This window comes from Xenopus laevis, chromosome 4S, assembly GCF_017654675.1.
Source record: "Xenopus laevis strain J_2021 chromosome 4S, Xenopus_laevis_v10.1, whole genome shotgun sequence".
Lineage (NCBI taxonomy): Eukaryota > Metazoa > Chordata > Amphibia > Anura > Pipidae > Xenopus > Xenopus laevis.
In genome coordinates, this window is record NC_054378.1 from 75,633,627 (window position 1) to 75,777,805 (window position 144,179).

Consider the following 144,179-nt stretch of genomic DNA (forward strand, 5'->3'; position numbering starts at 1 on the left):
TACTAATTGTCTCATAATCATCTCAGAATATTACTTTTTATATAATATTAAAAGTGAATTTAAAAGTGAACTACCCTCATAAAGGCTGTCAAAGAATGAACTAAAAACACCTAATTTCACAATGTTAAGTAGCTAAGACTTATTTTTTTCAGAACACATCAGTTAATAGTACTGCTCCAGCAGAATCCTGCACTGAAATCAGTTTCTCAAAAGAGCAAACAGATTTTTTGATGTTTAATTTTGAATTCGGAATGGGGCTAGACATATTGTCAGCTTCCCAGCTGCCCCCAGTCATGTGACTTGTGCTCTGATAAACTTCAATCACTCTTTACTGCTGTACTGCCAGTTGGAGTGATATCACCCCCTCACTTTCCCCCCAGCAGCCTAACAACAGAACAATGGGAAGGTAACCAGATAGCAGCTCCCTAACACAAGATAACAGCTGCCTGGTAAATCTAAGAACAGCACTGAAAAGTAAAGTCCAGGTCCCACTGAGACATATTCAGTTACATTGAGTAGGAGAAACAACAGCTTGCCAGAAAGCAGTTCCCTCTTAAAGTGCTGGCTCTTTCTGAAACCACATGACCAAGCCAAATGACCTAATATGCAGGTCAGGACTGAGAATTAAAATAGGCGCTGGCATTTCAGGTACACAGAGGCCCAATCAGCCCCCATAGAGGCCCAAACAGCCCCCACCAGCCCACTAAATACTGACTTTCTATGGGACCTTATAGCAGCCCCTCTGGCATTTGCCAGAGCCCACAGATTGTCAGTCCAGGCCTGCTGAGATGGCTGCCCATACACCAATATTACAACTAAAGAAATACACTTGCTGGTTCAGGAATTAAATGTTTTATTGTAGAATGAATTATTTGTACTGTAAACACTGTAATTTACAAATAAAAACGGCATAATAAAAATCATGAAAGAATCCCTTTAAACTAGCAACTTTAAAATGATACTGACACGTTCCTATAAGAATAGGAACGTGTCAGTATCAGTGAAACGAAGCTGCACGCAAACTATAATCAGTAGTGATGGGGAAATAAATTCATCTGGCACGAATTTGTGTAAAATATCCGCATTTCGCCGCCGGTGAATAAATTCACGAATCTCCCACGAAAATTCCCCACTGAAAATTCGCTATGCTCAATTTCCGATTTTCGTGATTTTTCGCGAAAATGTCAGATTCTCGCGATTTTTTCTGTGAAAAAGGTTGAATTTCATGATTTTCTAGTGAAAACGTTCGAATTTGAAGATTTTTTAGTGAAAACGTTCGAATTTCAAGATTTTTCTGTGAAAATGTTCGAATTTCACGATTTTCTCATGACAACTTTCAAATTTCTTGATTTTTTCTTGAATTTTTCACTGTTTTGCGAATTTCACAAATTTATCTGGAAATTCGCCCATCACTAATAATCAGCTTATAGCTCCCCAAAGCCATCCCCAGCCTGGCAAACCTTAGTAACGGCAATCCTCTGACACCATTAAATCATCTTGCTGAGTTGTTTCAGTCAAGCTGGGCTGGGGGTGGTGCGATCCCTCCATAGGCTGGAGTCCTGTTTTCATTTGTAATTAGCCTATTGAGGGATCACACCGCCCCCAGCCCAGCGCGACTGAAACAACTCAGGAAGATGATTTAATGGTATCAGAGGGTCAACGTTACTAAGGTTTGCCAGGCTGGGGGTGGCTTTGGGGAACTATAAGCTGATTATATTTCACGTGCAGCTTTTATTTACTGATATTTTTTATAGGAACCTGTCAGTATCAATTTAATTCTAATAAGTCCAGATAGGGGAATTGGGTAGAGGCTCTGGCCTAGCCACTCGCCACTGTCAGTATCACTTTAATTCTACCCTCCATCAATTGTTCAAATGGTGAGATTAAACACAACTTTGTTGTCAAAGGGTGCAGAGCTTGAAATAAATATGATGATCCTTTTAGATTTATCTGTGTCTTTCTAAAGCCTGAAATATCTTTTTGTTTTGGTTAATTATCACAGGAGAGGATGCAAAGCTTAGCTATAGTAAAGTGGATTAAGCTTTGCATTAGGGAGAGTTACAGGGATAATTCCCAATCCAGTTAACTTTATACCAAAATCCAAAAATAGCTCAGTAGGTTTCTAGCAGAAGATAAGCTCATTATGGGCCTCCAGCCTATCGAGTTGTCTTGTTCATCTGTTCAGGGTATGCAATATTCAAGTGCAAGTGCAGTATGCCTCCTGTGTTTGGTTTCAATGGCAGATCCATTTGATGCTTTTAAAAAAGCTTAGATATATTTTACTTCAATATATCTAGGCTGCAATCTTTATTCTAAATGGACTAATCGATAAAATTAATCTAAGTATCATTTCTGACATTTAAACCACAATCTCAGTTACTTCATTATTACAGCAGTTATAGAAGATTGAATGTCAGGTACTGATTGGTTGCACTAGGTGACTGGACTAGGTCAGTCTTTAACTGTCTGTGTGTAATACTTCAAGGTCAAAATAAATACCTTTTTTGACAATAAAATTAAAGTGGTTGCATAAATTCTTGTTTAGTTATTAACTTCCATTGGTTAATAAAATCTACAGTTGAGGTAAAAAGGGTACACGCTATAGAAGCAATTATATATTTTTTTTGCTGTTAATGGAGTATGAACATGAAGACACAAAGGTGCCCCGTGAGAATTTCTCATAGGTGGTTCCATTAATTTAGCCTAATTACACATTAAGAAAGTATCCAAAGCATGCCTCTCTGATTTTGCCTTTTTTATGAAAGGAGACCTGTCACGCAGACATAAAAAAAAAACTGTATAATAAAAGTCCTTTTCAGTAAACATGAGACCAGAATTATTTTCCTTATTAAAACATCCAAACTCATGTATAAACTCATTTAAAAATCTCAGCTGTCAATCATATATTGCCTTCCCCGCCTCTATGCCTTAGGCTTCACTTTCATTTACACTTCCTAGATGTGCACTTACCTCCTCACATGCCCCCACCCCCCTCATTGGATATAATTGACTAGTCTGTGCATGGGCATGTGCATCAGACCCCTCTTTCCAGTGCATACTTGAGATTTTGGAAAGATGCAAAACTTGCCTTCATTCCACACAATGTAATGTCTTGTTGATTTCAGTTCAATGAAGGAAACAAGATTAAAATAACCTATTATGCCTTATAGTAGGTTTGCACACTCAAAGACAATAAACTTAAAATTAGACTCAGGTGGTATCTAGGGATGGGTGAATTTTTTTGCCTTGGTTTGACACGGAAATGACGTGCATAGACTTGTATGGCATTTTGCCATTAATAGAAAGCAATAAGGAGCTTTTTCTGCACAGTGGCCTTTGTCAAGGGGATTCTCAGAATCCCCTTGACAAAGGCCACTATGCCGAAATGTTGGGGTCATTCTCATTTGTGGCAAGTATATCCGCTCCTTGTTGCTTTCTTTCTGCCTTGTACAAACCTTTGGGTGGTATGTAAATTATTGCATAGTATGCTGAAATTTTCCTGCAAACACTGTTGTAATTGCCAAATTGACTTTTTTAAACAGTAAAAAGATTTTTTTGATACTACCTGAGTCTGATATTAAGTTTATTGTCTTTGAGTGTGCAAACCTACTATATGGCATAGTGAGGATCTTGTTACTCTATATAGAGGTAACCTTATCTCTTTTGCACTACTAAATATATTTTGCTAAATATTTTATTGATTGGTGTGCCCTCTATTTATCCATATTAAAATAACTTATACATTGTAAGTAAAGTTTATTTTGTTCAGCTAACACAAAAGGAAATGATTTGGAATTTATTTTATAGGCCCTCTTTGGACCATTGTCTTTTGCTGGCTATAATCAGCATGTTTACTAAATAGTCTCTTCTACATCAAAATGCTTCTTTGCTCTGTTTTACTTTCACACATATTCCTTTCCTTCCTTCTCTACCCTCCAAAATCATTTTCTACTATCCCCACATCTGCTTTTATATATCCAATCAATTTGTAGTTTTGTAAATAAATGTATTTACATAAGACTGGCATGTAGCCCTATGTGATCTTGAAATGCAGTATATTCCGAACAATAACTATAACTCTAAACTGTACCAGCATGCACCACATGGGAAGGGCATATATTGCACACAGTACCTGCTCTATATTGTGTTGGGCTGGCCACTTGTTATGGGACTTCCCTGGATAACACTGCATAACCAAGACTACATTGCACTCTGGTTGAAATACTTGAAAGAAGGGTTCAGCCAGAGCCCCACTTTGTCAATTTTTTTTACAAAAAATACATTTACAAACTAAAGTCCTTGAGAAGCAAATTCCAGAGAAGGGCAACTAAGCTGCTAAAAGGTATGGAAGAAAGACTGGCCAAGCTGTTATGCTGGAGAAGAGGCGCTTACCGTCAGGAAGGATTTTTTGGAAATTGGAGAGGCTTCAGAAGGGTTTTGTTTGTCCTCCTCTGGATCAACTAGCAGTTAGGCAGGTTACATATACAATATACATAAAAAGTTGAACCTGATGGATGAGTTCCTTTTTTCAACCTAACTTACTATGTTATTATATAATCATCAAATACTTCGTATCCATTAGACACTAGGTTGAAAGCAAGACATAAGAGCTTTGAGGCCAGAATGCAAATCACTGTGGAAAGACATCATCCAATTTCCAGAGAAGAGCAACTAAGCTGGTAAAAGGTATGGAAAAGTCTCAGTTATGAGGAAAGACTGGCCAAGTTGTTATGCTGGAGAAGAGGCGCTTACCATCTTAGCATCAGGAAGGATTTTTTGGAAATTGGAGAGGCTTCAGAAGGGTTTTGTTTTTATCCTTCGATCAGAAAATTGTTGGCAAGCCTATGGGGACCTTCCCCATTGGCTAACATTGGCCTCGGTAGGTTTTAGGTGGCGAACTAGGGGGTCGAATAATTTTTTAAAGAGACAGTACTTCGACTATCGAATAGTCGAATAGTCTAACGATTTTTAGTTCGAATCATTCGATTTGAAGCCGAAGGTCGAAGTAGCCAATTCGATGGTCGAAGTAGCAACATTCAAAATTCGAACTATTTTTCCTCTATTCCTTCACTCGAACTTAGTGAATGGGCCCCCTAAAGTTGAACCTGATGGATGAGTTCCTTTTTTCAACCTAACTTACTTTGTTATTATATAATCATCAAATACTTTGAATCCATTAGACACTAGGTTGAAAGCAAGACATAAGAGCTTTGAGGCCAGAATGCATAAATCACTGTGCAAACACACCACCCAAGTTTCTTTATTGTATTACCCAAAGAACGATCTTTCCTGATCTGGGAACAGAAGCCCAAAAAATAATGTACAACATTTCCAGCCTACATATATAGTTATGCTTTAGTTTTCTTTTAAATACACCCCTGGTTCTTTATTGCATTCATGATGTGATTTAGTATAGCTGCTGTTCTTAATTATTTTTTAGGTGGTAAAGACAAAAAAAAGTTTGTCTTACTAGTTAAGATATAGTATACTACCAAATGTGATATACAGTAGAATGATCTGCCTTGGTTGTATAATCTGATGACTTAGATTCAGCCTGCAATATAAGTAAATATCTTGTTAACTAGTGAGACCTAATAAGAGGAATAATGCAGGATGGTTAGAAAAGTCTATTCTTTACATATTAAACTTAAGAAACAGTAACACTACCAGTGACTAGTGCAGTAATTACCTCTTGATTTCACAAGTGCTTGTTAAACCTGAAAAATATCCAAAACTTAAGTAGCATTGCGTCACAAAGCCTTTCAGGCAGCCAAACAATATCATCAACAGAGCATAAAAGAAACCGTTAAAATTCTGGTTACATTGTCTGGTTACACACATTTTCAAGTCGATTTTTTTCCTGACTGCTATTGTACCAGGAAAAAGGGGAAAAATGTAAAATGTAAGCTATGATTGTAATGAATATGATTAAAAAATAAAACCTCTAACAATTATGAAACTGCCTTCTTCATCTTGGAAGAAAGAAAACGATAATACATTTCTCACTCAGCTATGATTTATAAAGTGTCACTAGGCATTAAGGATACATAATTTGCTTTTTAGCAAATAATATATAATTAAAATGTATTTATGTTTGGGACGCATGTTTTATAAACTGATCACCTCCTGCATTTTTTAATTGAATACAAATTTTCATTTATAGGTGGGTGGAATTATCTCAGTCTTCAAGGTATTACAATGATCTGGTTTAATACAGGCAGATCTGTTAGTAATTAGTCCTCTTGTGAAGAAATGTGGTTTATTCCCCCAGGGAGTATATTGTTTATGCACAATAGATATTTAACAGTAGTAAATATAACGGCAAAGAGGTTGCATACCGCTATGTTGAATATAACCTTTACAGAGCATGAAGTGCCACTATGTGCTAGACAGAGTTAACAAATTCATAGAATATGCTGAAACATAAAGGTAGTGACAAAAAGCAATTTTTTAAACAATTGCTCAGATTTTGCCTTGAAATATTCAGTACAGATAGAGCAAATTTACAAGCTGTCAGTCATTAATAACTTTAAATTTATTGAAGCAACTAAGGAAGACCTTAGGACCAAACTTCTGTATGCATCACTAATTGTCCTGGTTTGTGTAATCAGAAGTTTTCAAATACAGTTTAACTGATATATGGTAACATGATACATCATTTATAAAGTGTGTGCTTATTAGATGAAGACATGACTTAAGGGTGGAGGGTTAGAGACCTTCAATAGCTTCTGTAAATAATAAGTATTCCAGTTGAAAAGCAATCATTCAGTGATGTAAGTGTGTAGGATGGAGTGGTTGCTAGTGGGCACTATAAAGTGAACATGCATCTTGAATCTTGGTTTAATTATTCTTGTTAAAAGTCACATTAAGTATAGAAACTTTGGCAATTATGTGATTCAAATGTTTTACTGATGGAAAGGTATTTTTGACATTTTGTTGCCAGGACAAAACATCTCTTGTGTGCTTACTAATTGGTGTAATTGTTTATTTTTTGGGGGAATAATTCTGTATTGTAATTCAGTATTTTAATGTACAACCCCTTGTTTATTTTATGCTGGGTTCAAACTTCTACCCTAGTGCTCAATGGCAATTTGCCTCTGTACTGCAGACCCAGACTGCAGGCTCCAGGATTTATTGTACTATAATCTAACAACTTCATCAATGTCCGGGGCACATGGAGTGTTTGCTCCTCTGCTCTCAGTCTGCATTCTTTTTGCAGGCTGAGAAAAGCAGATCTGCTCCCTGCCCCAGCTCCGTTCATCTGTTCAGCTTCCTCTTGCATGCAGGCACATGCAGCAGAGCAGAGTGACAACAGGCATTTCTGGACTGACCTCCAATCTACTGAGTGTGCCTGCATGCAAGAAAAAGCTGGGAAGATGTATGTATGTATATTTTTATTTGTATAGTGCTCCTTAAAGGCAAATCACGGTACAGCAGAACAATAAGTTAGTAAAATATATACTCTAGCTTTTAATTATGCTTTTGCTAAGGCTCCTATAGTTCCTAAGACTCTACTCTGTGACTGGTCCTTGTTCCTGTACCCTGTTTCTGACTTAGAGGGAACATTGGTCAGAATACAGGATCTCTAAGGTGTGCACACAAATTTTGAGGCCAGCGCATTTTGTGTGAAAATACAAACTTTTGTATTAATTCCGACCTGAGCTCACAGTTTCAAAAAACTGTGCTCACAAGTTCAAAATCTGCACACAAAATATTTTTTGTGCACAAAGTCCGAGAAGGAATTAGAGGGAACATTGCAAATATTGTCATGTTCTTACCCTTATGTCTGGCTTCTGTCTGTCGTGGTCCTGTGTCTATCTGCTGCATACTTGCTTCCTTTTCTCCTGTCTACATTCTGAGTCTAGCCTCTTCTGCTGGTCAGTACCTGTTACCTTAGCCTGGGGTTCCCCAACCTTTTTTTACCACTGAGCAACATTCAGATATAAACAGAGTTGGGAAGCAATGCAAGCATGAAAAAATTTTCCTGGGGGTGTCAAATAAGTGCTATGATTGACCATGTGGCAGTCCCTATGTGAACTGGCATTCTACAGGAGGCTCTGTTTGGTCAGTTCACCTGGTTTTTATTCAACCAAAACTTGCCTCCAAACTAGGAATTCAAAAATAAGCTCCTGCTTTGAGGCCACTGGGAACAACATCCAAGGGGCCTACACTTGGGGAGCTGTGCCTCCTAGAGTGAGACTATATTTAAGGTGCTACCCATAACAATAACCAGTATTTTTTTAGCACATGTTGGGCTGCATTCATAATCAGCTCTGCATGTAACATGTGTATTAACTGAATGGTAGAACTAAATTGAGAAATACTAACAGTTTCCTAGAATTAACCTTTAACTTACATACTTGTAATAACATGAGAGGCAATAGGCATGCATCTCAATATTTCTCATTGTCCAACTCTGCTACATATAGATGCCTGCAAAGAATATGGATTGATGAAAATATTCCAAACATGAATTTGTAAATAGAAAATTAAAAAATCAAACATCATTAGATCTCAGTTTAAAAATGAAGGACCCACGTGGAACTTTGTTGCTTCTGGCTGGCCTGGCAATTACTCTAGTCCAAAAAATGGCGCCTCAGTCTATACTCAAGAAGATAGTGTAAACAAGGAAAAGTGTATAACAAAATAGCAAAGGGCTGCAAACACATGCAACCTTTCATCTATTCTCTATATTTATCTGTATATGTCCATGTAAAACTGAACTGATGGATTTGTGGTGACCATCAAACTATTGCTCTTTTCATTGGTTACCTAACCTTTAAAACACTGTATTTTAAATGTATATGAAAACAAAGAACACAAACCATTTATCAAATGACTCAAGATTCAGCTTTTTCTGGTGATGTGGATTGTCTAGAAGATGGTGACATTTCCAAATATGTATGAAGATCACCATGGAATGGCTTCTATCTTCATAACATCACAGCAGCATCAATATAGTCGTGAGGAAAGTGCAACTGTGAAACAATCAGTGATCCTTCTGCGGATTTATTCTGGGCAAGAGTCACACTGATTCACCTAAAGCAGTTCCTTCAGCTCACGTAAGCAGGGAAAAGTCCATATAAACACACAAATACATAAATCAAAAGCAAAATGGTGGCACTTTTGTAAATACTGCATTGTCTGACTTTCAGGACAAGAAACTAAAACTTCTTTGTTAACTTCAAATTCTGGTGCATATGTTTCTGTAGTTAACATGGGTCAGACATGATTGAGCCAGATGGCCAAACATCCCTAAATGCAGCCACAGAGAATTCAATTTTCCCTAGAAACCTGAGTCCTATTATCTAGTCTACTTCCTGCTTCAGATCAGAAACAGTGACAATATCTTGCATGCCAAATGCACTGAGCATATGCTGGACTTTGCAATCCTAATCAAATCTCTGAGCCCTCTGCCTAAGTAATGCAATAACACATTATTAGAGTAAGCTAATATAATTATGTCTTGAAGACACATGCAAGTGGATAAGATCCATAAAATAGCTTATAGTTTGTTAAAGAAGGCTATTATTTGAACTTGTACAGCATTCTTGATAATCATGCCTACAGGATGTTCCAGTTGTTTGGCAACTTTAGTTGTGACTGTAATTACCCTCTTTTAGTGTTTCCCCTTTTACAAATGTTAAAGAGGTAATCAGAGATATTTAGATGTGCAGATACTTTTGCATCAGTGGTGGTGTGTTCAAATGCTTACTAATTTCTCTAGCATAGTAATCGCCCTTTTCTCTATATGTGTGGGAGAAAATGGCAAATCGCAGACATTTACAGTATGCAGTCAGCCATTAATAGCTTGATAACTAAGCTGTATTTTAGTCTGATAATTACAGGCCCTGGGACCTGGGTTATTCCAGATAAGAGATCTTTTTATAATTAGGATCTCCATACCTAAATTGTATCTTAGTAGGGATTAAGTGCAAGGTACATGTATGGGATCCTTAAGGGCTAGGCCACACGGGAAGATTTCAGGGAGATTCGTGGCCTGGCGATCTCCCTGAATGGCTTGCTGGTATCTCGAACCCGCTAGCGCTAAAGTCGCCTGCGCCTATTCACACGCGGCGATATGTTTTTCAAAGTCGCTCGAAATTGCTAAAAAATGGGTGTCAAATCAAATTCTGATTTTTCGCACGACAATCTGAAAAAGTTGCGGGTTTTCATGATCCGATTTTTTTCAGGTTTTTTTATATATAAGGGCAAATCATGGATTTTTATTTAGACCTACTTTTTTTATTTAAAACATCAGAACGATTCGTATTTTGATATATAACCCCCTAAGTTCCCATTATTAAAAAACTGTGGCTCATAAAAAATTTGCAGCATAAAATTCATAATAAGTAAATACTGTTATTATAGTGGAGTTACACTTTTTATACAAAATAATTTAAGGTGGAAAAAAGAATCTCCACTTAGAACATGGATATTTTATGGAGCCTCAGCAACAGAACAAGATGAATCTAAGAAAACCCCAACAATTAAATACAAAAATGTGTGTAAAAATGAAGGGCAATTACTGAGGTTCCTTGGGAAAATTAAGGGGCCAATTCATTAACTTCGAGTGAAGGATTCGAAGTAAAAAAACTTTGAATTTCAAAGTGTTTTTTGGGCTACTTCGACCATCGAATGGGCTACTTCGACTTTCGACTACGACTACGACTTTGAATCGAAGGATTCAAACTAAAAATCGTTCGACTCTTCGACCATTCGATAGTCGAAGTACTGTCTCTTTAAGAAAAAACATCGACCCCCTAGTTCGCCACCTAAAAGCTACCAAACCCAATGTTAGTCTATGGGGAAGGTCCCCATAGGCTTGGCTATGTTTTTTTGGTCGAAGGATAATCCTTTGATCGTTGGATTAAAATCCTTCGAATCGTTCGATTCGAAGGATTTAATCGTTCGATCAAAGGATTATTCCTTCGATCAGTCGATCGAACTTTTTGAGCAAAATCCTACGACTTCGATATTCGAAGTCGAAGGATTTTCATTCCCAGTCGAATATCGAGGGTTAATTAACCCTCGATATTCGACCCTTGATGCATCGGCCCCTAAATGTGAACAAAATCAGAGAATTGAAGATCATAAACAATGTTTAAGGGGCAGATTTACATAGGGTTGAATATCGAGGGTTAATTAACCCTTGATATTCGACTGCCGAATGTAAATCCTTTGACTTCGAATATCAAAGTCGAAGGATTTACCGCAAATAGTTCGATCGAACGAAAAATCGTTCGATTCGAAGGATTTCAATCCATCGATCGAATGATTTTTCTTCGACCTAAAAAACATTAGAAAACCTATGGGGAACTTCCCATAGGCTAACATTGCACTTCAGTAGGTTTTAGGTGGCAAAGTAGGTGGTCGAAGTTTTTTTTAAAGAGACAGTACTTCGACTATCAAATGGTCGAATAGTCGAACGATTTTTAGTTCGAATCGTTCGATTCGAAGTCGTAGTCGAATGTCGAAGTAGCCAATTCGATGGTCGAAGTAGCCAAAAAAATCATTCGAAATTCGAAGTTTTTTTTTATTCTATTCCTTCACTGGAGCTAAGTAAATGGGCCCCCTAATGTCAATAATAAAAAATGCTTTCCAATGTTGCTATGTTTGCATGTTTTACTTTCCCTTTGTATTTCTCTAATGGGAATAGTAAGAATTCAATATATAGTTTAGCTAATGCTGCTTGCAGATCTGGACTGAGTAAAACTTTTCTGTAGACTCTCTGAATACATCCATTTTTTTTACATTCTATAGCCCTTCTGTACAGCCTCCATCACCCCTACACACAGGTCAATACCCTAGCGATTATGTCAAGTGAGTTGGGCACACCCCCCCAAAAAATCTAAGGTAGGTGAAAGGAGGTTCAGCCGGTGTCAGTTCCAGGCTGCAAAGACTTCCAAGACAAATGAATAGTACAGGCTTCATTAATTATCATCATAGCAAACAAGCATAGAAAACATAGTCAAATTAGGTTTTCCATAGAGGGTAAAGATACCATTTTAATAATAAAAAATGTTTCCCTAAAATCCCAAAAAATCATGTTGTAGAAGATATGCACAGAGATGTGGCATTTTCATTACAGATTGTAATTTGTGCCATGTGCTACATTATGAACTGTAATTCAGATAGTCAACATAATTGTTAAACTAATTTTACACCATTTACTTTGTCCTTAAACATTAAAATAATTCTAATAATTGATGCATTTCACTATTTGATATGAAACCCACAGTGACAAATGGGGAAAAGCTTGTCTTTTTATGAATTCAATAACCGGATGACCTCTATGTCATTTGGTAGAATCCATTCAATCATCTGCACCTTGAGTACAATTTGCTAAGTGGATCTGTGACTTTAAGAGACTGAAAAAGTTTCTTTATAACAGTTGTGTTGCACTTAACAGCGCAGCCAGGCAGATGGTGTAATGTCAATGTGGAATTGTTATTATTGAGGATGGACAGGTCAGGAGAATTGGAGTAGTTTTACTTGTTTGCCCTCTGATGAATTAACCCATGGCATACGGAATAGAAGAATGAGCTGTCATATAAAATAATAACAAATGGGATAAGATAAAAAATACATTGTACACAACCTACTAGCATAGTGCAGTTTATCTGCCAAAACTCCATGTGATTACATTCTATCAAACATTAGGGGTCGGGGTGAATTTTCCAAAAGAATTTGAATTTCAAACTATTTTTGGTGTACTTCGACTAGGGAATAGTCCAAATTCAATTTGATTTTGAAAAAAAATTCAAAAATTAGAATATCGAAATTTATCATGTACTGTCTCTATAAAAATTCGACTTCGACCTTTCACCATCTAAAACCTGCCGAATTGCTGTTTTAGCCTATGGGGGACCTCATAGAACCTATTTGGAGTCAATTGGTGGACTTTGAAGAATCAAAGTTTTTTTCCAAAAAACTTTGAATCAAATTCGATCTAATGCGTTATTCCTTCAATTCGTATGATTCAAATTCAACCGAATACGGACCTATTCCATCGAAAACTGACCTATTCGATCAAAAAAAAACTTTGACTTAATTTCGGTTGGTCTTTTTGAATTTGAATTCCGACGTTTTTTCAATTTGAAATTCGACCCTTGATAAATATGCCCCTAAGTATGAAGATTTTAATTAAATACCAAGCAAAAACAGTGTCGTAAGTCAATTAGTGATAGCATTAAAGGAATTGTTCAGTATAAAAATAAAAACTTGGTAAATAGGATTTGCAAAATAAAAAATGTTTTCAATATAGTTAGTTAGTCAAAAATGTAATCTATAAAGGCTGGAGTGACTGGATGTGTAACATAACAGGAGAGAACACTACTTCCTGCTTTTTAGCTTTCTTGGTCCACAGAAAGTCCAAGCAGTAACCAATCAGTGACTTGAGGGAGGGGCACATGGGTCATAACTGTTGCTTCTGAATCTGAGCTGCATGCTGAAGATCAATTGCAAACTCACTGAACAGTTATGTCCCATGTAGCTTCCCTTAAAGTTGCTGACTAACTCAGAGTTAGAGAGCTGAAAAGCAGGAAGTAGTGTTCTGGCTATTATGTTAGACATCCGCTCACTCCAGCCGTTATACATTACATTGTTGGGTAACTATAACTATATTATTCACACTGAACTGTTCCTTTAATGAATGAATGTAATCATAATAACTTTGAATAGATGGAGTTCAGCACACATAACAAAATACTAAAGATGACACACGTTGGGATTTGAACAGCAAATTTAAGAAAGAGTAAATAGTGAATTTCCAAAACAATTGCTCTACACACATATTTAGAAATGCTTTTATATTACCGTAAGATTGTTTTCACAACTATTAAAGGTTGGATTTTAGTGGGTTTTTTACACCACAACTAAACTTACAAACTCTAGAAACACAATTGTCATTGAATTTATTAAAAGATCCAAACATAAAAAGTAAGAATGGAAAAAAGCTCTGAATGGTGCACTAAAAAATACTAATACCTCAAAAACCTCTAAAAATTTTAGTTTTTTTTGGACAATTCATAGCGAAACAAAATCTGAAAACCTTAAAGTACAATCAGATCAGTGCAGCTCCCATTGACTTCTATAGGACTTCAACAATTTTTACTTGGCAAAGTTATGCCTTAGAGGTTTTTCGTGGTTTTTACACTTAATACATCTTGAATTTTTTTAAAGTTTTTAGAAATATAGGAAAACCAATCATTTTTCGAGATTCATGGAAAAAACATTGCAATTCGATTGTTAGTAAATGGGCCCCTAAGTATTGAGATAGAAGGAAAACCTTTTGTAATAAGTGTTACTGAAAAAAATGCCACCTTCAAGCTGGCCACTTCCTAAATCTTCTATGAGAATTTGAAAAGATATTTCTCATTTATACGTGAAATTTCCTCTGTGCTATTCAGCTATTAGTCTGGGGGTATTTATACATGGAATTTCCTCTGTGCCATTCAGCTATTAGTCTGGGGGTATTTATACATGGAATTTCCTCTGTGCCATTCAGCTATTAGTCTGGGGGTATTTATACATTAGAATTTTCTCTGTGCCATTCAGCTATTAGTCTGGGGGTATTTATACATGGAATTTCCTCTGTGCCATTCAGCTATTAGTCTGGGGGTATTTATACATTAGAATTTTCTCTGTGCCATTCAGCTATTAGTCTGGGGGTATTTATACATGGAATTTCCTCTGTGCCATCCTCCTTTCTGGCAAAATTACAGGGCTAAATATCTCAGTACAACGTTAATCCAGTAAATGGTCCAATCTTGGAGTCAGGAAAAAATGTTTTGAAGCAAATTGGAGAAGCTTTAGAAGAGGTTGTTTTCCTTCCTTTGTATCAGCTAGAAGTTAGACAGGTTTTACTTAGGTCAAAAGGCTAGACGTGTCTTTTTTCAACCTAAATTACTATTTTAAAATATAATTATTATGCTGATTCAGTGGGATTGGATAACTTGAACTGCCCCAAAATAACATTGCTGTCTAACTAGCAGAAAAGGGATCCATGTAGAGAGATATTTGAATTGAATTTCCATTAGTAATGAGGTCACTGCATGGCTTTCACCACGACCTTGCTTTTTGGCAGAGCAATAGAGTGAGGCAGTGCATGGGGAGGTGCTAGAACTTGAAGTGCTGGTGCTAACTTCTTACTATATAATGCATTCTTGTACTTATACCTACTTTGTTGTATTGTATTTTGTGCTTTAGCTGCCAGTATTCTCTGGATCTTACTGTTTGTGGTGCCATTGTCCATTGCTTTCTATCTATGTGTTTTGTGTGCCAGTGCCCTTTGCTTCTTACTATATAATGTTCTTTATAGTGCTTGTGGTGCCTGAACTTCTCTATATTATGTTCTTGGGAGATCAGTTTTGCTCCTTTCTATGATCTTTTGAGTACCTCACAGTCTCTGCATGCAATGTGCTTTAGGTGCCAGAATCTTTTTCCCCATAATGTGCTTGTAGTGCCAGCATTCGCAGCTCTCAGTTAAAATTGTACATGTGGTGTTAATACCCCCTGCCTGCAGTGCCAGTGTTGCCCCCACTGCTATGGTTTGATTTTCCTGAACATTCATGAAAGAAAGCACATGGGAAAGTGGGTGGAGTCCAAAGGGAGTGGCCAAAAGGGGGCATGGTCAAAATTGTTCAGCGGAGTGCTACGCCCGCCACCAGTGCTCCCCATCCTGGCCCTCCCAGCCAAAAACATCTGCTGCTGCATATGTACTGATGGACCTTTTTTAAAAACTTTCACATTGTTTTACATAATTTTCTCTGCTGCAAACATGCAAATAAATAAAAAAACACACAATAATAAAAGTACTTGAAAAAATACCAACTGCAAATTCTATTAGGCTACCACTGTGTACACAATGCTTTAAGTATATACAGTATTATGGCAAACTGCCTCTTCAAAAATAGAGCAGAAATATGATATATACTCCAACAATTTGATATGCTAAAAATTAGATTGAATATCATCAATGCCCTATAATATCAATGAAACCATTAAATTATATTTTGTTTAAAAGTATCAAATATAAAAATACGGCTTAACGTTTTATCAGATGGAATATGTAGAGGAATACAAGCCTTAATGAACAATAAGCTATTACTGGGAAATCTAATAAAACACTAGGCATAACTAGTATTATTATATTGTATATCATTGTTATAAGCATCTGAATAAAACACTCTGTTTATTACTTTTAAATTTAATAGTAAAGAATAATATTTGCAAATACAAATTTCAAAGGCACAAACATATTGCTCGCAAGTACCTGATTAGGAAAAAATAATCAAAAGCCGTCACCAAATACTCCCCAGGCAACAAAACTAAGCTGAAGGAAAACTCCAGGTCCCAAGCATTCCAGATAATAGATCCTCTACCTGTACCAGTGTGATGTGTCCTTCATGTACGACTGATCCAAAGGTACAAACAGGGCTAGGACCGTGTCCAGGAAGGTTGCTATGGGTGCAAAAATGGAATTAACACACGCTACAATGGGGAGCTCAGTGGGAAAGTGTACATTTTTGTGGACCTTAGTATACAACACTGGTATGCAGGGAAATTGCTGTTTCAAGTATTCTCTGGGTCCCTCACTTGGTCGAATCTGTGCTGTTTCGCTTCACTGAAAAATTTGCAAATTTACCTCAAAATTAGCGAACCGGCAAAAATTTGTAAAACACATTTAAGTCAATGGGCGTCAAAATTATTTTGACTCGCAACAATTCTGACATGATTGACAATTTTTGTACGTGCGACTATTTATATCCAAGTCCATAGGAGTCCAAATAATTTTGACACAAGACAATTTTAATGCGAGGTTATGCACAAGACTATTCTATTATGTTTCTGCAAATTTTCACCACGAATTTGTGCATGGCGAATTTATTTTCCCATCACTAACCACACCTATCCCTGGTACCGGGTAATGTCTCAGATATAACATCCTCAAATTCCTTCGTAGGGTCTCTGTCTAAGCATGCATATGTATGTGTATGTCTTTACTGGCTCAGTATCACTTGTATATAGTAGTCTCTATCAAGGACAACCAGGGCCCCTCCCTTACCAGCTGGTTTATATACCACACTTTTATCACACATCAATGCATTTAAAGCCTTTGGGGTCCTGCATTAAACAATTAATATCACGAGAAATAAGATCAATCACAGTTTCAACCAGGTGGGCTGAAGTAGGCGGTAAATATTGACTTCTTTTAGGTAACTTAAATTGCTGTGTAGTAATTGAGTGGGTTTGCGTTGGTCAGTGGCGTAACTACTGGGGGAGCAGGGGGTGCAACTGGGCCAGGGCCCACACCCCCGCAGGGCCCCCCCCGGCAGATCGCGCGCGCTGCAGCCGGCTGGAGTACCACCTTTTTTTAAATGTCCTGCCTGTGAAGTTACTATACCTTATAACCTGAGATAACTGTTGTCTCACGCTGGATTCTAAAGGTGGGCAGTTGAATAAAGCTTTTTCTGTTTTTTCCAGCAGGTATTGCCACCATGTTCAGTCACTCTACATTCCATCCCAGTCAGTGTGCACGTTTCTGCACTGCACTTCTGGTCCTAGCATATGTGTGTGTGTGTAGACTGGAAAAGAAGTATATAGACTGCAGACACTTTTCTTTTTCAGACCGGCAAATGCTCCATTCTGACAGCACACAACTCTGGGAGATCCCATAATATTCAATGGACATTAGAAACTCCATTAGAAACACCAAGAGAGGTTTATTGTCACATGCTGTCAGAATGGAGCTTTCAGTAAGCTCTCCCAAGCTTAGTTCATTCAGCACAGAGCTGTAAATTAAGTGGTACATTTTTTTTTTTTAAATACTCTGCCTCCAAGGAACAGACTGAGGAACAGACAAATGTTTACTAAAGACCCTTCCCTACTGTGTTATGGCTCACTGATATGACAGCTGCTCTGCTCCGGAAGTGAAGAGAGAATCAGCGCACATGGCAAAAGTATATGTCGCCCGATCGCCTTCTTTTATATGTCCTGTAGAGCAGTTGAACCTATTTACAAATATATTTACTGGCCAACGGATTAAAATAGAAAAGTTAAAGTATTGCAGACTAGTTATTAGGAGGGTTTGGATGTGAAATTCATATTGAAAAATAATATTGTTACCGTTCCTTAAAGTCTACTAGAAAATAATTTAAAAAGCAAATAAACTCATTAGTTAGGTTTTGCCTCTAATAAGGATTAGTTTACATTAAGTACAAGATGCTGTTTTATTGTAACAGAGAAAAAGGAAATCATTTTTAAAAATTTGGATTTTTTGGATAAAATGGAATCTATGAGAGACAACCTTCTTGTAATTTGGAACTTCCTGGATAAAGGATCTCATATCTGTATATACAACATATGCATAAGTCTGAGTTGTGTTATTTACACAAACAGACTGGTTGTTGCTGCAATTTATGAGACTGTATCTTGAAATAGATTGGAAATTCTTGTACACCCAGTGTTAATATGTTCCTTACTCCCCCCCACTATCCCTCCCCACCCCTGCACTGTAGAGTCAACTGATGGCACAAAATTCAAAATTCAAGAGCCAAAGACTACGTTTTAAAGGGACCACGGTTGAAGCCAACAATCAATGACTAGTCTGGCAGCTGGTTGGATATTTGCATCAGCCTACATTAGATTCTGCCTTCTGCACTGCTGGAGGAGTAGAATGATTCTTTTTTTCAGCATGCATATTTCAATGCTGAGGAATTAGATCTCACTAAATATATGCGATACATTTTTTTCTAGAAGGTGTAAATCAATAAGCAGCAGAACAGCAGTGAGTCATTGCAGTTAAAAGGATGTCTGTGTTATGCTGCGACACTCGTGAAATGTGCAGTTCCTAGCACAGAGTCTGTGGAGATAGTGGGATGAAAGGGGTTGTGGGGAGACAGCAGCTGGGATTGCAAACAGTCAATATACCTGTATCTGCACATCCAACCAAGAAAACTCTTTCTCCTCAAGGTTATTTGCATGTGAGCGCTCAAACCACCTGGTGGTGATGCTTCGAATTGTTACTTTGAAAGAATACTTTTAACACCAGCCATGTTTGTAGCAGTGTAACCTTGCAAGAGAACGGTCCATGCTGCTGAATGCATTTGTACTCTGTGTGCTTGATCAGGGAGAAAATCCAGCTCACTGAATAGACGCTCTGATGTGCGAACTCTAGGGAATCATCATATTGACTCTCTTGGAAAGAAAAATTCGGCCAGACCCCTTGCAGACGGAGCTTAGCAAAGGCTTCATTTGTTACTCTCTGGCAAGATGTTTGAAATCACCAGGACCCTTAATGCTGCTTTATTAAATAATGAGGTAACATTTTGGCACTTTGTTATCCGACTCTTAAAATTTTTCATGCTGAAGTATTAACTGCGATAACGAAGAATGATTACATTGTTGTTGTTGTTTTTTTTTTTGAAGGAAGACAAAGTAGCCCGATGTCCTCATTTAAATGGTAAATTGAAACAAACAGGATTTTTTTCATGAAGTTCAAACCTCTCTGCAGCCAAAGGATTCATCAGCGCACTACGTTGTTGGTCCTTGTGACAGCACAGAGGTTAATGAGTGCGCCAGTCACCTGTTTTTGTTCCGTGGTAGTACCAAGTGGGGCTTTAAAAAAATTGCCCAGAGTAGGTGTTTATTAATGCTGAATGGGCTTGTGGTGTAACCCATCTGGACGGTAAGAGATACTACTGATTGCTTGTGATATTAAGATGTCTGTAACCTTTGGGAACAATGCTTGCTGGAGTCAGGCTAAGAGATACGACATGAACCAATCTCTTTTACCTGCATCTGCTACTAATGACTTACAAGGCTGCTCATATAGGGTAAGGAAATTCAGTCCTCCTTTTTGATTTTGGTTGATCAGCTTTAGAGAAGTTTGCTTTCCTTTATGGGTCTTTGAATTCTTTCACTGTGATTTATATTTCTCTTTGGGTGAAGCTTGGATGTCTGCATGCTTTACCCCTTATGATGACACGACACTATTTTGGAAATGCAGTTATAAGTGCATCTAGTTAAAATAATTTCCCTTTGTGATTTGTTTCTCCCTATGTGTATGCTCTGGAAGAGGGGACGGAGGCAGCTCTTTAAGTTGGGATGGTTCATTGGAGTAATAGTAACTATTGCTGGTAGTAAGTCATACTGTTTGCTTGCACTGGTTGGGAAAGTTACAAACTGTAAGGGAGACTAAGCTGATAGGATGTATCAGATATAAAATGTTCTGTACCATGCAGAACATATTCTCTATTAACAATGTTGTGCTCAAAATAAACATCATGCTTAACTACACTATACAGACCTTTGAACAGACATTAACATGTTTCTCCGTTTTGTTCTTACAGTGATAACTACACATAAAGTTACATTTGTTTACAACCCTTTGAAGGTCACATTAATACATTATGATGGTTAATTCTTCTTCTTACAGATTAGAAGCTCTGCACATGCATTTCTTGTGCCTTTATAAAAGACATGAACTATGGACCGTTTGTATAAAAGCATGAAGGGTTCTGTGTAAATAGAACTTTGTAAAGATATGTGTTCATGCCTTTATAGCCTAGTTAATATGTGTATGCCTCCTTGTCTTGCCCTGAAATGTTAGTAAGATATACATGCATTCAGCTATTGCAGAAATCATTATTTTTGTGACCTTGGATCAATCAGGATATTTGCTGAGAAAGGAGATGAGTAAAACTACTGTTTCTCTTATCTGCCAAATAAATTCAGTGCGTACAGTAAACATATTTACAGAGCATCTCTGGTTTGCTTTTTGTTGTGTCAGTTCCTCTTGCGCTCAGTGTGTAAATAGACGTATGCATTAGGAGGACAGATGCAAAACAGAGGGGAATTGACACTACTATTTTGTTATAAAACAAGAGTCATTATAATAACAGCTTCATAGGATACATTGCATAGGAGTTTGACCACCTATGGAGTTAATGGATAACTTTCAGGCTAGGCAGACAGCGCCATCACTGTATGTGCATATATAACACAGGCACTTAACCCCATGCTGATCCCACTGCCTAATGCATCTTGGGCCACTGGGGTACTGGTGAAAAACTGGAGAAGCTGCAAGAGAAAGAAACTGTATAATGTTGTACTCATTCCACCATGAAATTGAGATTTAGCAGTGCCTTCCCCTAGCATGTTTATAGTAAAAGTGCATTGACTAAACTGTAGGTTGAACCTATGAGCTCCTGTTCTCCTCTGTGGGATTGGTTTCTAAGTTCCTCTGCTTCATGGGACTCTTAGTTATTGCTGGAAGGTAGACATTGATTTTCAATATTCTTCTCAGCCATGGAGACAACAGAGACATATGGATGTGCCAATCACTGAAATTTATTCCAAGCTAATTTCAAAATGCTCCAATTTTCATGTGCATGGTGTGAATATACAGTCGCGTTCCAGATGGTTTAGAGTCAGTCTGTCAGAGCATGATGGGAATAGTAGTTCTGATGCCCTCTTCGCTGTTCTCCAGTATAACCTTTGGTTATCACTATGTATCTTGTTATAATGGAATGGAAATAATGGAAAATATAGAAATGTCTCCAATCTTCATCGTGCTAAAGCAATGTGACCTTTCAGCATGTGGACAAAACACCATGAAGAGCAGCGACTATGTGGTGTTGCTGTAATGAATGGAAACAGGGGCCCTGGTGTACATTACCCAGTTTGTTTATGTCAAGGAGTTTGTATGACAATTGACAAAGTGTCCCAAAAACTGCATTAAGTTTAAGAACCCACATTTTCCAGTAGCTCTTATATTGCTATAGATGTAATATCCTGACTTGCAATGCTCTAGTGGTTAAAGGGTTACATTCTAATAATAAACAAAATGCAGACATCAGAAAGTGGAGCTTAGACCTTCCACCTTGAAGTAAATGAGACAGACCTGGAAATATTCCTAATATTTCCCCCAGAATACAAAACAAGGATAACTGAGATAAAAATGGCAACACTAAGGCACACAACAACAATGTCCAGTATTTGGCCTCCCACGTGTCATTGGACTACAATTCCCAGCAACCACTGATAATTTTTACGATGTTATATCAGCAGCAGCTGCAGGGTCATAGGTTAATAATCGCAGCCCCAGAAAAGCCCTAAGGTAAAGCACCAGCGCACAAGGTGCACAGAAACTATTTCTCATAAGCAGAAACTGGCTTTGCATAAATTCTGTATATGCAATTATTCTTTAACCCTTTGGGCACTAAGGAGCTTTGTAAGTTGAATGCATGCCTTTCTCTTCATATCAACTATTATGCTTGGAGCTTCAATGTGAAAATATTTAAGACATGTAAAACTGGGCTGGTAATAGAAGTAAATAGGTGGTGGTTACTGGTGCATAGTTACCAAAATAATATCCTTCCAGTTCCAGCATCCCTAGTATTATTGTAATTTACCTTGTACTTGTACTGTCATCAACCACAACAATCATGTTTGCACAATCATGTCTTTTCTATATTTCTAATATATAAAACATTTATATATATTTTTAAATATAGTATGATAATTTGGACTAAAACAGTTTGCAGGCTATATTAAGCTATGCAATAAACTGCTTGAAGGATACAGCTATTCATTCATTATGTGGTGCAATAAACATTTCAATGTTGATCCCACAGCCATTGACCCTGGAGCTCTGGCAGCAGCTTATGTCAAAAGAACATCGGAAAAGCCTCCCTGCAACAGCAGGCAAGGAGTTAAGATCTTCACTCTGCTAGAAGCCAATTTCAATAGCACCTTATATAGCTCCACCTTCTCCAGGCCAGACAGCCAACCAGACGCTGGCTTCATGTGAAAGATAGTCCCATAAATGCATGCAAGCATCTAGCCAATTTTCAAGCAAGGCTCAAGCCTATTTTCATATCTACACCCTACTTGTGAGAGGCATAACCACATTCTCTGCTTCTCCCTTTTCTCCCTTTGTTTTTTTTTTTCTTTTTCTTTTTTTTCATTTTCGATTTTTTTGCTTTGTGGTTTTATTTCTTTTTGTTTGTTCTTTTTCTTTGAAATATTTTAGGTATATATATATTTTTTTCTTTTTCCTTGGTGGTCTCTGGATTAGGAACAAACAAAATCTATATTATACATTAAACAAAAAAAAAAACATTTAATAAATAAAACCATCCCGAAGTGTCTGTTGAGAAATTGAGGAGAAATATCGAAGTCCAGCAAGACTCAATTTAATCCCATAAGAATGGTGATGGTACGTAAATCCTCTCTTGTGTTGAAGTTCCATTCAGTTTGTTAATCTGTTGTTTCTGTGTCTGCACCTCTCGTGAATTTGTTGCTTTGTGTTTGGTCTTTGTCGCTTAAGTAGTGCTATTCAGCTTTTCTCAATGATTTGACTCCTAGAAACCTGCTGATTAGAAAGAAATAAAATTTTCAAGGTCATTTCTATGTTACTTGATAGCATCATCCTTATCAGTAAAACACCTCTAAAGTCTGTAGTGTGTCTGTTCATGTGTCTATGCCTATCCTGGGGTTAGGTGCAAGATTTGGGTTCTGTCATTGTGTTTCTGCACAAAAGACTTCAGGAACCCAGAAAAATGTAGAGAGAGACCAAGCCCCCAGAATGCGCTCTTGTCTGCTAATTTCAGATGGGCTGCGCGTTCTGTATGGTAATATTTTATCAGGATGATTTATAGGGACCCGGTGAATGCTGCATATTGTATTTCAGAGTTTCCTGCCGTGACCTCATAAAAAGAGGAGGAGGCTGGCGTGTGTTTGAGCGCGCACTGTGTGTGTGTGTGTGGTGTGTCCTTCGTAGCATCGCTTGCCAGCAGTACTGTAAGAAGGAATGTCAGCTTTTACATAACGCTCTTTTTGCTTCTGACATTGTAACAAGCTACAAGGCTCCATCTCTATAGTCACAGATGGAGTGGAATGGCTTGAAGATGGTAAGTGACTTAGAGTGTATTGTATATTTTTATCGTTTCTGTTATTTCAGAATGTAAGCGGTTATTTTGATTTTGGACCTTTTTTCCCCCCAGTTAGATGATATCAGTCATCTCCTTGATGCTGCCAGTGTGTGTGTTTCAGCCAGTCTGGGAGGGTACCGTGACAACTATAATGTCAATGCATGTCCATCACACATTTACTTGATGCTGTGTAATCTTCATTTGAATTACATGAGTATTTGGACGTGTCAGTTCGCCCCCCCCCCCCCCCCCCGATCTGCTGCTGCTGAAAGCTTTGTGCCTTTAAGCAAAAACGTCTGCCGCAGAAAGCACATATGTTAAATAAGTACATCTGTCTTTTCTTTTCTCTCTCCTCCAAACCAGAGCATGTAATAACTTGACGTTCCTTTGGTATAGGCTTCTCACAATGAGTGTAAAGTGCCACACTTAAATCTTGCAGTCGTGACCTGCATGGCATGTCGTTGAAACTCTGCGGGGACACAGGAGTAATGTACTGCCCTGCCTGCAATTCGTACACCCCTGAAACCTGCCGTAGACTTGCAATGCAAAACACTTTTCTTGTTTCTGGAAATTGGGGCTCCATTCTAACCCCACCCAGCTTTACCATTCTTAAGGAATCATCTTTGTCTGTCTGCTTGTTTTGATGGCTGTAAAACAAACAAGATTAGACAGAGCAGTCGAACAGAAAGCTATAGCTTCAAGGGGAAGCTAGTGAAAGGTTGCCGAGGAAACAACCAGGGAGGGAGCCGAGATAGGGGAGCAGGTGGCAATCATTTGGGAATATTGCAAGCGCGTCAAAAAAAGACTGGGGCTACCTCTATTATCTGCTCAGCTTTGTGGCAGTCACAACTTTAATTATTCTTTACATGTAGGTGCTAATTACATTGCTGCCACAGATGTACAGTGATTCACTGAACAGTATATTTAAGCATCTGTCCGTCCATAGCCAGGGTGCCTCTCTTTATTCCCTCTCTGCCTACAAAGCAAGATCTTCTTGTCCGTTCCTAGAGTGTCAATAACATAATGCTTCTTTTCATCTCATATTTGTGTCTGCAATGTGTAAATGGGCACAGTTCTGCACTTTATGTTTTTTTAATTCATTATGCAGTCACTTTAAGGGCCAAATCACAGATCTGCAGTCATTTTGCTATAAGAACAAAGGCAATTTCTGTGGGAACAGGAGAAGGAAAGAATATGTTTCAGTAAATGCATTTCTGTCTTTTAGATCAGTCAGAAAGGAGTTTGTACCACCACCAGTGATTCTGGATGAAGTGAGAACCCAGTCACTTAAAAACACACATCTTTGGATGTATATGGACACTTTTTCCAGTCTAACCTTTCATTGTTCTCTTTGTTTTTACCCTGCATTCAAAAAATATATATATATATATATTGTGCATGGAGCAGTCACTTTGCTATGAATTTCTGAAACCTCAGTAGGAATTGAATGGCTGAGAAATAAATGACAAATTAATTTACATTGTAGCTGAGTTGATATGTGCTGTCATTCAGGGCACATGTGATATCACATTGTACTATTGAAGAATGGTGTATATAATATTTAGTGTAAACTTTACATCTTGGACTTTAAACCACATCATCACTGGTGCTCAAGTACTTTTAGATCATAATGATACTCTCCTTTCAGGACCCTACGTAGCAGCTACTTTATATAATGCATTAGGTAGAAGTTAGAAAACCATGAGCAGCAATTACTCTGTCCTAATCTGCTCTTTTGTTAAACTGTCAAATACAGTCAGACATCAGTATATGAGAACAGGAAAAAACCCTGTAATCATAAGATATAGTTTACTCCATTGCACACAATACCTAAATTTTGATTCCTATTTATTAAATGAATAATGTATAGTCGGTAAAGCTTGTTTTGCAATATGCAGGCAGCTATGGGAAGGTGTATTGAAGCTGAATGCAGGTTCTCTTCCAGTCGAGTACAAAGATACAATCATTTCTGACTTTGATCCTTATTGCATTGGATAAATGAAAGCAGTGTGTATTAAGATATAAATACATGTAAGTAAATGCATACATGAATTTTAGTAGGTAATTTAAGACAGCACACACAGGTATATACATATACATGCATGCCCACAAACATATCGACAAATACACACATATATATATACAGATGAAGCCACTTGGATTTGTGAGTTAAATGCGTAATTGAAGAAACTGGGTTATCTAAAGTCATCTTAACTCATTTAATGCATTTAACCTTTTCATTAGCATACCAAAGCACCATTGTTCACAATGGTGAATGCTTTAATTAGATGGGATGTTGTGACACAGTTTTCTGTGTTAAATGAGATAAATGGGATATCTGTGTTTAGTTATTCTGTGTCAAACAGACAAACCAAAGTGGCTGCATCTGTATATATCTATATATATATAGATATATATAGAGAGAGAGAGAGAGAGAGAGAGAGAGAGAGAGAGAGAGAGGAGAGAGAAAGAGAGAGAGAGAGAGAGAGAGAGAGAGAGAGAGAGAGAGAGAGAGAGAGAGAACTTATAGATGTGGATAGGGTATCTCTTATGAAAAAGAGAGAACATTTTCCCCAATAGTGTGCAATGCAAAGCTATTTCATTTAGAAAATGTGCTGTGGTGTACTTATTATCAGCCTGTAGAAATTGCAGTTTTCGTATTTAGGGTTTGAGTAAAGTTTTAGGCAGAGCACAGGATAATATGGTGATTTGTAAAATTTTCACTTTATTCATGTCTTTTGTAATCACATTTCCCAGAACTCTCTATGAAACTGAGGATATTCTTCCTTTTTTCAGTTCTCTCCATGAGTAAAATGTAAAATGACTCCTTTTATTCAACTCCAGTGAATACTTATAGGCTGTGATGTAGGTGACCGTCGTAGCAAAAAGAGAAAAAAGATTGTAAGTTCTCGTGGTTGGACTGCTGTTTCCTTTATGTGAACTTTTATTTTCTTTCCAGTTTGTTTTGTTGTTTGTTCAAATGACACCCAATCATAACCTCCACAGGAGGCCTAATCACTGATTTCAGATTAAAGATAGGAAATTTTGTTAAAGAGACTAATGACACATGTACTGTCGTTGCTTTATTGTAATTGCTTGTGGTGTGCTGTAACTTTTGTTTCATGAAATTATTATGAGATCCTTCATCTGGAAATCAGTTATATGGAAAACGATGTCATTGTACCTTGTATTTGAGGTAACTAAGTTGCATGAATCCATATTGGTGGCAAACAATCCTATGGTTAAATGATTTTTAGCAGATTTAGGTTATGGCCATCCACTTTTACAGAAAGATCCCCTATCCCAGATTCCAATCATTCCAGATAATAGATACCAATAAATATACTGAGTTCTATTGAGAACAAATGAGACTTATAGTAACAGTGACATCTGAGTTACTTCTAGTTGTAGTTGTAATAAGCCACTACTTTTGGTGATTTTGTGAAATTAAGAATATCACAAATATTTTATTTTATTCTTTTTTTTTATTATGGTGTTTCAGCAACTGGGGTGCTGCATTAAGGGACCTGGATCACTTATTTAAGATATGTGATGCACATTCATATTTTCAGGGATACAGATTGCTCTTTTATGGACAAATTAAATCCAATTCCTTTCACTTTCTTTGTTCTGAGAATCTCAGTGTCTCTCAGCAGCCTGATTTGCATGTATCCCCATCACACACACACACACTCTTTTGTTCAAATAGAGAGCACATCAGTGGTAATTTTTGTACATCTTGCATACATCCTATTGGTCAGTTCACTAAGCTATTTGGTATATTAGGCTGTCGTCCTTAAGCCTTTAGACAATAAAGTTTTAGAAGCCACGAATCTGTATATAGTAGGTGTGTAAGAAATTACAAGAAACAGCAAACAGTGTATCTTAGATATCAATGAACTCCATAACTTTAATGGCCCCTCGAAGCATTATATATATATATATATATATATATATATATATATATATATATATATATATATATATATATTTACATTTATTTTAGCCTATAAGACAACTAAGGATACAACACTGTAGACTGAGTACTGCAATGCAGTATTTTTTCAATGTCATTAGGATATTTAAGGGAAAGAACTTTGCTGGTTAACATTTCAAAATAATCACCAAATTCCATGTGACTTTGCCAGATGGAGTAATAAACCCAGGAGATAACATAGCTCCTCCTTCTGCTTTTCTATGTCTAAATGTTCGGAAGTGTAACTAATTAAGCATGAGACTGGTTGTATACGAGTAGTGGGACAAACCAAACTTTTAGTTATGTGGAATTTTCAGCATTTATTGGAGAAGTTTAATTAGCAAAGTAATAGTCTGAAATGGTAAAAAGGTCATTTAAATGGTTTCTATATTTTGTTAAGTTATTGAAACTTTGCTACGTTGATCTAAACAAAAAACACTACTGCATGCATAAATGTATCATTGAGCTTAGTATTTTAATATATTTGAGCTGAGCTGAGTGTGTGTCTGTGCCCATGTGAGTGTATAGAAAGAAACAGACCAACCTATGATGTCGGAAATAGTCACAAGTCAATTGAGAAAGTAATTAATCCACTCACCAAAAGCAAAGGAAAAAACATTTAATTTCTCCGGTTTACTGTGTTTTCTAATAGTGTTAGAATGATAGAAATGTAGCTGGTAGGCGCACACTCACAGTTAAACACACGTGACCTTGAAGGGTGACCTGATGGTTAGAGTATATAATGCTGAATATTACTTTACAAATATTTATAAATAAACATTTAGCGTGTTTTAAAAAAAAAAAAAAAAAAAAAATATATATATATATATATATACATATATATATATATATACATATATATATATATATATATATATATATATATATATATATATATATATATATATATATACTCTATTGGCGTCATGAAATTACTAATATATAAGTAATGAATGTTTTAATTTTCACACTTCTTTCAAATACATGGCAGGTAGCATAGAGAACTATTCTGTAAGTGTAATATCTTACTGTTCATTGAGCCCAGTCAATATGTCTAGTGTCCGTTGTGTCTAGCATGAAAGCTGCATTAAATATTTAATATATTTACTGCTCCCAAGTCCTCATTGATGGAAATGGGTTGCATTAACATATAGAGCACTGGTCTCGTACAAATTGTGGCCAGAGTCATTTGGTAGTTTGTTAATATTTGAAGAACCTGTTGTATAAATGGGGGCAGGATGATACTGAATGTTCAATTTGTCTTCCTTTTATCCATTGCATGGGGTATCTGCTCAGTCTATTATTTATTTGACCTCTCACCCGGTACGTTGTCATACAAACATCGTACTGAAGGACGGCACATTTAAATGCAGGAAAACAATCTCTGCATGCCATAAAAATAAGTGCTCAAAAGCAGCCATCCATAAAACAGAGTGATATTCGCATAGATAGAAATGATTAAGATGCAAATATTGGTAGCTCCATGACGGTAATATAAAAAATATGCGTCAACATAATTAAAATGGACTTTTGTGATTTATTGCCTTTCAGAAGAGAATGTAATACTCTCCTTAAAGAGATATGTAACCTGCTGGAATTTATTTCTACATATTTATTTATTGTATAAGGTTTATCCCTTTATTATGTGTTTTATTGACCCATGAGAAAACTGTTTGGGGGCTCTACTGGAATGATGAATAGAAGTCTTAAACTGTCTGACTGTAGAGGGTAATGGTTGTGTAAGGTAATCTGCTAACAAAGTTATTGACTGCTTTGCCAGCATATTATATTCTTCCTATATAGCCTTGGAAAATGCATAATTCATATGAATGATCTGCTGAAGGTTTTGTATAAAGAATGTACCAAATGAAACGTGGCCAATTTCTTTTTAACGCTTTGCTTTCGGTATAGTTACATGCACAAACAAGGAATGGCCTTAGCCAGAAGCTGCCCGAGAGTGATGGGTACTGTAGTTCAGAGCCATTTTACACTTCAATGTAATTTTAGCAAAAGAATAAAAAGTATTAGTCAGTTTTCCTTCTGTGTTTTGCATCTATGTGCTTTTACGTGTGCGATATTTGAATGACACGTACATGAATTTTATAGGGAATGTCATTTACAGACCGCGGTTGCTTTCTAAAAAAGTGCACTTCTCTGTATACTTGGGCAACCAAGGTTTTCGTTAATAATTATTCTTGTACAGCTCTGCTAATTACACTCATATGTTTTAATCACAGGAAGCGTCTGTCCTGTAAATCTCATAATCTAATTTTTGGAACCTGGGGCAGTAGAAAATGAAGGCCTTGTAGAAGGTCACAGGAAGCTGATGTGGGATTTGAACCATACTCCGCTATTTTCAGTAGTCAGTATATCAGCTGAAAATGACCTGTGCTGTAGTACAAAAAGTAAAATGAAATACAACTATTTAAAAAAAATATAATTCTTCTTTCATGCTCTTTGTTTGATGCTGTGTGGCTTTGGCAGTGGAGTGGTTAAACCTGTAATAATCCTTTTCTTGGCCTTTTTCTGCATAATTTACATTCAGATATGTACTACCTGATCAGTAGAGTGGGCAGCTCTGAGATACCATAGCATGATGTACCCTGTGCCATCCTTCATTATTCCATATCCCTGGAGGATCAGGTGATCTTGAAAGGCTAAGAAAGTGTTTAGAAGCACGCAGAATCTTTAATTAAATTGGATGGTGAGGGTGTGTGAGAAATAAGGTCAGTAAAATGGATGTGCACGCACATTTCCAAACATCTGACTGCAGCACACTGAAAATTGCAGAGCCAGCTCAGAAAATGCTGCTCTGCTCTATTGCCCCTGTACTTAACATATTCAGTGCCACTGTAACCTGCTCCCCAATTGTCTGGGGAGAATCACGTTAAGCTGATGAAGTTTATTGTTTGTTGGTTGGGTTTTCAGAGTGATTTTATGTACACAAAATATATACACACACATAATGCAATGCAACATTTACACACATGGGATGTAGGTTTTATGATTATTCTTCCTCTTTTTCTATATGGCATATTCCTATCAGAGGCAAAATTGTGACATCATAGCCTCTAAATAGGCCAGCAGTGATGCTAGTACTTAAATACACTGGCGCAAAATAATGTATGGATCTGTTTTATTAGTGCAGTCATGTGTTATAGATAGAACATTGTTTTATAGGTTGAAACTACAAATACATACTAAGTAATATAGAGGTGCATAAGTCACATCACCTTCATAATTTTCGTGAAACGGTTGATTGCTTTTTCTTCGATGCAAGATGCATTGATTGAATATTAACTCAGTAATAATAACATTTTAATAGTTAAGTTTTTAAAAATGTTGTGAATTGCCTTTATAGGGAGACAAGTCCAAATGTGTAGGGTCAACTCCTCGTAAGCGTTTAGGATCTCTTTAACTTTAACGAGTTAGCTATAATGGCAACAAAGGACTCCTTTTCTCTATCACATATTTTTGGCTTCACAGGAAGGTGCTGGTTCATTTGAACAAATTAGAGAAGTTATTTCCTGTTATTTTTACTGCAATCCATTTTTTCTTATTTTGTTATTGCTGCCAGACACATATCCCATCTTCATTTTATTCACCACTGCTAACTAGTGTTCCCCTGATGAAAGAAATAAATGTAATCTTAATCTTTTAAGGTAAATACACCATATGCCCACCTTAAATGAAATGGCTTCTTGGGTCATGTAGGCCTTATGTCCTTATCTTTATTATAAATGCTAATCCATAATATTATTATAGGAAAGATAACCCACTTGGTTATTATGAGGTTGGACAGAAGGATGAGCAAAAAAGTTGGTGAGGTCATTGCAAGATACATGATGACAGAGATGCTGAAATTGCCTGAGATTTGATTAATGGTGAATAGTGATGCAAAGTGTGATGCAAAATTTGGACCTTCCTGGTTCCACGAAAGCAGGATGCAAATGTGCAAACTTTCATATAAAAAATGTACACATACATTATTCAGGTATGGAAACAAACTAATTCTGTATTCCACACTAACCAGGGTTTATCAAAATGTGATTTGCTCAATACTAGGGATGGGCAAATTTTTTCGCCTTGTTTCGCCGCAGAATTGAAGCCCATAGACTTTTATGGCTGTGTGCGTCAAAAAAAAAAAGACGTGCAACAAAAACATTTCGCCGCGTGTCAAAACAATTTCGCCGCACGTCAAAATTTCTTTGACGCCCATAGACTTTAATGGGCGTCGGCAACAATTCGCCTGTGGCGAATTTTTAGCAAAACGAAAAGGGTCGAATTCGCCCATCCCTACTCAATACCCAATGAACACCATTCAATTTACTCCTTCCTGTTGTTTTTAAATAGCTTTCAATAGTTTCATAGTCTTGATCATGCGTATGTGTGTATGTTTTGAGGAGTAGATTGTTAGAAGAGTGTAATAAATGGGGTTAGTTCTTGGAGATAAGTTCAGAGATATAAGGTGGGGTCACAAACTACTTTACATGTAAACATAGGTAGTTTCTGTTTTATTCTTAGTGGCAGCAGAAACAAGAAAGAAAGGACTGGCAGAGGATGATTAGCTGATGAGTCTACTGGCAGCTGCGTTTACTACGAACTTTATTGGTGACAGTTTTTGAAGGGGTAAATGATGAAATAAAATTGCAGGGAGAGTTCTGTGTAAGAGGGTAGAAAAGTAATGATGTGTCAGTTGAGGTTAGATCTAATTTAAGTTCAATTGTCCAAGGCATTTTGCTGACTTTTTGTTTTTGAATTGATATATGATTATATGAATATATGATTCTCTATAGAACATATGACTCTCCTCGCTATGTGATGGGCTTATCATAGGCTTGTTAGAGGACCTCAAGTCATTGCAAAATGTTCCTGTATAACATTATCAGGTGCTCTCTGGTATGCAGCACTAGTTTCTTGATACCAGTAACTAACAATACATATTTTTCTCATAGTTCATCCTCATAAAACTATATAATAAAGCAGTGTGCAGTAAATATATGTCTGCAAACATATGTGTGCAGGGCCTGCAAATTGGGAGACTTCTTTGATCATGTTATGAACTTGCAATTGCAAATTTGCAATATTTATAGAATACATTGTAAAAGGTCTGCTCTATAGTCATGTGAATAGTTGAGACAACTGTGACACATTAATCTCATTGTTTTTATCATTAGATTTGTTTTATATATAGATATGTACCATATATACCTGTAGTTGGTCTAGTCAGAAAGTGACTCTCCTGCCATCAATTTGCTGACTGCAAATACTGGAAATTGTAATATTTGGGCATTAAAAAGCTGGCTATGCCTTGAATATGCACTAATACATGACGGTACATTATACAGATTGTACAAAACAGTTTGTGCCGTGTCATAATTGTGCATTAAAACTCACTTATGAATTGACATTTTTAAACATGTTTTTATCTTTTTAAGTTACAATTGTTGCCGTATCTGCTATCATAGACTATACAATAACATTTTACAGCCATTGGTGCTGCTTTATCCATCATTACTGCAATATCAATGTTTCATCTATCAATCATCTACTGTAAGTTTATAGGCACCTCAATCAGCTTATTGAATTATCCAGTCATGTTTTTCTTTTGCTTTCAAGCTTCTTCATAAATATAAACCTAATGAATGGTGAAATATGCTCAAGGAAAACTAGCACCATGAATTGTAGCATCTCTGTTTTGAGCCTTATTGAAGGAGACTAGTGAGTAATGTGTAGGGTAGTAATTGATGACTGTTCTCCTTGTATTTTGTGTGTAGGACCAATGATTTTTAATTTAGCAACCAAAGCCTAGGTATGGATATCTATATATATGGTGATAGAGGTGAGTAGTCCTTAGATCATTTGCATTCAGTGGCAACTGCTACCTAGCTCCTGGTAATATAAAGCCAGAGCAGAAATGATGGTTGTGTATTAGACTCCAGCATTCCTGGAGCTCCACTGCATGGGAACTTTCATTAGCAGAGGTGGTAAGCCATATAAGATAGGAGAGACCAAATCATAAAGGACATAAGAGTAATTTCTTATAGAACATTTTCAATGCATAGTTTTCTTTAATGTTCGATCACTCTTTCAAATAATTTTGAATACAATTTTTAAATAATGTTTCTTAGTGCAAATTAAACAGAAATATATTTGTTAATTATAAAAGGCTATACTGATATAAATACTAAATGATCCATGATTGTTGCTTTGAAAACATTCATTGTTGGTGGGTTGTAAAGAAGTACCTTGTGAATTCATTGATATAAACTCTGAGCCTATAATACCAATGTAATTGCATTCAGCCATGTAAGTTGAGTCTTCATCTATTGAAAAACTGCAGAAATCTTTATGTTTTGGGTACTTCAAATCGGCTAAAGCAACTGTATCAGACAGGAGATCTAGAGAATTTGTGGTTGAAATTGGATAATTATGAGTAGAATGTAGAAGTAGAATAATTTGGAGATTGATATTCTACTTTACGGCTTTGTGCAGATAAGCATTGATCTCCTGATCTTTTGTTATTGTTGTCACTAATGGATTTCAATGTCTGAAACAGAAACAAAAAAGTCACCTTTCATGTAGAATTACCTTTATGTGAGGGCAATGTAAATGGGAATACTCTCACTTTAGAAAGGCAATGCACAGGTGCTTGTTCTTATATGTCCTCCCTTAAGAATAGAACATGTGTACTCTAGATTTGCTCCCCTAAAAGACTTATATTCATGACTGTTGACTCAAACTCATCTCAGTAGAGCTTTATTTTGTCTTTGGCAAATATTATGAATGGAATGTAAAACATGAAATATATGGCTGTTTAAGACTATAGAGAGGCATTTTCCTGTTTTGCCTAACATAGATCTCTTTACTGTAAAGGCAGTCAGGTTCAACATGGGCTAAATGCCTTTCCAGCAAAAAATAAAAAAACTACAACTGTAATTTGCTAAACAGTTACCAGTAATTGATCCCACTTCTAAGGTCACTAAGGATTCTTCTCCCTGTAAGGATGAAATTGGCACCTGACACACTTGGGGCCCCTTTTCACCTTAACTATGCTAATATGTTTTAATCTATGTAGTTACAAAAATCTAAAACCATATACAGTACACTATACTGTACTTTTAGAATCTGACATATGTTGTAAAATAAAACAGTTTAATTGTCTCTTACTTTTGGTATGAGATCTTCTAAACTCTGTCCTGCATGGAAATGAGGTCATTCAGTATATGAAATGTATCATTTGAATTCTGCTATCTAAATGCCAGTACAAGTTCATTCGATTTGCTTTTCTAAAAAACATTGTAATAGTCAAGGTCATTTGAATGACATTGGTCGAAACACAGTGAAAACTATGTTGTAATTTAGGGACAATATTTTTTTTTTCTGCTAGCTTGCTATAGAGTTTTCTTGGCTGGTTACTTGCAGTTAGGTGTTTTTTTCATAGAAAAATTATCATTATAGTTTTTTCATAGAAAATTATCTATTATATCTATTATCTATTTATAATTTCTAAGGGCTTTTTCTATACTATTGCATGGTACCTTTGGTGAAAGCGGATTAAAACGAACGTTTGGCGTATAGGTAATAGAGAATGGAGTTTGATTGCTTTTAGCATTCTGACAAATTGACGCATTGACCAAAGCAGTAAATGCATTAATTAATGTGTCAATCATTAAGGAAATGTGCTGACTGTCAGAAACATGTTAGAGGAGTGGACCATCAAAAAATGAAATTATTTTAAAGTAATACAAATATAATGCATAGTTGCCATGCACTAGTAAAACTGCTCTGTTTGCTTCAGAAACACTACTATTGTTATATAAATAAGATGCTGTATAGCCATGGGGGCAGCCATTCAAAGGACAAAAGGCTCAAGTTACACAGCAGATAGCAGATATGCTCTGTAGAACATAATGGTCTTATCTGTTATTCATTATTTATCCTTAGTGATGGGCGAATTTGCGCCGTTTTGATTCGCCGAAAAATTTGCGAATTTCGCGCGAAATTCGCGAAATGCCGTTTTTTGACGCCGGCGCCTGTTTTTGACGCCGTTTTTTCGAAAACAAAAAATTTTGACGCCGGCGAATTTTTCCCGCGAATTTTCGCGGGCGTTTCGCGAATTTATTCGCCTGCCGCGAATCGCGCAAATTCGCCGCGAATTCGCGCCTGGCGAATAAATTCGCCCATCACTATTTATCCTATGTCATATAGCCTTTTTTCAATTTCCGCCATTGCTGCACAGCAGCATGTTTATATGAACTATAGTAGTGTTTCTGAAGCAAACAGATCAGTTTTACCAGTGCAGGGCAATATATTATATTTTTATAATATATAAAATTATATTTTTATAATATATAATATAATAATGCATAAAACATAATAATAAATAAAAATACTGCACTGGTGGAAATCCCTCTGGTTTCCCCTGCTCAGTATTTGGTAGATGTGCCCCAATGTTGTGCATCACTGTACAATGAAGATATGGGTCTTACTTCAATGCAATGCAGTTTATTTCAATTAAAACAAAAATGGCAGTCTGTAGCAATTGTAAATGCTCTAGATCAGGGCTGTCCAACTGGCGGCTCTCGACAACCCCTTGTGTGGCTCCCCACCTACCTGATGTGCTTACCATGTGAAATCTTTAAATGGTATCACTACAGAGATTAACTGGCCCCTGCATTGTTTAAACTTCAAATTCAAAATAATCCACTGTAGTGTTTATACCTGTGACCCCCCTGCATTGTTCAAATTTGTGACACCTCTATTGTTCACACCCTAAAGCCCTGTACACCTGAGACCCAGACTGAAACTGCCCACATTGTTCACCTGTTCACACTTTATATAAAATGCTAATGGGGCAGCAGCACTGTGTCACTGTATGTAGTACATATTAGAGTGTTCCTGATAGGTTTCCCTGTCTCTTGCTCTGTTCTGTCTTCCCTATGCTCCCTGTGTGTGCCCTGCTCTGCCTGTGGAACATAAGCTTGGCATTTGTTCTGGGGGTTTGTTAGCATTTGAAAATTAATTATTGTTAGGGGCCACTAAGGTGTTTAATCATGTGCTGGGGGTGCTGTGTTATCCAAGGGGAAGAGGAGGTATATGAATTTAAGGGTATGTCTCAATGTGACAGCTTTTTTCACATATCAGTGATATCCCTGCAGTGAGGACCAACCATTGGGTTCTACCACCATTAATGTGGACATGATCTTGTGGTAACATGGGTATGGTTTAAAGTGGGTGTGGTTTAAGAACAGGGAGTGGTCAATACTGGCTTCCATTATCAGCACTCCACTACGTAGGCCGGAAAATTTTCGGCCCTCTGTACCACAGAAGTTGGACAGCACTGCTCTAGATGGTGCTGAACTGCAATTCTCAGCATCCCACTGACCATGTAAGGTTGATGTTGCTGAGTATAGTAGTTCAACTCGCTCTGTATAAGTAACCAGAAAATATCATTTTACTATAGTGCAAAATTTTCCTTAACTGACAGAAAAAGTGCAGTAAGTTTTAGTAGAACACAAATTTTCTGAAAGTCTTGCAGAGCTGACTTTAATTGGCCCCCCCCCGTTAAGACAATGTTTTGTGGCCTCTTTTTTCTCGAAAAATGCCCCCAAACTCAAACCTAGAAGGGTCCTATAAAGCTTCTGGGCCCCATTGCCACAAAACTGCTTGCAAGGACAATTCCACTTTAGCAGTTATGTGTTCATTTATGAAAAGAGGCATGGGGCAAAGAAAACAACAGGTTCAAAGCTCCAGGTTCAAATACTGTGAGTATTTAGTGCTGCTTGTGGATGGCATCTGGGGCTTTGCCTGGCACCCTACTTACCTGCCCCTTGTTCAGAGAGATATTAGACTTTAGAGAACCATGTATTTACCTCCTATTTATAGCAAGTGTCAAGAACTTGGTTCCCTTGCACCTGCCAGTTTTGATTTTTGTTCTGGTCCAGGACACAGAGCACTATAGCTCCTTGCAAAGGAGCAAGTGGTACATTTATGGGCTTTAATGGATGCAACTTCTACGCTCCTTCTCACTTCAGCACATGTACCCTTGATTATCACATGTTAGTCTTTATTCTTTTAGGATCAGAAAATGATATGTTAAATATTGGAATGCTTTTATTGCAGTCAAATGCAGCATGTGTTTTCATTAAGGAAGAGAAGAAATGATATGAAATCAGAGCTCATGAATAGTTTATGAAGCACAGTTTACCACAATCTCTTTTCCTGGCACAAAGGTGCAGTGAACAGTTCCTTATGCATAGATAATATTTTGGACTTCTTCATGCTGCTAGGAATAGCAATCTGTTCTCAGAATCGGATAGTAACAGCATGTTTGCTGTCTTCTCCCTAATATTTTACTTCTGTGAAGCTCTGTTGAGTTCATATTTTCCAAACAAATGCCACTTCGGCATGAATAAATAGATGTCTCCTTGTCATCATTAGAATGCCTCTACAGATGCACATCTGATGGTACAAAACAAACACAGGTAAAAACTTTTTAAATGTGCCAGATGATTCCTACAGCTACAAATATCATTTATCATGCAAGTCTCAACTAATCCCTTCTTCACACCTACACAGCTAGCATAAAAGCATGAAACATGAAAGGTGCTGCTGAACAGCCAACACTGCCCTACTGTAAGTCTATGTGTTCTATAAAGGGAATCTAATTCAGGAGACAAAGTAGCCTGCCCCCTTTGGAGAGAAAAGTATAAGTCCCATGAGTAAGACTTGTGAATGCAATCAACAGCAGCCCAAACTCAGTGAAGAAGTAGAAGCAAAATGGAAAGTAATAATACAATCCCTGGTTGACAGGAATAATGTGTTGTTTCTTTTCGTGTGTTATCATTTTGCTACGAAAGCTATAAAATGATAGCAGCTTGCAGCACAGCTATATCTTGCTTATCTGTAGGTACAATAGGAGGTAACAAAAATGGGCTTACCTGTCACATTTTTAAACAATTCAAAGTCTTTATTCTTTAAGCAAAAGAGCAAATTCTTTATATTCATCAAATGTGCCCCTGAAACAAATTTTGCTAGTAGATAACCTAATGCAGGGAGTGTTTGTTAGGCAGCAGTTTGGTCTGAACTTATTTGTTATATGGAAGTCAGCTGAGGGTGGATTCTGGAGGCTCAGAAAGCACTACTGTATGACTAGCAATGGGAAAAAAAAGCATTTGTGAAAATAAATGTTAGAATCCCTCCTAGGCTCTCCATTTTAATTATGTGTGCTCAACAGGGTAGATATGAATTGCTTAGATATTTTATGATCAATGGGAATGAATGGTCTGGGGGCCCTTTTTTCTTACAGAATAGTACAAAATAGTCTTACAGAATAGCCCAAAATAGTGTTGACTTAATAATTAGGCATTTCAGTCAAAAACTATTTCTTCTCTGTCTTTCATGTGTTTGGAGAGTGTTAGATAGCATCAAGTCTATCTACAACTGCCCTTTGCCCACAGCTTTAGAATGACCCTATTTTATTTACATACAGTAAATATTATAATTAAATTTAATTTTCAATAGACTGGTACCTATGCCATTTTAATAAAGTTTCTATGCTCTAGTTTCAATGTCTATTACATTCTGTGAATCAGATTTGCGTACACTTCTGTGCATTAAATTGGCTACCAATATGTCTTATAGGTGTAGTATTTCTATACACATTGTTCTAACCATTATGTTTTGTATCAATATGTAATGATACACTGTATAATAAGGGAAAACAATAATGTACCACAACACAAGATCATGAGCGCCCAACTCAAATAAGCTTACAATCCAAAAGGCAAACGGTAGCTCATGTCATGTGTGGTGATATTGCAAATAGCAAGATATTAGGGGGGTTCAGTGAAACAAGAAATATGCATCTTTGGAGACTGGAAAAAAGGCTGAAGGAAAAGAATTGGGAGTGGCTTTTATTCAGCATTAGTACAGTTCTATGCAGTACATTCAGCTGGTGTCTATTTCTATGGATCAAATTAGCTTCCTTTGTAACAGAAATATACATCTGTATTAGATAAATGCCTATTCACTAAATTAAATGAATGAAAGCCTATATACTATCTGGTCTAGTATGTGGGTTACATTTGTGCCTAAGTTCTGTTTGTACTAACTAAACTAAAACATGGCTCTTCTCCATGCTGCTAGTACAATATGGCAATGCTGATAGGGGTTGCAGTTCTACATGTTTGTGAATTAGATTTGCATTTTTGTAGCACAGTTCTGTACAACATCCACATATACCCGTGTTTTTCATTTTCTACTTGACATTATGCAAAGTAGTGAGATGGCTTGTAGACAAAGCAGTATTATTTTGAATGTCTCTAAGAAATAAGAGTTTTACATTTATGCAGAATAAAAAATAACACTGTATTTACTGTATTACATTTAATCAGAAAACATTTGCAGTCAGTGAAGCCTAGAAACTTGCAATTTATTAGAAGTTCCCCTGATATTTCTCATGATCTTGAAACCATAACTTAAACTCTGGCTTCAATCTCTTCTAGTTCCTTGGGCAAGTCATATTCCCTTCCCCTGCGTAGGTGGCCCGTAATGGGATTCTTGGCTTTAAAAGAAAGTCCTGGTTGTTTTCTGAACAGAAAATAATTCAGAAATTTTGATTAAAAAGAAAATCACTTCCACCAGCTGCTGAAGAACATGACCTGGAATTTAGGATTTATAAAAGTAAAAATGATTACAAATATACTCCTTGCTGCTGCTTGAAAGGAAGTACAGAGGGATATAAGTAAGCCTTTTCACACCTTGACTGATTGTAAGATAATTGAGATTCCATGTATTATGCAAAGCAGCTGGTTGGGGGTGTACTATGGCCTATGGGCATCTCTCTGAGCAGACAGGGATTTCAGCAGTTATAAGCATGTGCCGAATGACTACAAATGTGCAAAATGGGGAGATTAATAGAAATCTGGCTCTCAACCAGTAAATATCTGCACAGATACAGATATATGTATGTGTAGTTCACAAAAAGCTATGTGTTTTTAAATTATTGGAAGAATTCTGTGATACAGAAATAACGTCTAGCAATTGTTACCCTCTGAGCACAGGCATCTACCGTAATCTGTATGCTGGGGGCTCCACTATTTTGCATATTTTCCTACCCATCTGTTTATGAAAGTCAAAAAAACAAAGGCAATTTTTTTTTCAGGAAAGTGTGACTGTATATAATGTAATATATGTATATAAATTTTTTTTTGCCATATATACATATGTATATTAGGACCTTTATCAAGGATGGACCAATGTGGACCAAAGTGTTGGTTTAATATGGCTCCCATGACACTGGTCTCTATTGTACAGGAATTTTGAAAGAGTTGCTTGTGAAAAACAAACAGCACAACTTTTCATTTTGATCAGCACTGGTTTCATTTTCCAGGCACTATTCCTTTTTTGTGTTTTCTGTGTATGGGATACTTGTGTATTTGACCAAAATACAAAATAGGTCATATGCAACCACAAATTCTGTGCGCAATGGGAAATTTTAAAAGCCAAGCTTTTTCCCACAATGCAGCATTTTTTCCCCAGAATTTCAGGGCTGTTGGTTAGAGACACCAAACACAGCTCCAACTGATGTGTTTAAAATTCAGATGACACTTCGTGTAAATTGGTTGTAATTGTGTTGAGTCTGGAAAAGAAAAACATTCAAGGTGCAACTAAAGTGTTCATCCTATACACAGACAGCTGTGGGAACCCTGAAGCTACTGCCTGGTTTAGAGGTGGTTGGAGTTCCCCTGCATCAATAGGTGCAACTGCATTCAATTTAGAAGGAGGCAGGAAGGACTGCTGCTGAATGTAACTATACTGAAGTGTCTTTTGACTCAAGTACTTTAATAAATGGGATTTTTTTGGAAATCAATAACTGTGCTAGAGGTTGTAAATGACTGCTGAAATGTGTACCCTTGTTAAATACCCAAGGATATGGCATTAAATCCCAAAAACATTAATATTAAAAACTTGACGTCATGGAAAAAAATTCCATTCAGGTGAAAAGTCTTGTTAAGAGACCAGTGACGCACAAAGTTATACAGTATAATTTTGGCCACATTTAGCAGCAGCACTTGCAGTTTTGGTTGCAGTTTGATTTGCAGATTGTTAATGGACTAAGATTAATCAGTCAAACTTGTAAAATGGTCTAATCCCACAAGGAATAACCCACTCCTGGTTTTTTGATTGTTTGGGTGGTCAAATCAGAGGTGAAAGGAAACAGAAATGCGGGGTAGAGGTTTAAAGGCAACAGTAGGTATTTTCTTTATATGTACTTGTTTTGTTTATTAAATGATTGATCATCATCAAATCAACAGGCAGCTAATTGCTTGTGGATAAAACACTCTCAGAACATTGTTCCTCTAATGTGGAATAGGGCTTCATTAATTCAGAACTCCATTCACATGACCATAGGAGTAACTCTTAAAGGAATTGTTCGGCGTAAAAATAAAAACTGGGTAAATGGATAGGCTGTGCAATATAAAAAATGTTTCTAATATAGTTAGTTAGGCAAAAATGTAATGTATAAAGGCTGGAGTGACTGGATGTCTAACACAATAGCCAGAACACTACTTCCTGCTTTTCAGCTCTCTTGTTTTACACTGACTGGTTACCCTGGTTACCAGGCAATAACCAATCAGAGACTTGAAGGGGGGCCACATGGGTCATATCTGTTACTTTTGAATCTGAGCTGAATGTTGAGGATCAATTACAAACTCACTGAACAGAAATGTACCATGTGCCCCACCCCTTCAAGTCGCTGACTAACTCAGAGTTATAGAGCTGAAAAGCAGGAAGCAGTATTCTGGCTATTATGTTATCCACCCAGTCACTCCAGTCACTCCAGCCTTTATACATTACATGTTTGCCTAACTAACTATATTAGAAACATTTTTTATTTTGCACAGCAAAATATTTATTTACACGTTTTTTATTTTCACACTGAACTGTTCCTTTAATGTGGCCTGAGAAACCATTACTATGTCACATGCTGGAAAGCTAGGTCACACTCTCATTCACAACTAGAATTTTTTAAATGTTTAAAACAACACTGCAGTTAACTGGAAATGTTATTAGAGAGAACCCAATGTCCACCTCACTGGCAGAAGCTGTATCTGACCAGACATAGATGAGAAGTCTGTTTGCAATTCACTGCTGCAATGAATTGGGAGACTTGTAGTTGAATGAGATTGTTTAGGCCTTTGAAGCAATATATATATATTTAATAGATAATGCTAATGTAATAAGACAAGCATTCTGCTGAGGATGAGTCTTTCCTTCTTCAGCCCTTGACGTTAATGTGTTGTTTAGCAGACATCAGTGCATTGTGTTTCTGCTTTTCATTTGTTCTTTATTTGTTCATTAGGTTTGCTTTTTTTTTGCCTTCATACTGTACACAGTGCTGCATTTGTCATGTAGCATTGTTTTAATAAATTGCAATCATAACAAAATATATTTCCCACTCAAAATGCATGAAAAAAAATGTTTATCCCTGTCTCAAATGTGCTGAGGAATACTGTGTTCGCAAATTCCTTAGGGGGTAACACTTTGAATGCTAGAAAACCTGCTCCTTGGTGATGAAATGCAATGTAAATATTTCATATATTGAGTTCTTTTAGGATGAGTATGTCTGTGGGCAAGACTTGCATGTCTGCATTTATTTCCTAACAGCATGGTTATAGTAACATCATAGTTCAGAAATAGCACAGGTCAATATATTTGATTAGCAGGCAGCATTTAGTTTGAAGATTATTCCTTAAAGCTTTGACTAAAGAATTGTTGCCGTGTCAGCAAAATAAAGCACACAAAGCAACGTGAGTAGCACAAGGACATAGTTTATTAATGTAGTTCTTTCCAATGTCAGTCTGACTGATTCTCAGGAGATGTGGAACTCCTTATTTCTTGCAAGGGTGAGGAGTTGAATGATGATATACTGTATAGCTGGTGCTGTTATGGCTCAGCATTTATGCATTTGGCACTGGAAAGTTTAACAGCTGTAGAAGTAGAGAAGTGTGATTCACAAGTTCAGCAGGCAAGGAACATCTAAAGCTATGTGTCACTGACTCTCTAGCCAGGGGCTCTATAAAATCCTACCATTACATTGCTGTTGTTTACCGTGAATAAGAATGACCTCCTTTTCCTTTTCCATGTGAAATCAACTACTTCATTACAGCTCTTTGCTGCCATGCCTACCTTTTTATATTTACATTGAATGTGTGTCCTTCTGTCAGTGCCAGATAAAATACAAGAAAACTATACAACTCACCCAGTCTGCAGTTTCACAAGAGCTGGAGGGCCTGCAAATTTGCTACTTCTAAGTTTGAAGGCTCAGAGTGTGGTTCACCTTTAAATTAACTTTATGTATGTTACAGAATGGGTAATTCTAAGCTAATTTTCAATTGGTCTTCTTTTATTTATAGTTTTTTAATTATTTGCCTTTTTCCAGTTTTCAAATGGGGGTCACTGACCCCATCTAAAAAGCAAATGCTCTGTAAGGCTACAAATGTATGGTTATCGTTACTTTTCATTAATCATCTTTCTATCCAGGCTTTTTACTATTCCTATTCAAGTCTCTTATACACATCAGTGCATGATTGCTATGGTGGTTTGGACCCTAGCAAACAGATTGCTGAAATTGCAAACTGGAGAGCTGCTGAATAAAAAGCTAAATAATTCAAAACCCACAAATAATAAAAAATGAAACCCCATTGCAAATTTTCTTAGAACTCCCTACATCGTACTAAAGATTAATTTAAAGGTAAACAGCTCCAACTTTAATCGATCAGGATTTAAACTGTTTTTATTGTTACGTTATAGACATACCACGATGATGCAGCAATGTCGGAGCTCATCCGACATGTCCCGTCTCCTCTCTGATCACAGCTCTCGCGATAAACAGGTCACTTCTCCCCGATTGCAATAGCACATACTCACTCACTTCAGAGTGCTGATCAAAGTACATTCAGGAGGACGGTCAATTTAATAACTACTTGGCTTTATTGAGGTGCATATTTAAATGACATTGCAGCAGTGAATGTGCAAAACTAATGCGTTTCGTGCCTACATACTTGGCACTTCATCAGAGTCAACTCTAGATAGACATTCTTAGAATACCTCCCACTGATAGCAATTGCAGGTTCTGTGTATAGCTGGCCACACACATACTCTACATATTTATACAGTCTAAACCGTTTGTGACTCAAATTCATGTTTGTCTGTGTGGCCTAATGTTATTAGATTTGGCCCTTCAATGCAGTTGCACCAAGGATGGTCAGGCCAAATAGAAAATCAGAATGACTATTGACCTGATTCAATGTATAGGACAGTAAGCTGGTAAACCCACCCTTCCGAGCCATTCAGTCTGAAGGCTAATCAGTACAATTTGTCCACCAAAATCTATAGTTACTGTACATTGCAAAAAACATCCAGCCAATCAGACCATCTCAAACTCAAATAGCCTGGAGTGTAAGTATTACTTTTTTCTGTTGCTATGGAACATTGTCAGAAATATTAATGTGACAATCTTACCCCAATACTGCAACAGTTTGCCTTCATAATATAGCTGCCCTAGATGAATCCACATTAAGGGGCAGATTTATCAAGGGTCGAAGTGAATTTGAAGGAATTTTCTACGTAAAAAAATTCAAAATTCAAAGTAATTTTTTGGATACTTCGACCATCAAATAGGCTACTACGACTTCGAATCAAAGTAAAAATACTTTGACTATTCGACCATTCGATAATCGAATTACTGACTCTTTAAAAAGCTTTGACTTCAATACTACGCCAAATTAAACCTGCCAAAGTGCTATGTTAGCCTATGGAGACCTTCTAGAGCATTTTTCTAAGTTTTTTGAAGTCAAAGAAAAATTGTTCAATCGATGGATGAAATCCTTCGAATCGAACGATTCGAAGGATTTCATCCATCGATTGAACAATTTCGAAGGATTTCATCGTTTGATAGAACGATTTTACTTAGACCGCAAATGGCCAAATCCGATGTAAAGAAACTTTGACTTCGATATTTGAAGTCAAAGTATTCCAATTCGATGGTCGAATTTCAAAGCTTTTTCTACTTCGAAATTCGACCCTTGATAAATCTGCCCCTAACTGATGACAAAGCAAGGAGGTGGCATAAGGTATCAAGTCAGGGTCTCTGTTTTAGGAGCAAATGTACATGGTGAGGGACTTAATCTCTTACCTGTAACTACATTTATATGACAAGTTTAAGCTATTTTTAGCATTTAAATCTATACCATTGTTAATGTTGTCACATACTGTCACATTTCCCTGGCTTATTTGACTAATGAAACAAATAACTTTTACCACCTAACCTTGTTTCCGCAGATTTTTAATTTTCAGTTTTTACCTTTAACTAAAAATAGAATACATGCAGAAGTACAAAATAATATGCATATTGTTTCTAAAATGCAATAGACAACAACTGAATTATCAACACCGATAACTGTAACTTTTTATGCTGCTGTCTTTATCTTAATTAATCAGACAGGCATTTTAAGTAGTAAAAAGGTATGATTCAGATATCCTGACTATGTCATTTCCAGGATAAATAATTCAAGTGTAAATTAGAGATAGGGGTCATGGCACAATTTAAGTCATTAGCTGCTAGAATTAATTTGCTTCTTTTAAAAGGATTCCGACATGGAATAATTTGTCTTGCAATTTGAAAAGCAGTGTTCTACAGTGGAAAGAGGAGAATTCACATTACAGCGGGCAGAGCTCAAGCTTACATTTCTGCATTTTGCTAAGAGATATAAAGGAACCTTTGGCCATATCAATCACTGCAAGGAAATACTGAGCAAAATGTGTATGTCAGAGTCAGTATTTTTTGAAGAATGATGTTAATTGTTCATCATGAAGGTTACAAATAGAAATTAAACCTATTTACTTCATTGTTTTCACATTAGCAAAGTGGGACACCTAGAAAGCTTCTATAATATAATATTCTGCCAGTGGAGAGTCATGCAGTGCATTTCTGCCTGTCTCTTTCTTAGTGTCTGATGTAGGAACAATGCTATGTTTGAGGATATTCCGGGACTGAAGGAGCCATGTTATAAAATATTAAAGGCTTTTATCATTTCTGTGATATGAATGCTGTATCCAGCTTCAAACTGCAAAGGATCTAGGGTAAAAATACCCTTCAGCTATCAGCTCAGAAGCTGTAAGGCAATCATGTCTCACCACCAGCTCTTAAGGTGGCCATAGACGCACGGATAATATCATACAAAGCAAATTTTCGTACAACATTTAGGGCATGTATGCTAGTAGATGAGCTGACCAATATCTGCAAAGACTTGGATGTCAGTCGGCTCATTGATCAGGCTGGCTGTAAAATTTTGATTGGGCACCTTTAAAGGCACCCAAACATTGGACATTGCTAGTGCTGAATTGTCAGATACAGGTAGAATTTCTATCTGTATATGTAATGATTCAGCTCTGCACGTCTGCATTGAAATGAATGATCTTTCCTGGAAAGATCGTAATTGTGACGTCAATGGCCAACATGGCTACTATGCTACAATTCCTACCTACTGACTGCAGGAGCTTTACATCAGCAACCTTTGGTGGTTGCCATTTAGACATACCTTTTTTACAGATGTGAAAAATACAAAGTAATTCTTAGCCTATATCCTTCTCAGCTTGAAGCTAGAGGGGCACATGTTGGACATCCCTGTTGAGAGGGAACTTCACAAGGGATTACTGTGTGCCCTGGTTGAATGACCTATTAACCAAACCACTAGTCTAGTACAGTTAGAAAGCTGACCTCTGAGTGGCAAATTGCAGAGAAATGGGGACATTACATGGCAGGACAATTCATGGAGGGGGTTCAGCTATCCTAGTGGAAGGGGTGGAGACAGAGGGAATTTGAAAGGGGAGCAGAAAGGAAGGGCACCCATTTTGTGGATTCATCTTAATTTTAAAGTGTTTGTAGGCCATTAGTGGGGTAGTATGACACATATTTGTCCTTGTCATTGTCATGATAAATGATACAATCAAATACCTGGCAGAGATACTGCACTGTGACAATGCTTTACAATGTTACTATTGGTGTAAGGCCTGTTAACTGAAGTGCTTGTGTCCTGTTTTTTTCTATATAAGAGAGATTTCCATAATTTTAAGCACTATGCGCTTAAGTCCACTAAAAGTTATTATAACAGTAGCTGGATCACAGGACTACCTTCCATGTCAGACTAGTATATGTATAAAACAAGGATTGTCTCCCAAGCATTGTCTAATATATATGTGAATACAAGCTTTTATGCAATCATCTCAGACATCTTTTCAACACAGTGTTTCAGGTATGTGGACTTACCCCCAAGTACACTTGAGACAGACCTGAATCCACAAACTGTAGAGGTGCAGTGAAGATACCTGAGATGATTATATAAAGCTTGTATGCACATTTATATCAGCGACAAGGAAGACTGGCCATTTTTTACATACAGATGCTAGAAAATATTTTAAGATCAAGAACCCTGTAAAATCGTTTTAGCACTAATATGGATTTATGCAGCTAAGCAACCATCAAGCTAATGGTAATGTTGTTTTATTACAGAGTAAAATCAAACCAGCAAAAATTAGAAATTGTTTGTTAGGACACTCTGTGCCACAATCTCTGTGCTTTCTCTGCCTTTGTATGTTCAGGTACAGGCAGTTATTCCTAGTTTTATCTGTCTAACCGAAGAATATGTGGAAAAGCAGATGACAGACCCACTACATGGCAATAGTAAGGTGACACTCGTATATTAGAATAACTTTTTAATTTTTTTTTTACATATTGCAAACTTACATAGACAAACTTTCCTAATTCGGAAAAAGGTTATAATAAAGAAATATAGAGTAAAAGCAACTGCACATACTTTATTTCATAAATGCATGTCATTTGTTTTAATAAATTACAGCTGTACTGTATGTTTTGAATCTGTTGGCACAAAAATGATATAATAACAGGAACAGATTAACAGGTAGTTCCCAAATTAACCTCAATGTTCCTGTATTGAAATCTTTCTGCTCCACCTTGCATAGCAATCATCCACTCTTTCTGTGTAAATGTATAATACAGTGTCAGGTATGAATGCAATAAAAATGATAGTTTGCATTTAGTTAGCACTAAAAATCCTGGTGCTGAGCCCTTACATTGCATATATTGACTAACCTTATTCCAAATGCCATTACTTTTCGCTAAAGGACTAATAGTAGAAGTCATTGTTTACAAAGACTATCAAGAAAAGCTGCTTCATCTTGATACTGGTGATTGCTATGTCATTCACTTGTCATCTATATGTTTCTTACATAAAATGTCTTGAACTACACACAACATTCTCAACTAGCTTATTTATCTTGAGAGCCTAGAGTTGCAGTATCCCTGCTAGGGAAAGAAAAGAAAGGAAAGAAAGACAGAGAAAGAAAGAAAGAAAGAAAGAAAGAAAGAAAGAAAGAAAGAAAGAAAGAAAGAAAGAAAGAAAGAAAGAAAGAAAGAAAGAAAGAAAGAAAGAAAGAAAGAAAGAAAGAAAGAAAGAAAGAAAGAAATCGTTTTTGTGCATTTGCTTATTCGGGAATGTAATAAAAGGCGCAAAGAGCAAAACAATTTGCACAAATAAAAATGTGCATTTCACAATATAATATTCTTCCTTAAACTGTTATTGCATTGTAAATTTTAATTGCACATTGCCTGCTTTTAAAAGAGAACTAAACCACCCCCATTCCAAAAGCCCCCTAAACTGCCTGTCATTGACCCCCTCCCCACACTGTGCATTAGTCAAAAAAAAAACCCTTAAAAATTTACCCTAAAATGCAAAGCAGTGCAGCGGACTTCCCGGCACTATCTTCCGCCTCTTTGTATCCTCTTCTGGGCCAATTTAAGCATGCATAGTTGAACCTGATTCCTGACTTGGCCAAACTGCGTATGTTCCCACAAGCTTTGTGTCTAAAGAATAAGACGGGGCAGAAGATGGTGCATGGGAGCTCCTCTGTGATGCTCTGCATTTTAGGGTCAGATTTTTTTAGGAGTTGTTATTTGAGGGGGGGTGGGAGAGGGTTGGGGGCAATATCAAGCAGTTAAGGGGGCTTTCTGGTACAGTGGTTTAGTTCTCATTTAAGAAGTGCTTGAATGTATCGAAATATTTTGGAGTAAACATAACTTTTTCAGTAAGAAGTTTTATAACATTCACTGTGCACTGGCGCAAACCTTCTTCCGCTGTCAGAAGAGGTCGCTCTATATTAAATTTTCTAAAAGGAAAATTTTTTGTACAAAGGCATAATTTTTCTCATTGCAGATATATTTTCTGTTATCTCCTTTTATTATATTCCCCCAATAATCTGGTATCTATTAAATCTATTAGCACTTAGCTACCAACTCATGGGTTCTTTCCCTGTCGCTAAATCATGGTCAGGTGATATATGCTGACACATATAGAGGGTATTTATGGGTCCCTGGCCACTTGTAAGAATTTCTGATAGGAAGCGGCAAGCGTGAAATTAGCAGATCCACAGAACAGGTGCGAGGCGGCACCTGGTGTCAGATATTTCTTTCCATGTTAATGGAGGCATAGCTACACAGTGCGAGTAGCAGAAATTATGGGTATCACTGAGTAAGATAAGAACATAGAGTATAACAATATGGTCATGCCCTAATATAGGGAAAACCTTTTTATTGGCAGCAAACAAGCACCCAGCTTGAGAGCTTGACATGTGTAACTGTATGCCTAGAGCTTTTGAGGGTTGTCTGTAACAGAAAATATGTTGTTTCAGCCAAAATTCTATTTTTGGCAATTTATGTGACATGCTACTTATAACAGATCTACTGCTCATATGAAGGTAATACTATTGCAGGCTGCACATACATATATATATATGTATATATATATATATATATATATATATTACACTTCACATACAATAACCATTCTATATTATATTATAAATGATGTGTTCAGAATGTGCCATGTATGATTTAAAGAAATCCCCATAGTACCTGCTCACAACAACAGTCCTCGCCATGCATTAAAAACACTCGATTTTACAATTATGCTCATGTTCCTGAATATAACAGATGAGCTGAAAATAAAGATTACATGCCAGTGGGCGATGTTAAACTGTGCTGGCCATTGATAATTTATATTGCTACATATACCATCAGATTGGTGTCTGAAAAAATCCATAAGCCATGGGGAAATGTCCACTGGAAAATGTATTTACTACATTCATCTTTTTTACATACAGCTGCTGAAAGTTGTTTTGACTAATAACAAAATAAAAATGATGCGGGGGTGTGATAAATTATCACTTTTATCAACCCCGGGGAGACAACTGAATCATGTTGGGTATTTTGTGGGAAATTTTGAAACCCATCATTTTGAAATTTACTTAGACACCAAATAACTCCACAGGAAGATTAGGATCCAGTCCTGGTGTGTAAAGACCATATTCCATGCCACTGTTTATACAATAAAATAACACAGGATCAGGAGATCCCTAAAGGCATACATATATTTGATGCCTCTGTATCCTAATTTCATAGTAGATAAGGTTGAAAAAGACCAAATAAAATCTGCCTAACTTCTATCAGACACAATGAAAGGGGGAGGGCGCCTATCAAAAGTCATCTCTAATTTGTGTCAAAGGAGGAAAGAATTCCATTCCTGACTGCAAAAGAGAAATTGAACCATTTTGTTACTAAACTTTCCGATGATATCCAGGAGTCATAGCTCAGAAATCCCCAATTTTACAGGATAGAAAGGCAAAAAAATTACGGTGCCAAAGAATCCAAACGTGTTTACATAGCTTACAGCTAAGAGAGCAATAGGGGTGGTTTTCTTTATGCTGAATTAATTATGATTTTCAGTTATAGTGATTTATGTTGCTAAGACCAAGATAACAGATTGTTGCCCTAAATGACTTGTTTATTTAAAGAAGATATTGGTGGCATCTAATCCACTATGTCTGAGATTTAAAGGATAGTTGGATAGTATGGTTGTTATTATTATAATGGTTTATTTATAATTTGGCATCACTGTATATTGTATTGGGAAGAACACAAACGGTATATCAGGCAGAAAAACAATGACGACAGAACAAGAATAAATCAAGGCCTTGCTCATGAGAGCTTACAAGCTATAGCAAGTACTAGTTAAAATATAGAATACATCATAGAAAACTAGTAGAGAGCCAAAGTATTAGCGAATCCGTGACATTGGAATTTCAGCTATAAACACAGACAATTATATTTGTAAGTCTGTGACTCTAATACAACATGTATCCATATAACAGACCGGCATGCTGATATATAATGATCTTGTTGCTGATTCAGTTTATACATTTTATTATTAATCTATTATTTATACATATGTTGGTTATGTCTTCTTATAAGTCTCAGCAGGCCTGCAACCTGTAGGGGTTAACTTGACTATTTGTAATGCTTTGTCTGTATTTTCAATATATATCTAATAAATAACAAACAATGTCTTTAGGTTTATAATACTAAACTGCACAAGGCCTGTTTAAATCCATTAAACTTGGAGAATTCGCACTCTCAGCATGCTCTTGCAGATAGCACAAACACACAATAAGGAAACAAAATTGCAATACAAAAACAAGCAGTCACATTCTCTACAAAACTGTGTAGCAGTCATTGTAGTTTAAGTAGAGGAAGTACTACAATGTCAATTACTCTGTTTTGTTATAGCTAGCCTTACCATGGAAGATGCATGGCCACAAGTTCAGTGTGCATTCTTTGTACTATCTTCTATTGTGACTATATCTGTGTAAATGTAAACTGGGGAGCCCACATATGCCTAGAGTAAATCGGTTTAAAGGAGAACTAAACCCTAAAAAGGAAAATGGCTAAAAATGCTATATTTTATATAATTAACTTGTTGCATCAGTCTAAAGTTTCAGCTTCTCAATAGCATCAATGATCCAGGATTTCAAACTTATCACAGGGGGTCACCATCTTGGAAAGTGTCTTTGACCCTCACATGCTCAGTGGGCTCTGAGCAGCTGTTGAGAAGCTAAAATTAGGAGTTGTCGCAAATAGAAAACAAGATTGGCCTGTTATATAAAACTGATGCTACAGGGCCGATTATTAAATTCTATTGCTAGTTGCACTGGTTTGTGTGCTGCCCATGTAGTAATTATATGTTTTAATTACTAATCAGCTTTATATTGTCACATTTATATTCCATGTGTAGATTATATTGTAACCCATCAAACCAGAAGAGAATTATTCTCATATAATGTACAATAGCCATAAATACCCTGTAAATTATATTTTTACAGTAATGTCATTCCTGTCAAATGACTCACTGAAACTGTTGTATTATAATAAATAATGTACTCCCTGTTGTATATTATGAGGATATTATACTCCCTATTGTAAAATATGAGGTATAAAAGCACTTGGACTTCGGTCTTGTACCTTTATATGGTCATGGATCTTCCTCTGGGACTTATGCAAAGAATATTGTAGCAGCATAATGGAATGGTGAAATTAAGTAATTTTATTCTTGCACCATCCAGGCAACATTTTGGGCTCTGCCAGTCAAGGTTGCTGTAGGTTTGGGAACAATTGTATACAATTATTAGCGGTGTTTGTTGGTAACATCTATATTATAATAGGATTTTTCAGTTACAGTCCAAACAGATATCTAATGTAGGAATATCAATAAAAAACTAATATTTTTTATCCTAGGGCAAAGCATACCCTTTGTACCATTGACAATATAATGGACCATTGCAGCAACAGGTGCCTTCATAAATACATAATCCCTTAGCCTAGTCAACAGTAGATAAAATATATATTTAAAAATGCTTACATTGATTGAAATAGACTGCTGTTATTTGTAAACAACACATCTTTAAGATGCAAATCATACTGTAATCTGAAAAAAAAACCATAGGCTTTACCGTGTGCCTTTTTTAGTGTATTGTTGATATTGAATTCATGTTGTTTCAAATCTCAGTGTACTTTTTTTTAGCTTAAGTTATAAAATGTGTCTATAGCACAAAATTACATAAAAAATTAAACTGCAGTTTACAAACTGCAAGGTAGGCACACAGAAGGATGCAAAATATTTATTTTTCTCACAAAGGGCAAGCCCAGCAACATTAGTGCTGCCTGTGCTGTTTTAGTGGTCCCAGCTCCTGAACATGTTTTGCAGTCAGCATTGCTGATATCTGTTTTATCATAGCAAAAGTGTAATGCAAAGTATGTTATTTTACAGAGTGAAGGCATAAGGGCAAAAAATCAGTTTCTGTGTTACTAGGATTCATACTTTTTTTTGTGATGCAGTGCTCTGAATTTAATATCTCCCATTCATAACTACATTATGAATATCCATATACAGAAATTTAAATATTAAGAAATATAAATGATTTGCCTTTTCAAATAAATGATGGGAAGCAATACACAGAGTAACAAACTGGGATTTATACTTGTCCTGCCTGTCTTAACGAGAGAGTATACCCCTTGTTCAAAATGATTGCAATAAATAGGGCAGGTGCTGAACATACTTTTTGCCTATTGTTTAATCATTGGTTTGCTATTTCTTACGCTAAACAGGGCAAATAGTTAAACTGAAGCTACTCCTTGTTTGGGCCATGTGAGGTAGATCATTAGATGAATACCAGTGCACAGATCATCCTTCAATATCATGGATTCCATCATGGATCACAACTAGGCACACATTGCCAAGTTTTTTACCCAAAATACATCATTCCACTGTAATAAGGAGCAGATCCAAAAAAGCATGTGGCACAAGCAATGATTGTGCACATCTGTCTCATATGTCTCATATATAAAAGGCGCAGCCTCCACCTGTTATGGGATTTCCTCAACATTTATATTATGTGTGTTTTGATGTTGGCAAAAGGCAATAGAGGAAACATAACTACAACTACAAACCAAATCCACAGCATCTACAACAAAAAGCCATGCCTTTTACAACCCTGGCATAAATGATCCCTGCAAAATATGTGGTCAGATTTTTTTTAATATCCTTATGGGAATTTTGCAAACTATAAGACTATACAGTATATAACTCTTATTATCATATTGTCCAGAATTCCATAACTGTATTTGCCACTTCCATTGCCTTATGGGTTTCTTTCTTTAATGTAACTCATGTTGTTGGATTAACTAATTCTTGATTATTTGTTTTCTACAGATAATTAGCACCATGGAACCTCAGGTGTCGAATGGCCCAACTTCCAATACAAGCAATGGCCCATCCAGTAATAACAGGAACTGTCCTTCTCCCATGCAGACAGGTGCAGCCACAGATGACAGCAAAACAAACCTCATAGTCAACTACTTGCCGCAAAATATGACGCAGGAGGAATTCAGGAGTCTATTTGGCAGCATTGGAGAGATCGAATCCTGTAAACTAGTGCGGGATAAAATTACAGGTACATATAAATTCTCTTTCATTTCACTAAGCCATAATAACCAAACCAAGGTATAACCAAAATGGAGTGCAACTTAAAATACAAAGAGATTATTATAATTATATAATTGTATTCTAACAATATTAATTTGAATACAAGAGTCATCTGTGACTTATAGGTATTGTGTTAATTAGTTCTGTCTTGTGTAATGGAGCTTCACCTTGATGACTATTGATTTACCACATAAATGATACATATGTCATGTATAAGGTGTTGCTTCACAGCACAAGACATTGTTCAAGAAGATGTCCATGTTGTGGCCTTCAAATGATTATGTTGGTTGGTTTGCCAATTACAAGGCCAAATACTGTACATTTCTGTCCCATAATATTGTAAAATGCTAGTTACTGTACATAAGCCATGCCCACTGTCGATTTACAAAAATTAACTGTTTTGTGACACAATAGACTACGTTTAGAACCATTTCTGAAGTTATAGTACTACCTCCATGGCACATGTACTATGCCCCTTTCATATCATGACATATACCATTCTCATGAACAATGCAATGACCACATATAGACAGTACTGAACTATATAGTAACTGCACACAGATGTACGGTAAAGGGTGCTACACTGAGACTCTGCTCTAAGGCTTTAAGCCATTTGTTTCAGCATGGTAATTATCATGGCTAACACAATGGGGCAGATTTATCAAGGGTTGAATTGAAAATTCGGAATTCGAATATTTGAATTTTTTATGATCTAAACTGTCAAATTCAACTAGTTTTTTAAAATATTCAAATTTGATTTTCGAGGTTTATCATACTCTGGCCTTTAAAGAATTCTAATTCGACTATTCACCACCTAAAAGCAGCCAAATTGCTGCTTGAGTCAATGGGAGAGGTCCAGGGATAAATTTGGAGTTGTTTGAAGCCTTCCTGACATTCAAGTTTTTTTTGGAAAACAAAACTCAAATCGATTTTTTTAAATTCAAATCAAATTCGTTTCGAATTAGATTCAAGTTTTCCGGTCAATTTAATTCATCCAAGTTTTAAAAAAGTTTTTTTTTTACTAAATTTCGAATTTATGGGAGTTTAGGGGAGTTTTTAAAATGAATTTGAAATTCATCCTTTGATAAATGTGCCTCCCAGTTTTTCCTTCTATGACACATAAACTTTAAAAATATAATATAATGGATAATGTATCCACTGCTATAAGAGAAAGATATTAGAAGTTAGTGAGGAGATTTGTGACCCTGTAAATGTATTTATACAGGCCACATAGCTCCAAGGTGACTTCTAATAGTGTTTTACATTTTAGTAGGGTGTATATTATACATTGACTATTGTTTGTTTTTAAATGTCTCTATCCCTTCCCTCTCCACAATCTGTACCATTCCCATGTAATGGGACCAATGTAGGTGAACTAGTTTCAGGGCAAGTTATTTAGAAACAGCAAATCCTGCCCCCCCGCCCCCCCAAACTGTACCACCCACTCCTCCAGTAACCTCCTTTGGGCTGGAGAGCATATGGCCAGCAGCTGTGATGTGCAGGTATGTGCGCTGGAGTGGTGCATGTGAACAGGTAGTGCGGCTGTGGCAGGTTGTAGGGGAGATGCCAATAGAGAGATACGAGACACTAGAGCAATGCTGGCAGGCAGTGGGAAAGGGTGGGAGATGATAAAAGAGAACGTAGCATGAGCTGAGTGAATGGATTGTCCAATAGAATAACATGAAGCATGGAGACTAGGCCAAGCATATTACTTCTGTGATTTATGCATACTACATGGTTCCTTTACAATCCCTTTATCAATATATGCTATTCTTTATACCTGGGTCACAGTTGATATATGGTATGTAAAGTCAGATATACGTGCTAAGCTCCACCTGTGAATTTACCCATAACAACCAATCAGATTGTTTTTATTTTCTAAATCACAGTAGACATTGCCAAGCTAATTGCTTATTAGTTGCTATTGGTAACTGTGTAGCTTAAGGGATACTGTCATGGGAAAAAAAATTTTTCAAAATGAATCAGTTAATAGTGCTGCTCCAGCAGAATTCTGCACTGAAATCCATTTCTCAAAAGAGCAAACAGATTTTTTTATATTCAATTTTGAAATCTGGCATGGGGCTAGACATATTGTCAATTTCCCAGCTGCCCCAAGTCATGTGACTTGTGCTCTGATAAACTTCAATCACTCTTTACTGCTGTACTGCAAGTTGGAGTGATATCACCCCCCTCCCTTTCCTCCCCCCCAGCAGCCAAACAAAAGAACAATGGGAATGTAACCAGATAGCAGCTCCCTAACACAAGATAACAGCTGCCTGGTAGATCTAAGAACAACACTCAATAGTAAAAACCCATGTCCCACTGAGACACATTCAGTTACATTGAGAAGGAAAAACAGCAGTCTGCCAGAAAGCATTTCTCTCCTAAAGTGCAGGCACAAGTCACATGACGGGGGAAGCTGGGAAATCGACAAAATGTCTAGCCCCATGTCAGATTTCAAAATTGAATATAAAAAAATCTGTTTGCTCTTTTGAGAAATGGATTTTATTGCAGAATTCTGCTGGAGCAGCACTATTAACTGATTCATTTTGAAAAAATTTTTTTTTCCCATGACAGTATCCCTTTAGCACCTATGGTAGTAAATGAGCCATGTAGTGTGAATAAATTGCACTTTCTGGAGTAATCTGGAGTAATCCTGATTCTTATAAAGTATTGTATCTGGATGGGCATGTAAAGGCTTTACTTTATTGATTGAACTGTCCTGCCTGGTAGAAAACATGGATTTAGGTGAAGAAAGGGGGGGGGAGGAATAAAACATTCAAACCTAAACCTTTCATTTAAAAAGTTGTGGATTTTTATACAATCAGAACAATTCCCCTTTAAGAGGATGCAGTGGTACCTAAATTAGTCTGTTATGAACAAATTTGGTTAGTATCTGTTATTGTCTTGTAAAGAAGCTCAGCTTGGATAAGGGGGAAAGTGAACCTATTATGCCTTCCAGTTGCAAAACATAATTAATTCTGGCTTCTTAAATTAACAGTAAAATTGTTCCCCGCTGAACAATAGAAGCTGCACAGAGGCCAGAAAGAAGACTGATAAACTTTTTTACCTGTTCAGCAGAAAGGAAATGATAAAATGAGGCCACAGTGAAATGAATGGGCATTGTATGCTGTGTGCTGTTCAACGCCTCCCATGCTATACATGTTTTATTAGCCCATAGCTTTAGCAGGATCTGATTTTTATTCTCTGTTCGGAGCAGATGCTAAATGCTAATTGAGACTGTACCAGAACAGTTTCATTGGTAGCAGTAAATGCTATGAGACTGCTGTAATCCTGCATGAAAAAACTGAACTCCAACAAAATGCTGTGAACCATGGAAAAAGACCCTTTGTGATCCAGCTGCTAGGGAATCATTACTCCACCCCTCCCACCTTACAGCCCATAGCATGCTGGTAGGTGTAGTTTTCTATCAGCAGGAATACAAATGATGTTTTCTGGGCTGGGTTATCATCACAAAGGAACCATGTTAACATTTATAATTAATTTTCCATTTTAGTGCTAACCTGTCTTCAAAGGGGCAGGGCTAGGCAAATCCATGAATCTCATTGCACAGGCATTTAAAAAAAAAAAGAGATCTTTGTGCTGGATCTGTACTCTACAATCAGAGAAGGCAATGCACAGTGCTAAGTCTCACAGTTCTGTATTGTTCGCAGATATGGGGGTAGTGCGACAGCTGTTCAAAAACACCCTACTGGAGCACCCAGTATCCATGCTGCACATATATGTAGGAGTTAGTCTCTTTTAAGGAAATGTTTGAACAGTGTGAGGTTACATCTGCAATCCCCCTTATGACCTGGCAGTGGTTAATAAGGAAAACCCCTGCTGTAAGATAGGCTGGAGGAGAAAAAAAAACTGCTATCCTCTTAGACTTACTGAAACATTTCAAAGGGCTTACACAGCTCTTTATAAATAAAATATGTGCCAGTTGTCTGCTGGTCCCAGTGTAATGCTTTTACCTTTTAAATAATGTCTCACTCAGCCCTTTCAAAACCACCACCACCCAACGTGGTCCTTGGTATTTTCCTTTCTTTGTTCCTGCGCAAGGGTGATCACAGAAAGGTGTATTGATAAGCTTGCATGCTATGCATGGGTTAGCTTTTAGTGATATTCTCATTTTCCCTCTGCTTTATTCCTCCTTTAGGTGTATTCATTCATTTATACAATTCAACTTCCCAATAGAAAATAGAAATGTTCTTCTAATTTTATTGTTGTGTAGACACGTTTTGATACCAGTAATCTAAGGATGCAGGATGCTTTTAAAAAATGTATTGCACTGGGTTGGATTGGTCTCTATACATCCCTGCTTTCTTAATTTGGTCCTGCACTAAAGAAAATGTCTGTGGAATCTGGTGTGAATGTTTTCTAAACATAACCCAGAACATCAGTATGAGACCACAGAGACATTTGTCCCTGCTGAAATTCCATTCTTGTGTCTGAGACAAAACTACCCTCTAAGATTCCATATCCACTGTCTACCTATCTTTAATTATATGTGCCCCAAGCTTTCTATGACATTGTGTACTTCCTGAAAGGGTTACTAGAGAAAATGATCATGGGCCCAGCATGAGCCTCAGTTCAAACTGCTATATGCTATTGAGCTTTTGCCATTATGTATAGATGACCCAGGCATTATGTAAAGGACACGTGTATCTCTTAAAAACATATTCCTTAATTTTGAGCACAAACCAATATTGCCTTACCCTCAATGCATTTTCTGTTTTGTTGTCTAAGCATAGTTGGTGATTTGATTATCTACATTAACATTAAATTAAAATGAGAATTCTATTAAATGTAAGCAAGAAAATATAAAATATACTGTCTTCAATGTATTATAATTTACAGCACAGTTTTGTATAATCCACTGCTAGTAGCCATTTTAGACTTCTGTAAGCCATTTTAAAGGGGAATTTATGAATATAAAAAAAATGTCAGTGGTGTAGTACAGAAACATGCACAATGGTATAGTATATAGAGTATTTAGAGTGTATGTAGGGGTAAAAATAAATTGCTGTAGATATAAATAGAACAGTAACAGTCTATATGTTGAGTAGAGAATAGAAATCGACAGAGACTATTTGTATACAATTTCATAATACAGGTATGGGATCCGTTATTCGAAATACAAAATGACCATCTCCAATTGACTCCATTTTATCCAAATAATCCAAATTTCTAAAAACTATTTCCTGTTTTTGTGTAATCATAAAACAGTACCTTGTACATGACCCAAACTAAGATATAATTGATCTTTATTGGAAGCAAAAGCAACCTATTTGGGTCTATTTAATATTTACATGATTACCTAGAAGGCAATGGATGAAGATCTAAATAAGGAAAGATTATCCAGAACGCCCCAGGTCCTAAGCATTCTGGATAACAGGCCCCATACCTGTAATATTGGCAATACTGAACAATGTATTAACATTGGTCTTGTTAAACAGAAGCATTAATTAGCAGCAATTCTACAGACCCTTGTGTGTGATAGGCAGTAATAAGGATTTCAGACACAAGATAGGGAGAGATGCAGTAAAATAGAGAAATATATTGTGTGCAGTGGTTACAATAAGATGATCTATAGAAAACAATTCCACTTCATAGAGGTCTTGGGATCTGTACATAAAGGAAAGTAGAAGTTACAGGGCTGTTATCTGGTTCAACTGGAATAGCAGAACAGGGTATACTGAACAAAACAGATGCATGGAAGTTCAATTAGCAAAAAAGGACCTTTATGGTGAAAGGAGGAGTAAATGGAAAGGACTGTGTGTGTAAATGGTGTAGCATTGTGGAGAGGAGATACTGTTTCATGTAGTGAGGTATTTCTTAAATTATATGTACAATATACACTAGCAGAGAAAGCATATCTAACCTAAATAGTGTCACCTAGATTAATATCTAACTGCACAGACCAAGCTACCATATCAGAAGGGTATCTAAGGATTGTACAGCTATATGATGAAAAAGGACACTGTGTCTGTCATTGCTATTCCACACAACTGTTAAAAAAAATATATATATATGAAATGTTAATGCTAAGTGATTAGTGTGTTTAAGTGATCAGTGTGTTCACCCTTCATAATGTTTTGCTAGGAGCATTGTTCTCCTTGGTGACCAAATTTCATTTTGTATATGTATGATATATATATATATTATATACAGAGCAATAATTTTTATGGGGCCCTATTCACTAAGGATTTTTGCCATAGGCACACAATTCGAGGAAAACATCAAGGATTTAGCCACTGGCACAAAATGGAAACCCCTTACTGAAGAGGGCCCTATCTTTGGGAAAGGTCAGTAGTGTTTGTTTTTTGGTATAATGTATTTTTGTTCCAGAGGGACTTGCAATGTCTTAGACAGCAATGGGTGGTTGCTAGCCATAGAGATCTAGTGAATGGAGACTGTTGGAGTGTTTTATGAAAAGGGACGGGGGAGGGGACATATAGTGCATGGCATATTATAACATATTATGATAAGCTTCTACAACATAATCAATGAAAATAGACATGGTTCCCACATGGATTATATTAATTCAGAGACAGAAATCAACATTAAGAAGAATAGAAAAAGAGGAATATCTATGTATTACCATTTTATTCTAACACAACTACTGTATAAAATACTCATAGGGTAACTTGATTGATCCTTAATTTTACATATGTCTCTCAATCTCTGGCATATCCTATCAGTGTCTCACTGAAAAAGACATCTCCTTAAGATGTGATCTGCCGATAGCATGTACTCTATGTACAGTGTAAAATGTATACTATATGTCTTCCAGAATTCACAGCATTCACAGCACCATATCACTAGTCTGAAACAAATGGGTGTGTCCTGAAAAGTGTCTGTGAACGTAACCCTTTAATGTGCATTTCACAATGAAATAGAAATTCTCTTTATTTTAAAAGTAGTATATGTGCTTGTAGAGTAAATAGAAATAGCAAACCAAGAGAATAACACATTCAAAGTTGCTAAACAATACTCTGCAGTAGGAAAATTACAATAGCATTCTGGTTATTTGATTCACTTACAGTTTCATATTCTTCATGTGATTTTTAAATTGCAGCTGATATAATGAGAAATAGTGCAATCTTTCCTGAATAAATTCAAATACAAATATTACATTCAAAATAAATGTAATGTCAGGCACTGAGCATTTTTTCTGCTGAGGAATAGAGTCCATACAAAGTACCTTTAATTTAGTGATAAGGAAACATACTATTGCATTAAGTGCTTTTAAGCTCTGAAATAAATATCAATACAAGAGTATTGTAGGGACACTAAAAAAGGAGGTCTCACACAAGTCTATAAACTGTTCATAGCAAATACACAGTCATTTATTACACATCTTAAATTAATACAAAGCAGGCCCAGAGCCTTTCACATTTTTCTGAAACAGCAGCCTTACACTGACATAGAAAACTGCAAGGTTGCTGTCCAAGGTGCTGGATAATGATTTGCTTCTATTCCTCAACCTCATACAGCCATATTGTTAGGAGATGGAAATGTTATTGTTGTGATTGTTCTTTTCATTACTTACCATATTCATTATCTAGTCTCAAATTCCAACAACGGCTCAGTTGCTAGGTTAAATTGGACCCTAGAAACCAGATAGTCTGCTGAAATTTCTAATTGGAGAGCTGCTGAAAAAAAAATTTGTTGCAGTACCCTCCATCACCCTACCCACCAAACTTATCAAACATCATACTATAGGGGTGTGCGAGTGCCTCCCTGCTACTTTTTGTTAAGAAACCCCATCCCTCCATAGCCATATTATTTGAATGTGTTTCTGTTGACAGACCTCTACAAATAATTCAGTGGGTAAGCTTTTGGGCCTGCACTGATCATAAAACTATTGTGTGATAACTTTTCTAGGAACACTCCTAGAAAATCCCACCAGAAAGGCTGCACTGATTGCACTGAATTTAAAAGCAATTAGTGTTGATCTGGTAACTTAAAGGGGACCCGTCACCCAACAAAATTATTCCAAATCCTATTTTATTGTGTTAGTCAAGCAAAATTAACTTTAATTACACTGTATAAATTGTTTCCTTCCATCTGGGAATTAATAATTATAGCAAGCAGACAGGAGCCATTTTGTGGACACTGTTATTAAGACAAGCCTTGTATCATCTCAGAATCTTGTTTGTGAACCAGAATGGGGGACCTGATGTCCATCCCCATGCACTGGCTACACAATTAAATGGTTAAGAGAACTGGGGAATGTGAGGAGAGCAGTGACATCTAGGAAGTGCTGAATGGAAAGTGAGAGTAATTGCTTGCCCCGCCTCTATGCCCAGGCATAAAGGAGTGGCAGTCAATATTTGATTGACAGCTGAAATTTTTAAATAAATTAACAACATCTATGGACACTTTAATAAAAAAAGAATTTGGATTTCATGTTTAATTTGAAAAGGACTTTTATTATACAGCTTTTTATGTCTGGGTGACAGATCCACTTTAAAGAGAGAGACATGACATGAACCTGTGCAACAGAAAAGGCTTTAATACATTTAGTTGGCCCCTGCTTAATATATTATTTGAGAGAAAATAAGTATAACCACTTCCAGCATATAAACAGGAACCTCCTGTTAAATGAGAACAACTCAATGCACTTCTTTGTCTCTGCACAAATTAAAGGAAATTAACATAGTTGGGATAGTGCTTGTTATCCCATTGGAGAATATGTTTGTCTTATATTTTTTATTTTACAAAACAGCCAGCTATTTGTGGCCTCCTGTTGTAATGCTATTGTATATCACTGCAGGGAAATTCTCAGCATAATTATAAACCTACACATTGAAAATAAGACTGCTATAGTTAAAATTACTTTACCAGAGCTTCCGAATAAAAGCGATTGTTAGGATGTAGCCCTTCTACAAGTCTAATTTTCAAGGAAACCTGTACAAAAGTATTGAAAATGTAAATTTGATTTCTGTACAATATGTACTTTTTCTAGACTTTTCTGTACAACTAGTCCATACAAGATGAAGCCTTTTTTATATTACACCCTAAATGTCTGTCCTAGACTGTTGTGTATGACATTATCAAACAGTCTGGTACAGAGTTAGTGAACAGAGCAGAGATTCACCACAAGGACAAAGTTGGACGAGGCTGATTTACAGCATGTCCCACTAACCTGAGAAGATAATGGGCTTATTTTTCACGCAGAACCACTCCTGTAAAAGGTTTGGTCCAGGGTTTGTACAAAGAAAACAAACCATAGATATTTATTAGATATTTATTCACTGTTGAGCAGTAAGTGTTGTAAAGTAGGCCACACCTAAAGATCAAGGAGAAAATGCTGGAAGGGTCACTTGTCTGCTCTATTTTAATTTCACCTCTCGAGACTGGGTAGACGGGAGCATTATGTATATTATCAAAAGAAATACACTTAAAAGACCTTGTTTTTGGGGCTCAGTTAAGACTACTTTAGCAAGAATAATTAAAGGAACAGTAACACCAAAAAATGAAAGTGTTTTAATGGAATGATAATATAATTTAGAGTTGCCCCTGGTAAAACGGGTGTGTTTTCTTCAGAAACACAACTATAGTTTGTATAAACAAGCTGCTGTGTAGCCATGGGGGCAGCCATTCAAGCACAGTATACACAGTAGATAACAGATGCATTCTGAAGAATCACATTGTATACAAAAGAGCTTATCTGTTGTCTGCTGTGTATCCTGTGCCTTTTCTCCTTTTCCAGCTTTGAATGGCTGCCCCCATGGCTACAACAGTACATTATATTCTATACACTTTCATTTTTTGGTGTTACTGTTCCCTTAAGCCCTGTATTGTACATTAACCACTAATGTATGGGTTTCATGTGTTTTTAAAAGATTCAGTTGTTATTATATATAAGGTTAATTTATTATATATAAAAGCGAACAATTTACACCCTGAGCACTCATGATAGGCCATGATGTTGATAGTATGGCAACCCAATAATGTGTGCCAAATCCCTAGGTTTTTCTGTATAGATGTAGCAGACCTTGTAAATTCTGCAGTCGACAGCATTAGATCTCTTGCACTAAACCAAAATCAGACAGGTGGGAATACATTATAAATAAAATTGTCTGTTCCTTTTGTTTCCTAAAAAATTAGTTTCTCTTGTCGCGACCCCTTGAGCTCAATACAAGTCCCAACGGACAAATGCCTTTTTGTCTTTCAAATGAAGGAGGAGAAGTACACATTTGGCAGTTATCTCCTGAAGCATTACAATAACTTAAAAAAAACATGCCAGGACTGCACTTCTCTTCACATACCAATTGGCTCTTTGTGTGCCTTTCATCTGGCCCTTTGGATAGCAGCGAGGAGAAATGTTGTATAGTTATAAAAGAGCATTGTTATAAAGATTGTTGTGTGCAAGGCAAAGTCGCTTTTTCTTTATCAGTCTGATGGGTTAAATATTAAAACCTGCCAGTTTGGGGTGACATTGTACAAGGACTGCATGTTATCAGCAAAAAACCTGTAACCAGCAGAATTATTGTGACTCTGCTGTCTTGACTTTAGTGCATGGTTATTTTTACCTTTTGATCCCTACGGATTGTATTATTTTAACCTTACACTGCTGACTCTTCGCTAGGCACATCTGCTGTTGTCTCCTCCTGCATGGTGTAGTGTCTGCATTTGAGCAGCAGAGATTCTGTAATGGCTACTATTCACATCATATACAGGCCAGAGCCTATCTCAATACATATGCTGTTCACTGGTTTGCAGCTGTACAGCACTTTCTATCATCATCAGATATAGCCTTGCTATTATTTGCATGGTGTTACGAGACAAACCAAAGAGCATTCTCGTAGCTTCTTATTAGATATTTATATTAATGTAAAAAGGAAATAGGCTATTTTTTTTCTAGCTTTGTATGATGGTCTGAGATTTATATGACCTCCTCTTATTTACTGAGCTTCCGAAAAGTGCCTTAGCTAAATAATATAACTACAGAACTAATCAATTTTCCTTTTAAGACGGAGAGGAATTTGATTTCCTCCAATACTGATATTTCTAATTTTGCTTAAATTTTAGTATTCACCTGATATTTAACAGTTAAAAATATAAAGCGAAGATTTCCACCCATAGGCTGGAGATGATGGGAATTATAGTTCCACAGCTGGTGGATGGGGGTGAAAATGCTAGAAATACAGAGTGACATATCTTTTAGTCAGCATTTTCTAACTAAGGCCTTGTTCAGGCAGGCAATTTAACTGATTTTGTAGATAGAGAAAGAGATGTGAGCCACACTTATGAGATGTAAACAGCAGTCTACACTGAATAGAAAAGCTATTCATTATTTTTTGTAGACTGTTGCAAGAGGATTTAGGTTTTCGAGAATGTATACTGTATGTGTGGGGGGGGGTCATGAAAGAAGGGAATGTAGTGTATTAGTGTGTATATATATTTGACTTTCCTTTTCTCTGCCCCTGTATGAGTGTGAGCTTGCACTTAATTTTGTTTCTGTAGTTTATTTTTTCAAAGCCAAAACAGGTGCAGGGAGTTGTAGTAGCTATCTTGTTAATTTTGAGTGTAACAACAGCATGGGGCTCAATTACAGTATAAAATACAACTGCATTTTGGCCCATAGAACAGTGTTTTTTATTCCATCAATCATTTAAAGAAATGAAAGAAAAGCCCTCCAATAAAGCATGAGCTATTAAATCACTCAAGTAAATGGGGCCAGACTGTATGTGGGGCTGTAACAACTGAGACCGTAGGCCCTGTAGGGGTGTCAGTAGGGCTTGATGGGGGTTCTTATCAATGCACAGTTTTAATAAATGTCTGTAGAACAGATATTTTCCCAAAGGTTTTAGAGTAACTTCCAGTTACCTCACCAAGTATATAGAGTTACTTAAATAAGATAATGTTACTTTCATCACTTCTTCACTTTGTGTCATATACTTGCTTTTAAAATATTATCATTCTAGGAGTCAGTAGCCCATAGCAACATAGGAAATTCACCGCAAACTCACTCCTGGTGAATTTATTCATCCATCGCTACTCGCTCATGAAGGTAGAAAACATTTTTGTGAAAAAGTATACAATTCAAATAGCTATAGCCTTATTACATTTATAAAATCCATAATACAATTTTTTTATATTGTATGTGGTTAATGATTACATGTTTACAAAGACCATTCATACAGCAAAAATATGATCACATTGTATATTTTTGATTATAATAATAGGAAACGTGAAGACCTTCAAATTCTAGGACAAAGCTAATAGCATACAATGCATGATCAGTCCTTGATTTGCCTTTATTTGTTCCCATCCAGGGCAGAGCCTTGGGTATGGATTTGTTAACTACATTGATCCAAAGGATGCAGAAAAAGCCATTAACACATTAAATGGACTCAGACTACAAACCAAAACCATCAAGGTAAGGACTATTTTGCTATTAAATCTGCAATTTAGTGAATGAATAATATGTAAAACCTGAGGCTTATAATTGTTTCCAAGATCAGGAGATGGACACTTACACTTACATAGTGTAGCACATATATATTACATAGTTATGGTAAAGGGGTTGTCCACTTTTATATTAACTTTTAGTATGATGTACAGAATGATATTTTGAGACAATTTGCAATTGTTTTATTATTTGTGTTTTTTGAGTTATTTAGCTTTTTATTCAACATCTCTCCAGTTTGCAATTTCAGCAATCTGGTTGCTTGGGTCCAAAGTACCCTAGCAACCATGCATTGATTTACGGTTGCCACCTATTTGGATTCAAAGGTCAGGTTTTTCTTGGGCCCGTTCGGGTTTTAAGTGTCTGTTTGGTTTTCATTCTTATGGAACCCTAACAATAATTTGCCCAATAAATGAAAAACATAAAAATATTATGATACTCATGCAGATGTTTCTGTCTACGTGGATTAGTTATTATCAAGAAAAGTTTTTTTTTATTATAGAAAGGAAAAGCAAATCAGCCAAATGTGAGTAAATGGCATTCCTGTATTTCAGAGCTTTTTGTATAACTAGTTTTTATATAATAGATCCCATACTTTTAATTAAAGGATTTGGCTTCCTCATCAGGCAGAATATAGGCAGAGCTAGGGTTGCCACCTGTCCAGTTTTTAACCGGGCATATCAGTTTTTCAAAGGACTGTGGTTCAAAAAACATTTAAAACATTAAGAAAAGTGGGCAGAAGTCCAGACAATTGCATCTAAGAGATGCACTAACCCCCACATCATAACCCCACCCCCTCATCATTGTGCTTGCCCCTGACATCATCATGTGCACCCCCAGCATCAATACCCCACCCCTCATGCAATCAGTCACATCCCCTTTGTTCTGGTTAAGCCACCGGAAAAGGTGGGACCCATACAAGAGACTGGAATATGAATAAGAGAGTGCTTGAATAGAAAAAATGAATAATAAAAGGTAGCAATAACAATAAGGGGCCAATTCATTAACTTCGAGTGAAGGAATAGAAGAAAAAAAACTTCGAATTTCGAAGTCTTTTTTTGGCTACTTTGACCATCGAATGGGCTACTTCGTCCTTCGACTACGATTTCGACTTTGAATCGAAGGATTCTAACTAAAAATCGTTTGATTGTTCGACCATTCGATAGTCGAAGTACTGTCTCTTTAAGAAAAAACTTCGACCCCCTAGTTCGCCACCTAAAAGCTACTGAACCCAATGGAAGGTCCCCATAGGCTTGGCTAAGTTTTTTTGGTCGAAGGATAATCCTTCGATCGGTGGATTAAAATCGATGGAATCGAATCGTTCGATTCGAAGGATTTAATCGTTCGATTCGAAGGATTTAATCGTTCGATCGAACGATTATTCCTTCGATTGTTCGATCGCAGTATTTGTGCAAAATCCTTCGACTTAGATTTTCAAAGTCGAAGGATTTTCATTCCCAGTCAAATATCGAGGGTTAATTAACCCTCGATATTCGACCCTTGATGAATTTGCCCCGAAATGTGTAGCCTTACAGACCATTTGTTTTTGTATGTATCTTCTAGCTATAGCTCACACATCTTATAGTTATAGCCCACATGACATTTAGGGGGCTATTTATTAAACTTGTGTTTTTTACCATTATTTTAATAATAAAAATTTGACCAAACTCTCATCCATGGTCTGACTTAATTTACCAACAATATGGATAGAAAATACTTGTTGCCCTAAAAACTCGAATTATTGGAATTATTAAACAGAAAACACACATTTATTTGATTATCGAATGAAAACCAGCGTCAAACAGCCCCAAACTTTTGACAATCGTGAAGGCAAAAAAAATGTTTAGTTGTATAAGGTAGCATCTGCCATTGACTTTAACATAACTTCAGCAGGTTTTAGTTTGAGTATTTTCAGATTCAAATTTTTAGCAGCTTTAGAGTATAATATATCTTGAAAAATTCTAGATTTTTTTCCCTTTAAAAATTCAAGTTTTCCCCTTTAAAAACTCAACCAAAAAATGTGTGTTTTAATAAATAGGTCCCTTACACTAACAACCTTCAGAACTTCAAGTAGTATTTGTATGGGGCCAGGCAGGTATCAATAAAAGGGACAAAATATTTTTGTAGCCACATGACAGTTCAGTGAAAAATTATCTTGGCCATTGTACTGCAATCCTTACATCATCAATATCCTTGGGATGGAGACTTTGGTGATTAACCTTACCACCACCCATGTCTGTGAGTCATAGGCAAGCACGCAATGAATTTATCTATGGACTATTTGAAACAGTTTAGCCTCTAATTAGAAACTGCATTCTGGTTCTGGAGTATGTGCAGGCAAGTAAAGTATATGTTTATGCTGGTTTAAAACAAATATTTTAGATTTCAGACACTGCAGCAATGTGTGTTTTTTAATTTGCTGTCCCTTGGCTATACAGTAGATACATCACTAAATATGAAATATGCTTGTGAGACAGTTCCATCTAGTCATCATATAATAACATGTTAGGTTAAATGCATAACTTAGTGTTTGGGCACATTTACCCATTAATTGGAAGTATGCAGGTATTCCTAATCGCAAGACAGGCATTGCTTGGTCTTTGGACCGAAATCAGGTCATTTTGATGGTATTTAGTATTGTGCCATGTGAGTAATTGAACACACTGTCTTCCTATAATTGAAAAAAATTATTTATTTCCCAGAGGCAATTTCACATTCATCCACTTCCACAATAACTAGTGATGGGTAAATTTATTCGCCAGGCACGAATTTGCGGCGAATACCCGCAATTCTCGAAACTGCAGCGAAAATTTGCCAGCTGCCGTCAAAAACGGATGCCGGCGTTATAAAAACGGACGCCAACATCAAAAATGGATGCCAGTTTCAAAAACGAGAAGCCGGCGCCGTTTCGCAAATTTTTCACCGTTTCGAAACGAAGCAAAACGCCCCAAATTCGCCCATCACTAACAATAACTCCATAAGTTATGGAGTGCCTATAAAAATGTCTTGAAATATCTTAACAAGCATTTGAAATTTTTCATCTTGAATCTGCTAATTTCAGTGCTTTGTCAAACTTTTTTTTATTTAGCAGTCTTTGACTTCCCCCCTCCCCCAGATATAGCATATTGGTATTTCAGTAATTTAGCCACAGTTCCAAGAAGTTTTCATCCTAAATCTCCACCTTTCAAGAACATCTAAGAGAGCAAACAGGCATTATGCCCATATAATGGCAATTACCCCCTCCACTAAGCCACCCAGGGGGCCGTAACTACCCTTTGGAAACCATTGGTTTATAGGTTATTATTTAAAGTCAAGCCAAGTTCATGTTAAGAGAGTGACATTAAAACTTAATGTATTATTATGTTTGGTTTACTTCTTATATCTTTCTCCATAAAAAAAGGATTTTTTGATTTTTTTAATTTTCTTTTAAAAAAAAAAACCAATATGTCAAAATCAAGAATTCCTGGCTATTTTCTGCCATTATAGTAAAAGGTCATTCCTTTTGTCAATCAAGATTGTACCCTTGTGCCATAAGCAGTTTCATTCTTACTGTATGTCAGTAATTGAGGCTTAGTCACAGTAAGTGATTGACGAATCTGATCCTTTTTGCTTCGACAAAAATTTATGAAACAATGAAAAATTCACCAAATGCTTTTAAGCCTATAGTTGACAATTTTTTTTATGCACAACATTTTTTTTCACCCATTGGAGTCTATGGGCATCTTTTTCATGGTGAAACCAGGCAAAAAATGTTGCTTATCACTAGTCACAGCAATATATCTTCTCCTGCAACACTACCAATATTATATCCCATAAGAAACAACACAAAAAAAATAACAAACAATGGTTGCAGAATGAAAAAAGATGATATTAGGGCAATAAGTGATTTTTTTCTGTAAATTTACACAGTTATGATGAGAAACATTAGTTCTGTCATAAGTCATAAGTTAGCCATTGGGTTGTTATTACCCAAATGTTATAAACCATGTCCTATATCTTTGCTGAGCTTGTTCTGTCATATGGATAGGCTATTGTGTTTTCCGTATCGCATGTGATTACTTACTAGGAGTATCCCCAGGCATCACACATCTGTATTGGGATGAGAAAGACTGTAGTACAGTTTCAATAGGCCCATAAGCAGAAAAAAATATAAAGAAAAGCTCAGCAGTCAAAACCATATAACTGTATGCAAAATGGCCTATCAGCCAAATGTCAATCAATATCACATGATTTATACATGCATGAAAGGGTAATGTTTTCATTTACTGTGCGCAATCGACAACATTACCTGGTACACCATTGATTATTATTGTAACGCCTAAAATAGGCTGCAAGTGACCTATTGCTTCTTCTTCATGAAATGTACATTTATAATGTGTGCAAGAGGCAGATTGATAACGAAGGGCTACAAATGACTTTACTAAGCATGTTTGTAGGATGGTGAGCTACAGCCTAAATTTAAGTACAGGAAGGACTGGAGCAAAAGATCCATAGTTATCCAATCACACAAAAATGCAAGTTTGGATTTCTTCATCCATTATGCTGAAGCTTACATTACTTCCATTTCCTGCACTGAGTCAACAGCTATTTTTAAGCATAGGACAGAAAAAGACAAATCATTTGTGGCTGGGGGCTGGATGTGATGCCTTATAGGGTTCTTCTGAACATCACATTGTTAACAAGTAATCCTGCAAAAACCCATCTCAGTTTTCCCTGGAGCCTTTAAGATTTTGATACAACAAAAAAACTGAAAAAAAACTGATCTGTGCAGAAATATTAGACCTTTCATGCAATAACTTGTCAGGAATATTCTGAGAGACAGGGTGGTTAAAGCTGTAGTATTGGCAGGCAAGACAAGCAGGGTTTTTAGTGAGACATGACTGCTCTGTAGTCCTGTTCCACATTATTTACATTTTTAAAATATTTGATACGATTCTTGAATACAAGCTGCCATATTGCTTGTCTCGTCAACTCATGTTATGCATAGATGAATATTGTTGCCTGCTTCATAACTTTTATTTTTCAACAAGGCTTCACTTTTTCCCCTGCCCTCATTTATTTGAAACAGTGCTATTGAAATTACAATTAAGATTATTGGTGTCTGCTGTGATTACCGTGATATAGATTTTTAAATTGCCTTCACAGAAAAAAGGGTTGAATCATAATAATAATAGTTTCTTGAGTTTGCTCCCATCAACGGGGTGAAAGGAACCAAGTTGATCCTCACCAGTAAGGTAGGGAAGTCCTTACAGTTTGTGGAACACTAATCATTTTTTATTTTATTTTTTCCAACTGTGAATATCCATTTCTATTGGCAGTGGTTTCTCCTATTTAAGCAAGGTTCTAAAAATGTTCACAATAAAGGATGCCAGCAATTCAGTGCTACTGAAACAACTGGATGTGTTAAAAACATAGGATGAGATGCAGAAAAGCAAAGATGGATTCATTCTTTAAAAATTATTTATTTCACTGAAAAGGAAACTGTTTCACTAATTACTAATAAAAGTGTTTCTTATATAGGGGGAAAACTATTTTGCCCCATATTTATTTCAGTCCCAGAATCTATTATATTTTCTGTTTAAAATTGCAGTTTTTGTTCAGTACAGTATTACTAATTTGTTTGCAATACAGTATGCAAATTTGAATGTACATCCAATGGAAAGAGGATATATAAACCATAAATGTCTGTATTTTATGCTATGGAGTTTTTAAGGCAATTCATTTTCTTATTTGCTAGGTTTCCTATGCCCGCCCCAGCTCTGCATCGATCCGCGATGCTAACTTGTATGTAAGCGGCCTTCCAAAAACCATGACACAAAAAGAGCTGGAACAGTTATTTTCACAGTATGGACGCATCATCACCTCAAGAATCTTAGTTGATCAAGTAACAGGTACAATGTTTTCAATACATCCAATTGAATGTGAATTATTGTTAAAGTACTGTATGGATGTAAGAGACCCTACCACAGGGTTTTTATAAGTACACCCATCCTTTCAGTGCTTGCCTGAGCAACAAGGGTTCCCCAGAAACTTTAGTCGACCCATAACATCCTTAGCATTAGATTTCTCAGATCTGTGTCAATGATCTTCTTTGGGATATGTGTAGAGCCAGTACAAGTGGCAGCTTAGTGATAATTATGGAGTTACTAAAAGTGGTGCAAAAACTATGATTTTTAAATTAACCCTTATTCCCCTCTCCTATTCCTAAAATGACACTCCCTAAGTGCAAAAATGCTTCCCTCTGCATCTACCAACATTATTTGTTCTGATCCCATTGCAGTGTCAAAAGGAACATCTGCAACTCATTTAGGGGTTAATGACAGACAAGAGCTTAGCCACCATTGGCTTCTTCCATGTGCTAATAGGTATCCTAACCCAGTACTCTTTGTGCCAAGTAAAAGGCAAAAAGAAAACGTTGTTTATTCATATTTTCCTATGTCCATAATCATAACAAAAATATATGGACTGTACCAGTCTGCTTGTTAATGAGAAAATTCTACATCTTCAATAGTCAATAGAGTTTCCTGAAGTCATTTATTTTTATATAAAAAATCATTGCAAACTGTGGATGTTTAAATTCAGAACCTACTTCCCTTTAATTCTCCTTTGTTTATTTCCCCACACACAAGTACTGTCTCATCTTGTTTATGTTTGGGTATTTGACACATAGGTAGCATTGAGAACTGTCATACTGTATGAGAAGCAAAAGTTTCTACAATAAGAAAATGTATTTGACAGCCACTTGTAAGAAAAAATAAACCTTTACTTTACTAACTTGGCATAAGAATTAAAATGAAAGTCAAAGGGCTAGTTCTTTTTTACCCTTGTGGATTTTATTGATTGTACTTTTCTTCCTTTTTCCATTGTTACACTCAATTTTTTTCAATTAACAATAATGCTTAGTAATGCCAAATGTATATAAGTTACAGATGTATAATGCTGCATTATCTATGTCCTAACAATGTTTCCATTAAGCGGGTTACTACACATGACTGTATGCCATTAAGAAGCATGGATATTGTATATCTGTGTCAGCTGTATCCTTCATGCATCTATAGAGAACAAATATACTACTATACTGAATATGGCATGTACATACAATATTTTTTTATACTGTCAAGTGACAGTTGCTATATAATACACATTTGCTAAGACCTAGCACACAAAACTATAAGAAATACAAGCCTGAGGATCGATACCAAACAAAACATTACAGACTAGGGTAATTCAAGACAGAATGAAACCTTTTAATGTTGGGATTGAACACATTCTGTTGTCTTTGGTGATCAGAGTACTTACAATATGCTTTTGTGTCCAGGTGTGTCCAGGGGAGTTGGGTTTATTCGTTTTGACAAGAGAATAGAAGCAGAGGAAGCCATAAAGGGATTGAATGGACAGAAGCCAAGTGGAGCCGCAGAACCTATTACTGTGAAATTTGCCAACAACCCCAGTCAGAAAACAAGCCAGGCATTACTTTCCCAACTCTACCAATCCCCCAACAGACGTTATCCTGGCCCCCTTCACCATCAGGCTCAGAGATTCAGGTAAATATAACCATGTGTTGTATTAACTTTTAGTACTTTATGATGTAGATACTACAGTGAATTGGAAAAAAGGGACATCATTTGACTGCTAGAGACATAAGTCCTCTTGATAAATTCTCCTGCTAGTTACTGGAAATGTGTCCCAGAATGGTCATTTACACATGGTAATTTACACTTTTCATGCCTTCATAACTTTAGGAATTCATTTACCTACAAATAAACTCAAAGAGGGCAGGTTTTAGAATAACCTCATATAACTAGGTGTCCCTTAAAATTATACAAGCTGTTAAGACTTGGACCAACATATATAGCAGAGGCTATACAATTTAAAGGAAAGGGGGAAAATTGTATATCATGTAGTAACGTTATGTATTCCTATATTATAGAGTGCCTAGGTACTGCCTTTCAGGGTATATTTATTTATATATTCTGGGGGCATTTTAAAAAAAAAAAGTGTTAAACACATCTGCAGTATATGCATTTTTATCCTGCTCTTTCCTTTACGACATATTGACGTTTGGAGACTATGATTCTTGGAAAATTAATTGCCTGCCTTTTGCATGATTTATGTCTCCCTCTGTGAGTAGGTTATCTTTCCTTTGGGTGGAGTAGAGATTAAGGGTTCAGTGTGCCTTGTACTGTATGTATCACAGTGTGTCGTCACCAATAGAAGTTGATTGTAGTGTCCATAACTCTTTGGCGGAATGTCCACTTATTTTTAGTGGCTATATTATACAGGTATGGGACCTGTTATCCAGAAAGCTCAGAACCTGGGGTTTCCAGATAATGGATCTTTCCATAATTAGGATCTTCATACCTTAAGTCTACCAGAAAATCATGTAAACACTAAAAAACCAATAGGCTGGTTCTACTTCCAATAAGGATTAATTATATATTTGTTTGAATCAAATACAAGGTACTGTTCTATTATTACAGAGAAAAAGGTAATCATTTGTTCTAGAGCGACCATATGATATGTTAATTTAACAACAACTTTCCAATGCTTATGTCCCTCTTGATCCCAGATTAAACATAAATTTATCTTAACAAGAATGAAAAAAAATAGGATTTATGAGTATGTGATACAAATGATTATAAAACGAAGAAGCTACTTTACTCTGGTTCTGCATCAAACCATAACACTCTCTGATTTATTTATTATTTTTCATTCCTTTTGATCTTCAAAAGGTTAACAGCAGTATATGGTGATGCAGGTGATGGAATATAGTAGTGAGAAAGGTAATGTAGTGTAAACTTAGGTGGCTTCTTAACTCTATGTAAGATAAATCGATTATTCACTCAGAACTGCTCAAAGGCCCATTTTATTCAAGGCTGAGAACTAATCTTCTTGCCAAGTTTCAGGGGTTATTGATCAGTGCTTCGCCGATATTCTCTTGTGGTGCTTCAGAAAGCTGACGGGCAGAGCTGGGAAGCTGAAATCCTTTATATGCCATCATTTTTTAATGTCTGTGCATGCAGAGGCTAGTGAAAAAAAGAAAGATTCATTATTACTTGCATTCTTCTTAATGTGAAACGTCTCCTACTAAAGCCGTTTTTGTAGATTCACCCATTAAAAAAGGAATCGTTATAGATTTTACCGTTACAATAAAGCATGAATCAAGTCTTCTGTAGGTCAGAATACTTAGAAAAGAAGCAAGGGAGGCATTCCTCACTTTTTAAATATTAAAACAAAGAAAGAGAAGACATAATTATGAAGAGAGTAAGAGGGTTTATTTACAAACATAGGTACAAATATTGACCAGAGCATTGACCCCTAGATACCAATCATCCATTTCGGATTGGGCTACTGTCCCATATGGTTTCTTTCACTGGTGCAAATTTGCATTTTTGTAAATGGATCCTAATAATAGTAGTATTTCCATTTCCCCTGTGCTTATATAAAAGACTTCAACATGCTTATAGTTACTTTCACTTTACAGTTTGCCCTAATTTTGTGACATATATATATATAATTATATATACTTGAATTAATGTATCCTAAATGTCCTTGTTTGTATAATAAACAACATAGAACTTAAATTAATGGATTATTTCTGCTGTGTCAGTAATTTTATGCTCCTGGCAAATGTTGTTCTAGTTGTAATAAATACGAAAGTGGTTGCAATATTAAACCAGAGAGTTGTAGGCCTTCCTGGGAACTCATTTTGCTTTTGTGGTGCAATTTATAGGGAGTGTACAGTCTTGTATTGTAATACCCTTGTTTTTCGAGAAATGTTAAATAGATGGTTGATAACGTTTCGCCTCCCCCACCAGATTATCAGTCATGTGGCTTTATGGCAGCTGATCTGCTAAAATAAGGCCTGGATCCTGAGGGGCTGAAATTCTTGGCTCACATCTCATCTCCATGGAGATGCGTTACATGACCTTCTCACAGCTGACAGAACTGCTAACAGCTTCTCATGTAGAGAACTATTCCAGCTCTATCTGAGATGAAGTACATAAATATTTTGGCCTTTTCCACCCTATACTTGCAATGCAGAAGTTAATAAGTAGCAAGTAACAATTCTGTGTGGGTTTTCTAAACATGAAATACTGTTTGATTGACTCCTACAAGCTGAACTACAAGCAGCCAAATCAACTGCTAGAAGATTTGTCTTTCTGTTGAAGAGGGACGTCAATAATAAAAGCTCCATTGAGCTCTCTTACCATCTGTAAGACATTAACCCAAAGACACTCCTTCTCTTTCAGGCTGGACAATTTGCTTAATATGGCCTATGGCGTTAAGAGGTAATTAGAATTTCACAGAATGCCAGATGTCCATGTTGGCACAGATTGGTGCTACAATTTATTTCTTTTTGTTTGTTTTGTATTTTTTCAATTCACTAACTTTATTTGTGTTTTCTTTAATTGCTCTTTTTTTTCCCACCAGCATGTGAGATTCAGTTCACTTTTTAGTTGGGACTTCTGTTATGTTTATTTCTTTGAGGATGCAAATACATTGTGTGTTTTTTCACCATTTTCTTTTATTTGCAGGTGGGCTCCAGACATAGCTAAGATGCACACCTACCACACTGGTTGGGTATAAGCATAATGTTTACTTAACACATACAAGGACACATCAAAATAACTATATATACTATACTATATACAGTATATACTATTTCACTTAATAAAATCTGAGCGACAGCAATTGGCCTAGCTGCACTGCACAGATGATCCCTGATTCTAAAAAGCTATGCATCTTATTACCCAGGTGAACATTTGTTGAAATAGCAATCTTCCCATGAAATTAAACTAGCATTGGGCTGATTAGCCTTGGTTAATTTGAGTTGGTATAATAATAATAATTCAGAGGGTCCTGGGAGGGCTAAATCCTTCAAAAAAACACAAAATTTCTAGGCCGATTTATCAAAATTTGAGTTTGATTTTTCTTCACATTTTGAGAAAAAATGCAACAAAAAAGAACCTGTATTTATTAAAGAAAAAAAACAACAAAAAGTCACCAGCAAAAACTCGACAAGTTTTTCAATAAAAGTCAATAGGAATTGCCCAAAATAAAACATTCAAGTTTTATAACCTCATGAAAATGAATGGAACAATGTGATTCTCTTTGGCGTGCAACTTTTTTTTCAGCAAAAAAAACGCACAGTAATATTCTGTTGTGGATTTTCTTCAAATAAGCTGGACATGGAGTCGCAGGGTTTTTTTGTGGACACATTTTTCCCCCAACCTCAAAAATTTAATAAATAGTTCCTAGTAAATAACGCTATAATATTATAAATAATAATTATTTTTAAAGGGTATATTTTTATTGGTGGAACAGTGAAGCGGTTTCAGTTAACAATCTTTTTAACCACAAAGTAGTTCACATTGCAGATCCACTATTTACAGATTGAAATCCCTTCTTTTTTGTGAAAGATTAGGCTGAATCCCAAATCAAATCTGAACCCTAATTTGCAGTTTAGGGAAGGGGTGACAAGAACCAAACGTGCAGTGGTTAAACCTTTTTTTTACATCCTTCTTTGTTTGACGAAAAGGCATGTGATATTGATGATTCTGTTCTGTCAGCTACTTGGATTCGGCTTAATCCTACTGAAAAAGGCGTAATCCCAAACTGAATCCTGGATTCGGACCACAAAAATATCACTAGGCTGATTATTGTACTTTGTTTTATTTACAGTTTTTTTTAAGGGCTGGTCAAAGTTTAAAACATTGCCACCTAAAATTGGTTATCAAATGAAAACCAGCACAAACAGCCAAAAACTATTGAGAATCCTGAAGGTAAAAAACATCTTCCAATAGTTAAAGGGACCAACTGCCATTGACTTCTACATGATTTTGACAGGTTTTAGCTGAAGTATTTTCAGAGCATAATAAACCTCAAACAAATTGAGTTTTTCCTTCTAAAAATTTGCAAAAAAAAAGAAAAACTTGAGATTTTAATAAAAACGTTTTAGTGGCACAAAACATGTATTCTGTGGTTCTGATTTGAGAAATAAAAGGATATGACATCTTAAACAACATTCCAAATTCTGACAGATCATCACTGTCTCCAATTATTTGTGTATTTGTATTGTATTTTTGATGAGATTATGTTAAAACCACATATACAATTTTAATGCAATTAATAAAAATGAATTTACACTTGGACAGTTGATTCTTGCAATTTAGGATTTATATATTGCCCTGGATTTTATCCACATGAACAGTGTTGATGTGTGCATCTTAACTAGCCACGTGCTGGTTTTACTTGCTCGTTTAAGAAGTATTTTAATAACAAACTATAGCTTTTTATTTCTTTTGTTTCCTTGAATTTGCCTTTGTTAAAGTTATTAAATGTGATTTTGTATGGGAGTTGTGTGTATATATACACATATATCTATATACATTTTTTGCCATGTTTATTTTCTGCATTTATTTTTATTGTTTTATAGAGAATACCAACAATTTTCTCAGTACAGTACAATACAAGAATAAACAAAATACATTCTATTGTGTGACAGTTCCAGTCAGTGTTCGGATAAATAAGAAACATAGTAGTAGCATTTTTAACATTCCTACACATACAGTAGTTTTATACTCTTTTTGTCATATAATATGTGTGTGTGGGAATGATGCAAAGACAGAGACATTTTGTGCATACTGCTACTAAAAAATGCCTTACCCTTTAAACAAAACAGGGATTGTTTGTCCATATATTGCAATATATTTAAGATGGCCAACTACGTCAAAGTCATCCCATATCTGGCCAGTCCTACGCTTAATTTTCATCTGATTCATTAAGAATTCTATTACTTCATTATACATTTTACAAATCAGATGAAAATTAAGCATAGGACTGGCCAGATATGGGATTACTTTGACATAAATGCACAACATGTCTCTGTCTTAAATATATTTATAATGGGTTGAGTGCAGAGGGCTCTTGTATTTGTGTATATAACCCAACTCTCTTTTTGTGTTGATGAGCTCATCATTAATCTTTGCCCCTGGCTGTACTGCATGCCTTTTATAGGACTATATATCTAGCTGAGCTATATTTACTTTAAATAGACCAAAACAAGTACTGAGAATTAATCAATTCGGTAGATCCACCAAGTGCCTATATTAGAATGCCTTATAATTTACACTGCTAAAAAATCTAATGACTTTTTAAATAGACTGGATCTAGGTTGCAAAACTGAGAACGATTAGCTTTAGTAGAATCACTTGTGAATATTAACTATCATTAATTGTTCTGGTTCTTAAAGGAATAGTTCAGTGTGAAAATAAAAACTGGGTAAATGGATAGGCTGTGCAAAATAAAAAATGTTTCTAATATAGTTAGTTGGCCAAAAATGTAATATATAAAGGCTGGAGTGAACAGATGTCTAATAAAACAGCCAGAATCCAACTTCCTGCTTTTCAGCTCTATAACTCTGAGCTAGTCAGCGACTTGAAGGGGGGCCACATGGTACATTTCTGTTCAGTGAGTTTGTAATTGACCCTCAGCATTCAGCTCAGATTCAAAAGCAACAGATATGACCCATGTGGCACCCCCTCAAGTCTCTGATTGGTTACTGCCTGGTAGCCAGGGTAACCAGTCAGTGTAAACCAAGAGAGCTGAAAAGCAGGAAGTAGGGCTCTGACTGATTTGTTATACATCAAATCACTCCAGCCTTTATATATTACATTTTTGGCTAACTAACTATATTAGAAACATTTTTTATTTTGCACAGCCTATCTATTTACCCAGTTTTTATCTTTACACTGAACAATTCCTTTAAAATGAACTGAATATTCATTAGGTCATAGACAAATAACACAACTGTCCTTGATATTGTAGCTGAGGATTTGTAGTCAGCTAACTCTTAAATTCTTTAATATATTTTATTATTTCAGTTCTTTGGAGTACATATTTCCTTCATGAACTTCATCCAATGTTTTTTTTAATACATTACTCCTTTTTTCACTAATGATCCATTCCTATTCTTGAACCCCCAGTGTGACATAACTGACATGCTATTTTTTTCTCTGCCTAGGTTTTCTCCAATCACCATTGATGGAATGACAAGCCTGGTGGGAATGAACATCCCTGGGCACACGGGTACTGGTTGGTGCATCTTTGTTTACAACCTCTCTCCTGACTCCGATGAAAGTGTTCTGTGGCAGCTTTTTGGCCCATTCGGGGCCGTCAACAATGTGAAAGTCATCCGTGACTTTAACACCAACAAGTGCAAAGGATTTGGCTTTGTCACAATGACCAATTATGATGAAGCTGCAATGGCCATTGCCAGCCTTAATGGATATCGCCTGGGTGACAGAGTTTTGCAAGTTTCCTTTAAAACCAACAAAACCCACAAATCTTGAATTTCTAGCCTATACACAACACCCCAATCTTATGAACAAAATGAAGACGAAAAAACAAACTCTCAATGGCTTATAACCAACCATGGACTTTATAAGCCAGTGTTGCCTAAGTATTACCATTGGATATCCTGTGATAAACCGGAAAGGATTTTATAATGCTTAGAAAAAAAAACTTTGATGCATTGAATGTTCTTTCATAGCTGTCGTTGTTGAATATAATATACATAGATTACAATGAGCGGGGCTTTTTTAACCCAGCCAGCTAGTTTTACACCTTCTTTGAAGGTTGCTGTTTTTAAGATGACCATGAATTCATTTGAAGAAGTAAAAAAAAAGAAGAAAAAACAATTATAAAAACTTGGAAAAAAAAACAATTTTTACAAACTAAACACAGTAAAGAAAAGAAAAAAAATTTTCTTTTCTTTCTCAGCTTTCTTTTTTGTTCACAAAATGAGTCCTTTCAGATTGGTGACCCACTCCTCCTTCCTTTCTGATAACCCAAGTGCAGGGATGTAGCAAAGGTTTCAGCACTGAAGGGGGGCTACAAAAAATAAAAAGGAACAATACAATTGTTCAAAAAGGGAACAAAAATAATAATTTTTGCAAATAACTGTATTGTTTCTTTGTTAGGTTTTGAAAGGAGAAATATGAGGGGATCACAGGGGTCAGAATACCTGATGACGCAAAACAATTTAAATAAATGAACAATGTTGCCAAAGAGTTGGTCTCTTTGCTGAAAATGGGTTTCCAGAAAAATCTATTTTTATAAAATATAAAGAATTTTTACAAGAGAATCTGGATTTGAGAAAAAAATAAAATAATATTTTGACTGGCTAATTTAGGGGAAATTGACAACTTTGTCATTCATACTGCACTGGTAACTTTTTAGAGAACAAGACATGTTTTAAATTGGATTAGTAGAATGTTTTTTGAAAGATGGATTACAAACAGTTGATCTTCGTACCTTTTCATAGCATGTTGCAAACAATCCTATTGAGCAAGGGAGAGTGTTCTTCACAGAACCCCAAAACCACAGTCAAAACCCAAAAAAGCAAGAGGTGCATTGCAAGACAATTTTTTCTTTAAGTCATCAGTATGGGATATCAGCAGAATAAAAGAAAACCTAATTTTTTGGGGGGGGCGCAAAAACTTCCTTAGTTTGAGCAGTAGGTGCTACAAATCATTTACATATCTTAGTATCATAGTTAAATGTAATGTGTTTAGAAAGAATAATCATTTGCTTTAAATTTGTTAAGAGTTTTCAAGTTCACTTTATGGCCCACTCCAATATAACTGGGCTGCGTTGGCACATTTTAAAACACTGTTTTTATGTTGCTTGCAACACTTATTTATTTAATTGCTGATGTAATGCATTTGGCCAATATCAAATATAGCAGGTTTGGCTAGTCTATTTATTTGTTTACTTAAACTATGGGAAGAAGCATATTATTGTGTCATTTCTTGTGTGTGTACGTGTATATATAATATAAATATATATATAAAGTTATTTTTTTTCTTTCTGTTAATTTATTATTAAGTTGTACTACTTTGCTAGTTCTGTTTGTATGTCTTAAAATGTTTTCTTATAATACTTGATTGACAAGCGTATCAAGGTAACTTGTGTAGAAATATTGTTTGATATGTTGTCATGTTTGTCGTGAATAATTTTTCTTAATGCACATTAGAAACGGAAAAAAACTGGTTCTTTATTTTAATGTTACTCTGATGGATGAAAGAACAAAGCTATGGGAACAGAAGATGGAATGGGTGGTTCTCCCACATCCAGTGCACTGATAATTTTAGTATGTTTGTGCTCTGTAGCGTTCTATATTTTAAAAAACAAAACAAAATAAAAAAGTTCTGCTCTTCCCTGAGTACTAGGAAGTTACTCGCTATGCATAATCTAGTTGATAGTTACAATTTGCTATTGCTTTTTCTTGTCTTGTTATATCAAATCTTTTCAATACAAGTTTAGTCTTAATGGTAATAAAACGTTGTTATGGTTATATATAACGTGCTTATTTTGTGAATTTATTTTGGCTATTTGTTGTTAAGGCATGTCAACATTTTTACTACTTGTGGAAAACACACGTGCAACATTCCTACAGAACACATAGTAATTGTTACAGCCCAATGCATAATAAAAATGTAAACAGACCTCTGACCAATTGCTAATCGGTACTGCAATAAATACATTTCTCTAGTTACTACATATAATTTGGTTTTCAGTGGGTCCATGGATGACCTCTTTTATTCTGATTATTCTATGTGATAAACTATTTAGATGACTCCAAAACAAAAAATAGGTTATGTAGTAGTAAGTTGTTGAGTAACGCATAGAACAGATTTTCTTTAATTATGTAGAAAATTTAAAAAAAAAGTTCTCAATAAACATTTTTTTTCAATTTATATTTACAGTATATAATATATTTTTGCAGATCTTTTGCAATTTAGTTTTTTCCCTGTTAGACTTATTTCTCAAGCAGTGGAGAAGAAATGGTGGAAGTGTCTTAGATTAATGCTATTTACAGGAAATTAGAATCGCCATTTTATTCCATTTCCTTTACATTGTTTTTTTCATGCAACACAACACTACCCAAGAACTAAAATGTGAGCAGACCTGATGTTTTTCTACTTTACTGTACAGGAAAAGAGAATTTTCCCTGTCTAACCCATGTTGTCTGGGCTTCCTGTTTGATCCATAAATTATAGCATAAATGAGTACTGAGAATGATTCCATATTTTCCATCTTTGCTAAATTTTTCTGGGACTCCAAATTTTATATATATATATATATATATAAACGAGAAAAATTTGTAGCGCACTCCAGGGACTTGTATATAATCGAATTCTTTATTATTTATGGGATAATAATCGACGTTTCGGCTCCCCTCTAGAGCCTTTCTCAAGATTGAGTATATATATATATATATATATATATATATATATATATATATATATATATATATATATATATATATATATATATATATATATATATACTCAGTATAATCACAATGTCCAACTGACAAATGGTCACCACGATATGGGTAAATTACAGAAAATACAGCATCTTCTCCTTCATAGTAACCACTAAAGCAAAATTTAACCAGGGATACTTTGTGTATTGCAAGATAAAATCACACTAGGTGGCAATATTATCATTTGCTTGTTGGCTTGTCCAGTGTCCACTACTCACACAGACACCATTAGGTAAGTGCTAAAGCTCTCCATCTCAGCATGACATCATATAACTAAATCATATACCGGTAGGTGATAGCATCATGGGCCTAAGCTAGCACTATCAGTAACAGGTGGGTACAGTGATATGCAGTACAGTTATAATACATTAAACATACATGTATTAGACATACAATTAATACATTGATTTTATTACCTGATGCACCTTACAGTGATTTAAGGGGCAGGTAAAATAATTTGCAGAAAATATGAAAAATCACAATTGGAAAATAAGGGAATAGTATTGGTTAATTGTTCAAAATGACTAAAATCTGAAAATGTAAGTTATTATTTCTAAGGTGGCAATTTTATTCATATAATTCATAATGGGCGGACTTTTCAGAACATTTTTTACAGTACAACTGAAATTAGATCTAAATAGTCGTTTTTGGATAATAGTTTAGAAGTGACCTTTTCTCCCTTTCGTACGTACTAAGGGGGTCTTTACTAAACTTTGAGGAAGTGCCCGGTGTTTGGGGCACGAAACGCGTTAGTTTGCTGTAGACCCACCACAACTGTACCACCATGTATTGTTTCAATAAAGCCGCATTCTTCCCGTGGAGAAGTCTGCGAGCGGGTAACATTCCTGGGGTCTTAACCAAACTCTGAATGCAAAATCCAGAAAAATTTGTGGTTTTTTTTTTTTAATAAAATCTGACTTTTAAAAAATATAAAAATTAAACCCAAGGATGTAAAAGTCTAAATCAGAAAATCTGGCATATCAGACCTGTCAAGGTTGCATATAAGTCAATGGGAGAAGTCCCAATGATTTTTTGATGTGCGCTGAGTTTTGAGCTTTTCTGAATTTTTGGGCAAAAAAGCGCAACCTGGGTTTTTAGGTAGAAAATTTGAAAAAATCACGAAAATCTGATTTTTTTTCCCTCAAAGCAAATTTTCAGGAAAATGTAATAAAACCCAAGCGGATTTGATTGGAGTTTGTAGCAGAAAATGTTGAGATAAAATCAGACTTTGATAAATAACCCCCTATGTGTTCCTATTCCATTCTATAACTTTATTATTTTTTAGTTTCTTTGTTGACCACAGAGCAGGCATTTCATGATGCAAGCAGTGCACTATGGTGATACTGTGAAACAGAAAGCAAAGAAGGTATTTATGTTGTACGAGAAGCATCTTTCCTCCTGTGTGCCATGTCAGTACACAAAGCATGTTAAACACAAAAGGTGTTAAGGTCTTTATTATTTATTAATAAAGTATTTACAAATATTTCTTCATACCACACTCATTGTGCTGACTTATTTTGTCCATAAAAACTGTGTGGAGATCTTGAGTGGGAAAAGCCAGCTTGTAAGTTTTCCATCTATGGATTGTTTTCCTGCAACTGGAAAATGGAGCCCAGTAATCCTTTCTTGTTGTAAAACACATATGCTGTAGGCCACGTAGCTATTCAAACAATCTTAGCTCTAGTTCCAATAATACACCAAAGGTAGGAAGGTATTATAAGCAAATATATTAGATTGCCAGCATTCTATCCACATTGCACTGCTGACACCTCTGGCTGTAAAGAAGCAATTTAGAAATATTGGAATGGCCATATGTTCAGTAGGTGCATTCACACTGTGTTTCATCTTCATTGATTCATAGTCTGAACCTTTGAATTTCTATTAAATTGAAGACTTTTTTTCCTCCGTCCACTGACATTTCTGTAAAAAAAACTTATTTTCTTGAGATCAAAGGAAACTATAAAAGATAGGGGAATTCTCCTTATGTTGTTAATATTGGCTTCAGTTTTGCATATACTAGTGCTGTTAGAAATTTGCAAGTGAGTGATGTTACATATATATACTGTACAGTTACACTGGTGCATGGCTGGTAACATTCAAAATAACTAATCTAAAGCATGTTTCTGTAGTGCAACATAAATCTTTTCGTAAAGGAATGGCATACTAACTAACAGACGTGATTGACTCCAATGTTGTTAGGAGTAGTAGGCATGCCCACATTTCCTTTAACATAATTTGGGGATCACTGCCAATTATTTAAACTCATATTTTTGCTAGCATTGTTTATAAAGGTGTGAATACATATGGCAAATAAAAGAACCTGTTCTTCAATACATTGCCTACATTTTGCTGAGAATGGGCAGAGAATTAGAGCTCTTTGCTACGGTCAAAGCAGGAGGAAGCCATGTTTTTTGAAAATGTATATCAGTGAGTTGCACCATAATAACGGGTCAATTAAGCACATATTTAATAACATGTGAAGGCAAACTAAATTAAAACACATTAGTGAAATGAGATCATTAAATGCCCGAAAAAACAAGTTTAACGTTACACAGCTTTTCCAGTGGCTTCTAAATTTAAATTGAAGCTGTTATAACTAGTGATGCTCACACATCCAGAAAACTTGCCTCTTAGATTTTCATCTGCAAAGGAAACTACCATGTTTATGTGCATGCGCAAAGAATGTGTAACATTCAACAAAAGATTGTTGTCTTGATTTTATCTGCATTTCAAATGTTTTATTTTGCTTTAACATATCATATACTCCTGCTTTGTCAAGATCAAAACATGTTTTTCCCTATTGTCCTATTGCCCCAGTCATCACAATTTTATAGGGAAATATATTCTAAGGCCTTTGTATATTTACAACATGATGGAAATTACAACGCATTTTACCATCTTACTTAGAAATGTATATTTGCTCAAGAAGTATCAGGGATAGGAAACAGAAAAACAGGGAAATGTGTCATGAGTTTATTTAACAGACCTTGGCACTAGAATCACAACAAATATAAATAATGCCATTTGTCACAGTAATTAGGAAAGGAACAAATATTTTGCTACATGTTCTAATCCCTAGTTCTTGCTGTTAGATCTGTCATGCTGTTTGATTTCGCTACAGATTTTCCTCATTGCAATTGTCACAACAGACTGTTGCCCCAACTTATCCTTGACATAAAGTTATAAACATACTAACCCCTTTTTTCTCTAGAGAGGCCGTCATCAGCTTTTACTTCTTCTCTACATATAAAACAATCTACACTGCTAGATTCACAGCTATTACCATTCTTGGGGACAAGGTTTTCGCTTCACAATTTGCAAAATGGTTACATTTCAGTAAATTTTTGTCAGATGCCTTGAAGTCAGTAGCCAATTTTTCTTTTGCACTAATGCAATGGAGTCAAAAATACAAAAAGAGGGAAAAAACAAATAACTTCATATTAGGGTTGCCATCTGTCCGTTTTTGACCTGGACAGCCCGGTTTTGAAGGGCTGCCAAGGTTAAAACTTCCTACCCGGTTTTCAAAATAAGAAAAACCGTGTAGGATTCCCCATGATTGACATGGCGATCAGGCAATCACGAGTCATAGCCCCGCCCCTCAACATCACAACCCAACCCTCCATGTCACTGCCATGCCCCTATACATCATAGCCCTGCCCACATCACAGCCCCGCCCCCTGCCCGGTCTTTACTGGGGGGAAAAGGTGGCAACCCTACTTCATATTTGTACAATATGTTTTATAACGTTTTCTTCCCACACAACAAAAACACAATTTATTCCCAGCAAAACAATACGTAACAAAACGTATTTACTAATCCCTATTTTTAACTCATTATTGCAGTAATCAAAAATAATTTAGGATACAGGTAAAAACCCATACAAAGCAAGATCTGGCAAGGTTGTTAGGAAATCCACACAAATATCAATTATATCTTGGAAACTAACAGGTCCAGAGCTGCATAATTAGCACTTCAGTGGATACAGCTATAGCTGGTATTCAATACTCACAAGTGCTCGAAACTGGATGGGAATGCAAGAAAGGATGCCTATATAACTCAGCTTATTTTCCTTATGGCCATATCCCAAGCCACTATAACAATGGAGGCTTGTGGACAGATATATGAACCCCTAAAAATGTATGAGCAGCATCTTAATTTCATGTTAAAACAAAGCTTTTATTGCTGTGTTGTTTCTTAATTGTTATTTTATATTAATAATTATATATTATTATATTAATAAGTGAAGATTTTAAAATAAGCAGTGCTACAGTATAACAAATAAATGGATTATTGTATGCCTGAATTATCTGCAAACATAATAGTTAAATAATATAGTTTGGTTAATCTCCTAAAAGCAAGATGTCTTATGAACAGGACAAATAATAAGAAAATCTAAATGTGACATTAATATTTCCATCATGAATTTTCCACTGTTACCAGAAGATAATTTATTTGTTTTGTTATTGAAATCCACTGAGGTTATACTGTAGATGTAAAATACTGAACAAAACAATGATGGTATATCAAAATAACAATGTGATATAGAAAACACAATGCCAGTGTGCAAATCAAACAGGATTTGTTTCAAACACAAATCAAAGATTTAATGGACCTTGTATGGCACGGGAGATCCTTGACCTTCTTTGCAACAGCAGTACCCATAGCAGACCTAACCATGTGAAAGGGTTAATGGGTATATATTGGTATGTCTGTCCATGAGATGGAACACATAAAGTACATTTTATGTTCCTCCTTGACCAGTTTATTGGCCACATTAAGGCAGTGTAGTGTGCCAGCCCTGGGTGTACGGCCTGTACTGGGATGATTAATGATATTTAAACTGTGTTCTGACAGCCAGTGAATACACAGATATATCAGTCATCCTGCAGCCTTACTGGGAGAAAATAAATACGTCTATTTGTAGGCTGATTTTATCTCTCTAAATATATTCTTATTTAACCCAATCCAGACTGTAATCTGCTTCAATCAAAGCCCATCTGCATCTTGGTGTGGTTTTGTGCTGGCAGAAATGGGAATGGGACTGTTTTGGTTTACAAGAATCCAAGCTTGAATCCTATCTATCCCAGCATTAAATAGTGTATACATAAAGGTACCCTATAATATTATATAATAAATATCTACTCAGCATTAATACATAAAATAGATCAGCACCAGTGTCGGACTGGCCCACCGGGATACCAGGAAAACTCCCGATGGGCCCAGGTGTCAGTGGGCTCTTTTGCTTCTAAACGTTTGGTCTATTTCATTGGCCATTCCCTGTTTATTTTTGGGGCTTAATAATGGAAGAATATAGTATAGTACAGGGGTCAGCAACCTTTACTATCAAAAGAGCCATTTTGCCCCCTCTTCCACTAAAGAAAAATAGTCTGGAGCCGCAGAACATAACACAGCTTATAAACTTTAAAAAGTTTTAACCTTATTTTAATTTTAACTGTTACAACAAACAGAAGTGCAGTGCAGTGTGTATGTGTAGGCCTACTTTGAAGTAAATTAAACACTGAATAGTCCTATTAAATGCTATTGTTCTCATCTGTTTAGTGTGACTTCTGTTTCTGAAGCTTCATGCTGATCTTCCCTCTCTTGTCTTGAGTGTGTGACCGCAGTAAGGACCATGATGAATCATCTTGCTGCGGCTCGGTCTTGCCTGTCACTCCTGGGACGTCTATACAGCCCTATCACCTGCTGGTGGCTTCCTGAGTGTGCGACCGCGGTAAGCTAACCATTACCTTAACGTGGTCGCACACTCAAGAAGCCACCAGCAAGTGCGAGGGCTGTATAGATGACGTGACAGGCAAAGCCGCAAGACCGAGCCGCAGCAAGCAGGATGAAGAGCCGCATGAGGCTCCGGAGCCGCGGGTTGCCTACCCCTGGTATAGTATGTAGAGATAAAAAAACTAGGAGAATAAAAAGGTTGAGTGAGGAGAGGAGGAATAATAGTTTGGAAAGTGGGCCCATTTAAAAAAAGGTTGTAATGTGTGTGTTGTGTGTGTGTGTGTGTGTGTGTGTGTGTGTGTGTGTGTGTGTGTGTGTGTGTGTGTGTGTGTGTGTGTGTGTGTGTGTGTGTGTGTGTGTGTGTGTGTGTGTGTGTGTGTGTGTGTGTGTGTGTGTGTGTGTATATATATATATATATATATATATATATATATATATATATATATATATATACTTTATATAAATAGTGCTAATAAGTAAAATGTAAGAGCATAATGCTCACTCTTTTATTCAATACAATAGACCAAACCACGGCCAGAACTAGGGGAAGGCAGAAGAGGCACATGCCTTGGGTACAACGCTGGGGTGGCACTGGGCACGTACCTCTTGCCTGCATATCCCTGGTCATACCGCTCTCCTCTGCTCGCTGCTCCCTGCCCCCAGTTGCCTAAGTCACCCGGCCGGTACTCTATGATATTATATCACAACTATCTACTGAGTTGAAATATCAACAGTAGTTTTAAAAAAAAAATAAAGGTTGCTCAGACTGGAGTACCTCAAGTAGCTTTTAAAGCTTGACTATTGTTTCTCTACACTTTACTACACTTTACTACATTTTCCTGGAAGCATAAATCACAATTGCTGAATAAATGTAACTCACTGCATACCTTATATATGATAACATTAATTAAATGTCCATACAGGGTGCTAATTCTATTAATAATTTTTTGCAGTTTTCTATAAATATATATATATATATATATATATATATATATATATATATATATATATATATATATATATATATATATATATATATACATTTATATATATATATTACATTTCGCTGTGAGCAATGTAAATATAAATATATATTACATTTGCTGTGAGCAATGTAGGATACTAATTCCCTTTGTGCTCAATTCAAAACAACGATCTCATAGACACCTATAAATTATGTTTGAAAGTCACCTATGGATATACTACTTGGCACCTTTAATATTTAGCAGTTGTCTCTCAATCCCATGCCAGCTTGGTTTGAGATCATTCTTAAGACTCCATTAGAAATATCAGTCATACAAGCGTGCCCTTTTCTCTGCATCAATTAAAGGAGAACTAAACCCTAAAAATGAATATAGCTTGAAATGCAATATTTTTTATATTGCACTTATTGAACCAGCATCTCTATAGGAGTAATGATCCAGGCCTTCAGAGTTGTTACAGGAGTTTACCACTTTGGATTGTGTTTCCCCCTAAGCTCAGTAAGTGACAGCAGCACAGATTGTGAGCAGTGAATCAGCATAAAAGAAGATGGGGAGCTACTGGGGCGTATTTGGAGGCACAACTCTTCCATGCTAAAGGGCTCTGGTTGCCTTGGACTGATACAGAGGCCCAAAACATATTTTAAAACATTTTAACCAAAGTTCTTTAGTTAAGCTTTAAGACAATACAGACTTGGATGCATATTATAATGGGTTTTCCTTCCAGGGGCCTGAGGAAGAGCCATAAGAAAAGGAGAGTGTGTGTTTCCCTTTTTACTTTCACCCACTTCATTCAATACTTAGCGTCCTCATATTAACCCCAGACATGCCTTACACAATTCAAACCCCAGACCCCACCTATTTCCATGTCTTAATTCAATTTAAACCCATCCTTCCTTCCCTGCCCTTTTTACATTTCAATTCCAACCATCTATCCCTGCCTCTGGTCTATATAGTGCCCATTCTATCTCCTGTACCAGATGTTCTGACTGAGAAGGAAATTTAAAAAATACCCTTAAAAATACCCAGAGAGTAATCAAAGTGTAAAACTGTTCAAATAATGGTATAGCCTAAAGCAGGAAGCACCAGTTACTGTAAACCTCAGCATTCCCTTCCTACCCTCAACTCATTTAAAGGCCAGAAAAACACTTCAATATAGACAGAGTAAGATTTAATCCAAAATGTCACATGTAGTGGTGTCCAGAAATTCAGCAATCCTCCACTGTGCCAGTAATAAGACACACAAAGGGTCACTTGTTTGTGGGTTTCCAAGCTGGCATCCTGGTACCACATAAGAGTAATTCAGTGGACCTTTATGATTGTGTCTATAATTGTGTGGTCCTTTTGTGCCACCAGTGGTACAACCTTGACCCACTCAGTTTGGTAGATGACATCTACTGGATGGCTAAAGATTAATTCAGAATTATACAATTCACCATTCTACATAAAATAGAATTCAAAAAGCCCACAGAAAAAAACAGAAAATTATAGAAACAGAAAAAGTATAATTCACAAAAAAATATATTTTTGATCTCTTGATAAAACCACCTTTCTTTGAAATTTTACTTTACTTGAAATCAAGGGAATTTTATTTAACCAAGATATTTGTTTCAGTTTTTAAAATACTTTTCAAAGTACTGCATTTATATTATTGGGAATACTGGTTTGCATGGAGGATAGATCTTTACTGTTCCTGCTATGAAATCTAGTTGTAATTGACATGCATTGTCAAATACTACAAAATAGTATCATACTGCTTCAATCAAGAGCATCCAAAAAGTGGCTTGTGAGCAGAATGTTGCACACCTACCCTTTGAATGTTGCCCCCAGTGACCTCAAAACAGGTGCTTATTTTTACATTTCTAGCCTAAAGGAAAGCTTTAGTTGCCTAAAAACCATGTGTACTACCAACCAGAGCCTCATATAGGCTGCCAGTCCACATAGGGGCTACCAATAGTCAGCCAGAATCTACATTTGGCACCCCCAGGGACTTTTTGAATACTTGTGTTGCTCTATAACTTTTGGAATTTGGCTCATAGGGGAAACACATTGGGTATTAAGGTACCCAGAATGCAACATATATTTTTATTTTGGTAATTCAAGTTTGTATTATACACAACTGCACAACTAGAGCTGGGTCTTGCTCTAAAGGAGAAGCTGCCTGCATTTGTCTGTGTTGCATTCAGAGGGGGCAGGTGGTGTGCTGCAAATGGGCATCTCCAGAATGATGTCCAGTTAAAAAGGAACTATCGCGAAAATGAAAATTTAATATAAGCTTCATCATACTGAATTACAATCAATTAAATATTCTGCATGGTTTATGAAATAATCAAGTTTATCGTCACTATTCCTTGCTCAGCATCTGTTTCTCTTCATTCTGTCTTCATGCAGGAGTTGGGTGTCAGATATTCATTGACAGTTAGATCCAATATATCTTATAAGGGGGAGGGGTTCCTTTCCTAGCAGATGAATTAGAGATTCCAGTACAAACAAAATATAACAAAATAATAACAAAATAACTGCCTTTTGCACAAAGTTTGCATGTAGAGAGACCTGATGTTTGGTGATTTTAATAGAATGAGCTCTAATACACCTTCTAGGCAAAAGAAGCCCCCCTATAAGATATATTGGATCTAACTGTCAATGATTATCTGACACCCAACTCCTGCATAAAGACAGAACAGAGAAACAGATGATGAGAGAGGGATAGTGAAGAAAAAATTAATTATTTCAGAAACGGTACAGAATTATTTCATTATGACGAAGCTTAAATTAAATTTTCATTTCTGCGATCGTCCCCCTTTAAGTACAGGACTATCCTGTGCCTGGTGTTATTTAGCTCTGCATTTGTGCCAGATTCTTAATGCCTGGAGTAATAGAAAATAAGCCCTTTTGTATAAAATCAGTCTAATTAAGGAAGCCTGTTTTCTTCACACTGAGTTTAGTTCTACTGTGCATACATAGTGCCTGAATGTTTGAAATGATAGTGAAGCTTGTACATTGCAGCACAATCAGTAAGTGTGGTGGGTCTATTGACACAATACTGTCCTTTAGCCCCTTCACAAACAGGCTACATTCTCCTAATTTATTCTGTGTCTCTTCTTTCTTTGTGCACAAAGTTTCAGGATTTCCTTAGCGAGGTGGACATCTCATTCCCAGTGGCAGATGGCTATGTGTGGGAGTCTCACTGCGGATTTCACATTTATGTGCTTAAAAAGTTAATTATGTACCGCATGTTGACTTTGGTAGGAATGATTCTTTGTATGGAGACGAATGCTTCTCCACCAAAGAATTTTTATCTTCTTTAATTGAGCACAAGCAAAGGGCATTTACTTTAATGTTACTGTATGCTATTAATTAATATAACTATGAGAGTACAGTAGTGCAATAACAAATCAAACCAGATGTATAAACCTAGGGGACAAATAATCTTTATTTTTTTCTAAATGCTGACATACCCTTGTTATGATACTGCTGGGAGTTGTAGTTCTGGAGACTAGTGCCCAAGCTTTTCTATCCCTGTTGTAGAGTGTGGCTGGTATACAGTATGTTTCTTCATGAACTTTGTGCAATATTTAAGTACAAGGGTGCGTAAAGTACTGTAGCTCTGTTACTGATGTGGATAGATGTAACGCTAAGGAATTCTGTATTCTTTCCCATAGATCTCTACATAGATCTCTTTGTCTTTCACAGTAAATCTGTGCTACCATGGACAGCAAATCTCCTGGAAATGCCTTCCCCTTTCCTTAAAGAGATACTGTAATGGGAAAACATGTTTTTTTAAAAAAAATATATATCAGTTAATAGTGCTGCTTCAGCAGACTTCTGCACTGAAATCCATTTTTCAAAAGAGCAAAATTATTTATGCTGTTGTTGGACCCTGAAAAGGGTCTCGGCAGCTGCATCTTGCAGGTTGTAGGTTTGTGGCTGTAGTCGTTTATCAGTGTGGCATTTTTCCATTGGGCTCCTCATGTATGGCAAGAGAGCCTTGTAGTGATTCCATTCCAAAGTGGAGGCAGACTGTTTCTTTGTGCAATTGGTAAGGTCCATTCAGAGAAAGATCACTAACTTTACTTTTAGTGAAGCCTTCTGAAATCAGAAGGTATTTACTTGTCTCATGCCAGACACACAGTACTGCCTACATACCAAAAAATGAGTTTTAATTCTCCCATAAGGCATCATGGGTGAAGACATGCAAATAACTCCTTTATATCCCTTTGGCCAACTGTGCACGTAGAACCGCTGGTTTAAAGCACAGATATAGCCTAATGGTCCAGGCCATATATGTAAACTTGCAGACAGCCTGTTTTGAGCCTGGAAGATCTCATCAGTGCAAGATATTGGAACATGGCTTCTGAGGGGGTAGGACTTGGAGAGTAGAAAAAGAGAAAACTGAACCTGGTTAGGGCGAGATTGGCTAAAAGGGGCCAAAAAGCCTTCACAAGCAATTACATGCAAAGTGAAGCCTTCTGAAATCAGAAGGTAATTACTTGTCTCATGCCATACACATAGCACTGCCTAAATATAAAAAAATTTGAGTTTTAATTCTCCTATAAGGCATCATAGGCAGAGACATGAATTCACCAATGCTTTTGGAAGGAGTTTTCCCATGCAGTCCTGCTGAAAGCTTTAGCAATGTAGGCCTCTGACAACCCTCTGGGGTTGTGGTGCTGCGGCCACTAATTTACTTTTGTCTGGCATTCCAGGGTGATAAGAAGAGTGTATAGTAGGGGAATTTACTCTTCTTTCCTTCTTACTGATTCTTCTTGCATATTGCCAAGTCCCCCTGGAGCTCTGTGCAGCATGTCTTCCCCTGATGACTTCTCAAACCAAAAGCCAGATGCTTTCTATTCTTAGATGTTATATTTGACCCTTATAGTTTTCCAGTAAAAGCTTATTATTCCTGGTTCCCAACTCTCTAAAATGTTAAAATTGAATAAGCGGATGAGAAATGCCAGCAACTTATGTATCAAAATGTAACAGCTGCTCTCTAGCAGAAATTGGATAAGCTCCAACTCAAGGAGCAGGTTCAGAATAGGCAGAAGATGCTGCTGAGAAATGCTAACTAATTAAAGTGGGACAATTAATTTATTCAAACAGTGCATTTTATTTAAAAAATCCAAGAGAATTTTAAGAAGTTATTAAATGATGAATTGCTGTGTATTACTTAATAATAGTGCTATAGGGAATCTTTCCTGTTTGCTTCTGTGAAAATTTAAAAAAATTGTGACATTTTGCATTGAAGTCAATGGGTATTTTTCACTGCAATTTGTTTTTTTGAATCAACTTTTTCAGTGCACAACATGTTGGGGTCTATAATAGCAATAGGTATGCAAAGTTGAGCCCTTTAAGTGCCAATCTCCTGTTCTTTATGTATAACAAAATGTGCACAAGATTATATTTCCAGTTCAGAATATTGCTTATTCTTATTCTTCTGATCTAACATTCAGTAGAGCAAATGGACAGAATATAGCAATGAGGCTAATGATATATGGGGTACTTTGATCTCCACAGTAAACCACCTTTTCCACTGGCAGCCACAAGTGAATGGTAATGGGCTGCAAGAGGGCAAAACTGCTGTGATCGAACTGGTTGTGTGATAATCAGAATCCCAGTTTGACTTGGTCTACTATCTTCAGGCACCCGTAAGTTATATTGTAATGTGAAAAATTATATTTGAAATGAACAAAGTTGATGCTACGTGTATCAGACAGTGTTTAATGGATTGTACAATAAAAGTCAGTAGCATGGTGCAACAGAATCACCCAGGTAAATATAAATAGCCTCAAAGAATACATAAGAACAAAGACAGCCACTGGGTAGCTCAAGAGTATCAAGGTCCTATGGTATGAATTAGCAGTTTATGTGTACTGGGGCCCTGAAAACATTTTTGCTATATCAAAAGGCATGTCAGTAGTATTGCTTAGTGTTCAGAGAATTTCCTTTATTCTAGCACAGAGTATGGCTGCTGTTGATCTTCAGCATATTCCACAAGTAAAAGTATATAAATATTGATTGCCGCTTTTTATTCCCCATAGGATATTTTTCGGGAGTTATTTGTATGACCATTAAATTTAATCTGGAATGTTTTCTTTCGGTATCACCAAGAGAGAGATTTGCTTGTCATAGATTTTTTTTGTAATAGGTTTTGTATGAGCCTGACATTAATATTTTATGTTCAGTTATGTGGTTTTTTGTTCTTGTAACGAAAGATCAGAAGCAGAATATGAAAAAAAAAAATTCATCTTCTCCCTTACTGAATAATACCAGCGCTGGAAAGTTAAAATTAGCATTATTTCGATTTCATTGTAATATGAAACTGATTGTATATTCATTGCTTCACAGGACACTCATAAAATGAACACACGGAGAGAGGGGAAGCTCAGATGAAGTAAATATCGAGGGCAGTTGCAATGGAGACAGCTACACAAATGCTAAAGAAAGCTCTAGAAAAAATTAAAATGATTTTACTGGTGGCCAAGTGTGAGCAGACAATTGACTGTATTTGATAATGTTTGCTAAAAAGTCAGTTTTAAACAATGGGAATTGGCACAGCGGGCATGGGGATTCAGCTCGCTATTTAACAGACAGGCATTTAGACATACACTGTACATATAGTACCTTGCAACCTATATGAGAACATACAATAATGCAGAATTTGAAAGCAGAAAATAACCAATATATTCTGCTAATCAAGAGCTCATGGTTTAATATTATGATTTGCATGCAGGTTTAAATTCCAATACTGTATTAGTCCTAACTGCATTTTCTGGAACTGTATCACTTTTTTGGGAATAAGGTGCTTCCTTAGGTTCCATTTCCATTTTCCTCATACTGACTTCATTGTTGTTTCTCCTGGTTCTATCCATCATGCATTCCTGAAAACATGATTCCATCCTGATTGCTATGAATGGTTTGATATTTTTTAATGTATTACAGTGGCATTAGGGCTTCAAGCCATCATATACAATATCTGGTCAGGGCCCCTTAACCTAAGAACAAAGGTACATTTATAATATAAAGACATCTCTCACTCTGCTAGGGTTCAAAGAATTTCAAAGACAGAAGTGCTTACCCAAAATCTTAGTCTTTACATGTGTTAACAATACAGGGGATTACAGTCTGAATTTGAGGTTTAAACAATGCAGGGGCCAGTTTATCTCTGTAGTGATACCTTTTAAAGATTACACATGGTAAGCAGACACAGCAGGCAGACTTTGATGTTGGGGGGCCACACAAGGGGGGTCGCCAGTTGGACAGCCCTGTTATAGAGTATAAAAGTACTTATGAACAATATTATACTTTACTATATGCAATGTATTTTTTGTAATTTTTATTCCATTAATGAATTCTAATATTGTGCTACAAGACACCCTTGCCATCTTGTTTGGCTTGCATCATAAATAGGAATATATAAATATACATACACGCACAAGTTGATATGCTCCTCAACTGGCAAATGGTATCCTCATCTAGGTTTTAGTTTTTATTTAAAGGTCATGGTGGTACTTAAAGCGCCTGCTTGTAATAGCTTCATACTTTCTGATTTTTGCCGTGATAATCAGTATCAGCTCTCAGTAAATCTGTAGCACAGCCAAGATCTGATTGAAGAGAAAAGTAACTAGAACAGCTATCAAGTCAACTTTGTAAAGCTGAGAACAATGGTGAAGCTTAAAAAGAACACATAGGAATTCTGAAATGCACATGGAAACATTTGTATAGCTATTAAAATATGCAGGATATAATGACATTTATGTGCATTCATAATGATGTTTTACTTGCAAATTTCTAATTACCTTAATCATAGTTTGCAGAAGGACTTTTAAAATATCTCACGGCATACTGTTTTTCTTGAATAATTGGTAAAATGAGAATACCAGAATCAGAACCACTTGAAAGACTTGACATGGAAAAAAGACTGTGAAGGTAGAAAAAGAAATAGATGAGAATCTCACAGGGGTGGAGAATATCTGGGGAAAAATATTTATGAGACCATTTACAACTCCAACTTTGCCATAAAGTGTTTTAAATAAAATTAGGTTAAATAAAGCACATGGGGGAAAGTAAAGAATGACAACAGCAATTGTATCCTACAGATATGGAAATAACCTGTCCAGAATGTTTGAGAGCATGGGGGTTCTGTAAGGTGGAGCATTATTCTTTAAAGCTACTAGAATCAATGAAATATTATCAAAGACAGTTGTTATGGTTTGTCAATAACATTAATTTATGATCCCTTAACTAACCTCCAATACAAGATGCTGGCTTATGAAAAGTAAAAAAAAAAAAACAGATTAGTCAACAATGAATAATTTAGGTTTTAAATAGGCTTTTGGATAATAGATGCCCTACCTGTGTTTATTTTCCATAATTACTTAAACATTTAATTTGCCTCAATATTATCAAAATCTCTTGTAAGGCGTGGCCTTTGTGGTCACTTCTAGGAGCCTAAAATACAGAAGCATCAAACTTTCCAAACGTAAAAATCGACATTTATATTGTACTAGGAAATTTGTATATCATACCCTTCCTTACTGTTATCAGTGATAAGAAACCTGTACCATCATTTTCATATTCTCACGCTCACGGTTCCAATTGCTGAAGTGTTGTCAGATCAAAAAGAGAACAGTTGTGTGCTAACAACAAAATTAACAGAATTTATTGGATTGCTTAACCTGAACCTGATAAGTGGAATATCCAGCCTGACAAAATCTGACTTCACTCATCCTTGTACATACACTGATCAGGCTAGCCATGATTCATTCTTTATTTTATGATGCTCAACTAAATGTATTGCCATCTTTCCCACTACCCATCACTTAGAAACGAAATACAGGTGAACTTGTATTTCTAATCTACATTCCATTTTCTACATTTCATTTCATTACATTTTAAATGATTTCATAAGAACGCACAGATCCATACATTTACATGAGCTTTAATATATAATATGTTAAAATAGCAATTTATTCAGGTCATGGGGGTCACTTTGGATACGGTTATACATTTTAGCAGAAGGGTGCATTATCCATTATAATATACTGTGTGTTGCTATTTCGTAAAACATAATTAAAATGTGCATGCATTTAACTCCCCCTCTCCACCAATGTTATGCCCTGTAGTCAGGTCTTGCTACTGCCTACTCACAATGTGTGGAAAGATTACAGCTGCTGCGATGATGTAGTGTGGGGTCTTTACATGTGCAGCAATAATGGGCATTAATAAATGCAAAAACATGATATAAAGTTCTATTAAGATACTTAAATATATTTTGTGTTCTTTAAGACCTGAGTGTGAGGACTTACAGTATTTTTGATTATTTCTATATATAAATTTATATGTATGTATGTATGTATATATATATATATATATATATATATATATATATATATATATATATATATATATATATATATATATATATATATATACAGTGTATATAAATTTATATATTTTATACAGTATATACAGGAGAACCAAAATGAGTTGATGTGGGGGAGACTTTAATAATAAACTTTATTAAATGTATCCTTTATTACATCCGTGAGTGCTCCTGCTGCTTCTTACTACATGTTTTCAATGAGGAGCACCCAGAGATTGATGCAAAAAAGGGTGAGTGCTTGTGCACATACATATATATTTAAAGAACTATTTAAAAAAACATTTGCATTTTGTATGTATAATGTGCGATATTTTAATAAAATGTTAACGCCCGAATGTAAATACACAGTACATTTTCAATATAGAGCATTTACCCCAGATTCAAGTTCTTTTTAAATGACTTGATTTTATGCCTCTTGTGTCTAGGGCCAAAATAAAAAAAAATTTGCATGGACATTAAGGGGGTTATTTACTAAAATTGTAACTAAAATTTTTCTATTATTTTAGTAAAAGGACTTTGACCAAAAGCCCATTCATAATGCTACCTTATTTATCAAAAATAAAATAATTAGAAAAACTTTATGCGGCAAAGACTCTATAAACTCTCAATAAAATCATGAAGAAATTCTTTTGGGATTTGAGTCCCGAAAACCACCAATTTATGTGTATTATTGCCGGAAAACCCCAAATATCTCGGATTATCGTTTGAAACCTAGCACAGATCAATTGAGATCATGATATCTTCCAATTGTAAAAGGGACATCTGCCGTTGACTCCTACCTGACCTCGGCAGGTTTTGGATGCACTATTTTTTTATTTGGACTTTTAGCAGCCTCAATGTATGATAAATCCCAAAAAATTTAAAACTCCACCAGAAAAAATCAGACTTTAGTAGATAACCCCCTAAAAGTCACCTTGAAACTCCAGAGGTGCTCTGTTTATTTAAAAAGGCACTAAGGCTGCATTATGGCTGTATAGGGTGATGCCCTATATGATCTTTAACTGGAAGGTGGGTATAATCCATGTTTGAACCTTGCCAACTTTTTGCTGCCATCTCCCTCAGTAGAGTATTCAATAACCTGGGGAACAAATTGACGGCACTTCTGGAAAAGATTTATTACTGCTGTATGTCCTGACGCGTTTCGGGAATTAATCCCTTAGTCATAGTCATGACCTATGACTAAGGGATTAATTCCCGAAACGCGTCAGGACATACAGCAGTAATAAATCTTTTCCAGAAGTGCCGTCAATTTGTTCCTCAACTTATTGTATGCTTAGCAGTCGGATACTGCTTGACAGAGCACCTGGAGGAGTACCTGTGGGGAGCAGTAGCGGTCCTTTTTTCTTGTTTCCTATATTCAATAACCTGACTGTACCTAAATCATTCCTATTGTAGTAGTTACATTTCCTACCCTTTTTATTTTTCATAGATCTGTTCTCATCATCCTTATCAGATCAGCCATAACTGAACTTTCTAGGAAGATCTTTGTATCGACCTTGAATATGCACATATATTATACATCATATGTGTTAAATATATGAATCACTTAAAAAGGATGTTGATTATTAATTTAAATATCCTGTGAATGTTATTCCATCTGATTAAAATTTATGAAAATAGGGACCAGGACTATTTGTCTTTTGGTTTCTTTTTTTTGAAAAGTGCATTTCCCTATAGTCACTATTTATATTAATGCTACTTGGTACTTTTTACAATGTACCTAAATTTCTCTTATTTCACTGTTTTTATTGGACAGACATTTTTGTGATGCTGACATTTACTTTTCTTGTACCATGCAAATTCCACTCTTGCAAACTGTCCCCAAAATATAGGGCAAATATTCCTTCCTTCTTTACTACACAAGGCTTTTCTAAATGAGCTCCCCGTGCACTGCTTAGTTGTGATGCAGAAAGTAGCTGAATTCTCCTAAGAAAGCAATATAAAACACAAAAGGAAATTAAAATAAGAAAGGATAAAACACAAACAGGCAGACATAATGAAAAGGTCTTTCAGGCACAGAACCTGATAGTCAGAAAGGGACATTCAGCACAAGTAGAACATCTCTCTTTCAGAAATAAATTGTGGTGTTATTGAGTAAGGAAACTGTGGCAGGATCAGTGCGACAGGATTTATGTTCTTGGAGATATCTTGGAATTGATTTGCCTTGGTTACAAACCAAGCAAATGAAAGGCCACTGCCTTCTCCGTCTTAGGAAATGAAGCTCAACTGATTAATACAACACATGCGGGTGCATATCTACAGTAAGAAAGTGAGCAGTTCAAAGTACTGGTTTTTGCAATGAGGCAGACTGCTGACGTATGCAGAATGAGTAAAATTTGTGTAATAGGAGGAATCATTCAACAGTGTTCTCTTATTTGCGGTCACTAGAAGAGGAACAAGTAATGCACAAACATTACATTAATGGACATACATTACACTAACATATATCATTTTGGAGGTCTGTTTATATAAATACAATATACTAGTGAATGAAAAGTGTCATTGTTATTTAATAAGAGGGGGTGATTAAACAGCATACTGATTGGCCATGCATGCCTCTTTACACCTATGAAATCTTTTACAGATTAAGAAGGGATAAGCATCACCTATTTGTACCCCTTATGACATGGATCCAACTTGGCCACTATTTACAGTATAACCTGCTATTGTGGTGAGGAAAAACCTTTTGTGTTGGCCTGCACGATGCTCAGTGACATAAAAATTATGGAATTCTGATGAATTGCTGCGATTTATGTTTTGTTGTAGCTTGTCCCTAGTAGTAAATGAGTCCCGTTGTTTTTATGCAGTTTCTTTTACACCATTTCCACCAACAAAGGTACCTTAGTCTTTACCTATGATGGCATGTGATCCAAGTATAGGAGAAGGAAGAGGAACTCCAGCAGTATTACTGCAAACAACTTTTCATTCCAGGCAGTGGAAAACACAACATGTTTCGGGTTCAATACCCTTTATCAAGTGACATGATGACATGTGTTGTGTAGCAGATTTACAGTATAAATTGATGGTATGGATATACCATTGTGGTGGATGTAATAACAACACTATACACCACATCTTTTAAAGATATTCAGATTGGCTAATACCGTCCCGTAATGAAATCCACACACAGAAATAGCTGGAAACAGTTAGGAAAATATTGGTTGCAGTACTTTCTCAGTACTACCTTAGGTCACACAGCACTAGAGGGAACACATTTTTACCCTCTCTATACAATAATTTGGGGTAATGCAATAAAAGACACTAAATTTGCCCCGCATTGAACTAGGGTGTTCAGGGCCCACCGGGGCTGCCACCTCAGGGTCCTACACCCCAGTTGCAAGCTCCAGATCCAATCTTTCAAACTCTTCCTCCCTCCCCCACTGGACATTGCATTACTTACTACCTTCTTGCAGATGAAAGGAGTGGGAAAAGTTTCTCAGCTGCCCCCAGTCATGTGGTTGTGCTCTGATAAACTTCAGTCACTCTTTACTGCTGTACTGCAAATTGGAGTGATATCACCCACTCCCTTTCCCCCCTGCAGCCTAACAAAAGAACAACGGGAAGGTAACCAGATAACAGCTCCTGCACACAAGATAACAACTCCCTGGTAGATCTAAGAACAGCACTCAATAGTAAAAAGCCAAGTCCCACTGAGACACATTCAGTTACATTGAGTTGGAGAAACAACAGCCTGCCAGAAAGCAGTTCCATCCTAAAGTGCTGGCTCTTTCTGAAAACACATGACCAGGCAAAATGACCTGAGATGGCTGCCTACACACCAATATTATAAATAAAAAAAAATACACTTGCTGGTTCATGAATGAGATTATACATGGTAGTGTGAATAATTTGCAGTGTAAACAGTGTAATTTAGAAATGAAAACTACACCATAAAAATCATGACAGAATCCCTTTAAAGACTGGCAAAATCAGATGTAGCTACAAGTGTGTGAGAAGGATTGAGTTAAGGCAGGGAAATGCCAGGCAGGGGTGGAGAAAAACAGTTCACTTCCTTATATTCTGAGCAGGTAGAAACATCTCACCCACCCTCCCCTTTTTGCTTATTTTGTGAAATGTTAGGAGTTTCTCTTTATGTTGTCATAATACCTATTAATAAGCAAATGTGGATGTATTCCTGCATGTATTTTTATATTGTGGTTTCAATACAGTTATACAGTATAAACATGAGAGAGTTTGCATGTTATTATTCATGTTTAATGAATGTCAAATGCTTGATACAGGGAATGTTTCCGAAGGCCATTGGGGTCAGGAAGGAATTTTTTTCCTCTTGAGGCATAATTGGCAGTGGCTTCAGGCTGGGTTTTTTGCCCTACTCTGGATCAAAACCGTGTATACAGTATATGATAATGTATTTTAAGTTTTATTTGCCACAGCAGTGGTAGGAACTTGCCAGAGTACTGCACAGGTTAATTAGAAGATAAAGAAAGGAGGTTCTCTCCTGTGACTGCACAGTGGGTTGATTGATACAGACGCTACTACTGCTTGTGCTAAGGGACAGCCTGCTAGGATTTCCTATCATCGACACACTGCAGATTCAAGGCTGCTGAACTTCCCTCATGGTGGGAGATGCAGCTCCTGCTCGTAGCAGAGTTTGGGACCATCCTCTCTATAGGTAGAGGCAGCCTAATACTCAGTGGTGGATATAATGACATAATGCTGATCTCAAGTGAGGAACAGCAGAGCATTGTAGCAATCTCTTATGGAATTCTGGCTTTGATTACTGCCTATTTATTTGATAAAATGTGAAAACATGCTGTGGCCATTTTTACCATTTCTCCTGGCTGCTGGTGTTTTATTACAGTAGGTAACAATGGGGTTCAGTGGGATAGCTGAAGGTGAAGGGTCAATTGAGGAGTCCCCTTGTCATGTATCCCTGTGAAGTATCCTATGGAGCATGAATTTACAGACAGCAGAAGTTCTTTTGAACCACTGAGAGGTTGTTACTGGCAATTTATAACAACCGCCTGTAATCATAGTCCAATGCATCAAAAACATATCAAAACATCACACCATACTGCTTAATTATCCAGCAGGTTTAGTCAATTTTTTTACCTTTTCTAAATTTAAAGCAAATGGCCACCTACTCAACAAGTGACTATGTTCCATTTCCAAAGTTTGTTATTTGAGCAAATTGAGATCCTTCAAAAGGGCTGATCCACAGATTTGTGCTGTCTGTGTTCAAACAATACTGTAAAAATTAAAGGTTTTGTGGGGTCTGATGAATTTTCCTCACCTTTCAGCAGTTATGGAACAGGCATAATGTAATACCGGCCATCTTATTGAATGTCTCATAAGCAACATTGTTATTTTTTAAGGCTTTAAGAATATATGCACACATGCTGCAATTACTCAGGAGCACCACTACAATCACCCAGATACCAAGGCAGTTGTATATTATGTGCCACTGTTGTGACACCATTGTTACACAAAGATATTTGTTCTGGGGTTTATAAAATTACGAAGACTGCAGATATGTAACAATATATAATTGAGATTGGAATATTCTCGTAAACAAGTAATATAAACCTTTGCGAATACTTTTTCATTCAATTCCTTCAGATACTAATATCAAACTGAAGTCATATCTATAAACAGCTCTAGGCAGTGAAATTCAGAGAGGAATATTCAAAAGAGAGATTCACAATGCAATGTTCCAGAAAAGAGTCACATTAATATGACATTTATCAACAAAGAGCATTGTCAGCACTTTCCTCCCTTCTCTGTACTTTTAGAATGAAGAAAGTATTAAACTGCTTCCAGATAAGGGTACAGATATGGGCTATAGAGGACAATGAATCTGTCCTTTTTTTGCTGGTTTAATACTTTTTGAAGACATGTGTTTAACTGGATCAGCTTTCCTCTGGTGGTGATTTGACTTCGGATGACTTCTATATTGTTCAAGCTCCTGAAATATAAAGTTGTACGGAACATCCTATAGTTACACTGAGATTGGAGGAAGGAGAAGCAAGATCAACTATTTTTGTATGTTGGCTGCTCCTCAAGACCTCAGGTAATAATAGTGCATGCTTCGAAATGTCTCAACCTTATCTAGAGGACAATATGATTAAAAGAACTAAGAATACCTCGTGTTGCAGTCTTGCTTCAGCCTTATCTGTTCATTTGCATTTAAATGGGAGGCAACATTTTGACTGTGACAGGTGTAGCTTATGTTGTGCTTATTTGTGTGAAAACAATAGTGACATTATAATGCATATAATGCTTTGGCTGTGTGTAATAAAATCTGAAAAGTTCCTATAGCATGCCTGACAGAAACTAATATATCTTCTGAGGAGGTACTTTACTATTGAAGGGCTTATTTCAAGTTTCATATGGAGTAAGTCACTAGTATCTAGGGCATAAATGATTATTACGCAAATTAGATTATATATATATAGAGAGAGAGAGAGGAAAGTTTGTCCATTTGTCACTTCATTCTGTGTCCTTTATGTGTTCAGACACAATATGAAAATATAAACAACAAAAGTTCTCAAGGGACAATGACTATGCTAAATATTATTATTCTCTATTGTATTACTGACATAGTCTGCAGCAGAGATTATACATCCTTCACATCAGTCCCTGTTCAAGCCCTCTCACGTTCACGCACACACACACCATGGTCAACTGTATCAATTATCAATTGACCTGTTTATTGTGGGAGGCAACCAGTGTACCCACATTGATACAGGTAGAACAAACAAACTCCTTTCAGAAAGGGCCCAGGCCAGAATTGAACTCTGGGGGACATCTTGGCAGGCAGTAGTGCTAACCATGCAGTCAAAACCTTGTTCCCTCCTAAAAGGGTCTGCCAGTTTATTTGACCAGTGATTCGAATGAGAATTTCCAAATTGGTTGAGGGACTGTTATCTTATCCAGGAGGTCCATGAAATGTTGTCAATTTATCTTGCCTACAACATGCCCATCTGATATAGGAAAACTGCCTACCAGTACATTGTAGCAAAGAACAGAACAGACATTTATGGATTTTCAAAGATAGTAGGCTTCTATCTGTGTTCATAGTCCTGCACCCCTCGCCACACTTTAAGGCCTTGCAGGGCTCAGTCCAATCAGAAAGGCAAATTATATAAATATAAGTCTGAAGGAAAAGGAAACTACACTCAACAATACCCAACTCTGTGCACTGAAAATTCAGTATGTCCTTGCTGACTTATTCAGTAAATGAGACTCATTTATGAACAATGGGCAAATGTGCAACTGAACAATAACCCATAGCAGCAATCAATCATGGGTTACTGCCCAGGTGCAAATGTTCTCAATATTTATAAATAACCCCTATATGAGTTTGGTTTGGTTGTTATGCTTTATCAATTACTACATTTGTGTCCTTTTTTTCTCTTAACTTGATTGCTTTGTAATTTCTTTTAATCTATTTCCATGTTGGGCACAGTTTAATTCTTGTTTTCCGGTTTGGTTTCTTGGCAGGCAAGAAATGCATGTGAAACAAGTAGTATTTTCCATCTCTTTTCTTCCAGTTCAAAGAACTTTTGAATTATTTAGTTAGTTCATTTCATGTCCCAAAAGTTGTGCATGCCATCTTATCATGTGAATGTCACAGAAGCCGTAATGACTAGAGATGTCGCGAACTGTTCGCCGGCGAACTTGTTCGCGCGAACATCGGGTGTTCGCGCTCGCCGGAAGTTCGCGAACGTCGCGCGACGTTCGCCATTTTGGGTTCGCCATTGTTGGCGCTTTTTTTTGCCCTCTCACCCCAGACCAGCAGGTACATGGCAGCCAATCAGGAAGCTCTCCCCTGGACCACTCCCCTTCCCTATAAAAACCGAAGCCCTGCAGCGTTTTTTCACTCTGCCTGTGTGTGCTGAAGAGATAGTGTAGGGAGAGAGCTGCTGCCTGTTAGTGATTTCAGGGACAGTTGAAAGTTTGCTGGCTAGTAATCGTTTTGATACTGCTCTGTTATTGGAGGGACAGAAGTCTGCAGGGGTTTGAGGGACATTTAAGCTTAGGTAGCTTTGCTGGCTAGTAATCTACCTTCTACTGCAGTGCTCTGTATGTAGCTGCAGTGGGCAGCTGTCCTGCTTCTGATCTCATCTGCTGACTGCTGCAATAACAGTAGTCCTTGTAAGGACTGCTTTTATTTATTTTTTTGTTGTTTTACTACTACTACTACTACTACTACTATAAGAGCCCAGTGCTATTAGTCTAGCAGTGTTGGGGAGTGGGACTGGTGTGCTAATCTGCTGCTCCTAGTAGTTCAGCAGCACCAACTTTAATTTTTTTTTTTAATATTCATTTTTTTTTTATTTTACTTTTTTTTATTTTACTACCGCTGTAGTAGTGTATAAGTTGACCTTTTAGGCATTATTTGCCCTGTAGGCATTATTTGCACACTGTTTTCTTCAACCCGCCATCGAGCTGTGTGACCTTGTTCACATTCTGTCTAAATATCCATAATATTACCGTCTCCAGAAAAAACACCGGAGTCACTTTTTTCAAGCAGCCATAATATATTTTACGTAATCCGTATCCACCGCTGTAGTAGTGTATACGTTGGCCTTGTAGGCATTATTTGCACACTGTTTTCTTCAACCCGCCATCGAGCTGTGTGACCTTGTTCCCATTCTGTCTAAATATCCATAATATTACCGTCTCCAGAAAAAACACCGGAGTCACTTTTTTCAAGCAGCATTCATATATTTTACGTAATCCGTATCCACCGCTGTAGTAGTGTATACGTTGGCCTTGTAGGCATTATTTGCACACTGTTTTCTTCAACCCGCCATCGAGCTGTGTGACCTTGTTCCCATTCTGTCTAAATATCCATAATATTACCGTCTCCAGAAAAAACACCGGAGTCACTTTTTTCAAGCAGCATTCATATATTTTACGTAATCCGTATCCACCGCTGTAGTAGTGTATACGTTGGCCTTGTAGGCATTATTTGCACACTGTTTTCTTCAACCCGCCATCGAGCTGTGTGACCTTGTTCCCATTCTGTCTAAATATCCATAATATTACCGTCTCCAGAAAAAACACCGGAGTCACTTTTTTCAAGCAGCATTCATATATTTTACGTAATCCGTATCCACCGCTGTAGTAGTGTATACGTTGGCCTTGTAGGCATTATTTGCACAGTGTTTTCTTCAACCCGCCATCGAGCTGTGTGAGCTTGTTCACATTTTGTCTAAATATTGATAATATTATCGTCTCTAGAAAAACCACTTGAGTTACTTTTTTTCAAGCAGCATTCATATATTTTACGTAATCCGTATCCACCGCTGTAGTAGTGTATACGTTGACCTTGTAGGCATTATTTGCACACTGTTTTCTTCAACCCGCCATCGAGCTGTGTGAGCTTGTTCACATTTTGTCTAAATATTGATAATATTATCGTCTCTAGAAAAACCACTTGAGTTACTTTTTTTCAAGCAGCATTCATATATTTTACGTAATCCGTATCCACCGCTGTAGTAGTGTATACGTTGACCTTGTAGGCATTATTTGCACACTGTTTTCTTCAACCCGCCATCGAGCTGTGTGAGCTTGTTCACATTTTGTCTAAATATTGATAATATTATCGTCTCTAGAAAAACCACTTGAGTTACTTTTTTTCAAGCAGCATTCATATATTTTACGTAATCCGTATCCACCGCTGTAGTAGTGTATACGTTGACCTTGTAGGCATTATTTGCACACTGTTTTCTTCAACCCGCCATCGAGCTGTGTGAGCTTGTTCACATTTTGTCTAAATATTGATAATATTATCGTCTCTAGAAAAACCACTTGAGTTACTTTTTTTCAAGCAGCATTCATATATTTTACGTAATCCGTATCCACCGCTGTAGTAGTGTATACGTTGACCTTGTAGGCATTATTTGCACAGTGTTTTCTTCAACCCGCCATCGAGCTGTGTGAGCTTGTTCACATTTTGTCTAAATATTGATAATATTATCGTCTCTAGAAAAACCACTTGAGTTACTTTTTTTCAAGCAGCATTCATATATTTTACGTAATCCGTATCCACCGCTGTAGTAGTGTATACGTTGACCTTGTAGGCATTATTTACACACTGTTTTCTTCAACCCGCCATCGAGCTGTGTGAGCTTGTTCACATTTTGTCTAAATATTGATAATATTATCGTCTCTAGAAAAACCACTTGAGTTACTTTTTTTCAAGCAGCATTCATATATTTTACGTAATCCGTATCCACCGCTGTAGTAGTGTATACGTTGACCTTGTAGGCATTATTTGCACACTGTTTTCTTCAACCCGCCATCGAGCTGTGTGACCTTGTTCACATTTTGTCTAAATATTGATAATATTATCGTCTCTAGAAAAACCACTTGAGTTACTTTTTTTCAAGCAGCATTCATATATTTTACGTAATCCGTATCCACCGCTGTAGTAGTGTATACGTTGACTTTGTAGGCATTATTTGCACAGTGTTTTCTTCAACCCGCCATCTAGCTGTGTGTATTATCGTTTCCAGAAAAACCAACTGAGTTTTTGTTGTTGTTGTTGTTTTTTTAAAAATAATGCCAGGCAAAGGCAGGCCGCCACGCAGAGGCCGTGCTAGGGGCCGTGCTGCTATGCAATCCTGTGGCCCTAGCAAATTTCCCAGTTTTAAAAAGCCAATGACCCTGAACTCCCAAAATGCTGAAGAGGTAGTTGACTGGCTTACACAGCACACCCCATCCTCTACCGTTTCTAACTTTACCACAACATCCTCCTCATCCTCCACTGCTATGGCCACCCCACGTAACACTTCCTCCACCACCGGTGCCCCTTCTTCACTGGGGTCAGAGGAGTTATTTTCCAATGAGTTTCTTGAACTGAGTAATGCGCAACCATTATTGCCAGAAGAAGATGAAGGAGATGAGGACCTTACACCAGATTTAATTCTGGCAGAGAACACGATAGAGATGGACATAATGAGTGATGAGGAGGAGGTCCCCGCTGCTGCTTCCTTCTGTGATGTGTCAGAAGAAATTGATGCATCTGAGGAGAATGATGATGAGGAGATTGATGTTTTGTGGGTGCCTAGTAGAAGAGAGCAAGAGGAGGGTAGTTCAGATGGAGAGACGGAGAGTCAGAGAGGCAGTAGGAGAATAAGACTTAGAAGAAGCAGGGAGGACAGCCCGCAGGGATCAGCAGGGCAACAACATGTATCGGCACCTGTGTTCAGCCGGCCAACGCACCCGCCATTGCCGCCAATACCGCCAACTCCGCCAACTTCTACTGTTACCGCCAGATCGCACACTTCCAAAAAGTCAGCAGTGTGGGATTTTTTTAATGTGTGTGCCTCTGACAAAAGCATTGTAATTTGCAATGAGTGCAGTCAGAAACTGAGCCTTGGTAAGCCCAACAGCCACATAGGTACAACTTCTATGCGAAGGCACATGAGCGGCAAGCACAAAGCACTTTGGGAGCAACACCTCAAAGGCAACAGGCAAACTAAAAGCCACACTCCTTCTGGTCCAGCATCTTACTGCTCTACCTCTGCTCTCCTTGACCCGTCTGAACCACCCTCCACTCCGCCTTCCACCTTGACCACCTGTTCCCATTCCCAGTCATCTGCCACCAGCCAAGTTTCTGTGAAGGCCATGTTTGAGCGTAAGAAGCCAATGTCTGACTGTCACCCCCTTGCCCGGCGTCTGACAGCTGGCTTGTCTGCACTCTTAGCCCGCCAGCTTTTACCATACCAGCTGGTGGACTCTGAGGCCTTCCGCAAATTTGTAGCAATTGGGACACCGCAGTGGAAGGTACCCAGCCGCAATTTTTTTTCTAAAAAGGGAATACCACACCTGTACCAACATGTGCAGAGCCAAGTTACCGCATCTCTGTCACTTAGTGTTGGGCCAAAGGTCCATATGACTACTGACGCATGGTCCTCCAAGCATGGTCAGGGCAGGTATGTCACCTACACTGCCCACTGGGTGAACTTGGTAATGGCTGGGAAGCAGGGAATGGGTAGCTCAACAACAACAGTGGAGTTGGTGTCACCGCCACGGATTGCACGCGGTTCTGCCACCACCTCTACTCCTCCATCGCTCTCTACCTCGTCTTCTTCTTCTTCTTACTCTGCTGCTGGGTCCTCCTTCTCCTCCTCCACACCTGTGCACCCCAGCTCCCCCTAGGCTATTCGACGTGCCAGGTACGCCGTTGTCACGCTGTCTTGGGGATGACGTGCCTGGAAAGCAAAAACCATACCGGATCTGTACTCCTGTCATCTCTGCAGTCACAGGCCGATCGGTGGCTGACCCCACACCAACTGCAGATCGGAAAAGTGGTGTGTGACAATGGAAGCAATCTGTTGGCAGCGTTGAGACTAGGCAATTTAACACATGTGCCCTGCATGGCACATGTGTTAAATTTAATAGTCCAACGTTTTGTCTCCAAGTACCCAGGATTCCAGGACGTTCTCACCCAGTCCAGAAAGGTGTCGGCCCATTTCAGACGTTCCTACACAGCCATGGCACGCCTTGCTGACATTCAGCAGCGCTACAACATGCCAGTCAGGCGTTTGATTTCTGACAGCCAGACTCGCTGGAATTCAACGCTCCTTATGTTGGAACGTCTGCTGCAACAACAAAGGGCCGTCAACGAGTACCTTTTTGAACTGGGTGGTAGGACTGGATCTGCACAGCTGGGGATTTTTTTCCCCCGTTACTGGGTGCTTATGCGCGATGCCTGCAGGCTCATGCGACCTTTTGAAGAGGTGACAAATATGGTCAGTCGCACCGAAGGCACCATCAGCGACCTAATACCCTTCGCTTTCTTCCTGGAGCGTGCCGTGCGACGAGTGACAGATGAGGCTGTAGACCAGCGTGACGAGGAGCTGGAAGCGCACGATTTCTGGTCGGAATCACCAGAACGAACCCAGGCACCTGCTGCAACGCAGGGAGAGGTGCCAGAAGTGGAGTCAGAGGAGGAAGGTGGCTTTGTGAAGGAGGAGGAGGAGGACCAACAGGAGCAGGCTTCCCAGGGGGCTAGTGGTGACCTTTTGGGGACCCCTGGTCTTGTACGTGGCTGGGGGGAGGAGACCGTGGATGATGCAGTCCTTGATAATGAGGAAGCGGAGATGGATAGCTCTGCATCCAACCTTGTGAGAATGGGGTCTTTCATGCTGTCATGCCTGTTGAAGGACCCCCGTATCAAGAGGCTTAAGGAGAAGGACCTGTACTGGGTCGCAACGCTACTAGACCCTCGGTACAAGCATAAAGTGTCAGAAATGTTACCAACATACCACAAGTCCGAAAAGATGCGGCATTTACAAACCAGCCTGCAAAACATGTTGTACAATGCTTTTAAGGGTGATGTCACTTCAGGAACTCATCAACATTCCAGGGGCAGAGGTGCCAGTAATCCTGCCACGAGCACACCTGCAAGGACAAAGCCCTTTGGCCAGTCTGTAACGTCAGACATGCAAATGTTTTTCTGTCCAAGGCAGCGCCACAACCCTTCTGGATCCACCCTCAAAGAACGCCTCGACCGGCAGGTAGCGGACTACCTGGCATTAACTGCAGATATCGACACTCTGAGGAGCGATGAACCCCTGGACTACTGGGTGCGCAGGCTTGATCTGTGGCCAGAGCTGTCACAATTTGCCATGAACCTCTTGTCTTGCCCAGCCTCAAGTGTGCTCTCAGAAAGGACCTTCAGTGCAGCAGGAGGGATTGTAACTGAGAAGAGAACTCGCCTAGGTCACAAAAGTGTCGATTACCTGACCTTTATTAAAATGAATGAGGGGTGGATCTCGGAGGGTTACTGCACGCCGGAAGACTTGTTCTGACTTCTATGCAGCTGTCCTTCTCTTCAAGCCTCATGACTCCACACACAGCTGTCCTTTAGCGTCCTCCTCCTCCCTCCGCCACCGTTACAAACTAGGGTGCAAACCCTACTGGTTTAATTTTTTCTGGCCTCTGTGCTTCAGTGGCTGCAACCAAAAAAACTGGGCAAACAATGTCTACAAGGTCAACGTATGGCAAAAAATGACTATTTTCAGCATTTATATGGCATATTTTTTCTGGCAACTGTGCTTCAGTGGCTGCGTCCAAAAAAATGCATATTTTCTGCATTTATATGGCATAATTTTTCTGGCAACTGTGCTTCAGTGGCTGCGACCAAAAAAATGCATATTTTCTGCATTTATATGGCATAATTTTTCTGGCCTCTGTGCTTCAGTGGCTGCAACCAAAAAAATTTATATTTTCAGCATTTATATGGCATAATTTTTCTGGCCTCTGTGCTTCAGTGGCTGCAACCAAAAAAATTTATATTTTCAGCATTTATATGGCATAATTTTTCTGGCAACTGTGCTTCAGTGGCTGCGACCAAAAAAATTACTATTTTCAGCATTTATATGGCATATTTTTTCTGGCCTCTGTGCTTCAGTGGCTGCGGCCAAAAAAACTGGGCAAACAATGCCTACAAGGTCAACGACGTTGACCTTGTAGGCATTGTTTGCCCAGTTTTTTTGGCCGCAGCCACTGAAGCACAGAGGCCAGAAAAAATATGCCATATAAATGCTGAAAATAGTAATTTTTTGCCATACGTTGACTCAACGTATATGGCAAAAAATGACTATTTTCAGCATTTATATGGCATATTTTTTCTGGCAACTGTGCTTCAGTGGCTGCGACCAAAAAAATGCATATTTTCTGCATTTATATGGCATAATTTTTCTGGCCTCTGTGCTTCAGTGGCTGCAACCAAAAAAATTTATATTTTCAGCATTTATATGGCATAATTATTCTGGCAACTGTGCTTCAGTGGCTGCGACCAAAAAAATGCATATTTTCTGCATTTATATGGCATAATTTTTCTGGCCTCTGTGCTTCAGTGGCTGCAACCAAAAAAATTTATATTTTCAGCATTTATATGGCATAATTTTTCTGGCAACTGTGCTTCAGTGGCTGCGTCCAAAAAAACTGGGCAAACAATGTCTACAAGGTCAACGTATGGCGAAAAATTACTATTTTCAGCATTTATATGGCATATTTTTTCTGGCAACTGTGCTTCAGTGGCTGCGTCCAAAAAAACTGGGCAAACAATGCCTACAAGGTCAACGTATGGCAGTTGTTTAAAGAGAACAGTAGATTACTAGCCAGCAAAGCTACCTAAGCTAAAATGTCCCTCAAATCCCTGCAGACTTCTGTCCCTCCAATACAGAGCAGTATCAAGCAGATTACTAGCCAGCAAGCTTACTATCATCTGTCCCTGAAATCACTAACAGCTCTCCCCCTACACTATCTCTTCCAAGCACACACAGGCAGATTTTTCAGATACATTTTTGCCCTTGATCCCCCTCTGGCATGCCACTGTCCAGGTCGTTGCACCCTTTAAACAACTTTAAAATCATTTTTCTGGCCAGAAATGTCTTTTCTAGATGTTAAAGTTCGCCTTCCCATTGAAGTCTATGGGGTTCGCGAACCGTTCGCGAACCGCTCGCATTTTTGCGCAAGTTCGCGAATATGTTCGCGAACTTTTTTTCCGACGTTCGCTACATCCCTAGTAATGACAAGGTATGTGGATACCCTCAGCAGAAACCACTAGGTCCACAAGGAATTGTATCTGTAGCTTGCAGAATTAGTCTATAGCACTCTTGTGTCTACCTTACTTTGCAACACCCAGAGACCAAGCTAACTCAGCCTATAAGGATTCCAGCTCCTTCATTAGCTTGATTGAAATGGCACCTTCCTTACAAGCATTTTATCAGAAGCAGTTTGTACCTGCAGTGAATATATATTAAGATATACAGTATACACACACACATACACACGGACATGGCACCTGCATACAAATATCAATTAAAAGAGCTATACATGACTCCATCTACATAAATATCAATATATATCACAAGCACATAACTTCATAATTACTGTTACTTATGATGTGTATACTCTGAATATATCATGCTGCTTCTTTTTATATTGGTCGGCTTGCTGAATCCTCTTTTAACATACATTGATGGTGCAACACAGTAAACATATATTCGCCTATAAAAGTTTATTTACTTTGCCTGGGCATGCGTTACCTTATAAGACACATGACTTATATAACCTGCCATTTTCTCAGGTTTTGTAAACTTAAAAAAAGTGGTTGTATCCAGTACAAAAATATGCTAAATTGAAAACAGATGCTAAATCTAAATGACAAATGGATCATTCACAAGTGTAGTATTGATGTAACTACATAACAGAACCAATGTTAAGCAGCAGAATGTAGCTGATTGCAAGCTCTTGTCCTTTCTTGGCACGTACTGTTAAGTATGTCTTTTGTACATTGATCACAGGGTTGATCGTTCATTGGAGTGTCTATTGTATGTATAGTGAATGTCCATATTTTAAGAGATAAAAGCTTACCTTAGCCACAAGGCCTTTGTTTTACCTTTTTATTAATGAAAAGAGACTACCAACAGCTCTCCAGTTGACCAGAAATAACATGTACATAAATATGTACAATAAAATGTACATATTTGTAAATGTTGCTGCAGTAACAATGATTTCAGTCTCAATTTATTTTACACTGTTGCCTACTTTTTATCATTACAGCAGTTTTACTAGTCATTTCAGCATTAGTTATTCATACTTGCCTTATGTGTTATGACAAATGCAAATATTCAGGACATTACAAAATAACACTAACTTTCTCTTAGCATTATATCTATATACTATATTTTCTTTTTATTACTATTTGTACTTTAGCCATATGCATGCAAAGATATTCTAGCTATCCCAGAAGACCATATGACAACATTTGCAAACTTGCTTTGGAGGTAGATGCTCATTATTACTTTATAGCTTCAGAGCATGACTAGCCCAAGCACCCTTAATGACTGTATTTCATCTAGATATTTATATATATTTAATGCTAGAGATTAGCTATAAGGAGGCATTAAGCATTTCCACCCACAAATGCAGATATTCTGTTAGTAATAAACAAAGATTAAGCACAGCACAACTCCTTTCTTTCTTTGCTTGCTGCTATCTTCCAGAAAAGGTTAAAGTTGAAAGCAATGTTTAGTAGATGTTAAAGCATCTTTACTTTGAGTAAAACAGAATTTGCTGAGTAAGCTGAGCAAAATAAGGTCTAAAGAAATCCTTCCAGTTCAACCCCAGAGTCCAGGCTCCTGTAGAGAATGTATCTAATTCTGAAACTCTTCACACTTTTGCCCTGCCATCATGTGTAATGTTTTATGCTCGGGTACCCTCTCTGCTGCTGGGGCTGTTGCTATGCAACAGCTGATCTGGCTCCATAGGGCTCCTGACATTAGTAAAGGCAAATTGGCCACAGGAGCACTAATCTAGCATGAAAAGCGGACTGTGCTGCAATCAACAAGTAGCGCCTGGCTATGTCCACATCTCTCTTCTCCAGAGGCAGGTGAGGAAAGAAATATCAACTTTCTGCACTTGCAAAACCCTTGCAAAGCCTGGTGCATCAACATTCTTTTGAAATGGAAAAGGCATGTTTTTACAAACATAGATTACTGTCAAAAAGAATATGTCAATAAGCCAGAATATTTAGTATTAGAAGAGTAGACCCAAATGCAAAAGAAAGACCCCAGGACTATGTAGACCAGAATTTTAGTGCATCTCTGCAGCAATTCACTGTTATATATAATTAAATGAAAGATATGATAACCTAGTAGACTCCAACATGGGCAGCACAGAAAAAGAAGCATATATACATGTATGCCAAAATTATATGTATGCCTAAATTATACAAATGAAGTAGTTATATTACACTGGCATGGCATACTGACTTGTATATCTGTGAAAATTAGAAATCCTACTCACTCTTTCATTCTCACACAAGAGATATACATACAGGTATGGGACCTGTTATCCAGAATGTTCAAAACCAGGGGTTTCCAGGTTAACAGATTTATCTGTAATTTGGATCTTCATGCCTTAAGTCTACTAGAAAATCATTTAAACATCAAATACAACTAATAGGCTGGTTTTACTTCCAAAAAGATTTAATTGTCTTAGTTTGGATTAAGTACAAAGCACTGGTTTATTATTATAGAGAAAAAGGAAATAATTTTTGAAACTTTGGATTATTAAAATGGGAGACGGCCATCCTGTAATTCGGAGCTTTTAGGACAACAGGTTTCCAGATAACGGATCCCATACCTGTATTACCAACATGTATGGGTTAATCCACCATTTCTTAAACAGGCAACAAACATCTTTTTAATGGGTGATATAGCTGCCACTATTTCAACAAAGTGTTAATACATCTAAGATATTAATAGATCTAATTTTCTCACAAAAATAACTGTGAAAATATTTTCCAGCATAATTCAACACCTATTAGTATGGCGGGATATTTTACACACAATAATGTGATCATATGGAAGAACAGTACCTGTATGTGAATTTCTGTCTTAATTAAAATATTCTAGACACTGTATCACTCTGACATCCAAAGGAATACAACAAAACCATAGCATATGGGTCAATTGGCTCAAACACAACATGGACAACAGGTTAATGAGGGTAGCAATGCCTATTTAGAGTTTTCATTTGCAGAAATACAATTTTATTAATTTGGGGGTTCAACTCTATAAATATATAAATTCACAAGCCTGTAAAAACTGAATTCCAGTAAATTGTAATATAGCTCTGCACTGGGGTTATTTATGGTAGTTCCAAGGGGATCATTATATTATTAGTATATTATTAGTAACTTCACTAAAATGTAAAGTATTTTAATGTTAAACATTTTTTTCCGCCTTAATAAATAAATTCTAGTAACTGAGAAGCAAATGAGAAATTAACTTTTATTCATTCACTTTTAAGCTGCTCCAGTGTATCTTAACTAGTTAAGTACAATTTGATATCAAACAGAGAGAACTTTCCTGCTGTCGAGCAGCTTGGCAACTCATTAAATTCTATCTATACTAAGCAGATAGGATAATAGCGGCACTGCAACTTGATTTCCTAGGAGACTATCCCATCTACCTTCCCAGTGATGCTCAAGGCTTTTTAGTCTAGACATGAGTATGTAACATCCATCAAGGGCTTAGTGTGGTCCATAGGGCACAGTGTTTCTTCACTATGCCCTATCCAAGCTTCATCATGTGCCTACAGTCTATTACACAGGGAGACAGTACCCCTACAGCCTCCTGTCACTACCTGCTGAAACAAAAAAAAGCACAGCGTACCTTATTGCAAACATCCTGTCCCCATCGGACCACTCACACAGATATGGTACAACCATAGTGGAGTTTACAATAGCTGCCAAAACACTGGACTAGGTCAGAGCATTGCTCAATGACTGAAGGGCCCTGGGAGGAAGGTCATTCTATACAGACGGCTACTGAAATATAATGATATTTCCTCTTGCATAGGAAAATAACCTCAGGTCTTGCAAAGATCCTGGTTTGGTCTCTTCATGCTGTTCTGAATTATTCATTCCAATTTGTTTGGCATTTGTGAGGGATTTAACTGCACTCGAGGCTCTTCTTAAAGTTTAGTTAGTGATGAATAGGTGGCGATTTGTAGAAATCTCTCGCCAGTTCAGAGTTTCTTAGTTGCTGCTAGTACTGTCTCCCATTTTTAAGTCCCCTTTATATTTAAGATTTGTCATGTACATTCAGCCATGGATTTACAGTATATGCACCCCAATACCAGCCTCCATACACCATACACATGCGGGATTACACCTGACTTGCACACATGCAGTCCTCTTGTTAGATGCCCCCTTGCTCGAGCATTCCCAATTGTTCCTCTTTGGTCCTGGAGCAATGGGGAATAGGTGTGCAGTAGATTTAAAGATTCACATCTACAGCTCACCCATTCCCCAGCTCTTAAAAAATGCTGCCTCTAAAATTGCACTTCCCTATGCCTGGGCCTTTGTGGCCTTCCAACAAATTCAGGCCTGTGTACAATAACTATCAATTATAAGGGAAAAAAGGGGAATTTGTCTTTAGGAATGTACTAGTGATAACCCAAGAGGGAAAAAGCTAATGAACACTTATTAAAGTGAGATTGTATAAAATTAATTTATACACAGAGCCTAATTCAAATGGTATACACTGAAAAGCTCTTACTGAGCTTAGCTCATTCTTAGCAAGGCCAACATCTTTCATTTTTCAGCATTCAATTTTCACATGTTGTGTATTTCTGTAAGGTAGGGAAGCAGTTTAGGGAATCTAAAACACCAAACACAGGAATACAAACGAGGCATCCATGATTTGGAATCCATGCATCAGAATTTGGAAATGTACTCTGTGGGGCCGATTCATGAAGCTCGAGTGAAGGATTCGAATGAAAAAAACTTCGAATTTCGAAGTATTTTTTGGGTACTTCGACCATCGAATTGGTTAAATTAGATCGAATTCGATCGAATTCGAACGATTCGAACGATTCGAAGTAAAAATCGTTCGACTATTCGACCATTCGATAATCGAAGTACTGTCTCTTTAAAAAATACTTCGACCACCTACTTCGGTAGATAAAACATAGGCTTGCCTGTGATTTTTTGATCGAAGGATTTTCCTTCGATCGTTGGATTAAAATCCTTCGAATCGTTCGATTCGAAGGATTTAATCGTTTGATCGAACGAAAAATCCTTCGATCGATCGATCTTAGGATTTGCGCAAAATCGTTCGACTTCGATATTCGAAGTCGAACGATTTTAGTTCCCAGTCGCATATCGAGGGTTAATTAACCCTCGATATTCGACTCTTGATGAATTGGCCCCTGTGTGTTACAATGTTTAGGAATACATTTTGAATAGCAAGATTAGCAAAATAGACATATCCCTGGGGGTTACTGTACGTTATGAGCGTTACTGTACTGTATAAGGGGTTACTGTACATTATTTAGTTTCTTCAGGAAAGGAGTTTAAGCACAGCCCAAGGCTGCACAGAAGATATGGTCATTGTATATTTAGAAAAGCTTTTCATTCAGGGATATAAAATAGGGTGTTTAGTGAGCAAAAAGGAACAAGGACTGGAGGAAACCTTTAGGGGCCTATTTATCATGCTGTGTAAAACAGTGTAAAAAGCAGTGTAAATAATGACAAATTTATAAGGAGTGTATTTTATTTTACCCTGCCTGGTAGTGGTATTTAATGACAATAATTTCCAGCTTAATTTTTATAGTGTAACCCATTCAAGTCAATTCAAGTCTTGTATTAAGTAAATTCCAGCTGGAAAAAAAAAGTCAATAAAATAAGGGCAATGAATCACTGTGGTTTTTCACAGCAGTTTAAAACAGCAGCTGGTGCTTTCACCATTTTACACTGAAAATTAACACCTTGATAAATGCACAGCTTTGTGTAGTGTATTTGATCATTTGATTTGAGTTGTGTGCACTTGTGGGGCCACTTAAATGGCTGCACAAACAATGGCAAGCCAATGGCACTACTGATGCTGTTGAACCAGTGTAGGTTGTTTATTAGCTCATAAATAGCGATGGGTGAATCTGGGACATTTCGCTAAGCTGAATAATTCACAAAAAATACTTTGCAAAACACATTGAAGTAAATGGGCGTCAATATTATTTTTACGCGCAACAATTTTTTATGCGATCTGCAATTTTTACATGCGTCACTAATTGCATTAAAGTCAATATATATATATATATATATATATATATATATATATATATACTATTTTTGGGCCCTTGGCAGTTTTTGCGTCATACATCTAGAGGCACCTGATACCAAACAGGTATATACTGGTAGCAGCACTCCATTTTTGTATTACTTAAATGGTTGCAATCAGTTGCATGGAAAATTCCATTCATGAAAATTACTTGCGTCAAAAGGTGCTCCTTGCACATCTATGTAGTTGCATTCACCTCTGTTGTCTTCCTCATACTTCCTTTACTTCATTAAATGCAAGTGCACCTATTGATGCTGGGGCAAAATCAGGCTAAATGGACTTAGAAATATTCAGTGTCCCAGAAAATATCCAGTGCCATTATGTCCCATTCTCATCATAGTGCAAACACAACCACATCACTTTTGACACATTGAGCACAATTGCATGAGGCATCTCCCCCTGTCGACTGCATCAACAACTGTGCAAAAAAAAAAAAACAATCCGAAGAAATTGTACATATTTTGAGAGGCAAATTGTAAGAGTAGGTTTTGCACATTCAACAATGGGATATTAAGATTACCCTGTAATTACCCCACAACTGTTCTATTGTATATTTTAACAGACAATCACCAGTAAATTATTACATGAAGCAACATAGTGGCATGCTGGAAGAGGATTTTAAAAACTGTTGGAAAATTAGTTTAGTTCTACTAACTACAATTATTATTACAGGCAGTCAGGCAGACTTGAGGCCTATTTGTAGTCTAAAACCTGTTTGCTTTATGGGTGTTCCTTATATCCATCTAAGGTACATAAGTCGTATAAATCATGTAATGAATACATAGTGGGCAGATTTATCAAAGGTCGAATTTCGATTTCATATGAATTTTTGTTTAGCTCTAATAAATTTGAATATACTCTCAACTCGAATGGGAGGCTATTTAAGAAAAAACTTGAACTAATATTCCAAACCTGAAAATTCGAATCGACTTTGAATTGAATTAGTCTAAAGTTGAACCTAGTTTTTGCTCCGAAAAAATTCAAATGTCAGGGCGGCTATTAACATCTTCAAATGGGTCACTGGGCCTCTGCCATCAACTTCTACATGAACTAGGCAGGTTTTAGGTGGCGAATACTCGAATTTGAGTTTTTCCCAGGGTCCAGGTATGATAAATCTTGAATTCAAATTCAAGTTTGGATTATTCCCAACTCGAATTTGTGAGTTTTCTCCAAAAATTCGAATTTACAATTCGCCCTTTAATAATTCTGCCCATAGATGTAATAACATTGAAGGCTAATTCAATCAAAGCATCTTGAATTTAATCATTGGACTATAAGCCAATAGCCATTTCATTCAACTCTAAATTCCTTTTTTACAATCCTGGTTTTGTTTGCTTGTTGGATCCGAATTTAAAATACTAGACGCTCAGCACAGTACCCTCAGTGCATTGCCAACCGAGCATCACGTATGATACACAATAATTTTTCTTTTTCTTTCCAAATTAAATCTTTCACACACATAGGGGCAGATTCACTAACTTCGAGTGAAGGATTCGAATGAAAAAAATTCGAATTTCGAAGTATTTTTTGGGTACTTCGACCATCGAATTGGTTAAATTCGTTCGAATTCGAACGAAATCGAACGATTCGAAGTAAAAATCGTTCGACTATTCGACCATTCGATAGTCGAAGTACTTTCCCTTTAAAAAAAACTTCGACCCCCTACTTCGGCAGATAAAACCTACCAAAGTCAATGTTAGCCTATGGGGAAGGTCCCCATAGGCTTGCTAACCTTTTTTTGATCGAAGGATTTTCCTTCGATCGTTGGATTAAAATCGTTCGAATCGTTTGATTCGAAGGATTTAATCGTTCGATCGAACGAAAAATCCTTCGATCGATCGATCGCAGGATTAGCGCTAAATCCTTCGACTTCGATATTCGAAGTCGAAGGATTTCAATTCGAGGGTCGAATTTCGAAGTATTTTTAACTTCGAAATTCGACCCTTAGTGAATCTGCCCCATAAAGTGTGATTCATAAACAGCATGCATGACATTTTTTACCCGGTCCCCCAGTGAGTGTGCACGCGCAGGAGAACGCATTTGCCATAATAGAAGAGAAGGGAGGAGAGAGCAATGAAGGGGAAGGGCAGGGGATGGATGTATGTGGGACGAGTGACCGTGGATGGAGGGGAGGAGCCAGGATGGAGGCGAGAGCAGCAGGGGAGAGAACCTGGACTAGGGGTAGGCAGAAGCCCTTTGAACAGGTATCTGCCCAGCGCCCCCACATCATTGTGCCTTAGGCAGGTGTCTCTTCAGTCTAACCCTAGTTCCAGCCCTGCCACATACAGTTGTGTTTGTAAATGGCCCTGAAAACTATGGTGCATCTAGTGAAAACCAAATGCATCACTGATTAATAATATCATTACAATTATTAGTCCAGGGCTAAACAATTGTAAACAAGAAAAAAAATAAGTAGAATTGTAAACATGATAGAATTATTACAACATGCTGTTCACCAGTAAGAATGGTCTCACAAGACATCCAAACCTAAATATAAAATAATCTTTTTCACTGGAGGGCACAAAACACAAGGCACTAAAGTAGTGGAAACATAGTAGCACTAATAGGAAGAGTAATATAATATACACAACAGTTTGAATACATATGGCAACATTTTTATACCTTGACTGTACTTTTAAGGTCATGGCACATGGAGTGCTCTTTTACCCATGGCAAATCGCACTCCCTTGCCAACAAAGTGCCCCAGCCATTTGAAAAACGTATGATTACCATAATCAAGCCAAACTTCAGGAGATATTTTTTTAGCAAGGTATTTTTTGGGTGCTTTATGGCCCAGATGAGAACAATTTCCCACAGGTAAGAAAACACCCTATGGGGCAGAGTTATCAATGGTCGAGGTGAATTTTTGAATGAAAAAAAATTTGAATTTTGAGTTATTTTTTGTGTACTTCGACTAGGTAATAGTCCAAATTTGATTTGAATTTGAAAAAAATCAAAAATTCTGATATTGAAATTTATCATGTCTCTTTAAAAATTAGACTTCGACCATTCACCATCTAAAACCTGCCGAATTGCTGTTTTAGCCTATGGGGGACCTCCTAGAACCCATTTGGAATCAAATTAATTTGATTCAAATTATTCAAATTCGTCCGAATACGGACCAATTCGACCCAAAAAAAACTTTGCCTTAATTTCGGTTGGACTTTTGGAATTAGAATTTTGAAGATTTTTTCAATTCGAAATTCGACCCTTGATAAATATGCCCCTATGTGTCATCACACAGGGAGGTCTATTTATCATCATTCGAATTTGTGCAGTTTTAGAGGTTTTTTTCAACCTCAACTAAATTCACATTTTAAAAAAAGCACACAACTGCTTATTTATAAAAATATCTGAATATAAAAAGCACAAACTAATAACAAAATGGAACGACTCCTAATAAGAATACAAATAACAAAAATTTAGTCTTACCTGAAATTTTCATTTTCTTTAGTCCGGAGGCAGCACACACAATGGGTTAAATCCCCTTTCCAACCCTGGTAGGACAGAAAATCAAAGCAATTAATCAAGCATAAATAGGATCAGGCAGCCCGCCCCCCTTGTGTTAGTCTTCAAGCTACTTTCAAAGGAAAAAAACCAGAGACCAAAAAATTCTTCAAGAACTTTATTTAGGGAGGGAAATATTGTGCTGCCTCCGGACTAAAGAAAATGAAAATTTCAGGTAAGACTAAATTTTTGTTTTTCTTTACGTCCTACGGCAGCACACACAATGGGATTTAGCAAGCTAACTCCAAAACAAAAAAAGGGAGGGTTATGCCCTGATAGCTGACTCCAGGATTCTGCGGCCAAAAGCTGCATCCTGAGAGGCTGCCACATCCAACTTGTAAAACTTTGCAAAGGTGTGGAGGTCTGACCACGTAGCTGCTCTGCAGATCTCTGCCACATCCACCAAGGACCTCTCTGCCCAAGAGGTAGAAATTGCTCTCGTAGAGTGAGCTCTCAATCCTTGAGACAGATCTTTCCTAGCTAACTCATATGCCACTGAGATAGCCTTCTTCACCCAAGCTGCTATAGTAGTCTTGGATGCTTTCAATCCTTCTCTCTTCCCAGCAAACACCACAAAGAGGTTATCTGATTGCCTTACTGGTTTAGTTCTTTCAATATACATGGAGAGACATCTATGAACATCCAAGAAATGCAACTTCTCTTCACTCTCATCCACTGGAGTCTTACAAAAGGCTGGAAGAATAATGTGAGAATTCACATTTTTCCAGGATGGCACCTTTGGAGAAAAAAATGGCAACGTCTTCATTATTACCTTTTCCGGCAAAAAAATTGTATAAGGAGGATGAGCTGATAGCGCCTGCAACTCACCCACTCTTCTGGCAGATGTAATGGCTACCAAAAATGAGGTCTTCCAGGACAAAAATTTCATTGAAATCGAAGAAATTGGTTCAAATGGATCTTCACAGAGAGCTGCTAGTACAGTATTTAAATCCCAAGGAGGAACTAGTACTGACACTCTTGGTCTCAACTTTAGAGAAGCTTTAAAGAAACGTTTGACTAGTGGAAGAGAAGACAAATTTTTGTGTAACATAGCTGACAGGGCTGAAACATGCACCTTAAGCATATTAGGACTTAAACCTTTGTCAAAACCCTCCTGCAGGAATTGAAGAATTTGAGCTGTAGAACAACCCCTTGGGTTGAAAACATTCTCCGCACACCAAATTCGAAAAATTTTCCAAACCCTAGTATAAACTCTAGATGAAGAAGGCTTTCTTGAAGCCAAAAGGGTCTGAACCACCTCCGCCGACAACCCCTGATCTATTAAAAATTCTTTGTCAGGATCCAAGCTGTCAGATTCCAGCTTCCATCGATCCAGTCGAAGAAGATCTTCTCTGAGAGGAAGTCTCCAGAACTGACCCCTGGACAATTCCATAAGATCCGAGAACCAAGTTCTCCTCGGCCAAAATGGAGCGATCATGATTACCGAAGCCTTCTCCCACCTCACTTTCTGCAACACCTTCTGGATCATTGGTAGAGGAGGAAAAATGTACCCTAGCGCAAATGTCCAAGGGATCGACATGGCATCCAGATAAGAGGGGTTGTCTGATCTTCTCAGGGAACAAAATACTGGAACCTTCCTGTTCTGACGTGTAGCCATAAGATCTATCTGGGGAAGGCCCCATCTTTGAACTATCTGCTCGAAGACTTGAGGGTGTAACTCCCACTCCGCTTGATTCAAGGAATTCCTGCTCAAGGCATCCGCCAGGGTGTTGTTCACCCCCTTGATGTGCACAGACCTTAAAAGAAGCAGATTGTTCTCCGCCCAGAACATTATTCTTTGGCATTCCTTCATCAGCAAAGGTGCTCTGGTGCCCCCTTGACAGTTCAGATAAGTCACTGTGGCTACATTGTCCGACTGAACCATCACTTCTCGGTTCCTCAACAAGTGCTTGAACTTCACCAGAGACAGACGGACTGCCCTCAGTTCCCGGAAATTGGAGGACTGATTCTTCTCCCATGGAGACCATTGACCCTGCGCAACATGATCTAACAGATGAGCCCTCCATCCCCATGCTGAAGCATCCGTTGTTATAAGAACAAAGTTCGGAGGCCTGAAAGAGTTCCCCCGAGAGAGGGTTCGAGGCAGCAACCACCACTTCAGCTTTCTCTTTAGACTGAAGGAGACCTTGAAACTTTTGTCTAGAGCATTTACATCCTTGTTCCACTGTAGAAGAATATGTTGTTGCAGAGGACGCATATGAGCTTTCGCCCATGGAACTGCCTCTATCACCGCCGTCATCAGTCCTAAGACCCTCATTGCCTGACGAAGAGAGACTCGCTTGCTCTGCTTGAGCTTCTTTATCTCGGCTACTAGGGATAATCTTTTCTCTAGCGGAAGAAAAACTTTCATCTCCACAGAATCCAATCTCAGCCCTAAGAACTTCACTGAGGTAGCAGGCAGCAAGTTGGATTTTTTTCTGTTTATAATCCAACCATGACTGGTCAGAACAGAGAGTACTAGCTCCAGATGCAAACTCATGGCAGGAAGAGAAGGAGCTTTGAGAAGCCAATCGACTAGATAAGGAATGACGAAAAGACCTTGTTGCCTTAAGAAAGCTGCTATCACCACAATAACCTTGGTGAAGACCCTTGGAGCTGACGAAATCCCAAAAGGGAGAGCCTTGAATTGGAGATGATAGAGAGTTGAATTTATAAAAACTGCCATCCTGAGAAATCTCCTGCTGGCTGGATGAATGGGAATGTGAAGATACGCGTCCTTTAGATCTAGCGTAATCATTACATCTCCCTCTTGGATGATATTTATAGCCGACCTTATTGTCTCCATTCTGAATCTTTCTTCTTTGATGAATTGATTGAGAAAACTCAGATCTATAATTAGCCGAAATTGACCGTCTGCTTTTGGCACTAGAAAAACCCGAGAGTAAACCCTTCTTCCAAGCTCCGAAGCGGGAACCGGCTCCACCACCTTCTTCTCCAGAAACTCTAAAATTGCTGCCTCTACAGCTCTCTGTTTCACTGGATTCTGAAGGACTTGATTGATACAAAATTTTGGAATTGGAGGAGTCTGAAAGGCAATAAAATAACCGTCTCTTATAATACTCAAGACCCAAGAGTCTCTTGTTGTACTTTGCCATATAGGAAGAAAAAAGGACAGCCTTCCGCCTACTTCTTCCTGACTTCTGGCGTCAGAATCCTGCAGACTTGGAGAGGGAAGCATCCTTCTTCTGTCCAGCTTCCTTATTGGGAAATCTACCACCAAATCTCCCTCTCCTATATTCTCTCCCTCTGTCTCTGTCTCTGTCTCGGTCCCTAAACGATCTTCTGTAAGAACCAGATTGAGAGGGGGATTTTCTTGCATAGGGACGAAAAAAGGGTCTCTTATGAACTTTAGGCTTATCCTGTGGAAGAGTCTGGATCTGGAAACCGAGACCGCTGCTAGGGAGGGTTTACAAATATTAGAACCAGTAATATATGATCTTCTTAGGGCACAATCTGCCCTGCGATCCATCTGATCCTTGATCGCTGATTCTTCCACAGGAATAGTTGTACGTCTTGCTAATTTAGCTACTGAGACGTCAACCTTCGGAGGTCCTTCCCATTTCTGCAATTCTTGAGACTCCAGAGGAAACATATCTTTGAACCTCTTAGAGGCATCCGGATTCTTTCCTGGATTTTGCCATTCAGATTCCATCAGCTGTTTAACTGATGGATGTATAGGAAATGCAGAAGATTTCTTTCCTGAGAAAAATAAGAGATCCTGCTTCTTCTCTCCATCAGGCCCAGAGCTTTTAACTCCTATAACTTTCTTAACTTCCTTTATAAGTTTATTAATCTTTTCCACTGGAAAGAGAAAAAATTCCTCCTTAGACTTTTGAGGAGATGAAGAGGAAGTTGAAGCAGAGCCGTCAGAATCTGCCGAAACATCAAAACCACTGGTCAATGTTGTTGTAGTACCCTTAGAAGGGCCTGAAACAGCCGAGGACCTTACATCATCAAAGGCTTTAGAAATCATGCCCTTGAACCAGACCATAAAATCTTCAGGGGTATTAGATGGATTAACCCCGAATCAAGTGACACACAGGGATCCAGAAATATCTTCAGGCAGAGGCTGATCACAACCAGCACACACATTATGTCTGGATTTCCTCTTCCTCTTCTCTGCTTGAGACATCTAGGAACAAGAAGTATAATTAGTAATATATACTATATCATTCCAGCCTTACCAAGGGCAGTGGAGAAGAAAGGATACACTGTACCTTTAACAGCCCACAGAAAAAATCAGCAGCCTAGCAGCACACGCAGACAGGAACTGAGATCAGCGAGGGCAAAGAAAACTCTACAAGCAGGCTTATTAAGGAGGCACAAAAGAGCACCACCCCAACAGAATCTATAATAGTTCTTACCTGCACTTGTATCAGTTTCTGAGAGCATTCCAGAAAGCTAATTCAAACCTCGCACTGTAATGACGTCACTCCCACGCGCCTGAGCGCTCAGAGCCGCCAGCTTCCAGCAGCACCTCTCTCCCTCTACTTCTGGCTTCCCCCTGCCAAGAAAACTTGCAGCGGAGCATGAATGAGGTACTGTATTGCCTAAGGGGGGACTTACAGCCTTCCATTCACCCCCCCGGAGCCACCCACGCTCACGTGGTAACTCCTGCGGCCATCAGGTTCCTAAGAACCTGGATCTTCATCTGTTAACTTCTCTCCTACCTAGGAAGGACAGAAAAAAATACAAGGGGGGCGGGCTGCCTGATCCTATTTATGCTTGATTAATTGCTTTGATTTTCTGTCCTACCAGGGTTGGAAAGGGGATTTAACCCATTGTGTGTGCTGCCGTAGGACGTAAAGAAAACATTGTTTTTGTAAGAATTTTTGTGCGATTACAAACAAAACCTCTAAAAGCTTAAAGCAAAAAAATATTTTACAATTTGCAAAACATAGCTTCCATTGACTTCTACATGACCTCAGCAGCTTTTAGATTTTTTTTCTGTGGTTTTTAGCGTTAACGTTTTCCGATTCAGGGAAATGAAAGTCCTGTAGAAATGTATGCAGCCCTTCATTAGGTATAGTTAATTAACCATAAAGGGACTATATGCATGCCTTTTATATGGATACATATTCCAATACTGAATAGATATCAATGCAATCTTGAGCACACATTTACTCAACATATGATCCAGAATAGCCTTCTTAACTTTAGTTGGATATTGTTCTAGCAGCACTTGTACAACCCTTGGTGCCAGTCAAAGAACTACATGGCGCATTGCCCAGGTGCAGTCCATCCACTCCACACCTCCAGTAGTTCCCCCACTGTTTGGTGCACTTTGAGAGAAAACTCAGGAAAAAAACATTCTCAGAATTGCCTTTCCATTCAGCCCACTGGCACGACCTGCCTGAAAGCATGAACACGTGCGCCACTATAGCACGCTTCCGTTTGGTTCCAGCCAGGTCATGGTCACCAAAAGTTATACTAAAAACTTAGAGAAACCACAAAATAAAGGAAACTGCCATAGAACTATATGATGATGCAACATGTTCACAGGTTTTATCCTCTTTAAGACTTTTTGACAATGTTCACTCATTTCCAACAGCAGGAAAGCTGCAAAGATACTTTAGACATAATCTGGAAAGTGCTGAAAGACTAAGGAACCTTTCCTGTTCATCATTCCTGTGCTGAAATACAGAATTACCATTTATCAGAGCTTAGAAACTTCCCCCTGTGAATCTGTTCTGCAAAACCCCTTATTTAAAATCCCCAGGACTGTTTAAAAGCCCATTTTATATGTTTGCAGCCCCTTAGACTGCCGTGTGAACCAATGCCCCATAGATCATCAAACATTATTTCAAGTTCATTAGTAGTTTTCCTTTTGAGAGGCACAGAGCTTTCTCTTATGCAGGAATAATAGCTTCACCTTCAAACAGAAATAACACATTTCAGTTTCTGTAATGACTAATATCCTTTGTTGGAATACTCTGCTCGCGTTCCTGTTGCTGTGTAAGTTAAACAAAGCCACTCTGTATCCACAGTGAAATATTAAATTAAGCTGATATGCCTGGAGTACGTTTGTTAAGGAACAAATAACTAAGAATAGTTCAGCAGCTTCTAGTCTGAATATTTATATTTCCACAACACAATGATTGTCAAGCTACATAACCCTTTAGACCAATGGTAGCCTGGGGAATATTTTACTATTAGGTTCCTGTGCTTAGATCCATCTTCAAAAGGAGATCTGATATATTACTAATATTCATTTTGTATTTGCCTAATGAAGGTATAATTATTTTCTATTTTACAGCCTCACCCCCCACCAACTTTAATAGAGTCTTGTTTAACTTGAGCTTTTCCTAACCTACCACAGTGTTTAATGACAGACTAATTCAAAAGGGGCAGGGTCGAGCACCTAAGGGGCATGATATAATAAGAGGCATAATCACCTGAATGTGACCTTCCAAAGAACCCTCCATAGCCAAGTTTGCAAAGGTCATGGAGATAGAATTTGAAAGTACAGCATGAACAAGAATTTTACATTGGAAACCTCCAGTGAAACTTTAGACCATAAGCAATATCAATTCAGAGGAGACAGGGAGAATAACACTGCATGCCAAGAGTACTTGACACTAACAACCCTTAACGTTAGCATTCCATGAGAAGGTTTCAGAAACGTTCTTCTGCCGAAGGAATTCTCCATATGGTTAAAGAAATTTGCATACCCATTGGGAAAGAGAGGATCAAGACTTTGAATGTTCCATTTGGAGGAGTCTAAACAAACACTTTTTCTTTTAGAATGAGTGCACAAGAATACTGGGTCTCAGATGTAAGAGGTACAGGTTGCATAAGGTCATGGCTGGACCAATGAACTGGAGGAAAGATGTCAGCTGTTGACAGAATGGGAGTAACCTCTAATTATTCATTGACATTAATTACTTGCAAATACAAACTGGTAGACTTATTATTAGGGATTAGATGTTACCAGTCTATGTACTTTTATATCACTTGGTAGGGCAATAGGCTCAGAATACTATTGAGATCCAAATGTGCCACAAAAAGTTTAGTCACCTTAGAACCACATACTGTTAAAACACACACTTCAGGACAAGAATGATGCAGGTTTTACTCCTCACAAAGGCCTTTGATATATATTCTTCTATATTCCAGGAGCTATGGAGTCAAAAACATATCTGTTTAAGAAAATAAAGGAGTAATAGTTGTAGTCTTCTTGAAAAATGTATTTTTGAAAGTCATTAAACTAAAGCTGGCCATGGATCCGATCATATAAATCGAGGATTTATACGGATTTTTGGACCGTGTGTGGAGTCCAGACATTTTTCGTCCGGTGGAGATCGGTCGTTTGCTCGATCGGACAGGTTAAAAGATTTCTGTCGGCTGCCGGTAATATCTCTGCATGTATTGCCTATCGTACGATTTTCAGTGGGAGACTGTCAATAGTTTTGTTGGACATAACTTTCGTATGATTGCTGTCAGGGGCAGAACATCGGATGATCTGTTCTTCTACTACTTTATTTGATCTGAATGGTTAGTGGCAAGTCGGGAGATGGGGAAGTCCGATCGTTCAAGGATTCGAAAGATCGGATCTTTGCGTCTATGGCCAGCTTAAGAGAATTTTTATCTGGTTGTATTACAGACCAGTTCACAAGAAATGAAAGAATCTATAATTTATGGATCCAGCAAAATATCCACGCAATGTGGTACTCGCATGTAGCGCTGACGGTTCCACAAGGAAGACTCTGGATAATATTAAATCAGCTTTATTTAATCACACAGTGTGAAAGCATTTTACAGTGGGTGCACAGCTATGGAAAAACCTATGCATTTCGTGCCTGTATAGTCGGCACTTCCTCAGGGATCCGAAAACGAAACGCGTAGTACCACATTGCGTGAATTTACAGAATTCGGGAGGAGGAACCGATCTCTCGTGATAGCTGCAAGCGGCAGAAAAACGCCGCACACAAGGGTGAGCTGCGCCATACCGACTTCCTAAATGTTTGTTTTATCCAGCAAAATATCCTCCACAAAAGAATCCTCTAAATACTGTAGCAAATCTGAAACCGAATTTGCACGTTAAGAAAATCTGAGTAATGTTTTAAAACTTGCTTCAGTTTGAACTGTCCCATGATTTTAAGGATAATGGCAGATGGCACATTTACAGTAAGTCATCCATGCTTAACCTCCTTCAGCGACCAAAAATCCATTCCTACCAGGATTAATGTAAACCACACCATTGGTAAAATTTAATAGTGTAGTAGCCTGAAGTTGTATGTATATGCAAAGCATGGAGATGAAAAGAAATTGGCACAACAATTATAAATGAGAATTTTATTTCTGATTTGTTTATTTGGTGGTATTTTATACACTGGGGACATTACCCAGAATATAAAACACCAAATCAAACAGCATCAATCTTATATCAGTCTTGTTATGAAATTTCAGGTAATTGATGCAGTTGTTTAGTAGAGGGGGAACTGTGAGAATGTTACCTGGTGGTCCAGTGGGGGTTAAACAGGGACGCCCATTGCACCCATGGCGGGGACGCCCACTATGTTCGCTTCCTTCGGTGCAGACAGGCTGATGCGCGTGCCGTTTCTTCTGTTCTTCCAGGTTCGTACCACTCGTGGCTTTCCGGCTTTATTCAGCGCATCCGCATGAGAGGTCATCGCACTGGAGCGAAATTAAAATATTTAAAGTCTCTTTTGTGCATTGCATAACGTAAGGTCTAATCTTTTAGTTCCATAGTGTGCTTCCAAGTCTATTTACGCCTATGCTCGACTCCTGTCCTGCTCATTGCCTGTTACTTGATTACCCTTCTGGATCCTGTTTTGGTACTGTAATATTGGTGTGTTTGACCCGGCCTGTGACCTTGACTATTCTCTCTTGTCTCCTGTTTTGTACCACATTGTCTGACTGTTATCGAAAAGGCCTGGCCATTGACTGCTCTTCCGGTTCTCCGTTCTACTACTATATGTTAAGTTCCCTTAATATTCTCCTAATATTCTCCTCCTTGGTCCTCTCACAATAAGTCCTGGCAGGATCTGAGTAGCAGAGGGCTCCACCCGAAGCCAAAGGCAGAAGAGTGAGCTGAGACCAGGCTCCTTGGAGTTTGGGATACCCTACATTACAGGAACTATGTTGCTACAGATAAAGGAAAGAATAGTATTAGATAAGTGATCCCCAACCAGTGGCTTGTGAGCAACAAGTTGCTCTCCAACCCCTTGTCTGTTGTTCCCAGTGGACTCAAAGCAGGTGCTTATTTTTGAAATCCTGGCTTGACGGTAAGCTTTAGTTGCATAAAAACCAGGTGTGCTGCTAAACAAAACCAATAATCAATCACAGCCCATATTTAGTACCCCCCATTAACTTTTAGTTTCTGCTATCCAACTTTTTTATATTTTCAAAGTGTCTCAAGGGTTAAAAAAGGTTGGAATAGATGAACAAAGTAGGAGCTTTATGACATAGGGGTTTTAATAGACATTGGAGGCCTGAAATGTTTATTTAATGGGTACTAGACCCTGGGTTGATGAATGATGATACTTTACAATATGTTAACTGGAGACAAAGTTACTATTTGTAACAGTTCATTAACAATGGTTTGTTTGTTTACACTTGAAACAATTATATATTGGCTGTGTTAACAATTTACAAGTGATTTAATAAATAATTGCACTTTTACCCAGGAAACTTGATATACGATTGATTTGAACCCCTTACTTGAGGTTTTATAATGCAGATTGTGAAGGTTAATAAACCAAACAGAAAGATGTTTTATAGATCAATAAACAACTCTCAACCACTTGTTATCAGGCTCTTCATACTAGATGATGCCATTTACAATAGCTTCATATTCAGCAAGCTAGGAAGCAGATGCCAAAGGCCCTACAGAAAAAAACAAGCCTTGGATAACATGATCTGTTCCACAAACATATACTCTTCTTCCCTCTGGAAAGGAAAAAAGCATGGAAAGTGTTAACATCTAAATTAAATGAAATAAAACCATCTGTGCTAATTAATTGCAAGGTTAGGGCGGCTTAATCTAAACATACCTAAACAGGCGTCTAAGCACCAGCAGCTCCTTGAAAATATATAACCTAATTATAAAATCACAGTGTACATTCCTTCATCTCAGTAATTGTTTATACCCCTGTTTAAGTACATTTGCCCTTTCTCAGAAACTAATAAGCAAAGTTATTGAAGCCTGACTTTTACAAAGGTTTTTAATTTGTTTGGAAATTCAAACTAAAGATAAATTTTTTTTCAGCTGAATACCATTCGCATGTCTGGGGAAATTTGCATATTTTGCCACTTAATATAAATATTAAATTAATAACAGCGTAGCTGTGACTCTCTTAATAGTTTTGAAACACTTTATAGAAGGGAAATGTGCACAGATTTAGAGTAAGTCTTAGCAAGTCCATCATACGTGTTATACTTGCAGTTCTTCTTCTGTCAATTAACTGCAACACAACAGCACTACAGGAGAAGCCTGAGATGCTGATAAAAATGATGAGACAAACCTTTGGCCACCACAGTCTCCAATAGCAGTAGTTGGAGATGGAATCATTTTAATTTCTGCTGCCAATCGGATCTGTTTTTTATAGCACTGAAAAGTGTTCTTTTTTTTATCACATACCAATTCAGATTGTTGATTGTGCATAATAATTGTCTTGGAATATTTATTTAAAAGTAAGTCACTGTGGGGATTGTTAGAGAACATGTACACCCATAAGTACAGTGAAAGAAGTTCAGATTTAGGCACCATTTACAATTTCGCTGGCGTCATTTAACAGTGTTTGGCATGTGATTAGCGTGTGCTCCTTATTTTTATTGAATCGTTTTTAAACAATTCAGACTTTTAGAGGGTTTTGGATTTTTTGTCCAGAAAAATTGACGTTTTAGAGGTTTTTGAGGCATTTGTGTTTTTTTTAGAGTATCACTTTTCTCCGTTCATACTTTTTATATACGGATCTTTTAATAAATTCAGTGACAATCATGGTTTTAGAGTTTGTGAGTTTAGTTGTAGTTCCAAAACTTTAAAAATCACTAAAATGAGAATGTTGATGAATAAGCCTCTAGGTCTACTAAAAAATCATTTAAACTTTAAATAAACCCAATAGAATTGTTTTGCCTCCGATAAGGATTAATTATATCTTAGTTTGGATCAAGTAAAATGTATTGCTTTATTATTAAAATTTAGAATTATTTTATTAAAATGGAGTCAATGGGAGTCCCATAATTCAGAGCTTGGGTTTGGATAACAGATCCCATACGTGTATATTGGAAAGGAGTTGAGGATTAATTTTTTTTTCAGTAGTCAAAAATAATTAATTATTTTTTAATTTGTGAAATGGTGGGAATAAACAGAGGCATATTTATAAAGTTTAAAATACTGATATAAACGCTATAAAGGCCTATTATTATCCTTATGTGTAGCTTTATAGTCACTGAAATCAGTTGGTCAGTGCAGTACAAGGTAGAACAATCCCATTAGGTTGCATGAAAGTAATCCTTTGGTATCTTTCACATACACTTTATTATGCAGATAATAGTGAGCTTGGCTTGTATCAATTTCTAATACTGCAGAGAAAAGAAATGTTTTTTTTTAAACTTAGAAATGAACAATGTATATGATTTATAAATAAGTAAATACAGGTATTGTCTTTATTGCTGTCAGAGCTGTCTGTATATTACTCATCCATAGTCTATTCAACTCCCACAGACAACGGCATGTTTGGTAAATAGGGCTCTTCTTATTCGGCTTTGATAGCTCTGCAAGTCCTCCTTTTTAGCAAGGTATCAAAGTCAGCCGAGCATGGAAATCATTTCACCATGTGTATGTGTTTTTCCCAGTTCAATCATATTGATAAATCAAGCTGGTTCTTTTTATTCTTTTATAAGCAGCTTTGTGTGCCTGTTAAGATGCACCCGATTCAGTACAGCAAACCCTTTTGGGTCCTAATTAAGATTCTCAACTGCTGTTCTCTGTATGATAACAACCTGAAGTGCTGACATTCTACCTGTCAACAGGCAAATGAAGACCAGCCATCTGTTCCACTACAAATTGTCTCCATTGCCCTCATCTTGGAAATGTGCTTTAAAGACTCCCTAATTATCTGGCAACCCAAATAATGCTGAGTTATTTTAACATCTTCCCAGTCAGACACACCAGTGAAATGTTGTGGGCACCTTTAGGCTTTTGTTTACAAAAAGAGTGTTATTCCATAAGGCAATTTCCAGCACACAAAACACATTTGAAGTGCAATATGAGATAACACCATGGGGCCAGTAATGAGCTGCTGTTTCTTTTGAAGGTAAGGAAGTAGAAAAATAGGATGTGCTACCTCATAGTGTATCAGAGAATTTATTTCTGTGCAAAGACTTTCAAATCTGCATGGTTTTGCATTTACATGTATAGCATTGTTCCATTCTTAAAACAGTAATATAAAATAAATACACAGACTGACTCTTACAGGGGAAGGCCTTGACCCCCTCTGACACATAAAGGTACAGGCAGGGGAGGAGGGAAGCAGCAGCAAGCTGCCTCTGGCATCAGAGGGGCCATGCCATTAACCCTGCCAATAAGTAAGGGTATAAAATTGTAATGATGGAACATCAGGGTTAAACTAATAAACCAGCAAATTCTGATTTTTCCAAAACACACCAGGTCCTGGGAAAGAATGCACCATCATCTTTCATCTGTGTTAACTTTTAAATGAAGCAGATACCATATTTTAGGAGATATTTTCCCTGGAACCACTTGTACCTTAAGGCATAAGGAAAGTATTGAGCTCTCCTTTATATATTATGCAAGACCAGTCAGGGCTGGAACTAGGTTAGGCAGAAGAGGCACCTGCCTAGGGTGCAACAATAGGGGGGTGCTGTGAAGGTACCTCTTCTGCCCACCCCCAGCATGTAGTAGCTTCCTTGTCCTGGTCTACCCTCCCCTCTTCTGCTTCTTCTCTCCTCATTGGCCCTCCCCTCTGCTGCTTCCACTCCCCACTGCCTCCCTCCGGCCCCTTCCCCATCTCCACTTCCCCTCTCCTCTCTGGCCCTCCCCTCTGCTGCTTATGTATCAAGGGAGGGAACAGGTGCAGGTGAATACTCCCACATGGCAATTTGTCCTGGGTTTTACATTTGTTGTTGCAGTATTGAGTGCAAAGGGGTGTGCCTCACAGAGAAATCCTTAATTCCTACTCAAGCTAAGAGGCACCAATTTTGTACTCCCTTAGTCCTTTAGCACGCACACCCTTCTATATACTACGAGCTCTTTATTTTTCTGAATTACATTTCTTCCTGTGTCTGGTAGAATTTGTAATTCTTAATAATAACAGCAGAATAAACATAAAGTGTATACCTTTATCATTGATCCTAGTACCTATACTATACTATGTGGCCTATATTTTTTGAATTCTATTTCTTTCTGTGACTGGTACTATTTGGAATCTGTTTTGTAATTCTTAATGAAAGCACAATAAAACATTTTTAATTTAAATACACATTTAGTAGAATATACATATATGTACTTTTGTCATTGATCCTTGGATGTGTAATAGAAGTATTGTTATGCTTGAAGTTTTTTTTTACCACAATCCTGAAATCTTGAATTAAATGGCAAGTAGAAAATATAGCCTTAATTAAGCTGAATCAATATGTCGTTTTCCCACCATTGATAGTGTAATGGGAATCTTCTGCAGGCACGATTTTGCTTCTAAAATGCATTGCTTGCATCTAGTTGAAGGAACCCACACAATCTCAAATGAGTCATAAATCAGGTTCTTTTGTGATAAACATTTGTGTGAAGTGCTATATAATTAGAGAGGGTTTTTTAGTTTAATTGTGTTACCTTTAATAATTTGTTTGTGTAATGTTCTCTGCAGAATCGAGCTGTAACAAACTTTTATCCACCTGAGAAAGTAATGAGTAACTCAATGCTAGACACTCTTTAGATTTATTGGATTTTATTACTCATAAAAATGAGATGTCTCATTTACTGTAGTTTCCAGTCATCATTGTGCCCACACACAGTACCTCATTTATTTTACTTGTGGCAAGGTTCAGGAAGAGGCAACTAGCAAACTGCAAATAATCAAGTGAGTTTCATTTGTGCCCTTGCAAATAGCACAAACTGGTGGAAAGGACATCTCCCCTTTATCAGGATCCCACTGTAACCTAATATTAAACATTTTCTTTATGCAATATCTTCAGCTTGAATCAGCCCCTAGAAATAAGTACATTTTCACCTGTAAATAAAACAACAGGGACATCCCAAGAATAGGGATGTAGCGAACTGTTCTGCTGCGAACTAGTTCGCGCGAACTTCGACCGTTCGCGTCCGCCGCATGTTCGCGAACGTTTGGGAACGTTTGCATTTTGAGTTCGCGTTCGATTCGAATACAAGTCGTTCGACCATTCGACCATTCGAATTCCTTCGACCGCTAAAAATCGAACGATTTCCATTCGTTCGAACGATTGTAAGCATTCGATCGAATGAAAAGCATTCGATCGAATGGCTTCGATCGTTCGATTCGAATGAAAATCCTTCGATCGAATGATTAAAATCGTTCGATCGTTCGAATCGAACGATTTTAGCGGGTGTTCGAAGTTCGCGAACTGTCCGCGAACGTTCGCATTTTTTGCCGGTGTTCGCGAACGGCGTTCGCGAACACCAAATCGGCAGTTCGCTACATCCCTACCCAAGAAACAGAGAAAAGACTTGTTTGTTTTCTTAAATCAATTTAGTCTTTTTTATAAAAATGTGTGTGTGTGTATAAGCTGAGACATGCTTAAGAATCTGCCAGGTGCTTGCCAGTGATATACATACATATAATACATTGGGGACATTTCTTATCTTTTGTAATATTGACCTAAAACTGTAGCTCCCAAACTGTATCAATAGATATATATCAAGATCAACACTCATTCTTGAGCTTCATCTCTCAGGAACATCACTTAATCAAATTCCTGACTGTAAAACTGCACTTAAGCAACTGTTTGTCTTGGAAACACACAGACAAAACATTTCAGACTCTTCCCTTCCTTAGAAACCTTAAAACATTCCCTAAAAAGCTCCCAAACTCTATCAATAGATGTATATCAAGATCAACACTCATTCTTGAGCTTCACCTCTTAGGAACATCACTTAATCAAATTCCTGACTGTAAAACAAGCAACTGTTTGTCTCGGAAACACACAGACAAAACATTTCATACTCTTCCCTTCCTAAGAAACCTTAAAACATTTCTTCTGATTGATCAGAAGTCTTATCATAAAGAATCACCCAATATTTTCATATTTCCTTATGTTTCAACTTTTTCCTTGCCCTTCAGATTGTAGGCTCTTGTGAGCAGAGCCATCTGATCCTATTTTTAACCCTAGTTTGTTAAAAGTATTGTAATCCATTTTTGTTTTAAATTCATGTAATGTACAGCTTCAATATCTTGGGAGTGTTTTTTCCAAATGCATCAGTTAATAGTGCTGCTCCAGCAGAATCCTGTATTGAAATCCATTTCTCAAAAGAGCAAACAGATTTTTTTTATATTCAATTTTGAAATCTGACATGGGGCTAGACATATTGTCAGTTTACCAGCTGCCCCAGTCATGTGACTTGTGCTCAGATAAACTTCAGTCACTCTTCACTGCTGTACTGAAAGTTGGAGTGATATCAGCCCCCTTCCTTTCCCCCCAGCAGCCTAACAAAAGAACAATGGAAAGGTAACTAGATAGCAGCTCCCTAACACAAGATAACAGCTGCCTGGTAGATCTAAGAACAACACTCAATAGTAAAAGCCAAGCCCCACTGAGACTGATTCAGTTACAGTAGGAGAAAAAACAGCCTGCCAGAAAGTAGTTCAATCCTAAAGTGCAGGCACAAGTCACATGTCTGGGACAGCTGGGAAACTGACAATATGTCTATCCCCATGTCAGATTTCAAAATTGAATATAAAAAAATCTGTTTGCTCTTTTGAGAATAGGGAAGATTGTAACATACTTACCGTGATCTTCCTTTCCTGTACGAACTCCATGTCAGTACTTACTGGGTTAGCCCCTCCCCCATGCTCCCATCAGAAGGACCCTCCCCAAGTCTTTAAAGACCGGCCACACCCACCTACCGGCGTCTTTGTAACAAGCTTCTAAAATCACTTGAAAAAGGGCGGGCCGTACTGACATGGAGTTCGTACAGGAAAGGAAGATCACGGTAAGTATGTTACAATCTTCCCTATTCCCTTTACGAACTGCATGTCAGTACTTACTGGGACGTAGCAAGCTAGTATTTTCCCAGTGGGAGGGTAATAGGCTCTTAACAAGAATCTGTAGCCATAGATGGCAAGACTTTGAAGAGACCAATCATGCAACTTCTATAAGTGAATGTTAAGATTCCCGGTGAAAGCTCAAGAATAAGTGACAGGATAAGAATAGTCTTATATCATAGGCTCTATACCCCAGAAAAAGAGACGTTAGCCCAGCGTCAGTGTGAGGAAAAGATGAATTCCATAACAGCTTGACTCTTCCAGAAGAAAAAGAGAGAGAGGGATGAAGACCTCCCTTCACCTGGCAAACTCAACAGTTTAAAATACTTACTCTCCTACTCACCAGAAAGCATCCATCACATGTATGCTTAGTTTCAGTGCAGATTTGTAAAGCACCTGTAAAAAACACTTGGTAGGAGTTAGAATCCCAAACAGACCCCTTTGTATGTGTGGCCTGTTTAGAATATAAACAAAAGTGCCGGGCATAAAATGCACAATGAGGCATACTTGAGGCATGTACTTGATGTACTTGAGGCATGTACTTACTCTCCTACTCACCAGAAAGCATCCATCACATGTATGCTTAATTTCAGTGCAGATTTGTAAAGCACCTGTAAAAAAACACTTGGTAGGAGTTAGAATCCCAAACAGACCCCTATGTATGTGTGGCCTGTTTAGAATATAAACAAAAGTGCCGGGCATAAAATGCACAATGAGGCATACTTGAGGCATGTACTATAATGCCTAACTAATTGATTGGCTAGCAATTAGATCTGCTCTAACTGGAAAGCAAACCCAGAGAACAGGGACATGGGAACCTGAAACTTATCTGGGGTGAGAATTACTTACTCCGTGTATGATCCTTACGATGGAAACACTGGTACCAACCTCTAGAAGATAATGCCAGATGGAGACAGGGCAATTACCTGAAGAATAAAACCCCAGTTGGATGGCAGAGCATAGCCTTGTGAGACATAGAACTGGTAACCCCTAGAGGATTTCGGAGTCAGAATAAAATAACCCAAGCAATACTATGATAGCCACAAGACTCACATAGGCAGGTTGTAGAGTAACCTGGAGAGATGCTCAGAGTCTCATGAGACCAATCAGATTTCCTCCTTCCAGCAAAGGAACATGTGTAGATGTAGAAAATTCAACCATCCTATATCATGCGAACTTCCTCAATGTTCTGCATTATTAAAATGGCAGGGGTTAGCCCTGCAGCCATATGTCTTTTGTGTCAGTGTGTTCCTCACATTGACTATATTTGAGGTAGCTGAATCCTCTTACCTTGAGTACCAGGCTGCCCACCATTGGGCATGCAGAGGATGTGCGTAGGCATCAATTGCTCAAGTACTTAGGACTGGACTGATCATAAGGATGTTTGAGTAACATCAGAAGGCTTCCAATCCACCAGACTAGACCTACTGTGTTAGATGAATGAACTTCCTGTCAGATGACCGAGACTTGCCGGGTCAGATACTAGGTCCAGTAAACTAGACCTAATGGGATAGGTGAACCAGACCTACAAGGAAAGGTGAACCATCCTACCGAGAAAGGTGAACCATCCTACCGGGAAAGGTG

The 144,179-nt window shown here is 37.3% G+C and overlaps 1 protein-coding gene across 7 annotated transcripts; it reads left to right on the forward strand.

Moving 5' to 3' along the window:
• The first annotated feature begins 19,051 nt into the window (after positions 1-19,051).
• On the forward strand, positions 19,052-84,170 carry LOC108715589 (ELAV-like protein 4). 7 transcript variants are annotated; one of them, XM_018260874.2, is made up of 8 exons: positions 19,052-19,323; positions 55,104-55,344; positions 61,601-61,687; positions 67,670-67,773; positions 73,541-73,694; positions 75,122-75,347; positions 78,057-78,095; positions 81,830-84,170. In XM_018260874.2, exons 1-8 carry the CDS (start codon positions 19,276-19,278, stop codon positions 82,155-82,157), a joined length of 1,227 nt encoding a protein of 408 aa, XP_018116363.1. In that variant the 5' UTR covers positions 19,052-19,275; the 3' UTR covers positions 82,158-84,170. The 7 variants fall into 7 exon arrangements, with proteins under 7 accessions (XP_018116363.1, XP_041417395.1, XP_041417396.1 ...); XM_041561461.1 differs by lacking the exon at positions 19,052-19,323 and adding an exon at positions 19,710-19,838; XM_018260877.2 differs by lacking the exon at positions 19,052-19,323 and adding an exon at positions 22,887-23,224.
• The last annotated feature ends 60,009 nt before the right edge of the window (positions 84,171-144,179 follow it).

Excerpts from the sequence above, each read along its gene's own strand:
- LOC108715589 (XM_041561461.1), top strand. The coding sequence starts at position 19,725 with ATGTCTGTAACCTTTGGGAACAATGCTTGCTGGAGTCAGGCTAAGAGA. Across the intron at positions 61,688-67,669 it reads GGGCCCTATCTTTGGGAAAG|GGCAGAGCCTTGGGTATGGA; the intron begins GTCAGTAGTGTT and ends GTTCCCATCCAG. Across the intron at positions 67,774-73,540 it reads TACAAACCAAAACCATCAAG|GTTTCCTATGCCCGCCCCAG; the intron begins GTAAGGACTATT and ends CTTATTTGCTAG.